This window comes from Halichoerus grypus, chromosome 5 (assembly GCF_964656455.1).
Source record: "Halichoerus grypus chromosome 5, mHalGry1.hap1.1, whole genome shotgun sequence".
NCBI classification, from domain to species: Eukaryota; Metazoa; Chordata; class Mammalia; order Carnivora; family Phocidae; genus Halichoerus; species Halichoerus grypus.
In genome coordinates this window covers 92,222,925-92,367,103 of record NC_135716.1, presented here as the reverse complement: position 1 = coordinate 92,367,103, position 144,179 = coordinate 92,222,925, and the positions used below count along the sequence as shown (strand labels likewise).

General features: G+C 45.6%; 1 protein-coding gene across 2 annotated transcripts; it reads right to left on the bottom strand.

Moving 5' to 3' along the window:
- Positions 1-44,779: 44,779 nt before the first annotated feature.
- Positions 44,780-99,035, bottom strand: NGF (nerve growth factor). 2 transcript variants are annotated; one of them, XM_036101602.2, is made up of 3 exons: positions 98,883-99,035; positions 52,194-52,320; positions 44,780-45,676 (listed from the first exon to the last, which is right to left on the bottom strand). In XM_036101602.2, exon 3 carries the CDS (start codon positions 45,662-45,664, stop codon positions 44,939-44,941), a length of 726 nt encoding a protein of 241 aa, XP_035957495.2. In that variant the 5' UTR covers positions 45,665-45,676; positions 52,194-52,320; positions 98,883-99,035; the 3' UTR covers positions 44,780-44,938. The 2 variants fall into 2 exon arrangements, with proteins under 2 accessions (XP_035957495.2, XP_035957498.2); XM_036101605.2 differs by lacking the exon at positions 98,883-99,035 and adding an exon at positions 98,722-98,816.
- Between the last annotated feature and the right edge of the window lie 45,144 nt (positions 99,036-144,179).

Below are 144,179 nucleotides of genomic sequence, written 5' to 3'. Positions count from 1 at the left end.
ACTTTAGATAGGCTCTGGTCGGCCCAGGGAGCTGAAGTCCTTCGCTTCTCAAAGTGGGTTTCACTCATCCTAGCTCCTGTGATGTGATTTGGGGGTCAGGGCTGGGTGGTCTGTTAGTTTCAGTCAAATATGTTTGGGAAATCCTGTGGACTACCATAACCTCTTGGAGATTTCAGAGCATACTTCAGAGTACTGAAGGACCTCAATAGTCCTGTTGATCTTTCCCTAAGCTAGTGTTTCCTAAACTTATTTGACCGCAGAGCTATTTGTTAAAGTATCACACATTAACCTCCCTAGTGGTCCAAAGCCCTGCAAAGCACTGCTTGGTTTCTACCTATACCATCTGAAATCATTTACTTTTTCTCTCTCTTTCTTTCTCTTTCCCTCTTCTTTCCTTCCCTTCTCCCCTTCTTTTTTTCTTCCTTCTTCTATCATTTTGACTTACTGAGTTTTATATCAGTCAAAACTCTTAGATATTTTTCAAATCCATTGCTGATAAATCATGATTAACTCCCCCCACCATCTTTCCTGTATTTGGGCAATTGGTATTAAGAATAACTTATATGCCTTAATTTAAGTCATTAATAAAAATATGGAACTTAACAAATATGTGTGGAATAATTTAAGTATAGGGCTGAGGGCTACATCCTTCTGACATGGTAATTCAATTAGTTATTAATTGTTCTAATTATATTATCCAGCTAGTATATCTTAGTATCTAGCCCTGTTTCCATGCTTGGAGGCTATCTTGAAATGCTTGTCAAATGCTTTACTGCAATCATATTCACTACCCAGTCAGATTCCCTAATATACCCATATTCTAGGTATCCAGTCTAGAATCATCCTGTCCTAGAAGGAGATGGAATTGAGGTGGCAGGACTCTGCCCTTTGTAGTTCCATGCACAAGTTTAGAAGCAGGTGAACCTTGAACGGTGGGTAGGATTTAAATAAACAGAGGGGATCAGAAAGGAGATGGTGAGAGGGTTGGGATAGATATGGGTAATGGACTATAGGTATGTGTAGACGGGCTTGCAACAGTGAGAATAAATTCAACACACATTTATCTAGAGTTTTCTATTGTGAGGCTCTATGCAGGGAGCCGGCAGGAAGGGAGTTTGAATGAGATGAATAAGTAGCTAATGGTTTAGTTTTGTAATTACCACTTAAAGGATAAAATGTGATGAGTGTTATGCAAAAGGAATGAGCAAAGCAACACAGAACTTTGGTCCCTTGGGGGGTGAGGGAAGGCTTCACAGTAGCAGTGTCCCCCAGGCTAGGCATAAAGACCAGGCAGGCTCTGCCATGTAGGGAAGGCTTCAGAATTCAAACAGATCTCACTGCTGAGGAGCTGAGTGTGATTAAGGGGAGATAAAACTTGGTGGGGATGGGGGTCACTGACATGACATGGAGCATAGCATGAAAAAAGAGCCCTTCTGCAGACAGTATTGGAGGGAAGACATGGGTGGCAAGAGGGTCATAAAACAGTGTGAAGGGAAGATGGCCTGGGCTGGGGTTGTAGCTTTATATAGGTGGAAAACCAAGAGCAAATGTGAATGCTTTTCAGAAGAAGAATTAGCAGGATATAATGATGTTGGAGTCAGGAATGATGAAAAGAGTCAAGAATGCTTGTGAAGCTTTCAGTCTGTGAGGCTGGAGGGAGGACCATGGGGGGAGGGGAAATAAGAAAGGATGATGAATTCAAGCACAGGGAGGGGGGCTTTGGCTGGTAAATGCCCTTGTTACCCGAGTGGGTGAAAACCGTGGGATTAAACATTCTGAGTGTTCAGAGTTGGTCTAGGGCCAATTATGGTTTTTATTTTGTTTCAAACATTTCTGAATGTAGTGAGATTAGCTCACGTCATTTATAGGAGTCAGTCTCACAGAACAAACACATTTCTCTGTTTGTTGGACACAGGGCAGGGCAGGAAGTAATTCTGGTGCCTGTTGCCCTGGAGCCAAATGGCTCCACAGGGTCTTTGGGGCTTTTCCACTGTGGGACTTTTCAAATGTTCAAACACTATGGCTCCTGTTCTGGGGCTGATGTGCATCTAAGACAAATCCATACAGACCCCTAGAACCTCCAAACTGGCTCCCTTCTTTTCTCCATTGATGCCTCTACCAGCTAGAATAATCCCAAACCATCCATTGATTGCCTCTTTCTTTCAAAGATGTTCTACTTGCTACTTTCTGTTTGGTCCTTTTGGGAAGGAATCAGCTTTTACTTCCTCCTGATAATTCCTTGCTCCCATCTTCCCCAGAGTCTCACACCACATTTTTCCACCAGTTTATATTTTCTGGATGAGGTAGGGACTGTCTAAGAGGAAACCTGAATGGTGAGCTATAGGACAGTGATGACCATTCACTGTCACCCATCCTTCCACACTGCCACGTGCTCATCACCTCTCCACTGCTAAATATGCCTCAAGGTCTTAGAGGACCACAAAGGTGGCGTAGGGCAGCTCAGGGATGATGAGGAACTTGTGCAGATCCTTCTGTTCCTCATCTCTCGTGACAAGTGCCTGGCTGGCTCTGTCTAGGCCAGTGTTCTTCCATACTGAGTAGAGGAGCACCAAGGAACTAGCGGATCAAGGGACACTGTGTGTAAGAATGGCAGAGAGTGGTCACAGTGATTGTTTTTTAGCCAGAAAGATGCCTTAGAGCAGATGCACCCTTTTAGGAGCACTGGTCCCTGTATGCTCACCCTTTGTCCTAACTTCATCCCTTCTCCCCGCAGGGTCCCTGCCCCCAGGTCCTGCTCCCCAGACAGCATTTTTGAAGTCTTTGGGGAAGCTGTGGGACTCTATGTCACTCATTTCTTTTATATAGCAATACAATTCCTCTCTAATATGCCTTTAAAGAAAGCAAGTTTTCAGGGGTGCCTGGGTGGCTCAGTCGGTTAAGCATCTGCTTTCGGCTCAGGTCATGATCTCAGGGTCCTGCTTCTCCCTCTCCCTCTGCAGCTTCCCCTGCTTGTGCTCTCTCTCTCTCTCTGTCAAATAAATAAATAAAATCCTTAAAAAAAAAGAAAGCAAGTTTTCTTCTGGTGGGAGACTGGAGGTCTCAAGATTTATTTAAGAAAACTTTATATAAAATAAGCAGAATTTGTCAAGCAAAAGAGCATAGGCTTTGCAGCAGACCTCACCATGAGTTCCCTAATTGATAATAGTTATACTTAATAGTACTCACTAAAAGATCTTTGCACTGTTTCATTTCTTACAAAAACCTTATGTGCTAAGTGATTAGCCCCATTTTACACATCAGAAAAGATCAAAGAGATAGGAAGGGATTGAATCCCTTTCCTGAGGTCCTGTAGCTGGCAAGTGCCAGGATGCAAATAAGAACCATTCCCCTTCAGGACTATGCCTTTAGCCTCCACACTACGGGATGACACCCCGTACACCAAAAACATTCACATCTGTGTGCCTAGAAATGTGTTCTTGGGGTGAATCCCCCCATTTTTTCCCCTCTTTCCTGGGGCCTCTCTTAGCATTGGACATCCTAGCTCTATTTCCCAGGCCCAGGTCAGGGATGATGGTGGAAGGTTCTCAGACGATAAACTGTTGAGAGCTACCCTGAGTCTCCCCAGACTTCTGGCCCTTTGCTCCTCCTAGTAAAACTGGGACCCCCAGGTGCAAATTAGTTCAGAGATTCACAAAGAAAACGAGAGGCTGTAGTTGCCCATCTGTGAGGTCATTAGGGTGAGTGTGGCTTTGAAGGAATCACTCCCCAGTGGGTAGCCTAGAGTTCCTTAGTTCCTTGTGTGGCTGGGCAGATGGGGTTGGGCATAGGGAGGGGGCAAAGGGAAGGGCCACAGCTCTAGGCCAAACACCAGATTAGGCCTTTCTTAGCCCCAGAACATGTAAGGATTTGGGCTTCCCCATGATTTCAGGACATGAATTGTTAATAACTAAATCTCAATGGAAATAAATAGAAATTAACCTGACTTAATGTTACCTGGGGACACTATTCAATTCAGCATTGTCCATTTGAATATTGTTGAATGTATGGCTTAGAGCACAGGGACCCATGGGGATTTTTGTCCCAGCTTGGGGGACTGTGTGTGTAGGGATGGGAGAGGAAGGGGAAGATGAAGTATAGGGTCTGGGAAATGGTGTGCAGATGGAGCTGGGAGGTGCTGATGGGATGCAGCCAGCAGTACCTTGTGGATTCCACCTCTGCCTACTCATGCTCCATTGAGAGGATACTTCTCTCCCAGCGTACTAGGCCTGGAATGACCACCCTGCCTCACACTCCTATAATGCAGGCAGGCATGGTAAGTCCTTATGAGTCATCGAAGCCACTGTCTCATTTTACGCATGAGGAATCCCTGGTCCCCAGAAGCAAGATGTCTTGCCCAAGGTCATCCAGCTAGTTAGGGGCAGAAGAGCAGCCAGACCTGCCTCTCCAGATTTCCAGATTTGTGAGCTCTTTCTTGGACTTGGGTGAGGCCCTATGGAATCTTAGACAGAGCTGGCTTTTAAAGTCATGCACACCAGTGATTGATCAGTCACTTACTGGCACTGTGACCTTGGTCTTTGTCTGAACTCCACTTTTATCATCTATAAAATGAAGGTAGTAGTACTATGGCAGTGGTGAGGGTTGCATAGACGGGGTAAACAAATCTACCTACTGGAGGTGTTTAATGAACCGTCTTCCTCCCCACACAGATTGGCCTCCCTGTCCTATGTGGGCTCAGTGTGGAAGAGCTGGCTGCTGAAGGATGGTTTCCTATGGCACTGACCCAGGGCCGAGCGATCCAGGCTCAGAATTCATTGTCTAGCTTCACGCTGATGAGGCTGTGACATTCTGGTGGTGTCCGTCTAGGGCCAAGGGACATGGGGCACCTCCTCCCCATGGAGTACAAGGTCAATGCCATTGCCTTCTACTGCGACACCTTCTCCAAGGTGGCTAGCCCTGGCTTGAGCCCCTCCAAGCCCAGTGGACATTGGGTGCTGGAAGGAAGGAGACTTTCTCCTTTTTCTTTCTTTGTTTAAAATGCATATAGAAGAAAATAAACTCACTTTACCTCCCCCGGCCCCCCAAAGCCCATTTTTCCCAACCATTCCAAAGAAGAAAGGACAACTAGCATTCTGATCTGTTGACCCAAAGATCCTAAACCCAAACTCTCTTAGTTTTTCACTCCATTCAACTCTGACTAGTTGGTTGGCATATTAAGCCCTTAATAATAATTGGTAATAGTTATTACAACAATAATTGCAATAGTTAGCAATTACTGTTTTGTGGGAGGCTCTATGCCAAATACCCACATTATCTCATTAAATCCTCACAGAAATTGTATTATTATTCTCAGGTTACAGAAGAAACTGAGGCTTAGAAAAGTCATATAATTTTCTCACAATTGCACAGCTAGCCAGTGGCAGAACATGGATTTGAATTTAGGTTTGGCTGACCCTGGAGTTCTCTCAGCCACTGTGGTTTGTATAACATACTCAATACGTAAGGCTCTGTGGAAAATCAACTTTATGAGCCTGCCCCCTAGATTGGGTCCGCCCTGTCCCCCTAGATTAGGTCAACCCTACCCCCTAGATTGGGTCCACCCTGCCCCCAAGCCACGTGGACCCTCCCCCTCAACCTCAGATATGGAGGAGGTTGGCAGCCTCAGCAGGGTTCGCTGCCAGGAGGGACTTGTCTTCATCACTTCCACAGATACTGCAACAGAAGCAAATGAAATATGAAGAGAAGGCTTCCCAAAGCACCCAGCCTCCCTGGTGGGGCTGTTTTAAATCCTTCAGCACAGCATGAAGGTCATAAAATGGGAGGCTGCAATTTCCTCTCTTCTGCACTGGTTCTGGTGGCATACGGAATTGATGGAGGAAGGGGACACTCTGGTAGGGTCTCCACTCCTTACTCAGCAGGGCCTGGGATGTTTCATTGGCTGTGCTGTAGTTGGGACTGAAATGGCATTTCCATCTCTGGGTTCAGGAACTTGGGAAGTGGTGTCTAGCAGAGAATATCAACCACCACTAACACTTTCTTGAGTTTTATAATTTGGAGAGCAATTGTGCTTTATACTTTGTACCTGTATCTCCTGATTATTTTCCAAATTTCCTGAGCCAAAGTTTGTGAGTCTTTTTGACCTTAAGTATTGAAGTTTCAATAAAGGTTGGAGAGTTAATCAAGAAAGTTGTCAAATTATTTTGGTCCTTTTGCCCTTGAAAGAGCACTGCATTAGGGGTCAGAAGAAATAGGTTCTGAGCCTTAGTTTGCTCACGTATAAAAGGAGGATAACACTGACCTTGCCTGCTGTACATGGATATTGTGAATATTTAATGAAATGCGGGTAAATAGGTGTTGGAAGCTCTAAAGTCCTAAAGACAGGTAAATTAGAGAGAATGTATTATTGCTCCTACAATGCATTACAGTTTAATTATAAATGCATACATTTAGCTTCTTATTCATGCCCTGCAAGTATTTCATTGTTTATCCCTGAAATTTATCTATACTTTATTAAAAATTGCAATTTATTAATTTTTATTAATTTTTCAGTGCAAAAGCTTTTTTTTTTAAAAAACTTTATTTTTTAGAGCAGTTTCATGTTTACTACAAAATTGAGAGGAAGATACAGAGATTTCCCCGTGCCCCCCACTCCCACACATGCATAACTTCCCCCATTATCAACACCACCTCTTAGGATGGTACATTTGTTACCAAGGATGAACATATATTGACACATCATTATCATCCAAAGTCCACAGTTTACCTTAGGCTTCACTATTCATGTTCTACATTTTATGGGTTTGGACAAATGTATAGTAACATATATCCATCATTATACTATCATACAGAGTATTTTCCCTGTCTTAACAGTCCTCTCTGCCTATTCATCTTTCCCCCACCTCCTGCACCCCTGGCAACCACTGATCTTTTTATTGTGTCCATAGTTTTGCATTTTCCAGAATGTCATATAGTTGGAATCATATGGTAGATTGACTTCTTTCACTGAGTAATGTGCATTTAAGATTCCTCCATGTCTTTCCATGGCTTGATAGCTCATTCTTCTTAGCGCTGAATAACATTCCTTTGTCTGGATGTGCCCCAGTGTATGTATTCATTCACCCACTGAAGGACATCTTGGTTGTCTCCAAGTTTTGACAATTATGAATAGAGCTGCTATGAACATCCATGTACACATTTTTGTGTGGACATAAGTTTTCAATTCCTTTGGGTAAATACCAAGGAGCACAATTGTTAAATTGTACAGTAAGAGTATGTTTAGTTTTGTAAGAAACCACCAAAATATCTTCCAAAGTGGCTGTACCATTTTGCCTTCTCACCAGCAATGTCTGTGGCTCCTCATCCTCACCAGCATTTGGTGTTGTCAGTGTTCTGGATTTTGGCCCTTCTAATGGGCATGTAGCTGCATCTTATTGTTTTAATTTGCATTTTCCTGATGACATATGATGTGGACCATATTTTCATATGCTTATCTGCCACTTGTACATCTTCTTTGTTGAGGTGCCAAAGTCGCTGGCCTGTTTTTTAATTGAGTTGCTCATTTTTTTTATTGTTTAATTTTAAGAGTTCTGTGTATATTTTGGATAAGAATTCTTTATCAGATGTGTGTTTTGCAAATATGTTCTCCCAGTCAGTGGTTTGTCTTCTCATTCTCATGATAATTGTATTTTGCAGGGCAGAAGTTTTTAATTTTATGAAGTCTTGCTTACCGATTATTTCTTTCATGGATTGTGTCTTTGATGTTGTATCTAAAAAGTTATCATCATACTCAACGTCATCTAGGTTTTCTCCTATGTTATCTTCTAAAAGTTTTATAGTTTTGCATTATACACATAGGTCTCTTATCCACTTTGAATTAATTTTTGTGAAGGGCATAAAGTCTGTGTTTAGATTCATCTTTTTGCATATTGATGTCCAGTTGTTTCAGTACCATTTGTTGAAGAGGCTATCTTTGCTCCATTTTGTCGTCTTTGCTCCTTTGTCAAACATCTGTTGACTGTATTTATGGGGGTCTATTTCTGGGCTCTCCATTCAGTTCCGTTGATCTATTTGTTTATTCTTTTGTCAATACCACACTGTCTTGACTACTGTAGCTTTATCATAAGTCCTGAAGTCGGGTAATATTTTTCTTAAAGATTTATTTATTTATTTATGAGAGGGAGAGAAGGAGAGAGGGAGAGAGGGAGAGAGAGCAAGAGACACAAGCAGGGTGGAGGGGCAGAAGGAAAGGGAGAAGCAGACCCCCACTGAGCAGGGATCCCGATAGGGGGCATAACACTGGGTAGTATTAGTCCTCAATTTTGTTCCTCTCTTCCAATATTGTCTTGGCTATTCTGGGTCTTTTGCTTCTCATATAAACTTAAGAATAAATTTGTTGATATCCATAAAATAACTTGTTGGGATTTTTGCTGGCATTGCATTGAATCTGTAGATCAAGTTGGGAAGAAGACACCTTGACAATATTGTCTTTTATCCGCAAACATGGGCTATCTCTCCGTTTATTTAATTCTTCTTTGATTTATTTGTCCCTTTTCTGATATCTTATAGCAACCATGATCAGTAATATTCATTTAATAATAAATCATGAATTGTTTCATAGTAACCCAATTATTCTTTTGAGCTCTTATTATCATTTAGCATCTTATGTAATACTAATAACATGTTTCCTAATTATATTTTAAATCCCATCCTCAGGGGAAATGAATTTTAGAAAGTTCTAGTATCCTGTCCAGGGTCACACGTGGCTCACCTAGGTTAGCATTCTCTAAGAGTGGCAGTCTTCTTTTCTTGACACTGTAGCTTTCACTGCAAATGTCAGTGGGGTCCATTTCAAACAGTTCTTAACATCCCCCCAAATTCTTTTATGTTGCCTTTCAGTAAGAGCAACAGGAAGATGGTTGATAGAAACTGAACTTATACTACAGAATGAACTGTGTAGAATTTATTCAACAGTTAATTTAAGAGCATGGTGAGTGTACGTTTGTGTACCCCAAAAAACGTACATGCTAAATAAAAAAAACAGAGTAGTACAGTTCTGGTTCTGGTGCTTAGTACAAAAAACCTTGCTCTGTAGGACACTAATGAAACACTGAGCCAGGAATCATTAAGGAGGATGGATTCTAGTTTTGGGCCTCTGCCTCTATTGTTCTTTTCTGAGCGTCAAATTGATTCAGGACAACACATATGCATTGGTCACTTCCTTTGACTACTCCAAGGGGTTTACACTATGGAAAATGTGCTCCTATGATTCTCTGCCTGTGATTGGGTTAAGGTACAGAGTTGCCGTCCCCTTTATTACTGTGGTCTTCACTCTGGTCCTGCTGTTTATCGTATGTATTTGTGTAATGCTGAACCTAAAGAAAGAAGGACTCTGCTTCACTGTCTTTTCCGCAAATTTTCCTGTTTGATGGCATGTTATACAGCACCTGCTCTCTATGGCCTGTGGCAGTTAAAGAGGATTTATAAGGCTCCATGTGACAGAACAACTCAGGGCTGAATGATGCCACCATCACGTATGGTTACTTTCTGCCCACTACCAAAACCTCCCCCCTCACCTGCTGAGGTAGGCTGAGCATTTAACAACAGCACATTTGCTGTACATCTTGCACTTAAAACTTCTTTTATAAATTTTGTTAATGTGGTTCTTGTTTTGATTTTTAATGACTTCTATTTTATTGCGTGTCCTACGCAGCATTGACGCTGGGAAAACTCTAAGGGCAGTTGGGTTGGTCTTTGTGTCTTTTCCCTGGGTTGGAGGAGAGGACACCTCCAGGTCTCCAGTGGTCTCATGTCACCTTTTCCAGACAACAGTCTGTGGTTTAGGACAGCTTTTCTTATAAATCTGTTCTCAGCTCACAGAGAGAAGGTGGTCACCACTGATGTGGGTTTTAAGTAAAATCATGTGTCTTTCAGGAGGAAAAGGCAAAGGACCGGAGTTGTGCATCATGATGCCCCAACATATTAGAAAGAATAAATGACTCTGGACTCGTAGGCAAGGTGGAAGGAATAAAGCAAGATAGAGGTCAGAAGGGAATGTATTCTGAGAAAGAAGACAAGGATGAAGATGAGTGCCAAGGATGGCGTGAATGAGGGAGAGATCACAGCAGGGGAAGTAAGAGCAGGGATAGAAGCAGGGCCTTTGGAGCTATGTATAGATAGCAGGTGTGAGAGGCCGCCCTAAAAGGTGAAGCTGAAATGTCTGCAGAAGAAGCAGAACATCTGATAAATTCTGGTAGTACTTCATACATTTCTCTCTTAGAAAATGGAAGAAGCAGTGAGGGGGCTGTTATTCTGGACTTCATCTTTTAAAATATATTATTTTGAAGAAAAGTGTGGGAAAACAATCTAACAGAAATGAAGGTACTAACTAATCTCTAGAATTAACAAATGTTACAGGTTCGAGATCGAGATAGGTGCTCTAGACTTTTGTTGGAGAAGTAAACCATTTTGGGATCAAGTGAGAACCCCTTTGTCCCCCGACCTCAGTTCTGTGTCCCTCCCTCTCTCTGAAGGCTGCAAATGTTTTGAATTTGGGAGAGTCCCCGCAGTCTCTAGACACAAAAGTGAGCAATAAGAAACAACAAATTTTGAAGATAAGGAAATGACAGAAAAATTGGGAGAAATAGTCCTAGATAGAAGTAGCCAAGGATGGCAGCCCTGGTATCTTCCCTAGATTTAGTGAAACTAATGCCATGGAAAATCAGATGTAAATTCCGGTCTCTGAAAAGCGGAAGCAGATTTAAAAAGTCAGAGAAAGTCTCGGAAATAGATTTGGGACTATTCAATTGCAAAGGAATTTGCTGAGGAAGAAAAAGGGAAACAACCTTTAAAATAATGTGGTTGCCTTCGGAGTTCTCCTTGAGTTCAGCTTTCCAAGAGCACATCCCAGAGACATGGGAGGTAGTGACAAATCCAAGGTTTGCGCTAAGGAACCTTGGTTCAATCGGGAGGCCTTGAAGGGGGCACTGTCGTGCAGGTCCCACGCATGGCAGCCTGTGGAACCAGAGAAAAGAAGGAAGATCAGGATTATCTTGACAAGGGAGGACATTTTTCAAGTAGGAATCTCACCTCCTGCTTTTAAGAGATCCGTCCCTGCCCAGCAACAACACACTAACCACCGCTTGCAGCTAATGAGAAACCACCTCAACCTTGAACTCTTGTTCTTCTCCAATGAACTTTTATTTAAAACAACCCTCCATAAGTTCCTCCTAAAACCTAATAAACGTGACTCCCTTTGTCTCTTCAGACTTGCTAAGATTCACCATAGTTTGCTGTCCCAAACTGCAAATCTTCTGCTCTTCCAGAAGAAACTCAATTTGCTGATAAAATAACTGGCTTTTTGGGGAACCTAGGTGGCTCAGTAGGTTAAGTGTCTGCCTTTGGCTCAGGTCATGATCCTGGAGTCCTGGAATCCAGTCCTGCATTGGGCTCCCTGCTCAACAGAGAGCCTGCTTCTCCCTCTGACCCTCCCCCCGCCATGAGCTCTCTCTCTCTCTCATTCTCTCTCTCTCAAGTGAATAAGTAAAATCTTAAAAAAAAAAAAAAAATAACTGGCTCTTTGGAGCACCTGGGTGGCTCAGTTGTTTGAGCATCTGCCTTCAGCTCAGGTCATGATCACAGAGTTCCTGGATCGAGCCCTGCATCGGGCTCCCTGATCAGTGGGGAGTCTGCTTCTCCCTTTCCCACTCCCCCTGACTCGTGCTCTCTCCCTCTCTCTCTGTCAAATAAATAAATAAAATCTTAAAAAAATAAGTGGCTCTTTTATTTTTAAGGTTGACTGCAGAAACTTGTAAGAAGAGCGTCAGAGTTCTGAAATTATTAAAGGAGATGACGCTCTTAAGTAGTGCTGAGAACAAGAACAAAAAAGCTGCTTTTAAGACTCTGATCAGAACAAAAGAAAGATCAAAGGGGTTGCAGGCCCACTTCTCGGGACAGTTGGTGAAATGTTAATGGACAGTAGAAAGAACCCAGAACAACTCATTTTCCATTTTTGTTCATTTGTTCATTTCCTCCATTTTTCTATGTAGGAAAAATGTAGAACAATCAGTTACAGCAGAGCCTAAGGTCTCAGAGAGGTGAAGAGCTCATAAGAGAACTCGCAGCGTGGCCCAGTGAACCATAATCCCAGAGGCAGATGAATGATGTGCCAGGGGATGTGTACAATTGCAGATGTGATTATAGAATCTTAAGTGCTTCCAAACTCGGGATGGGCAGATGTCTTAATTTTCAAAATGGTGGAAAAAAATTATTCGAGATTTAGAGACCAGAAAACTTGCTTTCTTTCCTAAGCAAGATGTGCGAGGTGTGGTATGGAGAGAAGCCCATAGGGGCAGATCTTTGCCAAGAGATTTCCTCCACCTGAGGCCCTTCAGTTTCTGGTGGCAAAGGAGCCAGGAGACATAATCCTGAGGGGACACCCTGCCTCCAAAAGGTACAGTTCAGAGTGGAGCTACCAGAAGGCAGGGTGAGTGTGTTCCCATTTGTGACCCTGAGGAATCTCTCCCATCTTTGAACCTCTTTTTGGAAGAATCTCCAAAAATTCTTTACCAGCCTTAATTTGACAGACATGGAAGCTTAGATGCCTGGATTGGCAAGGTCCAGAGAGAGGAAGCAACCTGTCCAAGTTTACACAGCTGTTAATGCCTGAGCTGGGATCAGAGCCAAGTGGGCTGAGTCACCACCTGGGGTTCTCCCCCCGCACGCCACACTTGTACTGCACTTTTCATCGGTGCCTATATAGCTGTTATCTACCCAATAAGACTGCATTCATTTCACATTTATTGAGCGTTTATTGCATGGCAGGCACTCTGCTCGCTGCTTTGTGGATGTAAAGTTGATGAAAATCTGGTTCTTGCTGAGCTTCTACTGCATCAAGGGACGTGAGCAGTGATCCCCTCACAGCGTGAGACTCAATGGGCAGAAGGACAGCCAGAGTGCTGTGGGATCACGGTGGAAGGTGCCATTGTGGCCTGGAGGATCCGAGGAGGCTCTACCAGGAGGCATGAGCTTTCTATGGGCAGGGACAATACTTTACACAAGTATTCTGTATTCTTCCCAGAGCACTGCACAGTGTGGTGGAAGCTGAGAACCCTGCATTGCCACTGTCATCCAGGACATCATGGAGCTTCTTGTTCTAGAATTTAGAGAACTAGCCTAATCTACTCTCTTTTTTTTTTTTTTTTTAAGATTTATTTATTTATTTTAGAGAGAGAGAGAGAGAGAGAGGCATGGAGGAGGGACATAGAGAGAGGGAGAGAGAGAAGCTCAAGCAGACTCCAAACTGAGTGTGGAGCCTGAGGTGGGGCTGGATCTCATGACCCTGAGATCATGACCTGAGCCATAACCAAGAGTTGGACGCTCAATCAACCGAGCCACCCAGGTGCCCCTAGCACAACCTGCTCTTGATCTCTGCTCTGAAGGATACCTGAGACCAAGATATATCTCTTTCTTCTTCCTCTCTCTCTCTTTTTTTCTTTTTTCATGCCATTCAGTACTTCTGGGCTCCTCTTCAAAGATTGGATGAAGATTAAAATTCATTTTTGAGCCAAGATATGTCACTGGCTGGGAAATGAGAGGCCAATGAGTCATACCAGGAGGCTGCCAGTTTCTGGTGCTCGCACTGGCTCTGAAGCTGGACTGCACCCAGGCCTGCCTGCGGGAATGAGAGGGAGTTAGGGGTCAGGAAAAACTTGCATCGTGGGGCCTCCCCTCTGAGGCAGCATAAGCATCCATAGCCCAGTGAAGAAATTCAGAGAAAGAAATGGAATCAAGGATATGGATGTTAGGAATACATTCTTTCCCATTGAGCCTTGCTCCCTGGGGTGCAGTCCTGTGGGGTGGTTTGGAACAGAGACAGCTCTCTGGGTGCCTGGACTACACTGGAAAGGATTAGATTTGACCTGGGGCTCCTTCAGGCTAAAGGCCAGTGGTTAGAACAAGGATACTGTGGGGCGGCCTGCTGGGGTCTCTGGCCCCAGCCCCAGGTACCCACTAACCTGCACTGGGTGTCTGCAGCAGGAGTCTGGTCTAAACTGGGCTGAGGGGATTTGGAAGGACAGTGCTGTTAGGGCCATTAGGTTTTAAAAAGTCAGCTTCATTCTCTTACTAGGTTGACCTTCAGTTCAAGTGCACACACCTAATTCTCCAAGGCTAAGGAGGACTTCATGTAGCTGATGGGTGTTTGCAACAGAGAACCTCTAATGCTCTTTCCATCCCAGGAATCTGGGAGTCCATAAGATAGAGTTTGAGAAAGCCCATTTGTCTTCTTTTCTATCTTTGTCGCTATGTGTGACCTTGGGCTCTTACCTTCCCTAAGTGTCCGTCTCCTCATTTGTAAAATAGGCATAAAACTTCCTACTGTCCTGGGTTGTCCCAAAGATTAAATGAAATAATATATGTGAAAGTGTGGGATTAAGCTTCATAGGATAGAGTTTCCTCCCTTCCTCCCTTTCTTTGCTTTCTCTTGCCAATATCTTACAAAGATGCTGAACACAGTCAAGCATGAAAACTGAAGCAAGTCCTTTACAAACTGAAGTTGCCCAGGTGAAATAGCATTAAGAAGACCCTCCTTGCCCTACCCTAGGCAAAAATGTTATCTTCCAAATCCTGTGATAATGACTGATAATGCCTGGTGAGGTGCCATTAGTCATTGTTTTTGTCATATGATATCGTACTATATGTATTAGTCATTAAAATCTTAGTGGGAAATACTTTTAAAAGCATAGCTTCTCAAGGTTGGAGGTCATTTTATTCAACTCCCATCTCCACCCCACCTCCCAAAATTGTTTTGATAACTCCCTGACAGAGGGTCATCCAGACTCTTCTTGATTCTAATGGCAAAGTGCTCAGTATTTTATGAGGTAGCCCATTCCTCTGTGGTGGAGTTGAAGTCGACAAGACATTCTTTTGTATGTAGAAGTAAGTTTACCTCCCCAGGTCTTTGTTTCATCGGCCTGAGTTCTGTGAAATAGAGCAAGCAATCTGTTTTCTCTTTCACTTGACAGAACTTTAAATATTTGAAGACAGCAAACTTCTCTTTTCCAGCCTCTATAACTTGTTTTATCTGATCGTTTCTCCTGTGACAGTTTCTAGACCCTATACAACTCAGGCTGCTCCTCTCTGAGGTTGCCCACATTTTCCAGTGTTCTCTAAATGTCTCACCTGAGCGCTACCCCAGGAGGGTTCGAACATTGTGGAGGACAGAAGGTTAAAATCTCCCTTGGTCTGAATGTAGGCTGATAGCATTACAGTTTTTGTTTTTAAAATCAGATTGCATGATTATTTAATATTCAGTGTCTAATAAATTAAAACCTCAAGACATATCTATAGAAATTGCTATCAAGTTAGTCTTTACCTGGATTAGACTAATATATTAAGCAATTAATATTTTACCCTAAATGCAGATAACTTTATCATTAGGTAAAAATTTCTCTCTCTCCCTCTTCTGTTTGTTTCAGGCCATTGTTCTTGTCTGTGCACTGAATCTTAATTTGTTACCCCACCTATTAGAGGCTCCTCCTGGCTTTGTATCATCTGTTAGTCTGAATAAGCAAGTCCAGTGACAGAGCCCTTTAGCCCAACACTGAAGTCTTCCCTAAAACTGGCACATGTCCACCATCCCTGAATAAGGTTGCTGAACTGCAAAATTATTTAATAGTGCTGTCATTGAGTACAATCTTGAGAACTCCCAAGCCCGGATGCTTCTATCGTCATTCTGTTAGCGAGTGAAAGTTCATTCGTTAATAATCCGAGTAGGGTTCTTAACATGCATATGCTTGGCAGAGAGTATTAATCAGTATGAAGTTTCTGGATGCCTGCAATGCCACCTACACGGTGGAGTGGCTCTGACCCAGGGGCAATATACTCATTCACTGAATAACAGGAATATTGAGAAATGCATATGAGAAATTCTTGATTTGCCTTGATGTCTCAGAAGGTTGAGGAAGAGCTGTCTGGATTTAATTCTGACAGCAAAAGGAAACCTGATCCACCCAGGGGCCAGGATGCCCAATCATCAAGTGTTTCTCTGTTTTCACCTTGCTCCATAAACCAGCAATTGTATGAGAGACCTCTGCACTTGTGAGAAATTGCTAAGATATTCAAGGACTTGGACAATAGGGGAAGGGGGAGGGACTGTCATTAGGAAGAAACCTAAGCCTTAGACAAAGGAAGCTTTGAACCCTGTGTTCCATGTTGGGAGAAGTGGGCTGGGTACTGAGGTCAGTGGGAGAAGGAGATTGTGCTATATAATTATTTTCCTGAGACCATAGACTTAGCTTGGACAGTTGAGTTGATTTTTACCCCCATCAACTGGTATGCATTGTTGTAGGAGACTAGCACGAAGCAATCACCACTCTCAAATCTGGTCCCACTATGTAGAATCCCTTAGCATACTGAGAAAGACAGTTATCAGGGTCCTAGCCTCCCCTGGAAGTATTTACTAACTTATCAAGAAGGTGGAAGACAGGAACTTTGGGTGAAAGTATCATATTTTCTTTTTTTTTTTTTTTAAAGATTTTATTTATTTATTTGAGAGAGAGAGAGAATGAGAGACAGAGAGCATGAGAGGGAGGAGGGTCAGAGGGAGAAGCAGACTCCCTGCCGAGCAGGGAGCCCGATGCGGGACTCGATCCCGGGACTCCAGGATCATGACCTGAGCCGAAGGCAGTCGCTTAACCAACTGAGCCACCCAGGCGCCCGAAAGTATCATATTTTCATGTAACTGGTCAAGGCCAAGGGAAGGGACTTCTTGTTGAAAATGACATATGGCTTGATGTTCCCAATACAGCTTCTCAAAATATCCCAATGACATAAATACCCCTGAAGAACCAGCAAAAAAGACAAAAACCAATGAAACTAAACTAAACTAAAAATGATGGACAGCCTGATGCTAGAATATAAGAAGAATCTCTTAAGTATAAGAGAGAAAGAACTAAATTGGGGGAATAAATCCTGTGCAGGTTTCTCTTCATGGCACGTTCAAGTTTTGCTTAACTTCATGAGACAGAACACCGAGGGAAAGAAAAGTCACTTCATAATCCTTGACATCTGCTTCATTGATTAGAGATTGGGGGTTTTCACAAACGATAAAATGGGGAAATATTCTTTTAGGGCCCAGGGTAGAGCACTTCGAGATTCCTGAAAACTGTTCTCCTACCACTTAGCCATCTTTCATAGAAAGACAGATATAGTCTCATCAGTTATAAAAATGATATCAGTGAGTGTACTGGGAAAAGCTACTGAACACCTAGAAAAGAGTTGCAATGGCAAAAATGGACAGGCAGGAATTAGGGAAGAGTTGGAGAAACCAGGGGGAGCACTGCATTTAAATAGGTATTTTCCTGAATAATGTAGGTGAGAAAAACAGTGAAATAACCATGTCAGAGAGAAAAACAATGTTGATAACACATGCTGGAAACTATAGATTTTCTTTAGCCCATTTGTTCAAAGTATTAGAGCCTGGAACAGTAAGTATAAGGGAAAATGCCACTGAAGCTGAACTAGCTGAACTAGATATTGTAGCAGCTTGAACCATGAATATCAACCTGCCCTTTATCTGTAGAACTGAGGAGAGGAGTCATCCTTTAGCCTAGGAGTGCAGCCAAGGACAATTCATACACCTTGTTGTTTGCAGAGATTCAGACTATATAAATCCTGTCTTATATGAGGATGAGTGAAGAAGAACACTGTCCATGGAGACAATCTACAAAAAAAAAAAAAAAATACTGTAGTAAAAGAAAATTTAACAAGAGTATGAACACTCAGAGGAAGAGGGCTTCAGAAACTCTCCAAGTGAAGAACACCTAAAGATGCTGGATAATTTATCTAAATGCTTTGCTGAGTTGATGGAAAAATAAAAGAAATCTTTAAAATCTGGAAATGACAAGAAGGTTCTGGCCAACCCTTGCCCCAGGGTTTATGTGGATCCCTAGAGCTTAGCATTTAACTGGGCAAAATACAGAGCCTATGTTAGGTAGAAGGTTAGTCAGATCTGAGACTCCTGCTTAAAGCTGGCATCACTGAAAAACAACATCTTCAGTGGTAAACTAGGGGAAAAACCCACACTACAGAGATAAATAATAGGAATCCTTGCATGTCTTGGCTTTGGGTTTGGGTGGAGGAAAATAAGACAAAAGTCTTCTACAAGAATTCCTAACCCCAAGCTTACCTTGAGGTATCTGGGACCAAAATTTACAACCACTTTAAGATTTTAAAGCCAACTCCAAAGTGAATACTTATTTTAAAGTTTTTTTTTTTTTTTTTTTTTAAAGATTTTATTTATTTGACAGAGGGAGACACAGCGAGAGAAGGAACACAAGCAGAGGGAGTGGGAGAGGGAGAAGCAGGCTTCCCACTGAGCAGGGAGCCCGATGCGGGGCTCGATCCCAGGACCCTGGGATCATGACCTGAGCCCAAGGCAGATGCTTAACCGACTGAGCCACCCAGGCACCCCCAAAGTGAATACTTATTTTAAAGAGATCTCAGGATTCATTGTCCCCCAGGTCCCTGGAAGAATTAAATGAAAACCTGTCTGGGGGAATATTTTTTAAATTTCAGGACGCCAAAATTCCTATAGATAAATTTCCAAGAACTATGAGTTCACCCCCCCCCCCCCACACACACACACACAGACAGAGATAGAGATAGAGATAGAGAGACATCACCATGTACTAGAATCAGAAGACACAATAAACTGCAGAACTAAAACAGAAAGTCAAAGCTTGAAGATATGGAAATTGTCAAAGATAGGATGTAAACTATGTTCAATAAACTTAAGAAAAAAGATGGCCTTTAAAATGTTACAAAGGGGAAGGGGATTATAAAGAGTGACTGAAAAGAACTGAAAAGGAGCCAAATGGAACTTCAAATTGAAATTAGAAATTCAATGTGTGGATGATTGGGTGCCTACTCTTGGCTAGGCACTGGGGGGAAAAGTGACAAAATAGACTGGATATTTATCTTTATGAATCAATAAGGGAGATATAATGAAATAATCACACAAATGCATGTAATTATAAAATGTGGTAAGTGCTATGAAAGCAAAGCAAAGAAGGCAGTGAGAGTGTAATGGGAGTCCTTCCCTGAGGAAGTGGCATTTAAGCCACTTCAGTGGAATGCCTGCCAAACAGAAGGCACCCAGTGTATATAGTTTTTGAATGATTGCTCCTTCTACCTTCTCCATTCATTCAACAATAGGTATTAGAAACTTCTTCTATGACAGATATTATTCTAGGTGCTGGAGATACAACAGTATCTCCTTATAGAGACACAGCCAAGGAACAAAGCAAGTAAATTGCCTGCCGCGTTTGAAGGCACTGAGGTCCATTGAGAAACATAATGAAGGAAAGCAAGGCAGAGAGTATTGGGTAGGTGTTGGCATTTAAAATAAGGTGGTCAAAAAAAACTGTATTTCCTTGAGAATGTGAAATTTGAGCAAGGCTTGAAGGTGGTATAAAAGCAAGAACAAAATGATCAATCTACAAAGGGGAGCATAGAGATGGTTAAAGGGAAATTGAGGCCCAATTTAGGTAAGAAGTAGTTACTTTCACTTCCAATTTTCAAGCCCAGAGATCATTCATCCTAAGGGATTTAAGAAAAGTGTATAGAATCTCTTCACTCAAACGGAGACACATAAATATTCTGCTTTTTTTAGAAAAAAATCAGAAAAGGTAGATTCTGGCACTGACCAACTGGTTAGATTTCTCTGCATCCTTGATAGAATTCTACAATGCATAACAAATGCATGATTTGTGAGCATTTATTTTATTATTTTAAGTAAGCTCTGTACCCAGTGGGGGGTTTGAACTCACGACTGAGCCAGCCGGTCACCCTGATTTGTGAACATTTAGACAAGGAAATCGTTAATTGGTGCCCTATTATATAATATACCTCAATATCCTTACACACGTGTGTGTGTGTGTGTGTGTGTCCAGCACAGATTCCCTGGTCAACTAATGTGACATTCTACATAGAATACTACTCTAACTAAAGCTTCACAATGCACATTAGCACATTAAGAGCTCCATGGTAAATGAACTAATTTAGTTTTTTTAACCCAAGAACCACTCCTTTAAAACAACAACAACAACAACAACAACAAAAACCCAACCACCTATTACCGGCAGAAGGCGTGTTCTATGAAACACACTTGTAGATACACTGTGTGAGAAGAAAGGATCAGGGATGGGGCTAGAATGCCAAGGAATTAGACTAGGCAGGGGAGGGTTTGGGAACAAGACTGGGCTGGAGTGGACTAGAATAAGCAAGAATAGTCTTGTGTAATGACCGCGAGCAGCTGGGTAAGTGGTGTAGGGGAGCCAGGCTGGCTTAGAGGGCCGGAAGGAGGGCAGACCAGCACTGGGGCCAGCATAGATCCTCTAAGAGCAAGTCATTCCAAAGTACATCATTTTCTTTGATCGGTTTATTGACCTTGAAGATCAAGGGAATGCTATAGACAAGTATGTTTTGACTCGAGGAAAGCATTTGACAGAGTTCCTTCTAATATTCTTATGGAAAGGATGGATGGAAGTAGGTTAAACGATAGTACACATGTTTGACTTCTAGCTGGTTGACTCAATTGTTCCAAAGAGCATTGGTTGTTGGTTTAATGATGTCAAAGTGGAGGGAAGCCTCTTGATGTCCTCTAGCAGGGACAATGCAGAGCACTGGGTAAGACCACAGGCTCTGGAGCCAGACTGCCTGGCCTCAAATCCTGCCTTTGCCATTTTTTACTAGCCGAGGGACTTTGGCAAGTTACTTAACCTCTCTGTGCCTCAGCTTCCTCATCAGTAAAGTGGGGATATTAATCATACCTATATATCGGGATTGGTGAGAGGATTAAATGTGCTAATTCATGAGAAGTGTTTATTTATTTTTAAAGATTTTATTTATTTGAGAGAGAGAGAGCGAGCATGAATGGGGGGGCGGGCAGAGGCAGAGGGAGAAGCAGACTCCCCACCGAGCAGGGAGCCCGACGCGGGGCTCGATCCCAGGACCCCGGGATCATGACCTGAGCTGAAGGCAGATGCGTGAGTGACTGAGCCCCCCAGGCGCCCTGAGAAGTGTTTAGAGCAGAGTGTGGCACATGGTAAATACTCAGGATATTGTTCACTGCTGTATATTCTGTCCTGGGCCCTACTGTATACATTTTTTTTTTTTTTAAATCTTGGGCTTGGATTAAGATAGAGAAGTCACTTTCCTCACAAAGCTAGGAGGGATAGATGAAATGTTAGATGACAAAGTCACAATTCAAAACGAGTTCAATAAACTAAATGTAGCCTTTAAACTGTGAACATAAAACTTTCAGAGGTAAAGGTCAAGGTCAGCTCTATGCTCAATAAAGTCCAGGATGAGGGAAAGGTGACTTAAAAGCCCATTACTGCAGGAAAAAACACAGATAAACTACAGAGTGCTATGATGGTGTTGGTTTTTTTTTAAAGAACAAAGGACAAGGGAGATAGCGATTCTAGTCTCTTCTGGATGCAGACCATGTCCAGAGGATTTTATTCCTATCTGGGAGCATCTGGCCCATCTGCAAGACCTCTTCAAGCAGGAGCATGTCTGGGGGCTGCCCGAATGGGGAAGAGTTTGACAATCCCATCGCTTGAGGGCCAGGTTCAGGAAACCAGAACTATTTAGCCCAAAGAAGGGAAGACTCGGAGGAGGCCTGACAACCATTTCAACATATTTGACTGTCTGCCACGGGAAAGAGGGATTTGATGTATCCTTTGAGGGTTCACAGGGTAGAACATGTCTGATGGTTTGAGTTACAAGGAGCCATTGAGAGTGGAATATGGAGATGAGCTAATAAATAAGAGGCCTGGACCACCCCTTGAGGTGGCAAGCACGTGTCATTGGGAGACCCCCCACAGAGGGGAGATGACCCAAGCTTCTTGTGCCGGAGGAAAATTCCCACATGGGGAGGAGTGTCCCACTGGATGACCACTGAGTTTCCTGCCTACTCTGAGATTTGCCATTCTGTGAACAGGGTCTGGTAGGTTTGGGAGAAATTCCTTTGAAGAAAAAAAATTCACGAGTCTGTCTGGAGGGAAATGCAAGGGGGCCTGTGGGAGCTGGTCTATTATTTCTGGAAAGATGGCAGTGAAAGGGGCCACTGCCCACCTTCTGAGTTACTGGCCTGTAACCTCTGTCACATCATGGAAAATGCCTTGGAGACAGAGCCATTTCTGGAAAAAAAATAAAAGAAAAATGAAGCAAGTGTATGCACTATAGAAGGGCAGGCACTTGTTTGGAGAGTTTGTTTTATTCTCCTCCCTTGGTTATTTTCTAAACAGCTTGGCAGCAGGACCTACTGGAAATGGCGTCTATGCTCCCGAGTGTGAGTTTCCAAGCATTATAGGCACAGATGTTTTGGAAATCTAAACAGGCTGTCTGAAGCTGCTTTTTAAAATGAAGGACTGTTTTCAAGTAATGTGGCAGTCCATTTGGACTGAATATTTAAAAAATATTCTGTGTTTGGATAAAGACCAGTTTTAACTCCATGGCCTGACCATAACTTTTTCACGAAGATGATCAGAAGAACTTCTGGGCTATTGAAATATGGGGACACAGAGAACGGATTCTACAGCAAAGGAGGACCCCCCGCCCTGAAACTCTTTGTTTCCACCCCTGGAGGACCTTTCTCCTGTCTTCTCTCATTTCAGGGTGGATTTAAATGGACTTAGTAAGACTTCTGTGCCTGAGTGATAATATAGTTAGACACAAAAAACAGGGCCGAGGGCTTCAGGAAGCTTAGAATCCAAATCAGGAAATAGTTTTACCTGCACAAAGTGACCTGAGGTTAATTGTAAGGCAATTAATAGATAAACAGGTCTGGCCACGGCCAGGGTGGAGACAAGCCATGTTCACCACCTCACACGCCAGTGCAATTTTTTTTTTTTCTTTTGTAGAACGATTCACATGATGGCAGCTTCTTAGGAAACACAGTTACAGAGAGAGGTAGTTCCCGAGTCTGTTACATAAATCTCAAAATGCCATGGCTGATACAACTGCTCTACTTGGCCTCTGCCTCTGCTCCTCAGGAGGCAAATTAGAAAGTATCGAGGAGGAGCTCGGTATGAACTTGCTGGCAGGAGGACACACGCATCTTTCACTTGGCTTTGAGCAAGAATGGAAAGTACTAAGAGTTCAGACAACTTCATTGAGTAACCCCGGTTAATTCATGCTCGTCAGATGAGTTGATATGGACTGTCATTCAGCATTCATGCTTTGAGTCTTTTTTATGGGCTGATATCTGCTACGTGTACAGCACCTGACTACAAGGGAGAGCTTATGCTTGTGGAGGAGACAGATTTGTGAACACAAATCCCAATATGCTAGATGTAAAGAATTAACCAGGGTACCTTGTTTTCCAGCCATAGAACAAAAGGAATTTTGCAAGAACTGCTTTGCTTGTCAAGTCTTCCAAATGGAGCCTTGAAAGAGTCTTATTTTCTTAATTTCTAGTATGTGGTAATTAAAAAGAAAGCATTGATAGGAAGGGGTAAATTGCATTTCATTTGGGGTTGGGAGAAGGAAGAATGCATATCTTCTTTTTCTTTTCTTTCCTTTTTTTAAAAGATTTTATTTATTTATTTGAGAGAGAGAGCGGCAGAGGGAGAGGGAGAAGCAGACTGCCCGCTGAGCAGGGAGCCCAATACGGGGCCTGATCCCAGGATTGGGATCATGACCTGAGCCGAAGGCAGTCACTCAACCGACTGAGCCACCCAGGCACCCCTTCTTTTTCTTGTAATGATTACCTATCTGCAGGGATTATGTCATTATTTATCCAATCCTCATGAACCTCATTAATGACAATGTTTTCCATGTAGTGAAAATTATGTAAAGAGAGAGAAATTGGATGTAAGACTCACCTTTTTAACCCTGAAGGCTTCCTGCTGTGTCCCTTGCCTGAAGGACAGGGGTTGCAGAAGGGAAGTTGGATGTGGTTAACCAGACACACGTACTCATTCCATTTCTTTAAAGATTGCAACACGATGCAGCCATTCTCTCTTTTCTGTCAGGATTCTTCCCTCATGAGTTTCATTTCTTCAGAGAGTGTTGAGACCATAGTCCCTGGTTTTAGGCTGGACATGCACCCTTCTCTTAGAGCCTGTAGGTCTGTCTTTATTCTAGAGGAGACCATGCACCTGAATGCTGAGCATGCATTAGCATCTCACACGGAGTCTTCAACAAGGACCCCAAATTATCTGGTTCTTTCTCTCAGAACTTTTTTCCTTTAAGTTAAAGAGCCATGTCTGCTACTTCAGTTTCCTTGCTCCCAGCTGTCTGTCTGCACAAGAATTTATTATCAAAGTGAACAGAGAGCTTTGGGGTAGATGATCCTTATCTGAGACTCTGTGAGTCTTAGTGGTCAAATGTGCCTCTAGAATACTGCAATGGCAAGAAGTTTCTTATCAAATTCCCATTACCTGGAAAACTTGGAGTCATCTTCTGCCTCTCCTTCTTCTTTATCACCTCTATCCAACCTTCTAGCAAACCCTCCTGATTTCACCTCTGTGGCGCCTGGTGTTTTCTTCCCATTGTCGCCACCCCAGTTCAGGCTGACATCTTGCCACCATATCTCCATCCACAGTCCCCTTTCTGCTGCTCAGAGAGTTACTGTGCTGCTCACTACTGATGCCAGCCATCCCACCTCCTCTTTCTGGCCTCCAATGCCGCCCACCATCAACACTTCCTAGACCCCCTTCTCACCGCCTTAGTTCTCCTGATTCATTAACATGCATTCCCCACTCTTAAAAAGAAAACAGACTTACCACCACAGGAATGTGACTTCAACTGTCTGGTTTTTAAAATTCTTTTAACCATTTCAATAAGTGATTTTTTTTTTTCTGTGCCAGGAAGGATACCCTGGGCTGATGAGTCAGAGTCCTATAAGACATAGTCCTTGGTCTCCAGGTTGTACTGTGGAGTATGAAAGATCTGGATTCAAATCTTAGCTCTGACATTTGCCAGCTGTGTGATCTTGGGTGAGATGCATAATCTTTGAACCTCAGGTTTCTCATCATAAATGAGATAATGTGCCTCATTGACCCATATTGTTGGTCTTCCATAAATGTTGCGTTTGTTATTGTTGTTATTATTATTATTATTAATGAATCAAGTCATCCAACTCCTGGAATTCATTCACTGTAAAGAGCTAATGCAGGAAAGAAGGACCTGGTGGGCCCCGCCTGTGGTAGACACGAGGACTGTGTTTGAGGGAATAGTGAGCTACTCCCTGGTGCTGTCATGAAATAATTGAGAAGGATTTGGTGAGAAATACCAGTTCGTTCTCATGTTGGGTTCTATTGCAGTTCATGTGGCTCGGGGAGGCATAGTTACACTCAAGGGAGGGGCCAATCTCCTAATCACCGGTCTGAGAACATCAGGAACACCTACATTTACAGGATGTTTCCCATCTTTATACTCTGTGCTTCTGTCTCTGTTATGAAACATAGCAGATTCTGCCTGTGCTACAGAATAACTCTTATTTCCTAAGGTTTTTGTGAGTTCCTGGAAGCCAGGGTATCTTCTACTAGTATTTATGCCTCCCATAATGTTATAAGAGTAGGTGCTTCAAAAGTATGTTATATATACTTAGCCTGAACTTCAGTGATTCCCCATTATTTATCTTAGTTCCAAACTCAGCTCACGGCCAAAGTTCTCCATCAACTTTATCTTCTGCTATTTTCCAGGGCTGCTTTAGACAACCCTGTCTCCTCGTGGTCCTGGGAAAGCATAGTTCTTATTGCTTTCTTGGCGTGGAGTAGAAAATTTCACAGGCTTTGGGACCAAGGACACCTGCCTCGGAAGGACAGTTCTATAATTATTGGAGGTATGTTTTTGGGAGAACAAGCCTCATGGTCAGTCTGAGACCCAGTCTCATCTATAAAATGGGGAGCATAAAATGTAAACTTTACTACAAAGTACTTGTAACATAATAGGTGATATATAAATTTTAGTTCCATTCCCATTTTTCTCCCCTCTTGTGGAGATGCTATTTTCCTCTCTGCACCTCATACCTACTCACCTCCCCACTTTTAATGGTGTGTTCATGTCCCACCTCTGTCGCAAAATCTTCACTTATTATTCAGCTCACGTGGATTTCTCATTCATTTATTAATTCGTCAAACATTCACTTAGCACTTTCTTTATTTAGACCTTAGTTAATATTGTCTTAGATTGTTGTTCAATTGTTGCATATATTTGTGATACATTTGTATTCATATTTGATACATTTGTATTTGTGATAGACATTAGTCCTGCTCATCAGTATTTCTGGTTCTCCTCCTTGTGGGCACAGTAGGATCCCACTTCCTGCCTCTTGAAGTCAGTCATGCCATGTGACCTGCTTTAGCCAAACAGGTCAAGCAGAATTGACAAGCGTCACATTCAGGCAGAAGATGAAGAGTCAGTACAGGATTCTCCCTCTTCTTCTCCTACCATTGCCGTGAACTGTGACACTCGACAAAGTTGTTGAGCTTCTGTTAACCTGGATCCCTGAGGATGACAAGGAGCAGAGACCTTGTCTCTGCTCCCTCCATGACTTATGAAAGACTTATGAAAGACATGTAACATATATGAGCATTTAAGCGTTGATTATTAAGTTTCAAAAATCAGCCTAACGAGATGTCTTGTTTCCTGAGTAAGACTAAGCACCAGGATTGAGACGTCACTTGTTTCTGTATGTCTCATGGTGCCACAGGAGTATGGTGCACATACCAGGCTCTTGGTGTTGGTTAAAGGAATATGTTTTTTTTTTTTTTTATTAATGATATTCCTTTATTAGCCTTCTTTTGTCTATAGAAGGTATAGTTGTGTCCAATCTCTCATTTCTTTTGTTTCTATTTTTTATTTTTTTATCTTCTTTTTTTTATTGTTATGTTAATCCCCATACATTACATCATTAGTTTTAGATATAGTGTTCCATGATTCATTGTTTGTGCATAACACCCAGTGCTCCATGCAGAACGTGCCCTCCTCAATACCCATCACCAGGCTAACCCATCCTCCCAACCCCCTCCCCTCTAGAACCCTCAGTTTGTTTTTCAGAGTCCATTGTCTCTCATGGTTCTTCTCCCCCTCCGATTTCCCCCCCTTCATTCTTCCCCTCCTGCTATCTTCTTCTTCTTCTTCTTTTTTTCGGTTAAAGGAATATGTTTTAATTCAGTCATCACACCTTAGGGTTGAAGGGATAATTAAGGTCATCTAACATCAACATTTATTTGTTTGTTTGAATCTCTTCTACAGCTTTTCTGCCTGGTGTTCAGTCTATTTAAATAATTCTAGTGACAGGAGACTCTATTCATTAAAGAAAAAAAATTATGTTAGAAAGTTCAGTCTTATGTTGATCCAAAACTGATTTCAGTATAGCATCCTTGGTCTGAACTGCCTCTCAAGCTGTAAGGAAAACGTTGGCCCATGAGCCAGCAACTCACTGTGTTGGTGCGGAGGGAGGGGTGGCTCCTTCTTATCTGAGAGAATGCATATCAGTGAATTCCATGACTTGGGTTGAATATTGCTCCCTGTTTGAGAAAAGCCTCAGAAGGCCCCAGGTCCCTTGTGAAACAGCTTTTAAATGTATTGCCGTGGCACAGGCATCCTGCAGAGGAAGATCTTTCCTTTGGCCACTCCCAAACTGCACAACACACTGGTGGGGGTTTGAGGCAAAGTGGGAATGCTCTGTGGTTATGAATTGTGAGGACAAATATTCACTATGTGGAACTCCACTCATCTATCCCACGGATATGATAAAGCACTCCCAACTGATGGCCACAAAACCATGCAGAGCTGCTCACCTCATCAGCCCTGGCCTCGGCTGTGCTGCGTCTGGCCACAGACCCTGTGCTTTCTCCAGGGAAAGTTCCATGATTAAAAAGATGCGGGAGGGTTCACTTGCAAGGATGCTGCTGACACGGACCTGAAGAGCAGCCCCGGGGATGGTGATTTCTTTCTCTGAGCTGCATCTCGGGGCTCTGCAGCCAGTGATGGACTCAGCAGAGGAGCCCTGTGATCCACCCTTAAGAGCACTCACAGCCTTGGAGCTGTTCCAGCCTCAGTGGAGTTTAGAAAGTTGAAAGCTCGGCAGAGGAAATAATATCACAAATTAAATGGTTTTGAACCATAACAAAATGAGTTTTCCTTGGAAACTTTTGTTTCTTCAAATCAAAAACAAAACCTCTCAGACTGTGGAAAAACACGACCCAGAGACTTAGGCAACGTGGGGAGCCTGGGTACTCCTTTCTGTCCTTCCCTCCACTTTTTCAGTCCAGGAGGCATGGGGCAGCGTCACACTGAAAGCTGGTGACACACAACTTCTTTGACAGTCATACAGTCCCCAGGAAAGCGTGTGATTTTCTAAGGCCAAGAGATTCAGTTTTCTTCAGGACACTAGAAAGAAGAGAATAGAAAATGTGAGGAATTTATTCAGTTCCTCCCCCAAACAATGACCTAACCTGTCAACTTCCCAGGCACTGGAGGTATGAAGAGGAATAAGACTCAGTCCCTGCCTTCAAGGTGGGAGAAATACCCATTCAATAAATAATTATGCTTTGATACATAGATATTAATCATAATATATTGATATATGGTATATTTGTTACTAAATATTAAATATATTTGTTATAGAGTTATAGCTGTAAAGCAGCTTTCTTAGGAATAATTCACATTGGTTTAGCGCCACTATGTGTCAGGAGCTCAATATTTCTCAATAAATCCAATGAAGGTAGACATACCACTACTATCTCCCTTTATAGATGGAGAAACTGAGGCATAAAGTGTCTAAGTAATGTGCTCAAGGTCACACAGCAGGTAAGAGGTAACACCATGACTAGTACCAGATCTGTCTGTTTCTATCACCAATGGATTTAACTGTGGAGTTGTGTACACACACTTTATTTAACCCTCCAAACAGACCTAGGACGTGGGAAATCATATTGTCGTTTTACTAGATGAGGAAATGGAGGCAGAGATTAAATCATAGCCTGCTCATCCTCTCACATCTAGTGAGTGGCAGAGCCAGGGCTTGATCCCAGGTTTATGTTCAGCAGTAAGCTCTGGAGGACAGGCCTAGGCAGTTGGTTAGGAAAGCTCAGCAGAGGAAATAATATCAGAGAAGGGGCTTTTCATATCAGTGAACACTCAGCATGGTGCCAGACACCTACTACAATCTCTGTAGGTGTTTGTTGAATGAAATTTAATTTGTACTTTAACTCCCTTATAAACGAAGAAACTGAGATTCAGAGAGGTAAGTGACATGTTTGAATTTGCATAGCTAGTAAATGCAATGAACTAAAGCTGGGGAGTGAGAGGGTTTTGCAAGAAGACAAAAAGCTGGTTATTATAATGGGGTGAGGTAGTATATCTGTATTCATCAAGAGAGGCTCTCTGTGTGTGTTTGCACGTTTCTATAGCCTCTCCAAATCTCAGTGGTTGAGAAGTCCATAAACCAAAGGTCTATTTCTTTCTGTTTTTTTAGAGAGAGCCAGAGATTGAGCGCGAGGTTGGGGGGAGGGGCTGAGGGAGAGAGAAAATCTTAAGCAGGCTATAAACTCACCACGGGGCCCGATGCAGGGCTCCATCTCATGACTCTGAGATCATGACCCAAACCAAAATCAAGAGTCAGATGCTTAACCAACTGAGCCACCCAGGTCCCCCCCAGAGTTGTCCTTCTTACTCATACTTCAACCCTGTAGGTTGATGGGAGACTCAGCTCAGCTTGGTCACTCAGGAACCAGGCTGACAAGAGCCCTACCCTCTTATGATTCCACCATGTCTACAGAAAGCTCTGGAGGTCACTGCGGCAGGGAAGAAGAGTATGGAGAGCTGCACACTGGAGTTTGGATTCTTCTGCCAGAACATGACTCACATCACTTCCGCTCATTTCTCATTGACCAAAGTAAGTAAAGTGGCCACTCCTAACTTTATAGAGGCTGGGCAGTGTAATCCTCCCTTGTACCTGGAGGGAGCAGGGAACTGGAAATACTGGTGAACGCTAACTGTGTCTTCTTCAGTGGCAAGTGGTTATGTGGGTAGGCTCTGGAGTTGGACAGTTATATCTTAGAATTCCATCTGAGACACATACTCGCCACGTGATCTTGACTTACTTAGTCTCTCTCAACTGTGGTTTCTTCTTCTGTAAAATGGCGACAGTAGTAGTAACATGTGAAGCCCTTGGTCCAGGGTCTGGCACAGTGTAAGCCCTCACTAAATTTTATCTACATCTATGAGGTCACAAGCACTTAGAAAGTATGACAGTAACATTTGTGGCTTAAACAGTGTGAGCTGGGTGAGGGAGAGGGCAGATATGAGGGCAACGAGACTGGAGGGCAATGAGACTGGAGACATCAGGGAGGAAGCAATTGAAATATTCCAGGCAAGAGATAATGACGCTTACCACAGGGCAGTAATTGCTGGGAGAGAGAGAACAGGTTTGAAAAAAACAGAAGCTAAAACTGGCAGGGTGATTGTTGATTCTGAGCTGTATCTTATGGTTGCTTAAATTCTCTTCACTACCTTAGCAGTCCACAGGGAGTGAGGCACCATGGCAAAGCAATGGTATCCTTGGAAGCAGTGGTAGTAGGGGGATCCCAATACCACTCCTTCTCTGCTCCCACCTTAGCCTGAGAAAACCTGGAGAGGGTGGTGGTGGGGTGGTATCCTCAGGAGATGTCAGACTTCACCTAAGGCCAGAGGGAAAGAATGCAATGGGATGAAGTTTCTGAGGATGCAAAGGGATGAGAGGAGGGTATCTGTGCTCGTGGGAACCAGGTATGAATAACATAGTGCCATGAATACTTATCAATGGATTGATTTGAAGCCACCACCCATACTCCTTGGGCTCTAGATACCCTGAGGAGAGGCCAAAACCTGCAGACATTAGGTCTGAGGGCTGCCAGTGCCCTGACCACAACAAGACCACAGTGTCTGGTTTTTCTATGTGGTCCTGGGACCTTGCACATGGCATGGAGTCACTGTCTGATTAATGTTTGTTAAGTTGGAAGGGAGACTGACTTTGGAGAAGAGAGCAAACCTGAAAAGCCCTCTCCCCGCCCAGACCTGAGCACTAATGTTAGACTGAGGACATTAGGCAGTAAGTGTCTCCACCATCTGAAGCTGGAAATCGTGCAAGTCTGTTCTTGTAAATTCTTCTTTAGACATTATGAGCTGTGACTTTTATCACTGTTTGTCTTTGACCAGGACAGCGAGTGTCTTTGAGCAGAGGGTTCCCTGGACAGCCTCCCTGACATGGAACTAACAGAGTTTCTGAGGAAAGGACCTTGGGAGTGAGCATGTGGAAGTCTCTCCATGTTGCTGTGTCCCTAGAACAGCTTTTCCTATCATGAGCAGCTGTGTGCTCAGAAAGCACCAATATCAGCCCATTTTAGCACCAGTCCAAGGGAAGCAATCGCAGAAAGAGAAGCAAGTGCCTACGACTGTGTCTACAGCTAGCTGCCTTATGTCTTCCTTGATGCTTTCTGAAGAACTGCAGGAACACTTTCTTTGCTTGATCTCCTTTGGGTTACCTAGCAGGCCACTCTACTCCCTATGGGTAGTAACCTAAAGTATCATGTCCTAACATATAATTGACAAATATTCCCCCTGCCCTCACCTAGTAATACCCCATAGAGCTAGTATTCTGTAGAACACACTCTGGGAAGAACTGAGCCAACACTATCTGTCTTTTCAGAGATTCTGTGATTGTCATTAACGTTAAGATTTTCTGTCAAATAAATCAAGATAATACCACATGTGAACCGCCAAATGTATATGGGTCAACAAGTCACTGGTGTAGATGGGTTAAAATTCTCCGTGACTTTTCATGATTACAAATTATGTCTCTACATGGCTGCCAGGGCAATCTTCTAAAGTGCAAATTGGGGCTTCACAGGCTTACCATTGCCTATGGGATAAAATCTAGATTCTAGAGAACAGTGCTCAAGGTTCATCACGAGTGACTCCTAACTGCTTTCCCAGCATCATCTCTTTCCTGACTCCTAAGGACATCTTGGACTCTGTCCAAGCCACCTTCCTCCAGTTGCCCAGAATCCCATGCTTCCCTTTGCCTCCTTGCCTTTGTAAATGCTGTTTTCTGTGCCTGGGACTTCCTTTTGTCCTTGTAGTATGCTCCTACTCATCCTCTGAGCCTCAGCTCAAATTCTCCCTCTTGTCAAACATCTTCCTGGCCTCCTTAAGCAGAGTCAAAAGCTTTCTCTTACCTCATGTTACCTTTTAACACATTCACATCTATTCCATTACTCACTAATTGGATTGTGTTTGGTTTTCCCACTAGACTGTGAGCCCTCCAAGGGCAAATACTCTGTCTTATTCATATTCCCCCCACCCAGTGTCTAGCACATAGTAGAAACTTAATATGTGTTTGTTGAAAGAATAGATGATTAAATGAAAGAACAATAAAAGTAGAGGATGTTACTGCCTGGTTACAGATTTGTAGCTGGTGTTCAATAGTCCAGGAGTGAAGGAAAATGAGCTTCAAATTGCTTGGTCACCAGCTGATATTTCTTACCAACCAGGAAAAACATTGAACAAATGGAAAGCATTGATGAATGATGTGATCCTTAAGGAGTAGGGAAACCCTTCAGAGAAAGATATCAGGCAGGCACCTAGTGTTTCCTCGGGAAGGACTTTGTTTTTCACCCATATCAAAGCTTCTCTAGCATCCATAGCTTCTCCTTCTTTGACTCCTTCCCTACGCTTTTAAGTATTTTCATACATTCCATGTTAAACAAGAGAAGCAATCAAGTAACCTCTAATTATGCCTGAAGTTCTACCTCTAAGATCCATGATGGAACTTCTCAGGGTCATGATACACAGAAAGTATTTTGACTTCCTCAAGGCATTTGACAATGTAGTTCACGAAATCCTGGCAGACAGGATGGGAAAAGCGGATTAAAGGTTTATGACAATCGAGTTTAAGGAGCACTGGTTATAGATCAAAACTAATCTGGAGGCAGGTCTTGGTGACAAGCCAAATGGCTCTCTCCCATGGCCTCATCTTCCTTTAGGCTCCCTGTTCTGCATTCCGTTCCAGCCATGCTGACCTCTTTTCAGCTTCCAGTACTTTCTGGACTCTCTTCACCACCAGACCTTTTGCAGAAGGCCTTTGCCTCTGCCTGGAAACTTCTTTACTTTCATCCTCACCTGGTTGGTCACACGCATCCCTCACCTCACACATGACTTCCTCCTCCCCAGCTAGGTTAAACCCCTTTATTGTGATGCTCAGTGTTCCCTCATATTTATATTTGTAGTAATCCTCATGGCTGCAGTTTTATTTATTTGTGGATTATCTTTCTTCTTCACTAGACTCTAAGGAGATGTTTCTTTTCCCATGTCCGATTTTTCTTACTGGTGCATTCTCAGTTCCTGTACAGCTCTTGGCTTGGATGAACAAATGAATGAATATGAAAGCTACAGTCCAAGTTAAGCAAATTCAAGACCTGAAAGTATGTGAGAGGCTGCCTGGGGTCCAAAGCTGACAGGAACAAGCAAACAAATATGTTCAGACAAAGTGAGTTTGCAGTGAATTCCTCGGACCAAGGTCACATATGTTGGTATTTCTTTTAAAAGCTCCAGGTTGGCTTGATTCTTCCTCAAGTCGCAGTTCTCTGGAGGTTGGGAGGATTGATCAGTACTTTGGATCACCAGATCAGGATTCAGAAAGAACACGAGATCAATGATAGTTCAAATCATTGAGCATCTCTCTTATCAGTCCTACACTCTAACCTCTAGGGGGAGCTCTAGGCCTCTCCTCCTCTCACCAGGTGACCAAAGTAGAAGGGGTGGGGCTCCTAGTGGGAGGGATAATGCAATTATAAGTGGAGCTGGATTGAACAAATGCTCTTTTACTCACCCCGTTTCACGGTTTTTTTTTTTTTGTTCTTGGTTTCTTTTCTTTTTCTTCCCCGCTGTGTTTGTCATCAGATGGGCTTGTTTGGATGAGTTCACACAAGTTCTACAACTGTCAGAGGTGCTCCAGTCCAGGTTGCCAGGGTGGGACACATTATAAGGATTTGGGGGGGAGGGGGTGGCAATGCTATAACTAGGAGTAAAGATCAAGCTCTTGCCTGGTGCATTCTTGGTGCCTTTATGCCTTAAGCTGTCATCATGATGGGAGGCAGCTGTTACAAGACGTAGCTAACATGTCAGTGAGCCAGGCACCGTGCTAGGCTCTGCAACACCATGACGGGTCAGACATAGTTCCCGCCCACAGAGGCTTTCTGTCTCACCATTTAGTCAGCCACACTCCTGTGTTTAACCTAAATAATCCCTGGCAAAAATGCAAGACGAAGGAGTCCTGGTTTAGTAATAGTAAGAAAACAAAACACAACAAAAACCCAAGGAATTATAATTTACCATAAACTCAAAATGAAAATATAGAGTGATGTGGCAGCTGAAAGGTTTTTGTAATTTTAGGCTCCATTAATAGAAATATACCATGTGGATCAAAGGAGTTAATAGTCCCATTGTAATTAGTGCTGGTCAGTCCACATCTGTAGTATTGTGTTTCCTTCTGGACACCACATCTAAAGAGAAACATGGACAAATTAGAGTGTGTCTAGTGAGGGCTGCCCAGGATGGTAAGGGGGCTGGAAACCCTATCATACACAGATAATTGAAGGACCTGGGAATGTTTAGGCTGGGAAATAAAAGACTTAGGTGGGGGACATAATAGCTATTTTCAAAGATTTGTCATACAGAAAGGGCATGGGCCAACACCATGTGTTGTTACAGAGAACACTTCTCAGGGATAGCACTTGGGTGAACTGGTGGAGATGTTGGGGAAAGACTTTTAGTTTGACACGAGGAGAAACTTCTAGCATCCAGGCTGTCCAACAGTGGACTGGGTGTTCTCTTTTCTTAGCACTTCCCCTTCTTGTCTCCTTTTCTGCCTCTCTTTCCAAGAACTGGTTTGCAGGTTCTCTTTTCCTCCCTAACCATCTCGAATCCTTGATTCTTCTTGGTCACGATGGAATGAAGCTTTAGAATTTACTTCTGTGTGAGAGAAATGGTAATATTGACAACTGACACTCTGCTAAGCCCTTTATAGTGGTGATACTGATTGCCTAAACCAAAGTATGAAATAAATATAGTCATCATTCTTTTTTATAGAGGAAGAAACAAAGCTTAGATAGCTTGCTCAAAGTCACATACCTAGTGCTGTGGACTGAATAATGTGCCCCTAAAATTCAGATGTTGAAGCCCTAACTCTCAATGTAACTGTATTTGGAAATGGGGCCTCCAGGGAAAAAATTAAAGTTAAACGAAGTCCTAAGGGTAGGGCTCTGATCCAATAGGGTTAGTGTCCTTATAAGACCTCTTCCTGGTGGCGCCTGGGTGGCTCAGTCGTTAAGCGTCTGCCTTCGGCTCAGGTCATGATCCCAGAGTCCTGGGATCGAGCCCCGCATCGGGCTCCCTGCTCAGCAGGGAGTCTGCTTCTCTGTCTCCCACTGCCCCTGCTTGTGTTCCCTCTCTCGCTGTGTCTCTCTCTGTCAAATAAATAAATAAAATCTTTAAAAAAAAAAAAAAAGACCTCTTCCTTTTCCTCCCCATTACGCCCCTCCTCTCTCTCTCTTCCTCTTCCCTCCATGGGAGGACACGGTGACAAGGCAGCATCTGTAAGCCAGGAGGAAAGCCCGCACCAAAACCCAAATCAGACAGCACACTGATCTTGGAGTTCCCAGCCTCCAAAACTGAGAAAAATTAATTTGTGTTGTTTAAGCCACCCAGTGAATGGTATTTTGTTAAGGCAGCCCAAGCTGACCAATACAGTCAGTAAATGGGAGAGTCAGGATTTGAACCCAGAAATTCTACTTTAATAGCCTATTCTAGCCACCCTGCAATACTTGCCTTTTCTCTACCAAAATAGAAATTCATGAAAAAACAAAAAACAAACCAGGTAGATTAGGAGTTAAGACCTAAGTGGACTAATGGAATAGGATGTTTTTTCCCCAGTGAATGGGGGGCAGAAGTACATGGCAGAAATAAATATGTAGCTTGTGTGAGTGCGTTGAGGGCAGTGTTGCTCAGTGTGTTCTCCTGGACTTGTCACTTGCTACCTGAACTGTGCACAGTGTCTTTGTTAAAAGAAAACAGTACTCAGATCCACTCCGATGGCTACTCCAGGTGGCCTGCATGTGTCACCAGGCTGAGCCTACTTTATTTAGTGGCACGGCCGGGATTCTGATGTAAATATTGCCTTCTTTCTCTGACACTCTCCCCTGGTGCCACAGGGATCTGGGCATTCTGTTTTAATTGTGTCTTTATTGCTTTACGTGGGACAAAGTCTTTTATAACGAGTAAGACAATTGAAAAGCTCTTTCCTCTTAAAAACCTCTATGACTCACCAAATACACTCAAACCACAACTCAATAAAGCCATGATTAAAGTCTATGTCAAATAAATCTCTCAATGAGCAGAGCTTTGCATGCTGTTACCACAAGTCATCCAAACCCTTTGATGTATGTTGGGCCCTCTTGCTCATAGACCTCTGTCCTATCATCACTTTCCCCAGACATGAATCTTAGGCTCGTGTGATTTCTCAGTGGAGAAGTCTTGTCTAATGGGAGGTACAGAGGGAAGGCTTCCTGGAACATGTGGAGAAAAACCAGGAAAGTGACCCAAATGAAAGGTAAGACTAGAAGAAGAAAATCAGCAGCAAATGGATAGCATTCCCAGCTGGAATCCTGCCTGTGCTGAATCCAGGGGCTGCTGGAATAAGTGAGCAAGACTGATTTAGAGGGAGTTTTGCCCACATTTTCATCTTCTGGCTCTAGTTCTGTGTAGAATCATGTTGTGGAAACAAACAAACAAAAAAAAAAAAACAACAACCAACAAACCACCCTTCAAACAGTGTCTGAAACAAAATTCTGTCCAGAGATAAATTTATATTTACCACCTGAGGCTGTAAGTACCAATACGAAGAGGTTCACTAAGTTATCTGAAGATATGATTTCTGGTATACACATACAACATTTTCTTTGATTTTATTGCTTCCAGCAACTATTAATTCAGAGAGAACTAACTGGCCATCTGTTCTGATAAACCTGAGGTGGCTTGAATTCTTTGCAATTTTTTTCCATCAAAACTTCTCTTAGGGCAATTGAAAGCCTCATTTCTTTGTGTGTTCATGATATTTTACTTCAAATAGTGATATTTTTACTTAAGTGGTAAAAGAGAGATTGAAATTACAGCAGCAACTATCATAGGTCCAGAAAGGAGCCACCTAAAGAGAGAAGACTAGAACTGGTTGTCATTTTTAAATGATAGTCTTCAAATATGAACAGCCGTAAATAAACTGTATATTGCCCTTTAAGGGTGAGAGCCAGAGGTTGAAACTCCACATATGGCCATCAAGAGATCTGGTTTGGGGTTTTCAAATGCTTCGAGTGCCTCCTGACATGGTTGGGCTATGGAATTAATCTATTTAAAGCTGAAGGGAGACAAATTCTGAGACCGATGGGAGCTACTTGTTGTACACACTTAACTGAGACATTTTTCATTTTTACAACCATTGCCGATAGCTATATCGAGTGTTATATAAACTGTCCCGTGTGAAACAGTAAAAAACAGCCCCTTGGGGAAGTTTTAGGACAGACCAGAATGTCTCACACTGTCGAGGATGACTTTTCATCCCTCTGTTATCAAGATGAAGAAACTGAGGGTCAGAGAAGAACGGGAGCTTGTTCAGATTTATCTTGAGAGGGAGACACTCTGTTGTGGTGCTTTGCTTGTCACTGACTCTTTTTCTGCAAGTAGGACCCAGCCTGGTGCTGTGTACCAGATGCCCCTTTTTCTGCCTTGCCTCTAAATACCCTTTTGAGGCCTGACTCATGTGAACCTGCCTCGGCCTCTGGCTCCCCTTTGGGATGAGTTCCTACCTCTTCAAGCCTTGGTTGGAGCCCCATTGCTTTCTTCTCAGGATTATATGTATGAGCCAAGTCTGCTCCTTGCTGACTTCTCCCCAACAGGGGAGGGCAACTGTGCTGAGTCAGATCCCCAGGTGATTCAGGTGAACATTAAAGATTGAGAAGCACTTCCCAGGGCAGGGTCAAGGTCAGGGGCATGGGCCAGGAGTTTGGAACTCAGTAGGGGCGAGATGGGAGTGAGAGCAGGTCAGGACAAGCAGGCAGGGATGCCAAGGTGAGGGGCAGGGTGGTTGCCGCCAACATCAAGGGGGGTTTTGAACCTGCCCCCATGGGCTGTGGTGTGGGGTATGGGAATATATCCAGACTAAAAGCTCTAGTCAGTTTCCACCTTGGATGTAGGTCCTGGAGATAGGGACCTGGCTTCCCCTCTGTCTCCTCAGGGTCTAACATGGCACTTAACACAGCAGAGATGGGCAGCTGAGGTGTCTGCCCAACTAAATCGGTCCCCTCAGCCTCTCCTGCCAGTCACCCAGCTTGGGGGATCAAGGGGGAGAGTCGCCAGCAAGTTTGTATTTCCCTCAGGGGTCTCCTGTTAAGATAAAGACATTTTGGTATTTTCTTCAGCAGAAACCACCCGGCTGGATCAGAGAGGATCCAGCATCAGAGTCCTTGAAAGCCCAGGCAGTGGCCAGAAGACCCAGGCTCCCACCCGGGTGTTGACCCATCCATGTGCTCAACAGAAAATGGACCTGCTGGTTTTTGCTTTTATGGCCGAGAGAGCTGGTGCCTAGGTGCCAGATCCAGAGCCCTGCTGCGCACCGGGGGGCGGGGGGGGCGGGGCTCGGCTCGTTAGTGCCAACTTCTGCAGAACCTCAGGAACGAGCTCCGCTTGCAACAGCCTTCTGCTGGCAAGAGTTAGCGCTAAGGTGCAGCGGAAGGAATGTGAAGGCTGCAGAGCCAGCTCAGGGGATTGCTATTGCAATCAGAAGACGGCCCAAGTCCTTTGAAGGGATGCCAACTCGGACACATGTTTCCAATTATCATATGCAATCTCGAGACAGTGTGCAAGTTGCACTTTCATTATGTCAAAGTGAAAGGAATAGCGAGGGCAAGATAAACAGGGAGAGGCCGCCGGGCCCGAGTCGGCCCTGAGCAGTGGCAGCGAATGTCCGCCCCGGCGGCTAGCGGGCCTCCAGCCCAAGTCCGTCCCCGGAGCCAGGGGCTCGTGGTGCCCACTCGGAGGGTCAATCTTTTTCCTACTTATTTTCGGTGTTAAGGAACGCTGGCTGATAAGGCTGGAGGAAGTCACATCTTCAGGAAGCTATTTAACCAGCTCTTTGGCATCTGGGCTGAGGATGAAGATTTTGTGGCCGGCATACAAGGACCTTGTGTTCATGCACAGGATTTCACACCATTCTTCCTTGGGTTTTCCCAACGTCTATAGTTGCAGGAAAAGCTAGTTCCTTTGCCAGGCTACAGCTCAGAATGAGGTGGCTCTCCTCTGTCTCCCGTCTAGGGGCTAGGCAACCTCTTGGGTGGGCTTTACATGGTTTGTAAATCTGGGAAAAGTCCCAGAGCAAACGCTAATTTCATTCAACTTCTTTTTCTAAACACAGTTTTCGAAGTTGTTTCCTTCAGGAAGTCTTCCCTGATTTACTCTTTGCACCGATTGCTTCTTACCACTGTAGCCGTCGTTTTGAATGTTTATGTGCACCGATTTGTATGTCCCTCTGTGTTTTTAAGTCAGTGGGTGGGTGCATGTGAGTGTAGGAGGTGCACTTCCTGGCTGCTGCTTAGCTCGAGAGGGCTCCGTGTGTGTGTGTATTTGTATGTTGTGTCTATATGTGGGCATATATGTATATATAGTCGTGTGTGTATTTACATATGTCTTATATACAATAATTTACAATGTGCCAAGCACTGGACTAAGTGCCTTACTACTCAACAAAGTAGGTTCTATTATTATCATCCATATTTTCTGTATAAGAAAACTGAAGTGCAGAGAAATAAGGTAATTTGTCTGATATCACTCAGCCAAGCTTATGGTGAGGCCAGGATTCGACCGTGGCAGTCTGAATATGCTCGTTGCCATGACACCAACCTCCGAAACCTTCTAGGATGACTCTCATGCAGTGGCCTCAGGAAGGACTTTGTCTTTAACCACTTAACCCATTTATTGCTGACACAGGGTAGGCACAGACAGGGTGGGAGTGGTGAGGGTGCTGGAGAAGAAGATGGGAATTAAATTCGGTCTTACCTGCCCTAAGGCACTGATTGAGTGCCTGTCACATGCAAGATCGGGCCGGATGCCAAGGGGAACACAGATGGAACGCATCCTGGATTTTAAGGAGCAGCCCTGGGTTGCAGGGAGTCTCTTCAGGCTTCTGCTGCAGGAATTTAATCTTGGCCCTGGACCTCCTGAGCCATCTCCACAAACCCAGGTGAATGCTGAGAAGGTCACAGCTTTTTTTGGTTGCAGACCCAAGTGAACTGGAACAAAACAGATCCCACGTGCTTGACACGTGGAAATGCTCAGAGCCAATGTGGTTTATAAACTTGCCAAAGGCTGGAGGAGTAAACACATCCCAGAGAACCGTGGAGTAGTCCTCCAGCCGTGAGGCATGCAAACAGAAAGCCCAGACTTGTAGCACTCTCCTTAAGGTGGTCTTAGTTTTAGAACCCAGAGGCTTGCTCAGAGCTTAGCCACATGAACTGCTTAGCAGTCACTATTAATATTGCCTGTCATGGAATGAACCTATGAGGCAACTACGAAACTTTCTGTTCATGAACTGCCTTGCCTTGCTGAAAGCTGCTCCACCCTGTTCTAACAGCCTTTTAGGGTTTTGCAGCCAACTGGGCTTTTCAAAACTAAAATTTATTACATACTTCTGAAGTGCCAGGTGCTTGTGTATATTTGCATATTGTCTCCTATAATCATCTCTAGGCCCTCTGAGAAAGTGCTACTATTATGCCCATTTCACAGATGAAGAAATGGAAACTCAGAGAAGTGAAGCAACTTGCCTAAGGTCACACAGCCTCAGTAGAAGTACCTGGCTTGTCTGACTCCACAGCCCACTCCCTTGCTCTTGACCTTTCTGGGCCTGGCTATGCCATGGTCACATTCAGTTTCCATGACGTCCACGGACCAGATGGTTTCCTTTACCCGATTGATACCTTGGCCGATAAACCAATGTTTCCTGAGTACCAGCATAGTTGTTACCTTCCTACAATCAGCACAGGAATTGTTCCGTTGAGGATAAATTCCTTTGCCTTGCGCTTGCATAGGATGTGGCCGATTACTTTCAAATATGTGGTTTTACTTCATGGTCACAACTCTGGGAGACAGGAATGATTATTTTCATCTCACGGCTGCAGGATCTGAGGCCAAAGAGGAGCGGTGGCTTGCCAAGGCTCACAGAGAGGAATGGGGTGAGTGGGGCGTAGAACCTAGTTCTGCTGACACCAAGCCCCTTGTCGGTGGCATCACACCCAGCTGCTTCCTCAGCACCAGGGGCCTGGGGGCTCCCGCTCTTCCATTCAGGCCCATGGAAGAAAGCCTGAGGTCACTGCCCAGCTGGGCCCTTGTGATCTTCATAGCCCACACTTGCACTCACTTCTGCACCCCCATTCCGAACGCCCCCTTTTCTTCAAGGAGCAGAGGACATGTGGCCCATGAGGGGCAGACCCTGCCCCTGTGTCCTCTGGCCTCCAGGTCTGGGGTGGACCCTTCTCCCATAATGCAGATTATACAGAGGAGAAAGTGGTGAGACTTCGAAGAAGAGCATTCCCATATCTCATGGGGATGAAACTAGCTAGCTGTTTGCTGGCTGCTGAAAATCTGTCTCTCTGTGGTAGGTGTTTTGCTAGTGGCAGAAGCAGAGCTAGGGGTGCCTAGTACCCTGGCTGGGGGAGGGGAGGTCAGAGGGACAGACTTGGAATATACACCAGAGTCAGGCCCCATCTTGCTCTCATTTCCCAGAACCAGGACTTTTGCTTTGCTAGGAGGCTTGGGCTATGTCCGGCTGAGGATGAGCCCGGGTCTGCACTAGTTTTCTTTGGCATGCTAGAGGGAGGCCTTCCGGTGGAGGAAGCTGCCTGCCGAGGGGAGGGGATCTGCTCCGACTCTCCGGGCTTTGGGGGAACTGGGCGGGAAATCTCAGTGTGGTGAGTGGAGGAAGGGCTGGTGGGCTCCGCAGCTGCTGCCCCTCAGGGGGACATAATGGGTGGTTGTGAGCTATTATATCAATGTGTTCAAGTGTCTGGTGCCCTGATGACCTGGGCCAGCCTCTCTGAGGCAGCCGGGGTGGGTGTGGAAGCCAGAGCTCCCCCCTGGGTTGTGGGGGCAGAGTGCAAGCTGCACAACCACCAGGCTCGGGGTTGTTTTTGGACTGCTCCAACCCTCTTGGGCCAAACTGATATCCCTGCGCATGGCGTGAAAACACTGCCTCCCACACGGCCACTCCGGAGCTGGGCCTCGCGCTCTGTTGCCTTTGGGGAAGGCCTTGGCGTTAGTGGGGTGGGGGTGGGGGGGCTCCTCTTGATAAGGAAAATCTGTGTCCTAAGATGGCCGACCGAGCCAGCGAGAGAGTCCCAGTCCTTGCCTTGGGGCTCTTCCGGGTTCTTCTCCCCGCTCTGCTTCCCACGCGCACCAATCCGGGTCCTCCTTCCTGCCCCGCTTCGCGTATGCACCAATCCGGGTTCTTCTCTCTGCTCTGCTTCCCGCACGCACCAATCCAGGTCCTTCTCCCTGCCCCACTTCGCGCATGCACCAATCCGGGTTCTTCTCTCCTCTCTGCTTCCCACGCGCACCAATCCAGGTCCTCCTCCCTGCCCCGCTTCGCAAAGGCACCAAAAGTGCCAAGTATGCCTAAGTAGAAGTGTATAAATTGCCCCCTTTGTGCTCGGGGCTCAGACCTTTGGACACCACTCTCCTCTGAGCTCGCTGGCGTTGAATAAACCTCCTATCCTCCAAGATCTCTGGGTGCTGCTTGGTTCTTCCGTCAGGCGATCCAGTCCAGGTTCCGGAACTCTCTTCCCTGACCGTTGGCCTCCGTCCTTCCTCAGAGGCTTGGAGGCTGCCTTCCCTCTAGACAGGCCAGGAGAGTCCAGAATATATATTTTAGATGTCCCAGCGGCCTGCAGTGCGGGGATGAGCTCCCCAGACTCTTCATGCTGGTGTAGCTGCTCACCAACGAAGCTTCTTCGGGGCTGGGAGCTTCTGAAATGCTGCGCTCACTGCCCACCCTCGCGTAGCCAGGACCCCGCAGGACTGCCAGCCCGAGGAGGAAGGCCCCCCAGGAGCGGTCTTCAGGTGGAGCCAGGAGGGCTGAGGCCATGGGCCCTGGAGCCCAGGGAAAAAGCTGCAGACACAGGCCGGTGGGAGGGCTCCCTCTCCCCAGCCTTTATCTGACCAAGCATCTCGGCATGCAATGTTCTGGTTGGTGTTTCTTGAGCATGAATCTTTATTCCAACTGCAGTAGCTTTGATAGGAAAAACAGGGCTCATTTCATCATGCTTTTCACCCTAATCAAATGCCTCACTTGCCAAAGCTCTCTACGTTTCTAATTGGCCCTATTTGGATTGGGTTGGGGGGCGGGTGGGATAGACGAAGTTACAGAAGAATGAATACGACCATTTGCTTTTTTTTTTTAAATCAGAGGGACAATTTGGGTCTAAAAACTAGAGTAGGCCTTTCACCCTGGGCAGGAAGGGATGGCTAGGAAAGCAGAAATTCCATTTCAATGTAAGTTCTCTGCTGGGGGAAAAAGTGTGCCTTCAGGGAAAAAATAAAAAAGTTACAGGGGAAGGTGGAGGATGGGAGGAGCCCTGCTCCAGACTGGCCCCTGGAGTCTCTCACCCCCATATCTGGCCAGGAGCTCTTGAAGTAGTCAGTGTTGATTAGCATTATCACCCCCCAAACACAACTACTCAGGGTGTTGGAGTTTCTGGAGGCCCGGGATACCAATGCTGGTAAACATGACACACGTTCCTCCTCGTTCTGCCCCGTGGCCCCCACCTCACCTGCCTCTCCTCTCCTCTCTCCTGTTCACTCTCTCCTGTCAGGGAGGAGCAGGCAGTCACTGTTCCCTTCTGGCTTGGCCCACCTTTCCTCTGCACCTCCCTGGCTTTTGTGTCGGTTCTCACTCTGTTTACCTCTTTTCTCCCCCAGCAATCTACTCTCCAGTTTCCCTGACCCCTCCCACCTTCGGTCACTTGTGGAAATCACCCAATTAGAAATCAAAAAGTTCTTTCTGGGAAGGTCTCTGGTCCCCCTGATTATAGGCCAACGTTGGGGCCGTTGGAAGCTGCTGTGGGGCCTCAGTGGGTGGCAAGAGTGATGGAGGCCCCCATGTGTTCTTGGGTAATGAAGTCTTTCTGCAGGAAGCCTCTGGAGGATAAATGGAGGACCCGCCATTAGTCCTAAGGCAGTCTTAACATGAAATCAGATCTACCATGACAGCTCTCATGAGATTATTTCATTACCATTCTTCCAGACAGCATTTCAGCCAAAAGCAGATCTCCCCCTAAAAACAAGCCAGCCCCATAGGTCTTTGGTGCAAGCCTCCTCCTACTATATGGTGAGTCCCTCCGGGACTCTGAGGTGGCGGACCTGTTTCTGCCAAGGCTCCACAAACTTCCCGAGGCTCATGCATTGGGGCAGTGGGCCAGGTAATCCAAGGATTAGGTAGCTTTGGCTCTGGAAGGCAGATCAAAGCTGTAATCCAGCAGACTTCCCTTTCTAATCATGTCCGGCTTAGGCGAATCTGTGAACCCAGTCAGCCTTCCCTGAAGTTTGCAGAGCTGGCTGGGGTGGGGTGAGGGTGACAGCCAGGTGACGCTATGGGGATTACACCCTGCAGTGTCCCAAGACTTGCAGAGGGTCACACTGGGGAAAATGACTGGAGTGCCGGCACACGGGATGCTTCCAAAAATTTAATAAATAATGATTTTTTAAAACTGTATAAACTATAAATTACCATGCAGTCCTTATAATTTAAAATAATTTACAGGTTGAGGTAGGGAGGGGCCCAGGAGGGTGTGGAGGGGGAGCTCGGGGAGGGTGGGGGCCGTCCTGCAGGTCAGGCTCTTCTCCCAGCCTTCCTGCTGAGCACGCACACGCAGGCTGTGTCGATCCGGATAAACCGCCAGGCAGCCTGCTTGCCGTCCATGGTCAGCGCCTTGACGAAGGTGTGGGTCGTGGTACAATATGAGTTCCAGTGCTTGGAGTCAATGCCCCTGCACCCGCTGTCCACGGGCGTGGGGTCCCGGCACTTGGTCTCAAAAAAGTACTGTTTGAACACACTGTTGTTAATGTTCACCTCTCCCAACACCATCACCTCCTTGCCCTTGATGTCCGTGGCGGTGGTCTTGTCCCCCACCCACACGCTGACGCTGTCGCACACTGAGAACTCCCCCCGGTGGAAGACAGGGTGGGACGATGACCGCTTGCTCCTGTGAGTCCTGTTCACGGAGGCGGCACCGCCGGCCTCCACGTCCACATCCTGAGTATCTGCCGCCACAGGTGGGGGGTGCGTGCTGAAGAGCACGCGGGGTGAGCGCAGTCGCCGCTTTTTAAAGAGTTTGGGGTCCACAGTGATGTTGCGGGTCTGCCCTGCCACCCTTGCAGCTATCGCCCCCGCTGGGGCGCTGCGGACTCTGCGGAGGGCCGTGTCGAGGGAATGCTGGAGCTTAGTCCAGTGGGCTTGGGGGACGGCGTGTCCTGCTGGGACATGGCTCTCGGGGTGGGCTTCTGCCTGGATGCCGATCAAAAGAGCTGTGATCAGAGTGTAGAACAACATGGACATTACGCTATGCACCTGGAAGGAAACAGAAACAGGGATTAGTCCACGGGGCGCGAAGTTCTGTACAAAGGCAGTTTCTGGGTCTTGAGCTCCCGAGAGGATCACAAGGAGGTTTATTTCACCCGGGAGTCTAAGGGCAAGGTGACCCTGGAATTTACCGTTCAAACCGAGAGACTTTTGAGAGCGAGAGGGGCTGCTGGACACAATGACATAGGACAATAGGCGTAAACAGGGCTGGCTCAGATGACCTGGAGGTATGGTCACGCCATTCACGGGCTGGGCTCTTTCAGGAAGGGACAGAGCCCCTGCAATTCCGCCCTCTGGCACCATGTGAATTTGGCAGCACCATATACGGGGTCCTTTGGGTCCTTGAGGCAGCTGTGGGTGGACAGTATGTGTCTGACACCTGTCCTTAGCACTGTGTCGAGCCCAACGGCTTGACTCCCCTGGGAAGGGTTGCCGGGGACTTGTCTTGAAGCCTCAGCCCTGAATACACCCTCTTCAGACAGCAGCACTGGGTCAGCTCTGAGAGCTGGTGACTTGGAACCCTTGTTACAAACCCATGAAGCATCATGTTTGGCAAAAAAAGTATATAGCTCTGGGACTGGCATTGCCAGCCTATTCAGCCACCAGCCAGCACTTAGAAATATCGATGCTGATAACAGCTCCTTGTTGTGTGACATTTTAAAACTTCTCAAGTGCATTCATTTCTAATTTCTCATTAGTCTGTGACTTAGGTTAGGATTTATCATCTTTCTTTCATTTACAAGGAAAGTGATCCACAGAAAATTAACCAAGAGGCCTAAAGTCATCAGCACAACTAGGAACAGAACCCAAAGCTGACCCCTTACTAAACCAGTCTACCCTTCCTTCCTTCCCCCTCACTTTGTCTTTCATTCTTTTTTTTTTTTAAGATTTTATTTATTCATTTGAGAGAGAGAGAGAGAACAGGAGCAGGGGGAGGGGCAGAGGGAAAAGCAGACTCCCTGCTGAGCAGAGAGCCCGATGCAGGACTCGATCTCTGGACTTCGGGATCATGACCTGGGGGGAAGGCAGACGCCCAATTGACTGAGCCACCAGGTGCCCTTGTCTTCCATTCTTAAACATGCTTTTTCTTTTTATTATTTACTCCTATGTGAGTCTAGAGCAAATGGCACAAATCATCTGTCCCCATGAGACAGTACAAGCCCCTTTGGAGCATGGGCCAGACAGGGCTCCACACTGTACCAGAGTAGCCCACCAGTGACCACCCCTAGGGCAGCTAACTGTGGAGATCCCAATCACACCTGTGGATGGATATCAAATGTCACCTCCTCTGTGAAGCTTCCCTAAATCTTGGTAGGATTAGAGGCATCCCCTAGAGAGGGTGTTCTAACTTTCTATTCCATCCTTTCCCCCTTTTTCTTCCCATTCCCACGGGTCATTCTGCATTGGATCTGGGGTTAGAAAACCTTGTTTGGATTCCCGGCTCGGCTACTTGCTAGCAGAGGGAAGTCACTTAATCTTTCTGAGCCTTAGTTTCCTCATTGGTAAAATCGTAACCACTATTTCACGGGGTCGTTGCGAGGATTGAACGGTGCGCACACATCTACTTAATTCTGAGTCATTCCAATGTCCTGTGTTGACCATGACGGACTTTGTCTTCTTCAGTCACACTGCTGCTTGTTTGCTGTCTGGGCCTACTCCATTCACACCTTTTCATAGCATACTCATTGCCTCAACTGGGCTTCTTTTCAAGCCTGATGATTTGAGCCTGTCTCCCCACTGGCTGCAAGGCCCTGGAGTGCAGAGCCGTGTCTCATCCACCTGCCCTAGTCATTCCATCCTCGGTGTGCACCTCTCTTGTCTTCCATGGTGGCTTGTGCATAACCTTATCACCTTTCCTAGTGTGGTGGATAATCGAGTACCTTGAGAGCACTTTGGAAGCTGTGCCGTTTGGAGTTATATATTTCCGGGGCCATGTGTGGTGCTGGCACACGGTAGGTCCTCAAAAATATAAGGCGAATGAATGAAGCAGCGAATGGGGATGGTGCGAGAAGCTCACTCCCTGCCTTCTTTTCATTGTGGTACATGCTTTCTTTTGGATTTTGTGGATGATATGGCTGCATGCTGTGTTCCTAATCTGTTTCAAAATGATGCATTCTTCTCTTCAATACTGTGCTTTTTTTTCCAGCTGGAAACAGGCAGCTCTTTGGTGAGATACCAAGAATAAAACCACCAAATTCTTTTCTCTTGGGTTACTTTGAAAAACATTGGTGTTTACTCCAGTCCTCCAGCCGGCCATGCAGAGGAGGTGGTGGTACATCTGGGCTTTTGAGCACCGCTGGTTCTGCTGGCTAATGGTGTGGCAGATAATTGTCCAGCCAACTGCTACAGAACCGATCATTCGGTTGGTTGGCAGCTAAGTCAAGCCCCTTGGTTTGCTCCTTTTCTTTCTTCTCAATACATGGTATCTCTCATCAGATAGAAGAAGGGAGAAGACATGAAACTGAAAATTCATCTGTTTATATCCACATTAGTAACACTTAGAATTTGGATGGGGAAACGGAAAAAGGAAACCACTAAAATTTAGGGTTTTGATGGTAATAAGGGACATCCTGCTCCCTATTTCCCATGACCAGAGAGAGGTTCCCACCTCCTCCTCCAGTCTCCCCTTTGGTAAGCTCATCCTCTTCTAAGGAGTCAGCTGAGACTTCTGTGGGATTGATGCCCATACCGGGATCTCTAGCCCAACTGCTCTTTTGAAAGCCAGTTCTGAACCTCCAGCAACTCTCCACGGATACTGACATTTTAAATGCAAGGCATCCCAAGCAAAAATCTTCACACTCCTACTCCTCGGTTGATCACTCACCGCCCTCCCTGTATTCAACAGCAGCAGTCCCATTTTGGACCGCTTGATGGCTTATGACGTAGTTCCCCAGCTGCTATCACTTGTGAACATCTCCCTGCACCCCACCCTCCTAAATGTGTTTCTCCAACATTTTCCTTTATTCTGGTACTGGAACCACCATCCCTTTGTTCACCAGCGCCAAACCTCAGCTCATTGCTGGCCTCTGCTGTTTCCTCCCGGCCCTCCCCACCCCAGCCTTTTGCGTTTTGCTCCCCAGTAGCATCTCTTGAAATTGTACTTTCTATTCTCACCTCCTGTTCCTAGTTCAGGTCACAGAACCGTCTCCCAACTGATGTTCTGGGCCCTCATCTCTCTTCTTCCAGTGCCCTACTGTCCCTAGCCACCCCATTTAACCTCTTGAAGCACCGCTCTGGTCACATCACCCGCCCAGAGGGTCCAGTGGTGAGTAGTTGTCCTTGGTTCAGACTCTTCTATGCCAGGCATACTCCCCCTTGCCCTCCCTGTGCCTTTTCTGCTCCCCACCTCTGTTGGTTGGAGTCCTTCCCATCACCTTTTAACACCCAATTTAAATACCACCTCCACTGGGGAGGGCGGGACCTTTTTCTATTTCTACAGGGACTCTCTCCCTTCTCCACCTCTGTAAAGCATTTCCTTAATGTTGTCTTAGGGCGGTTGTGTTCTCATCTTCTCCCACCTCCAGGCAAACTCCCTGGAGGCAGAAAAGCATCCAGTTCATCTTCGTTGTGTCCAGGTGACCTAGCGTTCACAGGTGGCTCCGGCTGTAAGAATCAGTGAGTGTGTGGACGAGTCCCTTGCTTCTGTGCTCCTTCACTTCTCCATGTGACTGCTGATTCTTAAGGAATCTTCCAGCTCGGACATGCTTCAAACTTAAGCAGCTATGCAGGTTGCTGCTCTGCCTGGCACTCTGCAGGTTCTACTGAATTGATCTCACAAAGTTCTTAACGTCAACTGTGACTTCTTGATTCGCTGTCAGGATAATGCATGGTAGCGGACAGCATTTCATCACAGTGGAGATTTGCATCAGGGACAGATTGCTTCATTAAGATTTTTGAAAATGTTGCAAATATATCTCTCATAAAAGGTTTTTTTTTTAACTGACTCACCCATAATAGCATGCCCCATAATCTTTTTTAAAACTTTATGTTTAAAATATACTTCCTAGCTTTTTTTTAAGTGAGAATATTGCCATGTCTGACATTTTCTCATAATGCAGTGACAATATCAAATATTTTTATTTTTATTTATTCATTTTCATTAAGCTTTTTATTGTAGTTCCAGTAAAGTTAACAGTGTTATATGAGTTTCAGGTGTATAATATCGTGATTCAACAATTCTATACATTACTCAGTGCTCATCATGATAAGTGTACTCTTTAATCCCCTTCAGCTATTTCTTTTTAAATTAAATAAGACTTTCTTTTAAAAAATCATCAATGGAGAAATAAAGAAAAGAAAAAACAAGTGTGATTTCTATTCTAGTGATATAATGAACAAAAGCAGTTTATAAGAGAACATCCTCTCCTTGGTTGACGTGAACCAGGGAGTGAGTTTTATTTATTTATTTTTAAGAACAAGCTTTGAAGCCTTTCTCTTGAAGACATGACAGTCCTCACCGAGGCTTCACTAAGCAGAGCCCTGTAAGCTGAGTGATCTGCTGGGGATGATGCCGTTAGGGGCTCGCATGTTGGAACGTGTTCTGTGTCACTGCTGAATGTTCTGTATTTGTCCTGCTCCTAGCCTGAGTGGAGGATAAATGATTAAGAGTATGTGTGTGTGTGTGTGTGGGGGGGATGCCTTTTATTCAGGGCTCCCCCACTTTTGTGCCCTGTCTTGGACCAGTGGTACATTCTGTGGGTTTCCAGTGGTTCCTATGCTCCAATCATGACAGAAATTTCCTGCACTAGGTGAGTGATCTTCACGCAGACTCGGGCTGCACCTGATGAGGTGATGAAGCTGCTGGACGGAGCTAAGCAACTGGCCCACATTCCTGTGGCTCGGAGGGCTGACAGCACCTGGAGACCGCGGCCGTGGAGCTTCTCTATCCGGGGAGTATGATGATTCCTGCCTCAGAGGGGTGGTGCCTAGAGCTTTAGTGATTCTGGGCCCAGAGATCGGGTCAGTGAACTGGGGTCACTAGTGTTAGTGAGGCCAAGTTCCTGTGGCTGAGGAAATCCAGCCTCCTCCTCCAGCCACGTTATGAGAGTGGGTCAAAGGTCATTTTCGCTGTACACTTGGCCTTGCTCTAAATGTAAACATGCTGCTGTCTTCAGTTGTAAAGACTGGGACACCCCCAGTTGTCAGGACCTGTGTGGAGTGTGAGAGGCATTCTGTGGCTCCTCAGCTCCCCAGGGAGGTACCCCTGAGGCCACAACAGAGAATAGCATTGCCAGGATAGAAGCCAGGGAGTGCTTCTGCTGGCATCTCCCGCGGGAAGCTTGGACTGGAAAGGACAGCAGAGATGATCCTGTCCAGAGGTTCAGGGCATCAGAATCACCTGGAGGGCCTGCTAAACTGCAGACTGCTGGGCGCCCAAGAATCTGCATTTCTCACAAGCTCCCAGTGATACTGATGCTGCTGGGTGGGGACTGCATTTTGAGAACCAGCGATCTAGTCCAATCCTTGAACTAGACAGAGGAGAGACACGGGTGTCAGGGAGTCTGAGTGACCTAGGGTTCTGCAGCTAGTGAGTGGCAGGCTCCGCCTTGGTGTCACTCAGCCTCAGTACCTTCCAGAGGAGAGAGCTCCAAGGCCCCACTCACTGGAACCCATGGCTACACTTACTCATTCACCAACATCAAAACGAGAATTCCATTCAACAGATTGTAAGTTTCACCTTCCTCATGCCACAAATCCGGACACTGGGGAATACCTGGATATTCGATTATTTTCATATTTGGTTTATCAGGTTTCTGGGCATCAGGTAGATTTGGTCCAAAAGCACTTAAAATGCCCATGATAGAAATACACAGCCAGAAAGCACTAGCGGGTACAGGCACTATGGCTTTATTGGGAACGGGATCTACTGGTCTGCAGTCTTAGACACACATCTTAAAATGAATGCGGGGAGATCATAATTATCATCATTATCCTTTATTGGGCATAAGTACCTCATTAACCATCACAACAAACCTGGGAGGAGGCCTTATTATTCCCATTGTACAGAGGAGAAAACAGAGAGGTAGTAAGAGTAAGTACCCTGATGTGGGCACACACCCAGTGGCAGTGGAACTCAGTGCTGGCCTCTGTCCCCAGATCTGGAGCTCTCCCCACCTTCTACTCCATGGCCAAGTGCATGAGAGTGATCAAGGACATTTCATCTCATGAGGTTGCCTGCTCAGACAGATCAGGAGCTGTGTGGAGGCTCTGACTGATGTTCTCTGTCTGTCTACTGGAGGCCCTGTGTTCTGTTACTTCAGAGGTGGGCAGCTCAGACTCTTTACATGTCCCTGGAAGCTGTGGGGCCAGCTGAAAGCATGGCAGAATTCTTTCCCGGTCGGACTAGGGAGGGCCACATGTGCTGGATCACTAGGACCCACCCCAGGCTCCTGCTGATTAGCAGTTAGATGTGACTCTCCTTCTTCAGCTTGGGGCTCATTTCCAGCTGTCTTGGATGCTCCACAGCCAGGAGCCTTGGTGAGGCAGAAGCCCCTCAAGTGCTTACCTTGGTGTGGCCAGGACAGAAAGCTGCTCCCTTGGAAAAGCCGTTATTGGGCCCAGACGCTGAGCTGAGCTTGGGTCCAGCATGCCATCCAGCCCCCTGGACTGCAGCACGACCACGGGCCAGGACTCTGTGGGATGAGAGAGCTGGCATTAGATGAGTGCTTCACCATATTCTCTAGCAGATGGATAGCTATACCCTAGGCAGGAGGGGAGGGATGTGCCAATAGGACAAACCCTATTCCCCGAGTTCTGGAACTTTACCAGCATCAGCACCCAGGAAGGACCTAGAATCTAGCTGCTGAAATTGCCAGGGGCTGACCTTGCACAGACCTACGGTGGCACCTGCCTCCCATTCTTGTGTCAAAGCACTTGGTTTCTGCCTGGATGCAGTCCATGGGTCCCAACGAGGTGCTTGCAGTCATACCCAGGATCCTGCTCCAGCAGACCCTTAACCCAGCAATGAAATGGAAATTATTCTGTACATTACACACATGCAGATGTAGTAGACCCAACTTGGGACAGCCTAACTTAAGATAAATTATATGGAAGAAAAAGTCCTGACAATTGAGAACAAGTTGGTACTTTGATAAAAATCCAGATGAGTTATGGTGGCAAATATGACAACCTGACCACTTGATAGATAAGAGAAAGCTCTTATAGAATTGGGTTGTGACTCTCAGAGAACCATGCCAAAAGTCAAATTTTATCAATCAGAAGATATATAGATGATACAATGAGAAAAAAAAATAGGTTGTATTTTTAGGTTTGTAAAAAATAGGTTGTAAGTTTAGGTTGTAGTTCCTAGAAGCAATGGAAGTTTTCTATTCTCCTCTCACTTCTATAAACCTTGTATATGTAAGTACTTCCTCCCTTCATTCAACAATATTTCCTGAGCCCCTGCTATTTGTTAGGCACTGATCTGGGTGCTGGGGACCCAGCAGTGAATAAGACAGACAGGGTCTCTTCTCTTATGGAGCTTACAGTCTTATATAAATAAACAATATATCTCCTGAATCTTTACATGTCATGAAGGAAATACACAAGGTATGATGATAGAGGGGGACTGCGGGGTGTAGTGAGGGGATCCTGTAGACAGGTTGCTCAGTGAAGAGTTCTTGGAGGAAGTGGTCGTCAGATCTGAAGGATGAAAAGGAATGAGGGAGAGAACTTTCGAGGCAAAAGGAACAGCAAGTGCAAAGGCCCTGAGGTAGAAACAAGTCAAAATTGCTGAACACGTAGGGAAATGAAATGGGGAGGTAAAAGGAACCAGGTCTGCAAGGACATAGCTGGAGCTATGGTTTTATCCTAAGGGTAACGGGAAGGGAGTGGAGGGCTTTAAGCAGGAGAATGACATTTTTAATGAATGAATGAATGAATGAATGAATGAATGAATGAACTATTATGTCTATTGTAGAACTTGTGAAGGATTGAGTACCCCCCCAAAAAATTTCTAGATGACATCTGTATCCTTCCTGTTTGTATTCTCTCTCCAATTCCAAAAACCCCTTTCCCTATCATGTTTTTTCCAGTGTGGACCCCCACCACTTATCTTCCTTCAACCCTCTCTCATCTTGTACTACAGAAGGAAATGTCAATGAAGCCACCAAGTCCCTAATTACATAGAGGAGGTAGTGGACAGGGAGGTTGAAAGAGCATCTGGAGTGTTTTTCCTGCTGCTAGAAATCATAAAATTAAGGACTGGGATGTTTCCATTCCTCTTCCTTACCACTCTGCTCAAAATATCCTTTTGCCTCAGCAGTACTAGAAAAAACCTTCCAATAATCAATTGGGGTTCAAGTCTAGAGATGGAAATTTACCTAAACACCCTTTAAAAATGTTAGATTCTGTGGCAAAGTACACGGCTATGCTCTCTCAGAGCTGGGTTTAGCACTGGAGAGGGAGAACGGCATGTCCCCAGGTAATAGGTGGGCATTTTGGGGCCTGGTTCCATCACTCCTAGGAAAGAAGGTCTAGATCCAGTCCACAAATTTTTCATCTGGGCATTTGGCCAAGACTGACTGACCATTAGACTGGAACCCACAGAGCTGCATCCTGGTCCAATTCACTCTGATTCTTGGATAAACCACTTACTATCTTTAAGCATCTCTGAGCTTCCTCCTCCACAGGACAAGGAACTGCTATGATGATAACTAAGGTCTCCAGCCCTGATCATCTGTGATTCTATGAGGTCAATTCATATTTTCCAGTCTGTATCCCTACTGGATTCTTAAGTAATGTTTCTCCCACCCAAACACTAGAATTATTTTTTTTCATTAATTAAACAGTAAAACTTGCAGGCCTTGTGCCAACCACTACATTAGGTGCTAAGGACACAAAGAAGAATATAACATAATACTTAACTTCCAAGAGCAAATAATCTAGAGGTGAGGAAAGGCAAACACATGAACATGCATTTGAAGTACAGTGTGATAAGTATGATGTGTATTTGACACGATATGGAAATTAATCAAAGAAGGAACTAGTTTTATCTGTCCAGATTAACCAGAGACATAGGTTCATGGAGGATGTAACATCTGAGCAGGGTTCTTAAGGATGAATAGAAGTTCATCAGGGAAGAAAGGAAGGAAGGGCATCACAGATTCCCCAGAGTTCAAGAATTGGCTAGAGATTCAACACAGCTCAAAGGGGGCTTGGGGAAAGGAATAGTGATGGGTCTCGTACAGCAGTAGGTGCTTACGAGCTTGCAGAGCTCACTGCAGTGGTCTGCCCACTGATGTTATTTCCTGTGTGACACTTTGCCTCTACGGAACAACCAGGGAAGTAAGAGTGACTTTCTCTAGAAATATTCTGGATATTCTATTACAAGCCAGGATGGCCTCCAGTTTAGATGATAAGGAGAGAGAAGGTCAATCTTAATTAAAAAATCCCACAACTTCTAGGTAGAACTGTCTTCTTGGGGGTTTGCTCCAGACCTATCACAAAAAGTTCCCTAGCCCTATAGATGCTATCTGGGCCAAGCCACCTTGGTGCACCAGGGTCATCTGCCAATCTAGGTGCCTGAGTGCTATCTTTGAGACCCGGTCTAGCATCTCCGATGCCCTTGACCTTCTCTTGTTCAGTGTAGGTATAGACAGTTTGCTGCTGGAGAGAACAATTCCCTGTCCAGAATACTGAAACACTAAATGATTTCCATAGATGCTACTGTCATTGTGTTTAGCCTTATGCTAGTGAAGGTTGGGGCTCTAAAATTAAGTCTGATTTAAATATTACCAATTTCTAATGCAAAGATATGAGGGACAAGCAACCCAAATGCCTATCTATTTTAAAACTCTCTCTGTTCTCATGAGGTAATCACTTAATCAGATGGCTCTCACCCTTTTACAAGTGCATGAAAATAAAGCCAAGTTCATTGCAGACCCATGTTCTATTCCTTCTTCCAGGGCATGATGGAATACTCTTGAAGTCTGGTGTACCTCTTCTAGACCAGGACAACCCTCGTCTGTCCAGGATCTCATGTTTAAGGCAGTGATTCTCAAAGTGTGGGCTGTAGTAGTATCAGCAATATCTTAGAACTTACTAGAAGTGCAAATGCTTAGGCTCCACCATAGACCTAGCAATGCCGAGTGAGACCCTGTCCTCTGTGTTTTAACAATCCCTCCGGTGATTCTGTGCACACCTAAGCTTGAGTATCACTGCTTTAGAGGGTCTACTCTGGCTCTCCTCCATCTGCAATCTCCCCATGGGGTGAGGGATCCAGGGCCAAGTGGGAGGATCAACCCAGAGTCAGTCTACTACTGTGGACTGCCTGCTTGATTGGAACTTTCCATATTATAATCCATCTTATGTCTATACCATGACCCCAGAACCCCAGACCAACCAGCGTCAAGTTAGCTAGAACTAGAGGTTCTTCTGAGGACCCCATGAGGTCAAGCCTACTTGAATATTTCTCTGTTGTTGCCTACCTCAGTGTCCCCTTCACTTTCTTAAGGTCTCAATGAGATCTTTTGGTCAGTTTCAGCTAAGAAGCTTAGACAATGGCAAATAGTTGAAAATCCAACTTAATATATAGTTTGAGGAAACTAAACCTGTGCTGGAGAGTTATCAGGGAGTGATGGGCATCAGCCGCAGCAACTGCAACCTGCTAACTGTCGGTCAGCATCCTGCCAAGTCCTCCATGCTTGAACTTTGTGGAAGATTTCATCTACCTCCTAGCTTCCCCTTTCCACTGCCCTCCTCCCCCCAAATCCTCTACCGCAGTGGCTCTCCACCCTGGCTGATCACTGGAATCACCCAAGGAGCTTTACAAACTCCTGACACATGTCCCCTCTCCAGAGATTACAGCTTAACTGTTCCGGAGTGCTGCCTGGGGATCAGCATTTTGTAAAGCTCCTGAGGTGATCCCAAGGAAGAAGCCAGGACTGAGAACAACTGCTATACAGCAGGAACAAGAAGCTTGACGTTGGCTTTGATGAGCTAGCAATTTAGAGACAGGATCAAGAAAGTAATAGATCTCAGAAAATGTAAAGTGCAGACGTGGTCACATTTAGGCAACAAGAATACAGCTTCCAGACTCTCCACCCTCTGTCCTGCCAACTGTCTAGATATAATTGATGTTCGTGAATTGGAAGGTTTTCTTTTTACTCCTTGTGCGCCACTTAAAAATGTTGTTTGGTGGTTGGAGCTATGGGTAGCTTATTATTAAACCCAAGGATTATTTGCGGGCAATTTTAATACCAAAGATTTGGGGATGCTCGACCAAAAAGACCTCTTGGACCATTCCTTGCATGAGCTCGGAAGCAATGGCTAGTCCCAAGAGCAGCTTAAGCCACATCAAAGATGCCCAAGCAGCTGGCGTGAACTGCAGCTTCCTTTCTCCCAGCTTCCGCCAGCCAGAGTTCTGTGCTGAGAAAACTCACTGGGGATGTTGGGCATTAAGAGCGTGTAGTTGAGGGAATAAAAATAGTAATAATAATAGTTGGTGCTCTTGCTGTGATTTTCATTGCTGTGACTTTTCCCCCTTGATTCTCTCCTTTCTCTGGTAGTTCTCACTCTGAGCCTGTATGCAAAAAAGAAATTTGAAGTCTTTTGTGTTGTAAGTCTGTTTTCCTAATTTTTAGCCTAATCAGAAATTTTCTAGTATGGAACATGACCGTGAGGTTTGCTGACTAGGAGCTCTTTTTTTGTGGTGGGGGGGGGGGGGTGGGGGGGTGGAATTCAATTTTGGCCATATAGAGATGATTGGATGTGTTTTAACTATTTAGTGGTTTTGGCAAGTCCAATAGGAAAATAGCGCATCTGGCACCAAGGACTGAGGAAGACATTAAGGTTCAGCAAAACTGCTATTCTTTTTGACTGAAAGTTTCAATGCTAACAATTCTAAAGTGCCCTGCCACGTTTCTCTAAAAGATAAATAGTCCTCTGGCTCTTTGGGAGACTCTAAGGTAAATTACAAAACCCTCACATTTCTCCAGAGAGTCAGGCAGCTTAAGGAAGAAACCACCGAGGTTGGCTGACCTTGAGCTTCAGAATCAAGGAGCATTTGCTACGAATGTGCATGGTCTCTTGGTGTGTGTGGCTGGCCACGATCTGCATGGTATTTACCTGACTGGATTGATGAGCTGTGCAATGCCCACACCGCAGAGAGGTTTTCAAAGCATGGGTAATTAGAACACCAATGGTGGGAGATAAGACATCTAAACATAGCAGCCTTCCAGTACAGAGCTGAGGGCAGTGCACTTTTGCAAGAATGTACTGCTAAATAACAGTCCTCGTACTAGAGCCCATCGACCTAGTAATACTAATGATATATCTATAATCTACATTTCAGTGCCAAAAACAATCCAATCGTTTTTCAAACTTCTCTGCAACCCTAAGAAAACATCTCCTTGGTTCCAACTGGCTGATCCTTAAACCACAAGAAAAAGATCCATTTCAGCTCTGCTCTTGGCCTTTCCTTGCCTGCCATTCCCATACTTGGGACTAAGAGCAGACAGAAGAATTGGGGGAAAAGGACTCTCAGGTTGGTTGGAGTCCAAGGTTGTTTTCGATAATACCAGCACCTAGCAAGGTTTCTAACCTGCCGCAGACCTCGGGTGACCACCTGGGAAAGAACACATGAATGAAAACAAAACCTTGCCAGTGAATGCTAACTCGGATCCAAGTCCTTCCTTCTACTTGCTTTATAGGATTAAATGTCCTCAGCAACTCTTGAGCTAGCCTTTTCCTCTCAGTGTGTGGTATGTTTTCCAAGCAATAGGTCAAGCAATGTTACAGCACATAAGTCTATAATGCAATTCAGATGTAACTTCAGAAATAAAGACAAGCTAAAGACCTATAGTTCTGAGACAGACCAAGAAAAATCCTGGCCTAACAGACACACAGTGTTCTAGGGCTTTTTAAAAAGGCAGGCAGGTCATCTTTCAATTGGTGAGGGATAAGGAACGGGCTATACTTGAATGTAAGGATCCCAGTAAAATGTCACCCTCACTGGTTCGTGAGACACACTCGTCCGTGAGAAACCCACACTTGTCCGTGAGACACACTCACTTGTCCGGGAGACACCCACACTTGCCTGTGAGACACACTCACTCGTCTGTGAGACACTCACACTTGTCTGTGAGACATCCACACTTGTTTGTGAGACACACTTGTCCATGAGACATCCACACTTGTTTGTGAGACACACTTGTCCATGAGACACACTCGTCCATGAGACACCCACACTTGTCTGTGAGACACACTCATCCGTGAGACACCCACACTTGTCCATGAGATGCACTCACTTGTCCATGAGACACCCATACTTGCCTGTGAGACACACTCATTCGTGAGACACCCACACTTGCCTATGAGACACACTCACTCATCCGTGAGATACTCACACTTGTCTGTGAGACATCCACACTTGTTTGTGAGACACACTTGTCCATGAGACACACTCATCTGAGACACCCACACTTGTCCGTGAGACACCACACTTGGCTGTGAGACACACTCATCCGTGAGACACCCACACTTGTCCGTGAGATACACTCACTTATCTGTGAGACACCCACACTTGGCTGTGAGACACACTCACTCGTCTGTGAGACACTCACACCTGTCTGTGAGACATCCACACTTATTTGTGAGACACGCTTGTCCATGAGACATCCACACTTGTTTGTGAGACACACTCATTCGTGAGACACCCACACTTGCCTATGAGACACACTCGCTTGTCTGTGAGACACTCACACTTGTCTGTGAGACATCCACACTTGTTTGTGAGACACAGTCGTCCATGAGACACACTCGTCCATGAGACACCCACATTTGGCTGTGAGACACACTCATCTGTGAGACACCCACACTTGTCCATGAGATACACTCACTTGTCCGTGAGACACCCACACTTGCCTATGAGACACACTCACTCGTCCGTGAGATACATTTGTCTGTGAGACATCCACACTTGTTTGTGAGACACACTTGTCCATGAGACATACTCATCTGTGAGACACCTACACTTGTCCATGAGATACACTCACTTGTCCGTGAGACACCCACACTTGCCTATGAGACACACTCACTCGTCCATGAGATACATTTGTCTGTGAGACATCCACACTTGTTTGTGAGACACACTTGTCCATGAGACACACTCATCTGTGAGACACCTATACTTGTCCATGAGACACACTCGTCCATGAGACACCCACACTTGTCCGTGAGACACACTCGTCCGTGAGACACCCACACTTGCCCGTGAGATACGCTCACTTGTCTGTGAGACACACTCACTTGTCCGTGAGATACCCACACCTGTCTGTGAGACACACTCACTTGTCCGTGAGACACCCACACTTGTCCGTGAGACACACTCACTTGTCTGTGAGACACTCACGCTTGTCTGTGAGACATCCACACTTGTTTGTGAGACACACTTGTCCATGAGATGCCCACACTCGTCCGTGAGACACCCACACTTGCCCATGAGACACACTTGTCCATGAGACACCCACAACTGTCCGTAAGACACACTCACTTGTCCATGAGACACCCATACTTGTCCGTGAGACACACTCACTTGTCCGTGAGACACTCACACTTGTCTGTGAGATATCCACACTTGTTTGTGAGACACACTTGTCCATGAGATACACTCATCTATGAGACACCCACACTTGTCCATGAGACACACTCGTCCATGAGACACCCACACTTGTCCATGAGACACACTCGCCCGTGAGACACCCACACTTGCCCGTGAGATACGCTCACTTGTCTGTGAGACACACTCACTTGTCCGTGAGATAGCCACACCTGTCTGTGAGACACATTCACTTGTCCGTGAGACACACTTGCTTGTCCGTGAGACACTCACGCTTGTCTGTGAGACATCCACACTTGTTTGTGAGACACACTTGTCCATGAGATGCCCACACTCGTCCGTGAGACACCCACACTTGCCCATGAGACACACTTGTCCATGAGACACCCACAACTGTCCGTAAGACACACTCACTTGTCCATGAGACACCCATACTTGTCCGTGAGACACACTCACTTGTCCGTGAGACACTCACACTTGTCTGTGAGATATCCACACTTGTTTGTGAGACACACTTGTCCATGAGACACACTCATCTGTGAGACACCCACACTTGTCCATGAGACACACTCGTCCATGAGACACCCACACTTGTCCATGAGACACACTCGCCCGTGAGACACCCACACTTGCCCGTGAGATACGCTCACTTGTCTGTGAGACACACTCACTTGTCCGTGAGACACACTCGCTTGTCCGTGAGACACTCACACTTGTCTGTGAGACATCCACACTTGTTTGTGAGACACACTTGTCCATGAGACACATCGTCCATGAGAAACCCACACTCGTCCTTGAGACACCACACTTGCCTGTGAGACACACTCGTCCATGAGACACCCACACCTGTCCTTGAGACACACTTGTCGGTGAGTCAGGGCCATTTCTGTTTGAGCAGCTGGACTTCAGTCTCTGCAAACACTGCTGCACCTCAACCACTCTGCATCCATGAAAACCTGGATCACAGTAGCCAGCACCAAACACATCACAAGGGGAAACTGAGTCCCAAAGATGGGTTGGACACCTTCCCATACCACACCACTCTGGAGTGACAGCTGCCACCGTGTCTCCAGCTCCCTCACTCTTCCGCACTGACGTTTCCTGGCTTGTCTGCTGACTTCACACCCAGAAAATCTGACTCAAGGCATGAAAGAGATAACTCAGCCCAGCTTTGCCCAGGCATGCAGCACATGCAAATCCCAGGTAACCCGAGGCTAAGATAAGAGCTGGAAATGAAGAATTTATTTCCATGTGTGTGTTTGTCAGGGGGCTTTATGCTGTTTTAGCTACTTCCTGTGTACGGCTTTAACTATCCCAGTCCCAAATGGGTTCCTACCACATAGTAACGTATATTCCTGATGGGGGCTGTCAGAACGTCACTGGAGTGGTTAACTATAATGAGGGGCTATTTGACGGGCATTTTTCAGCTTATTTGAAGGAGTTTCATCTAGCTCTTTCGTTATCTTAGGAAAAAGGTCAGGGGAGATGAAAACCTGCCGTCCCTTCGAAAGTCCCTTGATTCTCATATAAGTATATTTCAGAACATTCCCAATCTTCTAGTGTTTCTTCTTTTAGGTTTTATTTGACCATGACATCATGAACAAAAGAAAAACTCTGCACTTGGTGCAATTCAGTCCAGAGCTAACAAGAGACTCACAGCAGGCATCTGTCTCTGGGGACCCAGAACACCGCGGGTAATTAGAAATTCCAAAGATGAGGGCAGTCAGTTTCACCCACTCCATCACCACACACGTGCATACATGCATGTGTGTGTGTGCACACATGCACGCACACACACACACACAACCAGCCATGCATCCCGCTGTTTCTAAAGAGGTAAATTTAGATGTTTAAGATCTGAAGAACTATAAACTAATTTATTTTAGAATCTCAGTTGTGATTTTACATAATGATAGACTTCAAGAGCTGTAAAGAAAGGGCCACCAGTGATTCTGCAGTCCAGGTGCTTCCCTTCACAAACTGGCCACCTGATACCCTGAGGCCTTGGGTTGGTCGCATTTCAGCCCTACCCCTTATCAGCTGTGTGACCTTTAGCAAGTACCTTAACCTCTCTGTACCTCAGTGTCTCCCCTCAAAAATCACAATAATTCCATTTTCCGTATTGGGTTATTGAGAGGATTAGATAGATGAGCATTTAGTCCAGGGCCTGGCACCTAGTTGGTGCTACATAAATATCAGCTATTCTAATGACTCTCATTAAAGACATCCAGCTAGAATCAAGTAGTGAATTACTAGCAGGCTGGGTACAGAACTGAAAGTGATGCCTTGTGTCCATCTCATGTCCCAGTCCGGCTGTCTCTGGCAGGAAGGATCCTGCTGTTTGTCCCGGTCTTGGTTGGAATGGCTGGCCATGCACATGCTCAGTGGCCCCGTCTGAGCAAGTGTAAAACGCTCTTTCTGCAGCTGCAAGATGATTATCTGCAATCATTTCCCAACAAAAATGCTGAGTAACGAACTGAAACATTTGTTTTTGGAATGATCCATTTTCTTCAGCCACGTGGCAGTCAGAGGGAGGAAGCTGCTCCAGCTATGACTACAGTTTGGGGAGCACGATGCTCTTTGGCCATCACGAAAACGTGCCAGGCCCCATATAGTTGATAGCATCTTTGCTTAGGGTAATTGCTGCCTTACAGGGAAAGTGAATCACAAGGAGACTACAACACGGAGGTAACCTCGTGGTTAAATTTATGCTCAGGTATCCAAGGGATTTGGGACAAATTTGAGCATCCGCTTGATTGTTGGCTTCTTGAGGTCTTTGGTGTTTTTCTAACCACGGGCTGTCCCAGAGTAGCCACTTAGTGAATGTTTCTTGAACAGAATGGAAAACTCTTCCCATAGCTGCACCAGTTTATTCAAAGTAAATCATTATTTCCTATTATATTGGGAAATAGCAAGTGGTCCCCATTTATATTCCTGGATAACTGGGTAAGCCCCCCTTTCATTTTGGTGAAACTTCATTGAAGAAGGAGAATGCCCCATTGGTGGGCTGACAGGTGCACTGCTGAGGAGCTAAGTGTCTTAAGTCTCCGAGGACCCTCATCCCGCCTCCATTACCAGCGCTAAAAAGCACACACAGGTGTTGTGCCAAGCAGACTCCTTATTTCCAGCTTGCTCATTTCTCTTGTCCAGAATTTATTTGGGGAAAGCTATGCTTCAACCCAGCCACTGGTTCTATTGTGCAATCTAGTGGGATGGCAATCACCTCATTGTTTAGTTACAACCCAGGAAAAGATGAAAAAAAGGGAAAAAACCGGAGCACACACATACAGAATGAGGGTGGAGGCTGTGTGATGATAATGAAAACCATTTGTTAGTATTTCACTCCTTTGTCTGTGATTCCGCTGGGTTCCTGGCGCCAGGCCTCTGTCTGCGCAGGGAGCTGTACCTCTTAGGCCTTCCGGGGACTCGTCCACCCTGAGTCCCCATGGCGGACGTCTAGTCTGGTCTAGTCTAGAGTGTTGCCCTTTGTCCTCAGGAAGGAGGGCACTTGACTGGCTGTCCCAGCTCCTTCTGGGCCCCAGGCACTAGGCCTGGCTCCAGCTTTCACCTCTGTCCCAGGGTGCCTCCCCAGCCTGTGGAATTGTGCATTAACCTCGGCTGTTTTTAAACTCTGCCTGAGCCAGACTGTGGTCTGCTCTGTACAAGAAGGGCTCTCCTCTGTGCCTGCACTGTGTCCACCTGCAGTCCCAGCTTTCTGTTTAACTGCTTCAACTTTTCCTTCTCTCCACAGACTTCATCTCCATATTCCCAAAATACAGATTCAAACTATTTTTTAGGGTAAAAAAGAAAATAAATAAAAATGTAAAAATAAAACAAATAAAAAAATGTCCCCGCAACGTCACAACCAGTAGAACAGTGTGTATCTATCTGCCTCAGCATGTCTGTTTTGCTTGCGTTGTCCCCGAGAGAGGAATCATCTCGAAAGACTCGGGCTGCAGTTACAGGCTTGGACCTATGCACTTGGGCCCATTAAGTCATAGTGCCTCATTGCCCATTGCTCTCTGCCCACTTCTCAAACCTGTCACAGCATTTGTCCCAGTCATGTCTCTTATTCAGACCCGTGGAACACGGCAGCATTCTCTCCAACCCACTCCGCTACCACCACCACCATGACCACCGCCTCCTCCATCACCATGACCATCACCACCACTACCAAAGGCTTAAAGGACTTTCTGGAGTCAGGGAAGTCTGGCCAATATTCCCCAAGACCTCCCCTTAGGCTGTCAATAGCATCAGCAGAACCAGAAGAGAGCCACGCCTGGGGGTCATCTATTCTCTTCAGAGTAGTTAAATGAATTGTTTAGGTCCATATAACTTCCAGTGGAGTGGTGAATAGAGCTGGGTCTAGAAATCAGTATTCCTGTTTTCCTGTCTATTCCATGATACATTTCCCAGCACCTATTTTGGAAGCTGCTTCCCTCCCCGCCCCTTCTTTCCCCTGAGATTTTGTTGTTTGTCTTATTGTTGCTGTTATCTTTGTGTGGCCAATAATGTAGACGACAACATTATTCAGTTTCGACCTTGATAAAATCACCTCAAAAGAGGAATATCTATGATGGTCCCAAGGACACTGCATACAGACACACACAAATTCACAAAAGTAAATAAGGAATTATATACCTTGGTCCTCCAAAATGAGGCAGGTTCTTCCATTTGCTTGATGCATTGTATTAAGGATAAGTGTACAATTTTTGCCAATATCTTTGAGGATTTCTATTTCTTCACATCTGAAGACAAGTGGACTTTGTGTTTAGGCCCCTACAGGGACAGAAAGCTCTCCCTGACCCCTCCCATCAACCTCCGGAAGGAGGTACTCCTCTGACTAGTCTGATTTCATAGCAGTGATTGGCTCCCAGTTTTAAGAGGGGAGTTCCCTGAGAGCCCGAGTATGGCTCTCTCCCCATCTTCTGTGCCAGCAGGAGAAGGGGCCCGCCAAGCTGTCCCAGGAGGAGGCTTGGCCAACTCCCTGGCATGCTTTTTCCTCAGCCACAAGGGTGAGTACACCAACATTGGAAATTTGAGTTTGGGCTTGGGGCAGGGGGAGAAAAGGCAGGGGTGGCATAGAAATACCCCAAGACTCCCCTTAGGCCTCTCCCTTAGGCTGTCTGAGAGGTGTTGATAAAGATAGCATTATCTCTATGTTAGGTGTAAAATTAAATGTAGTGTAATATGATGTATTAAAATAAGTACTTCACGCACATGAACTGTGGGTTAGAAGTGAATACACCTACTACCACTAATGATATGGAACATTTATTGTGTATTATGTGCAAGACAGTCTACTGAGGGTTTTCCATATGTTATCTTTTAAAATACTTATTAGAAATCTCTGAGATCAGTATTATCCCCATTTTACAGATAAGGTAACTTCCACTCAGCGTGAGGTGGAAAAGTGCAAGGTGACACTGCTTAGTGGATGGTGTGATGCACAAGAGCCCAGGCCTCTTGCTCTGTGGCACCCTCCTCCACACCAACTCTAGATTGCTCACAAATCTGACCATTCACAGGAGTGAGAGCTTCGCCCTCTGGGTTTTGTATTGAGTGTAGCTATTCCATGACTTCTCACGTATTTTTTATTCCCAAATTTACCTAACTGCTTTTAAAAATCTAGTGCTGACATCTATAATTTTCTAACTATAAAATACCTAAACTTCTCCACTTGTCTGTCAGGAGACTCTCTTTGTTTACAACCTTGAGGGAACCCATAGACCATACTCCCTCCTTGCTGAAATACTCTAACCACCAAGAAATGGACTCTGGAAAGACCCACTGTTCTGACAGAAATGTAGGCACGGGGTACCTGCGTGGCGCAGTCGGTTAAACATCCAACTCTTGGTTTCAGCTCAGGTCATGATCTCAGGGTCGTGAGATTGTGTCCCCCGTCGGGCTCTGTGCTGAGCGCGGAATCTGCTCCAGATTCTCTCTCCCTCTCTCCCTCTGCCCCTACCCCCACTCTCTCTCGCTCTCTCAAAATAAGATAAATCTTTAAAAAAAGAAATGGAGGCACAGAAGCTGGATGCTTAGAACGTGCAGTTGTTTCTTCCTGAGTAATTTATAGACATTGGAATATAGCTGTTCCACTTACTTTCATACATTTTCTGGATACGATTTACTCTTAATTGTGAGACCATGAACAAAAGCCACAGGCAAGACAGGAACTACTCACTCTGGGCTGGGATGTGATTCTCTGCTGGTTGGCTTTTTGGGTGTGAAGACCAAGCCAGAGGCTGATGGAGCCAAGTGGAGTCTGTTAATATTTCCATTCATGGACATGCAATAGAAAACCATCTCATACATTTACAGGAAAACATCGAATATAATATCGTTGTTGAGCTTAATCAGAACCAGAGTAAAATTCCAGTCACTAAGAATAGAAACTTACCCTAATGATTTCATTTTTAGTCCAAAATATACAGTGTTTTCTCTGCCTGCTCTGTTTGTCACTTTCTAAAACAAGAAATTACCAAGCTGTGACTTTGGTTTGAGGGATGGGTAGAAAGTAATAAACACTGAACAGAAATGCAAGAGATCGAATATCAAGGGTCCTTGGTGGATGAGCATTCAGAAGTGGATTCAGTCTGTGAATTGTTGACTTTATTTCCCAGAACTGTGTGAATTACTCAATCAGGGTTCAATTGTCCAGGCTTCATGCTCTCAGCAGTGAGGATTTCATACAACAGAAGTCAATCAAAAGGCAAAGAAGAGGAGTTGAGTTACCACCAGTGTTTTTTGATTTTTTTCTTTTTTTTTTTTTTAGGCAGACATGGTTGTTTTCATTGTTAGCAGGTGAAATTGTTTTTTCCGAGATGAATGAGAAACTCCCATTATGAAAAACAGAATACCTATGAGGAATCATGCTGCTATGTGTGCACCAGATCAGGGGTTTTCATCTGAAGCTCTGGGATGAAAATCTGACCGTCTCTTTAGCCCACTGGCCCACAGCCTCCAGAAACCCTCTTTAAAAGTCACAGGGCTTCTGTCTTCTTTTAACTTCTCAAGAATAGCGTGAACAGGGAAGTGCAAATCACAGGAAGGCTCTTCACCAGTGAGCAATGGCTGTCACCTACAGGCTGACAGTGACATTTTGGCAGACACATCAGAAGGGCACACAGTGGCCATGAATTAAGTGGCTTGGCCCAATCCCCACAGGGCACCATGGGGGATCTGAATAATGCTGGCACCGGGATGGGCCTGGCTCTGGTGCTGGACCTGCTGTTTCCAATTAGGGGCCAGCCTGGGGCCGAGCCCAGGTCAGGCACAGAGGGAGAAAACGCCTTTCTCATTTCCCATCAGCTGGGAGCCTGAAGAGTGTTTGTGGCATGAATAGATGAGTCCTGAACAGATGGTATCAGACCAACCAAACACCTGCAGGACAAACTAAGTGAGCTGGGATTCGCCCTACCCTTAGGAAACCTGATGTCATTATCGAGGGAAACTGAAGAAGCGGAGTGAGAAAGATGGAGCCACAGCTGACCTTTGAACAACGTGGGGGTTAAGGGCGCTGACCCCTCGTCCTGTTGAAGATCCACACGAAATTTCGACTCCTCTAGAACTTAACTACTGATAGCCTACTGTTGACCAGAACCCTTACCAAAAACATAAACAGTAGATTAACACATATCTTGTATATTACATATATCACATACTGTATTCTTACAATAAAGTGAGCTAGAGAAAAGAGAATGTAGTTAAGAAAATCAGAGGGAAGAGAAAATACGTTTACAGTGCTGTATGGTGTTTATTGAGAAAAGTCCACGTATAAGCGGACCTGTGCAGTTCAAAGGTCAACGGTATCATAAGAAGCAATCGAGAAAGGAGGGGAGTGGGCAAAGCAGAAGGAGGGTCAGCAGGGAGACGCACAGGGCAAAGGAGAGAGAGAGTAGCCTGGAGAGGAACCAGAGAGAGCAGGCGATGGAAGAAAGAAAGGGATTGACAGAATACGCTGAAGATGGCCTCAGCCTCAGCTGTAGTGAGATGGAAGGAATCCCTGCCCGAATTGCAAACAGACTCACACTCCTCAGCCTAGAGAAAAAGACCAAGAAACAGGTAATCGGAGCCATTTATAATTGGCAAGTCCCCCTTCCCCCCAAGAACCCAGATTTCACTAAACTGGCTTCTGGTAACCTTACAAGATAATCCTGACGATGTTTCAATCAACAGTCCATTAGAATATGATTTTTGCTGGAAAAATTCCAAATTTGAGCCCAAACCCAATGATAACATTGCCTTGGCAGAATGACACAGTGATTTCATTCCATAAGTTAGGATAAGGCCACATCCCAGGGTACACAACATCTTCAACACAAAATCCTTCATCACAGAGCTGCCGTGCTCCGAGTGCCAGACTGGCCCTTAAAATAAATGAGATTGAATGACCTCACCGTTATCAGATTCAGAGAAAATGACTTGGAAGAGAAATTGTGAGGGAAAAGGACAAAAGGACAATATCAGGGGAATTGGGGCTTCCCATTGATGCTTAGATCCAGCTGGAGTTGGTTATAGCGTAAACTTTGTTTAATCAAATCCTCTGTCATTAATAAAACCCCAAACCAAATCCAAACACAGATAAATGATGATGTACTTGGATTTCACATTGGCTTGCATCATTGCTTCCCCAGGTGCCATCCATAAATCTGGAATGCGGGCTGCTGGAGCTCAAGCTGCACAGAGACTGGCTTGGGGGTATGCTTCCGCCATTCTGCTGGTTCCCTGCCATTTCCCCATTACCAGGCGCAGGAAGTCCGGGAACGGAGGGGACCCACAGCCCTCCCCTCCTCTGCACGGCAAGCATTAAAGGCAAACCAGGAAGGCGAGGCATCTGGAAACAACTCCAGAACAAAAATGACTGGATGAATTGGAGACGTTATAAATTCAGGCAGGCTTTCGAGGGGAGGGAGAGAAGAGCTGCTCTCCATTGTTCCAGGAGACACAGTCAGGATGGATGGGCAGAACTAGAGGAGAAGCAGGTCCTACCTCCACACGAGGATACTCCTGACATCCAGAGAAAGGGATGGGTGGCCCACCGAGCTAGACTCCCCTGTCATGAGCCATGTTCAAGTCAGGCTGAATAACTGTGAAGGCCTCTCCTTACGAAAGCATTAAACCTGTGTGGATTCATGAAGCGATTCAAATGAGTACAAGGAGGGAAGAAGGGAGGAGGAAGGAAACAAGGAGAAAGAATGGATAACAATTTAATAGTGAGGGTGATTCTTCACATCGCTCCACCAGATGAGCACAAGAGATGGAGACCATTCTTCTATCAGCATTAGCTCCCACTGACCTCTTGTCCTGTGAGCCTGTGTGTGAATTTACCCTTGGGCATTTGTATGTTTAAACGGGATGGCCTCTTTGTAAGCCAACTACTTCACCTGGCGCTCAACTAGAGAAAGAGTGATCTGTTCTCACACGGAAGAAAACTAGCTGGTTGGACTTATTGGGGGCATTATGTTATTCTCCAATGTGGGGTCTTCCTTAGTTTTTTTTTTTTTTTAAAGATTTCATTAATTTATCTGAGAGAGAGAGATAGAGCATGAGTAGGGGGAGAGGGAGAAGCAGACTCTGCGCTGAGCTGGGAGCCCGACACGGGGCTCCATCCCAGGACTCTGAGATCATGACCCGAGCTGAAGGCAGTCACCCAACCGACTGAGCCACTCAGGTGCCTCCTTTAGGGGTTTTTGAAGGTCCATCTGGTGACACTTGGCAGATCTCTTGCACGCTGACTTTAGAACACAACCCTGGCATGAGAGCAGCCAGGCTCAATGCTGAATGCTAGAGAATGCCTGTTGGCAGGGAGGGCAGAGAGATGGCTTTGAACAGAAGGTGGGTGATGGGGAAGAGGCTTCAGGTGTACTGAAACAATTAGGGTAGCCCCTGAGCCTCCTTCACACTCAGACAAGACCCCTTCGATATATACTTGAATTACTCATCTGTCTTAGTTGAAGTTAGAAACATGTGTAACTGCTCCTTTAGAAAGCCCAGTCTTGTTATTATAATAAAACTAATTTTAAATAGATGTACATATTAAAGACAGACATGGGAAAAACCACTAGAAGGAAATCCAGCACATGTGAGCAGCAGTTAAGTTAAAGGGATTACGTGTGATTTTTATTTTTTATACTTTCCTATATTTTCTAAATATTTTGCAGTGAGCTGCAGATCGCTTTTATAATCAGAAGGATGTATTGCAAAATTTTGACAATATTATATTTAAAACTGTACAAATATTCATAGATTTTACCTATGAATCCCACTTTGGAGACTTGATCCTAAGAAAGTGATCCTAAAAGGGAAAAAGCTATATTCGTGGCTTTTTTTTCCTAAATGACTTATAACTGCAAAATCAGAAGCCAAGTGTTCTTCAATAATGGGGTAGTTAATTAGTTACATCGTGGAAAATCTTTTCAAGAATTTCTCTGTAGTCATTAAATAGGAAAACTATGAAGACAGTAAGAACAGAGGGAGACACTTGGGTATCTAGTGTGAAATGGGCAGTGGAGGGGTGGGGTGCAGGTTAGAGAAAATGATGCTTGAAATCACTGCAGCCAAGGGAAATCACATGTGGACAGACCAGGCCTGGAAGTAAATACATAAAATGAAAACAGTTGTATTGAGTGTTAGAACTTTGGGTGATCTCCTTCTCTTCTCCCCCATATTGCAAATGGTTTGTAATGTTGTTATAATGCCTTTATAATGAAAATAAAGTCCATAAACCTTTCCATATGTTCTTTCTGTAAACCCCTCAGGTGTCAGGTGATAGCAGACATGCGCCCATGTTAGTGTTGCCACCGTGGTGCCCAGTCTGGGCTTCTTCATTCTGTAGTGGTCCAGTCAGTGTTGCTTTGGGTAGGTGGGTGTCGGGAGCATGCTCAACCCGTGAGCAGCCTCTTACTCAAGTTATAGTTTTATCGCGTTGAACAGAGAACAAGAAACACATGAATGGTTCCGATGTGTGTGGACACACTCCCTATATTTGGCAGTTCTTGGGCACGAATGCAAAGGGTTGAGGACTCAGATTCTCCTTCAGTTATTGTTGACTTAGGCGGTTCCATCCTCCGAGGCTCACATAAGGTTTGGATAAAGTGTCAGCTCCTGATTATCTGTTCTATGGAAGGAAAAAATTGGAAACAAACCACCAAGCTATTTGTTGTGCACATCATTTGGTTGTGTTCACCCTAGGCTTTGGGGAAAGAGGAGGAGGAGTGGGGGGGCGTGGCTGGAAGAGGAAAGGGGCTACTAACATTTAATACATGCCTGCCACTTGCTAGGTCTTATACTAGGGGCTTTCCGGTGGCTGCTCACTTACACTCATCAAACAGACAAGGGAACTGAGACTCTGAGAGGTTAGGTAACTTGTCCTAAGCCACACAGGCTAGTTCCAAAGCACGGGGAGCATTAGCTTCCATTCTCTGGGCACATACTAACAGATAATCCACAGATTTAAAAAAAAATCTAGAACTGACTTTAACCACCTGGGGTCCTTTTATCATCCATGGTTCTCAAGCAGGGATGGTTTTGACCCGACAACCCCACACCAGGGGCATTTGGCAACGCATGGAGATATTTCTGTGTCATAGCGGGGTGTGTGTGGGGGAGGTTGCTACTGGCATCTCGTAGGTAGAGACCATGAATGCTGCTACGTATCCTACAGCGCACAAGACCACCTACCACAACAAAGAATCATCTGGGCCAAAATGTGTTGAGGTTGAGAAGCTGTGCCATATCATAATAGAAGCCAATGTAACTTATCCCAACTAAATTCACTTCCTAGCTCACTTATGAAATCAAGTTTCTGTGGTTCTGAATAATTCTGAAATACATAAGACATCCGAGGTGCTGTCTGTTGACTGATCATACAATTAGGAACCACTCAGCATATGTAAATCAAATAAATGTGCATAAAATCTAGATGACAATGCCAAGTTTAAATCTAAAATGTATGAAGGGAATTTACAGTGAAACTGCCAGCAAGAAATTAACAACTCCCCAAGTGTTACCAATTGTGGCTAACCCTAATCTGTATTAAATTCTACGATGAAGAGCTAAACATTCACTCGAGTCTCAGGATTCCCATATGTAAAATCAGAAACTTGGCTGTTTTCCGATTACAAGGTCAAATCACTAAATTTTAACACTTAAGATATGTCTATAAGCATATAGGCAGAGAGTAAATTGCTTTAGTTTGCTGTGGCTTGCCTATTTGGAGGAGTAGCACACATTAATTTTGTTACTTCTATGGCATTAAGACAGCTTCTGGAAAACTAGAGCCATGAATTATTCAATATTCTTAAGGTTCACCGTAATTTTGTAGACATAGGGTTGTACAAATATTTGACAAAGACTCTTAGACACTCTGCAAAACTTAAAAGGACTAAGGGATCATCTAGTTTGGTCTTTGTTGTTTGTTTTCATTTGGTTTAGTCTTTAATCAACTAACTAGTATTCATTGAATAGTAGGTCTACTGTGTCCAATTCCATGCTCAGTACCATAAATACTAGACAAGTATAAAGTATGAGCTTTGCCTTCAAATAATGAACAACATAGGGGAGGAGATAAGACCAGTGCACAGGAAATGTTTAGCGAGTAACTTGGGTTCTAAATTGTGTTGTATAGACTGTCAGCAGCAATGGGGTTCAGAGAAGACTGTATCACAAGAAATTGTTGATGTTTGTTCACATTTATCTTTCCCATTACATTGACAGCTACCAGAGCACAGGGACCTAGATACTTTCTTCTTTGTATCTGTTTCGGTGTCCAGACAGAGCTTGACCTGTAGAATCCATTAAATTAACCTCCACTTAAGAAGCGAATGAATGATCTGAATAAGAAGTGGACCTTGATATCGGCCTTGAAGACACAGGAATGTCTAAACCAGTGTTTCCCACCCCCAGGATGTCCAAAGAGGTTTGATCAAACAAGAGTTCCATGGTCAAATGCATTTCAGAATTGGGTTGGAAAGAGCTTTCTTTATCAAAGTGTTCCGTGTGCCAGTATGCACTGGGAATCTCTGGAAGGATTCACTTATGTGAGGTCAAACTTACTTGATCATGGAAGCATATTTTTTGCTGAAGATTTGGTAACATAAATTTGGATCAATATACCAAAAAATTCACTTTGAGAATAGTCTACACTATCCAAAGAAAATGGCTTCTTGAATTGACCAGTGCTTTGATAACCAGTACGATGGAGCCTCAAAAATTAGGATCTGGAGATTTTCTAGAGAGAGGAAAAAGGAAGTCCTGTCCCTCTAAGCCAGGCCTGTGTGAAGGGCAGACCAGGATATTTTTTACCTTGCCCTTAAGTAGCTTTTGTAAGTGGCCTCTGCAGCCCTGGTTTCTCGAGTCCTGCTTTGGCTTGTTGTTAATGGCTTGAGCCCTGGATGCACATTCTTCAAAAGTTTGGATGAATCTATTCTTAATATTCCCAATGGGCTTGTACTTTTATTTTTTAAATGCCTTCTGCCCTGAACTGCTCAATTGGGCTTGATAAATTCTCAGCAGATTGCTGGCCCCAGAGCCCTAGATGATCTGAAGCAGCTGCTGCTTGTTTTTCTATAAATCTGCGCTTGCTTTGATTTCGGTGGGTTTCCTTGCACAGTTTCCAATTATAAGGATCACTTACGGGCACCAATCCACTAAAAAGGTAAAAGCAAAAATACGTAGCATATTAAGTTTCTTTTCTTATTAAAAGCTTTTCCTTTTTTTTCCCTTTCATATACCTTTCAAATGTATAGTTGTTTTTCCTTTTCCCATCAACGTTCGAAACAAGCCTTCCAGATCCCAAAGGCTTTTTATTAAAAGACAAAGCAGTTTAAAAATAATTGATGGCGAACCGGAGGGCTGAGTAACATTCTGCTCCCACCAGGAGAAAACACAAGCAGACAGTGACACATTTTGTGAATTATTTCTATTTAAACATTTGAGCCTGAGGATACAGTTGAGGCAGAGCTAAATCCATTTTTGCAAGCAGCTTTGATTTTAAGATAAATTTCTAAAATGATTCCTAGTACATTGTGTCATGTTCTATCCCAACTTATAATCCTGAATTTTGTTTCTGGATGCCTTCCAAAGGCGCCGGTTGTTGGGAAGGGGCCTCAGCACAGCCTCACCGACATGAGGGCCTCCGGGCACGGGTCCTGAGGGTGGCACTGCATTAAGGCCCCGTCCCTTACCCGCAAAGGAACGCACGCGGCTTTGGAGCCCAGGAACCGAGTTGTCGGTAGCGGAATAAGACAGGAGCACAAATCCTGGTGCGTCTGACTCACCGAGGTTTGCCTGCATGGTGCGGCGGCCGTGTGGTTTACCCTTCGCCCCCAACACGGACCCCGTGACCCTCGTGGCTCAGGTCTAATCAGCCCCTTTGGTCACATTTGCTTCTGCTGCTTTCCCCAGAGCTTGGCTCTGAATGCGCGGCCCTGGCAAAGGTCGCTGCAGAGAACTGTGCTGTGTCTGCACCTCCCTGTTTTCTCCATTACACAAAGCCCCATTTGTGCCATGCCTTCCCCCCAGAATGGCTGCCCAAGTTCTAATGAAAGGCCGGGACCATCTCTCAGGAAAACGAACAAAGCCTTTGGGCAAAATGCCTCTTGTAGATGATACGAACTGGATTGAAGTCACATAGTTTGTGGCTAGTGGTTGGCAATTGTTCAATCACAAACGTGTAACGAGCACCTGTTCCATGAAGATGTGCCACACTCGGAACTGCAGGAATTACAGAGGCGAATAAGGCTGGTCTAGTTGGGGTAGTAAGAGATGTATACAAACAACTAAACAGAAACACAGAATGGAGGTATATTGTCGATTCACTTATGCAGCAAATACATAATGAGCACCTATTATGTGGCAAGGCACTGCTCTGGATATGCCGATACGGTAGTGAACAGAGTGGAAAAGTTCTCTGCTCTCAGGGAGCTTAAATTCTAGTCGGGTTAGACAGAGAACTAAGAAAAAAATAGTCAAGAAAATGTCAGTTGGTGGTAAGAGCTGGAAAAAACAAAGCTTGGTAAGGCTTGGGAATTGTAAGTCAGGGAAGTGCTAGTTTGGTCAGGGGAAGGTCTTTCTGATGAGGTCTTTCTCTTACAAAGAGACGTGCATGAGGTATGGGAGAGAACTATGAAGAAATGTGGGAAGAACATTCTAGGTAGAGAGGATGGCCAGTGTAAAGGTCCTGAGGCAGGAGTGTGCTTGGCAGAAAACAGCAAACATGCTGGGGCAGAGTGCTTGCCCAGGAGAGTGCAGAGGATGGCCAGCTTTCCTAGAAATTTATGGACACTGGTGAGGCTTTGGACTTCATTCTAAAGGAAAAAGGAAGTCATTAGAAGGGTTTGAGCAGGAAAGTGACATGAGCTGATACATTTTTAAAGGAGCACTCTGGCTGAGCCTGCGCCGTGGAGAGCAAGAGCAGAAGCTTGGGAAGACTGCTCAGGTGGCGCCTGTCATAATCTGGGCGAGAGGTGGTGACGGTCAGGGCTAGGACAGCAATGTAGGGGAGACGAGAGGACACTTTGAGCGACATATGTGGAAGGAGAGTGGCAGATAAATTCCCTACTGGACTGTGAGGTGGAGGAGAATCAGGATGGCTCCAAGGTTTTAGCTTCCAGCTGGGTGGAGAACATTGCGGAAGGGGCAGGTTTCAGGGGTAGAATCAAAAGTTTAGGTTTGGACATGTTAACTTTGAGATGCCTATGGGACATACAAGTAGAAAGTCTGAGTAGGCAGCTGACATAGAAATCTGGAGTTAAAGGAAGAGGTCAAGTGCTGTAAGTACACATTTTGGAAATATCTAGCTTTGGAACTTGTCTGGGGTAAGGAGCCTGGAGAACTAGTGCACTGAGGTTTATCATGTGACTTGACTTCTGACCTTCAATTTTCTGTAGAGGAAATTAAACAAGTCTCCCCTCTCTGAGATCCCCCTCGCCCCCTGCTGTGCCTTCCCTGGTTAAGTCTCTGGAAGCTTCCTGAAAGCAGAGACCGTCTTATTTAGCTTCCTATCCCTTACACTGCGGAGCATGTACCTGGCACATCAGAGGTCAAAAACCATTGTTGAATTGGATTAGCAAACCATTTACCAAGTACCTACTATATGCGCAGGGCTGAGCCTCCTATTGTGTGATATTACTAGTGGTATAAGGCACCAGTGGGGGGTAAGTGTCATTCTACGATCAGCGGGTAGAGAACCTGAGAGATCATCTGTCAGAGTGAGGGATGCACCAATAGTCAGGGTCCTGGGGTCCAGTCTTGTCTCTGTTACTCTGTGATGTCAGGTAAGTCATCCCACCTCTGGGCTCAGCTTCCTCATCTGTAAAATGATCTGGTCTGATCATCTCTAAGATTCCTTGTGGGGCTAAATTCCAGCCTCACCAAATTAAGCATTACATGGAGGCTGGAGGGCTTGAGCTGGGCCCTGGACATTTGTTTCACACTCACATCTACTTCAAATGAGACGAATTCAGAAAAGAAGACACTCGATATCTGCTCTTTTGCCCACTTATTTTTTACAGCTCTCGGTGTCATCTTTAAAAGAAAAGGAAAGTGAAATATGTGTATTCATTTCATTCAAACGAATATAGTTCATTTTCATATATATGGCTAACAATAGCTAAAATTTATCAAATATCTGTGGTATATGCTGTGGATTGTAAATACTTGAAATAGACGATCTCACTTAATGCTCATAATAGTGCTGTGGGGGCAGTTGTCTGCTTTGCGCACAGAGGAGGAAACTGAGGCTGCGTATATACTATATATTTGCTAAGGCAAACCCCAAAAATCAACCAGCTAACCAACAAACTCATACCAACTTAATGTTCTACCCAGATTACATAATTTTAACCTTGAAAATCTCAAAGAAAGTCAATATGACTTAGATTTAAACTTTAAAGCAATTGAAATCGTTTATTAACTAGCTAGAATTTTAAGATAAATTTACCTTGAAGGATATTGCATTTAAAGGAAAAGATTTCCTCAGAACCTCAGGACACCTTGGAAAACTCTTTGGGGATTGAGTGGAATTTTCTCAAACAAGTACGCACAACTCCAGATATGCCATCTTGTTTTTTGTTCTAATCCCACCTAGTCAGAGATAACTAATATTAATATTTAGAGCACATCCTTCTAGAATTGTCTGTGGTATTCAAATTTTTTGTACTCTTTTACCTACCTAGAAGTACCTTTTCTCGACCCAGGCTTGTGCCCTCAGAGTGTGTGACAGAGAAGAGAAGGCCTTTCTCTCTCGCCCAGTTGGTAAAAACGGAGTTTCACATGGCAGTGAGGAGAGGGAGTCATGGCTCTTGTAATTTTCCAACAGGATGGCGCTTGCGTGGAGCCACCATCTGTTTGCAGGGCAGCTCTGAGGGCTGGACATCTGATTTCAATAAGCCCGGAGAGTGGTTCCATCCTTCAGCACATTAGTAGGCAGGCACATCTGCTCTATTTCCACACTCCAGAAGCCAACGGAAAGTTGGTCTCGTGGAGCCTGTGGTCCGGCTTGACAAGAGAAGACAGTAGTTGCTGTTGGATCTGGTCCAATCCCTATGGAGGTCAGGCTTTGACCCAGGGCCTTTTGGAGCTAAGAGGCCAGGCTAGTATTGTTCTTTATCATTAGTTGTGTTGTCTCAATTAGAAAAAAAATCTATGAAGTCTGGATGCAGAATTCTCAAGTCTGGAATTCCTCCCACGTATGGAAAACAAGACTCACTCAAGGAAACAATGTCACTGTGTTTGTCACCCACATCCTTTGGGATCCGACCACGGAGAATAATTTGCACTTTATCTGAGCACTCATCACCTGGGACTGTCAAGGAGCTGCCACCCAGCGGAACCCATCAGGAGACCCCAGTCAGGGGACTCTGTGGCTGCAGAGCCAACCCTTGGCGCTCGCTGTATAACTGGAAATGCATCCGTGCCACTGGCAGGAGCCCCGTGTTCTCTGTGATCTCGGGATAATTATCAGCAATAAGATGTTTTATTTAACGATATTGAGACAATGAGCATAATAACATCAACACGTTAATTACTTCAATGTTAATAAGGGGAGCCCCCCTTCATCTTCAGACAGCATGCATTTCGGTGGAGTAAACGGATAAGCCTGTACCAGCTCCAGGAGTCATTAAGTGGGCAACACTGGTCCTCACCTCTCCCTCCCACAAAGGGGGGCTTCTCCCCTGTCCCCCACGACAGCTGCCTTCTCTCTTCTCTGGGCTTTCCATCCTCTCTGGAGGCCCAGGATCATGGTGCAGCTGGGCCATAGGGAGCCTCTGTGTGAATTGCAGAGGGTGCCCTTTGCTCAGGAAGATGCAGCCCCGCGCCAGTGGGATGGCTGCGTAAGCAGAGTCCCCACTGAGCCCCGTGGCTAGACACCCCACACAGGGCACACCCCACACCCCACACAACCACACCAGAGACTGCCCACAGCCCCTCCACCGATGACTTGCCCAGGGTCCGCTGCGCATGTTCTCACTGACTCACAGCACCCGGGCCCGGACCCTCAGATTACTGCACGTTGCCAGAAGGGCTGGTAGACACCCTGGGGACCCAAGGCAGTGTCAGGAAAGGCACAGGGAGGGGGATGTAGCTTCTCTGCAGGGCAAGAAGTCCACGTCCACCCCCCTTTCCTGCATTACTGGGGGCGGCTCATTGGTGCCAACCTCCTTCCCCACCACTTCTGTGATCTCCGGCCACCCTCTCCTTCGTGCTCTCCTTCGTACTCTGAACACACAGCACTGACCTACGCAACGGCTCCAGGAGCAGCACCTCGTCCCCACCCCGGCAGCCCCCCTGCTGGCCTCCCAGCCACACCCGCTCTGGCAGGCCTCTCTCCCTCGGTGTATCCCCTGCCACCCTCAGCGTGCAGCCTGAGGATCCAGAAGTGAATCCGACACTCGGTGTTAGAAGCTGGTAATGCTGCCCTGATCACTTTTGGTTTTGCTGTTAACGGAAGCCTCCTGGAGACTCACTGTCAACCCAAGCGGTGGTGCCTGGAGTGGGGCTAGGGGCAGATAATGTTGGGTGGCTTCACAGGACCCCCTGAATCATGCATGTTCATGCCTGGCTTTCACAGCGAATCCTCGCTGGGAGGCTTCCTGGTGTCACCCAGCTTTCAAATCAGATTGGAGGTCCAGGTAGTACGACTGAACTTCCATAGCACAGGAGGTGCTGCCCCAGTGGGGGCCAACTGTGGTAGCCACTGGGTCCTGCCCAGGAACTGGAAGGGAGCAGCCAGAAAGCGATTCTCTCCATCTCCAGTGCCCAGCTTCTTTTCCCAACCAGACCCCATGGCTGGTCTCTTCCTTTGGGATTCTCCATCTCACGGCCCTGCCTGCCTTCCTCACGTGCACCTGCACCACCAGCCACAGGCTCTGTCTGTTCCCCCGTGTTCTGCACACACGGCAGACATCACGCGCGTGTGCGCGCACACACACACACACACACACACGTGCACTCGTGCCCTGGAAACAAAGGTGCTTCCCCTGCAAATCCTGTCTCCGGGATGCCCGCCCATCCTTGCTTTCTGCCAGTCTTTGTAAGGACTCAGAACTCACTTTTTCTTCCGGCAACTCTCCTCAGAGAATTGGCAGTGGGGCTGCAACGGGAGCAGCATCGGTTGTTTTAGAAACTTGACTAAGTCATATATATGGTGAACTCTGACCTCCACTCACTCAGTGGCGCCATCCCCGAATCCCCTTCAGCCCCTGGTTCTTGTGCCCTGAGCAGCCCAAGTTATGTTAAGGAAGACAATGTCAGCCCAGCAGCCTCAGCCAGGCTCCGAATTCCTGAGGGGTCAAAGCCTGACTTGAAATCTGCCCAGCCAAGTGTCTCATACAGTGCTGGGCCGGCGTGGGTGGTTGATAAAATATCATTAGATGGCAGGGGGGTGACGAAGACCACAAGAATGGGCTCTTTCTTGCTTGCTACTTGCTTGCTATTAACTTGCTGGGATGTCCTGGATCCCAGGAGAAGCCAGATGGCCCAGGGTCTGAAGTAAACAGCCCTAACCGGGAATAGGCTCTTTGGGGAGTTTCTCAGGAAGGGGATCAGGCATTTGGCTAAAAGGACAGGGTCTGTGCTACCCACAGCTAGGAAGCAGGTGGAATATATAGAGCCCATGGTGTGTCGGTAAAATCGGCTCTCCAAGGGGAGAGGAGTCCTGATTTGTAGCCCCTGCTGCTTTCTGTGGTGTGAATACTCCCACCACGGCCAACTGGAAACTACCAGCGTGACCTCACTGAGTGTGAGCCAGGAAGAGAAGCTTACTGGGGAGCAGGTGTGAGCCTGTTGTGAGCCAGCCCCAGCCACACCAGTGATCGAAGCATTTTCCTGGACAGGGAAAGAGGACTGTCCTTTATCTTGGGCGCATCTCCCCTTCTCCCCCTGCCTACTTTGCAGATCTCAAACGAATCTCAAATGCCTTCCTGCAGGAATCCTTCCTGCCCTGCTAAAGTACCTTCTCTAATGGCATGTGAATCTCTTACCAGAGTAGAAACTCCCATTCCTTTGTGTGACTGTTGACCACTGTCTTCCTGGCTAGTCTATGAGCCCTGCGAGGGAGGGAACTGTGTGCAATTGTTGTGCCCCCTTGGATCACTGGTGCCCAGCACAGCGCCTGGCACAAAGTTAGTGCTTAATGAACAGCTGGGGACGAATGAAAGATAGAAATGAGCTGAGGCCTGACCTAGGCTTCGCTCAAAGCACTGTGATCTTACACAAGGCATTTCATCCTCTAGCCTTTTGGGTTTCTTTCCTCCTTTTTTTCCCCATTCATATATATATCACATACAACATATATCACATATTTCATAGATATGAAATATTGATATATTTAGTATGTGATATATATAGGATATATAGGATATATGTTATATATATATACAAAGTTATATACAAAGTTATATACAAAGACTGCAAGACTTTTATTTTTTTTTATTTTTTAAAGATTTTTATTTATTTATTGAGAGAGAGAGAGAATGATAGAGAGAGAGCATGAGAGGGAGGAGGGTCAGAGGGAGAAGCAGACTACCCGCTGAGCAGGGAGCCCGATGCGGGACTCGATCCCGGGGCTCCAGGATCATGACCTGAGCTGAAGGCAGACGCTTAATGACTGAGCCACCCAGGCGCCCCAAGACTGCAAGACTTTTAGAAGGGCAGTGCAATTTTCAAATGTTTGCAGCCACCTCAGCGATGGGCCCACTTTTTTGTGTGCTGTGTGTGTGATGTATGTATGTGTCTATGTGTTCACGTGTGTGTGTGCATGCCTGCATGTGTCTGAGAGAGAGAGAGAGAGAGAGAGAGAGAGGAAGGGAAGAAGAAAATCTTATAATGAAATATTTTTGTTTCCTTTTCATGTCCAAGGCCACTGGGTCATAGAAGAATCCATCTGACAGCCAGCCCTGTGGTATTAAATTCATCTCTGTCATTCTTTTACCAAAAGGCTAAAAGCTTCCTTGGAATTAAAAGGGAACTAAGAAGTGCCAATCAACTCATAAGTGCCTGTGGGCAGGACTCAGTCGTAAGCGTCCCTGCTGCCCACAAAAGCCCAGAACAGCGCAGTGCACACAGCGAGAGCTCAGGGACGGACACCTGCTGAATACTTAGCTTCAAGATAGACCTCACCTTGGTAGTAAGAATTAGTCTTCATTACCAATTTTGGTGGGAACAAAATTCCCTCCATGTTGACATGTTTGCTTAGGGACACGTGGATAGAAACATTTTCAGAACATTTTACTAGTTTTGGCAGTTTTGATCATAAATGAGACAACTTACAATTTACTTCTCCCCAGAGTCTAAGAAATATAGAAGACGCTTGTCTCCGGGATTTCTTTTCTGTCCAGGTCCAGCACATTCTGGCAAAGCCAATGGCAAAAGCTAAGTTCGGGGCGACTTTTCCCTTTGCTGGTTGCTGAATACATTCATTTCAGGGGCCAAGCCTCCCTTGCTTTTGTGCCTATCCCAGGAATGAGAGGTGAGAGCCAGGTAGGACCACCTCCAGGCCCCTGGTAGGAATGGAAGGGGGCTGTTCTCCGTCTGTGCCTAGTGTGACATTGCCTTTCCACGGGACAAAGCCACGTGGAGGCAGTGAGGAGTGGATCCCGGAAATCTGTGGGAATGATTTTTAGCTGGCTGCAAATGCCCCGTGGCAGGAACAGACCCTGAGAAGTGGGGAGAGCTGTCCCAGCCTAAATTCTGGAATTGGGCTTAGGAACCCAGGTTGTTCCTGTGTATAGAAGCTGGACCCGAGGACAAGGTTGGTGGAGGAACTAGTATGGGGAAAACGGGTTGTGATTATGATAACAGCGCTGAACTCTTTGAGGCTTATGTGCCAGGTGCTCTGTTAGCCATTTTGTAAGCATTACTACCTCCATCTTACAGATGGTTTTCCTGAGGCTCACACTACAAATGACTGGTAAATCACAGTGACACCGTGACACTGACCTGTCTTCCTTGTCTAGGGATTTAAACTCCATTCCCTCTCTTTCTCACTGTACAAAGACCTTAAGTTCTAAAATATTTCCATGACTGATACCTGAAATTTAACTTGCCAAGATTTTAATAATTCAATGAGAATATCTGCTGTTTGAGGGGCGCCTGGGTGGTTCAGTCGGTTAAGTATCTGCCTTCAGCTCAGGTCCTGATCTCAGGGTCCTGGGATCGAGTCCCGCATTGGGCTCTCTGCTCAGCAGGGAGTCTGCTTCTCCCTCTGCCCCTCCCCACCCTGCTTGTGCTCTCTCTTTCAAATAAATAAATAAATAAATAAAATCTTTTTTAAAAAAGCATATCTGCTGTTTGAACAGCTTTTATGTGCCAAATACTGCGTGGTTACATACATTCTCTCACTTAACCACTAGTTTATAAAGGAGGTATTATTATTATTATTGCAATTTTACAGTTGAGGAAACTGAGAATTAAAGGGAGTTTATATGATGTATTTAAAATCACACAAGCAAAATAAATAAAATCACACCAATCAGTAGGAAGGAAGGCCCAAGGCCAGCCTTTTGCTTGCTCTGTTGTCTGTGAGTGGTTGGATGCCTTCTGATGGAGAGAATATGATGGCTGCTAAGAGCATTTGCACCTAGGACAAGCGTCAGTCTGAGCCCTTATCAACCATGTATTTCTTAGTATGATGAACGGTCAGAGGTCACCTATCGATGGAGAAGCTTGAAAGCATCAAAACTCTGTATACCAGGAAGGGGACCTAAGGAGGGAAGGGGAGCCCAGTGACAAGTTGGCAGACAGGTTCTCTGAGGGGGGCAGGGAGGGGAGGGTCACTCAGCTGTTTCATGACTTCTGAGGCGATGTGACAGACAACCTCATCACCTTCGCCCTACAAGGCAGCTATAAGACCACGTTTGTGGGGAAATACATATTTCTATCGACTGAGTCAGGGCTAAATTAGACATTAGTGTAATGCGACACATCTGAATTTCATCACCATTACATCATCCTTTAGACCTTGTAAACGTTCATAATGATATTTTTGGTAGGCTGGAATAAGCTGTCTCCATCTGAGGTGTATTACTTTAAACCTACATTTAACAGACTAATAAAATGAGGTGTGGGCCAGCTAATCCCCTGTAGTCATACCCTCAGAAGTATCCAGGCAGCAAAAGGAACCAGTGTTATGAGTAAGTGTCCTGAGGTGGCCCTGAGGGCACAGACCCTGACCATGCTGTGTCACTCGGAGGAGATGGTGGGACGACCAGAGCTGTGTACTTGGGACCAAGCATTCCCCTCCCACGGGAGACTCCACGATCCACGACCTTGGAATCCTGAGACCTTGGAAAATGATCCATGGTCTGAATCGACCCCCCACCCCTGCCTCAAGAACTGGACACCCACACCCTTATCGTGAGGTGGCACAGGGGGCTGATCTGGGGACGCAGAGAACATCTACTCATCACCTGCCATGTGCTAAACATAGACTATAGATCATCACATGTGACATTATGGGAATTACTTTTCTTAACTGAAGCATAGGACCAATGTTTGACACAGAAGACTATCTTGGGGGCGCCTGGGTGGCTCAGTTGGTTAAGCGGCTGCCTTCGGCTCAGGTCATGATCCTGGAGTCCCTGGGTCGAGTCCCGCATCGGGCTCCCTGCTCGGCAGGGAGTCTGCTTCTCCCTCTGACCCTCCCCCCTCTCATGTGCTCGCTCTCTCTCATTCTCTCTCTCTCAAATAAATAAATAAAATCTTTAAAAAAAAAAAAAAGAAGACTATCTTGGAACCACGATTTGCATAATTATCTCATGTAGTACCAACTCAACACAGGTCAGTGTGTCTGTTCAGGACCCAGTCTATGCCAGGCTGTGCGGGATGCTTGATTTCACCCCTCACTGGCCTTCCCAGTGCTCTAGGTCCTACTCAGCCCCTCACTGGGCTCCTGGAAAATGATGGCAGAAGATCCCCCAGTTCCTTCTCCAGGAATGACCTGTGGCCCTTCAGGATGAGCTGACCCAGAGATTTTCCCCTGGAGTTGGCCACTCTTCCCTCCCTCTATCCTGGGCTCTGCTCCTGACCAGAACCAACTGGAGCTTAGATTTCGCCCTCTTGCTCCTGTTTTTCTCCCATTCACCTCTCTTCCCTGACTCCTCTCTTTAGTCACACATCTCAGAGCCCTCCAGCCTTGCTCTTTGTCCTACTGAATATTAAAGTTCACATCCAGCTCTGGTCTGCAACAGCTCCCCTGTACATTTACCAGAGGAGGCCAAAGCCTCCAGAGCCCTGCTCCATCTGGGGCCCCTTAGCTGAAGGGGACTCCACAAACTTGCAGTGCAGCCCATGTCACACCTCCTCCAGGAAGCCTTCCCTGAAATGCAGGATCCCACTGATGTCCTTTCCTAACCTTCTGTCATGATCCATGTCTGTGCCATACTTATCAACTTCATTCATTCAATAAACACTTATTGAGCTCCTATTAGGTGATGTGCACTTGATGAACACAACAAAGTTCCTGCCCTCATCCTTACATTCTTGTGGAGGAAGCAGATAATACAGAAACAAATAATAGAATTAAGTACTGTGAAATAAATAAAGCATGGTAGGGGACTACAGCCTATTGGTGGCAGGGTTTGGTGGGGGGTAAAATAGATATTTTTAAAATTAGGGTAATCAAGGGGCACCTGGGTGGCTCAGTCAGTTAAGCATCTGCCTTCGGCTGGGGTCAGGACCCTGGGATCGAGCCCCATGTCAGGCTCCCTGCTCACTAGGGAGCCTGCTTCTCCCTCTGCCTGCTACTACCCCTGCTTGTGCTCTCTCTCTCTCTCTGTCAAATAAATAAATAAAATCTTTAAAAAAATAGTAAATTAGGGCAATCAAGAGATGACATCTGAGCAGACCTAAATGATGAAAAGTGAACCATGCAAAGAAGATCTGTCGGCAGAAGTTATCCAAATATAGAGAATAGCAAGTGCAAAGGCCCTGAGGCAGTAACCAGATTAGCATGCTGAAGACATAGAAAGAAGATCAGTGTGGCTGCCACACAGCAGGCAAGGAAAGGGGTGATGCAGGATGTCAGAGAGAGGGTCAGGGTCCAGACCATATGAAGGCAGGGTTTCTCCCAGTAGGGTTTCAATCCTACTGACATTTTGAACCAGATAATTCTTTATTGTGGGGGACCATCCTGTGCACGGTAGGATGTTTAGCTGCATCCCAGGACTCCATCCACTAGATACCAGTGTCACCAACCCCACCCTCCCTTGTGACAATTAAAATTTATCTTCAGATGTTGCCAAATGTCCCCTGGGGGGGAATCACTCCCAATTAAGAACCACTGAAATAAGGCCATGGCAAGACTATGGATTTGAGTCCATAATGGGAAGTCATTGGAAGGCTGAGGTCTGGGAAATAACGTGATTGACATCTTTATTTTTTTAAAAAGATTTTATTTATTTGTTTTAGAGAGAGAGAGAGAGAGAGAGCATGAGCAGGGGGAGGGGCAGAGGGAGAGAATCTCAAGCAGACTCCCCACCGAGGGCAGAGCCCAATGTGGGGCTCCAGTCTATGACCCAGAGACCATGACCTAAACCGAAACCAAGAGTGGGATGCTTAACCAACTGAGCCACCCAGGCACCCCATGATTGACATCTTTAAAAGGGCGCTCTCTTGGGGCACCTGGGTGGCTCAGTTGGCTAAGCGTCTGCCTTCAGCTCAAGTCATGATCCCAGAGCTCAGGGATCGAGCCCTGCATCGGGCTCTCTGCTCAGTGGAGAGCCTGCTTCTCCCTCTGTCTCTCGCCTCTCATCCTGCTCATGCTCACACTCCCCCCACCCCCTTCTCTCCTTTCTCTCAAATAAATAAATAAAATCTTAAAAAAAAAAATAAAATAAAAGGGTGCTCTGACCGCAGCTGGGCCGGAAGGCTGTGGGGGAAGAAGAGTGGAGGCAGGGGGCTGCATGAGGAGGTCCCTATAGTAGTCTGGGGGAGAGGTGATAGCGTTCTGGACCAGGCGGTGGCGGGATGGTGAGCAGTGATTGGATCCAGAATTTATGTTGAAATCAAGACTTGCTGGTGGATGGAAAATGAAAGGTGACAAGGAAGATAGAATCAAGGATGATTTCTAGATTTGGGGTCCGGACAACTGTGGGGATAATGATGTCATTATCTAAAATGGGGAAGACTAGAGTAAGACCTAAATTTGTGATATCCAAGTGGACGTGACAGTAGTCCCATAAGAGCCAGGAGCCCAGGGGAGAGGTCTGCATTGGAAACAGACACCTAGAAGTGGTATTTAACGCCTGGGGTGGATGAGATATCTAGGAAGAGAGTGATACAGAACGGGAAGGAGACTGGACTGAGCTCCAGGGCACTCCAACATTTAGAGTCAGGAGAAGGCAAAGCCAGCCAAGGCGACAGAGAAGGGAGAAGGTACATGAGAGGCATGTGGCCTGGTAACTCCATATCCACCTCCTCCTGTCCATGGCCCGGTCACCGAACAGTCGGGCAGCTCCTTAGGCATATCCACTTGTGTTCAGTCTCAACGACCCCTACAAAACCCGGTTGGGGGCAAGCAAACAACTCAGGAGAAGTCACCATGTTTAATCCTTCCTAAGAAGTGCTATTAGTCCCATTTTCAGTGGACGACATTGAAAATCAGAGAGGTACAGTAAGTCACCATCGATCACATGTGTTTTGTTTTTTTTTTTTCTGTAGAAATTTTGCAAATTTAATTATTAACTATAAAACTATAGGACATGGAAAACTTAATCACAAATAATTAGAAGCTCAAGGTCTCTAGACTATAAAATAATTGCACCTCAGCACATTGCTTTCGTGGCGATATTGCCACGCTAGTTCCGTGGCTTAGCTGTCCCAGTGTCTTGCTTTCGATCACATGTGTTTTTAGCCCCACTCCTGGACCTGGAACCCTGGAGAGTCTGATTCCACATTCACACTTTTTCCAGAGTGCCCTTGGCCTCTTGCATTAGGGGCCAGCTCCATGCCTGGCACGGGCTCTGTCCCCATCGTGGCAGGAACAGCTCATTTCTGCCCAGGCTTCTGTGAAATGCTTTCCCGTCTGCTGCTGTATTCGGTACGGGCAGCAGGGAGCTGGGATCACTCACTCACGCAGGGCAAGTGACTGTCAGGGGCTCCCACCCAACCAAGGGCAGAGCCAGGCGCTGGTACCGGGAGTCTCGCGCTCCTTTTATAAGTCTCACGCCTTACCTTTTATACCCACAGCCAAGGTGCTTCCCCCAGCTGGCGACCGTATTCAAAGCAGCCCTATCCGGTACACAGGGGCAATATCATTACTCTCATTTTATCAGATTAAGACTTGGAGGCTCAGAGAGGTTACAGAGTTAGGAAAAGGCTGAGCCAAGGGGAAATCCCTGGTCTCCTGAATTTCAGTATTACTGAGGTGAAATAAGTACTCTCTGTCCGACTTAACCATTCCTTCTTCCTTATATAACAGCTCTCCCAACCCCGGAAAGAAAGAAACTACAGACAGGTTTGTGGAATTTTCCCAAGCACGAGTTTGCCGGTCAGAATTCTGTAATAGGTCAATAATCATTTCAGAAGTTGAAATGATTAGGACGTGGACATTCTGTGTGTGCCAATTTGAATTCTTATTTTGCTTAACTGTAAAGATCCTTTAAAAAGAATCTTTGAAACGTAGTTTTGCCTTATTAAGCCCTCCACTTCCTGACATGTCCTGCTCTGTTTCAGAAAAATTCAAAACAACAACACTTAAAAGCCCTTCCCCCCTCCCCCCTCAAGTATTTTCTTTCATTTCCAAGATACAGAGATGCTGACACGTGGGCGTGAGGTCTGGAGTTACGCTTCGGTGTCTGACCTCCTCAAAAAAGAAAAGGAACACATTTCTGGGTGTTCACACTTCCCCCAGCAAAGGACAGACACAACACTCTTGAACCCAGATGAAAAGAAAGGTAATTCATTTCATGCCTAAGAAACATTCTTGGTGGTGCGTCATGTTCTGGGACAATTGATTCCATTTGTCATTGCAAGTTTCAGAAAGGGTGGAAATACGCTCTTCCCCCCCACCCTCCTTTGGGCACAGAAAAAGTCAGCATTTGTTTTTTCCTTAACAATAAAAACAACAACAAAACCAGGTGCAACGGTGATGTATTTAAACAGCCTCTTGGCTGCTTTGCTTGCAGCCGCCTCAACTCCAGTGCTTGTTGGCTCAGTATAACCCACCTGCTTGGGGGAAGGGAGCTGGGTTTGATTCCACAAACCTGTCCCTCTGTTATAAACGTTAGTTACAATGTGCAACTGACCCAGTGACATTAATTTTATAGGGAATAGCAGAATGGGTGGTGGAGAGGAGAGAAGAATACTCTTACAGAGATGAAAATTATCCCTAGAACCAGGTCCTTTTTCTCCCCTTCAGCCCCACTGCCCTGAAACCTCAAATAGAGATGTCTTAAGTGCCCAGAAAGGAGTGTTAAATCTTTGGTCTGGACAGGAACTCAGCATTTGAGGAGATGTCACTAATAATCCTCTTTGAGTCTTAGTGGTGAAAATGGGGCCCAGTGGAAGGGCATTTTACGAGGAGAGAGTTGGAATGAGCCCCAGGGGAGCATGGAGAAACACAGATGAGGGGGGAGGGCGACAATTCCACGTGAACAAAGAGGCAGGCAGTTTGTCATCACTGATCTGTCCTCAGGGGCTGCATTAGCTAGGCTCTCAAGAAAATTGGGACATGTCACCTTTGTGGCCCCAACCTAGAATCTTGGCATGGGTCACTCACGTATCCTCCGCTGGGAAGGGAAGGTCTAGGGTCAGTGGCAGATTGTGGTCCGGGGTGAGGGCTGGAGTTAGGATTAGGGTTTGGTTTGCCTGAAGGTGGCCGCTCCAGTGTCCACATGAGGAGGCTTTAAGCTGTTTATACCAGGAGAGAAGGTTACCCCCTGCCCCCCGCATTGGGGCAGCCTGGAGCCTCCCTCATGAGAAAATGTTAGGCTCTCTGCTGTGGGCAGGAACTTCTTTAGAATTTTGACAATGTCAACATTTTAATGGCATCTTAGCTCTGCTGCCCTTATAAAAATATACGAAAGGGGAAGGATGTGATTTGTGGGAACAGAAGCTCCTTCCAGAGTCACTGCACCCACACTAGGACCAAAACATTTATCCTGGTCACACGGCCAGGCAAGGTGGTGATACCCCTCTGACAGTTCCTGGTGACAGAGGATGCCTTGTGCCCCTCGGACAATGATGTCATGGTCCCGAGTGGGGAACAGAATCACAGGAAGATGGCTCTGCAAGCATGAAATGGGAGAAAGGTGATATAGAAGGTGGGAACGAAGACAGGAGATGATTGTTGCCGTCTCTTTGCTTGGTTTGCCAGAGAAACAGCAAAACTCAGGGATAATCACATTTAGGGAAGTCATAGTTCTGATGAGGTTGAGGAGTGATAAAGAAGGAGGAGGAGGAGGTGGTGGAGGAGGAAGGAGAAGACAGATGCTAATAGCAGCTCTCACTTACAGAGGGCCCCTTTGGTGGCAGACACCTCATACATCTCTGTCATTTAATCTACACAATGGCCCTATGAGGATGGAATCCATGTGACCTCACAGAGAAGGACAGTGATGCTGGGCAAACTTAGGTCACCCAAATCACACACGTGGGAATCGCAGAGCCGGGACTGAACACCAAGTTTGTCTGGCTTTGGAGCTACGCCATTTCCTAAACCATGCTGTTGTCTGTACCAGTAGCTTTTAACCTTTTTTGATGACTCATGGTGAAAAAATTCATTTTCCATCACGATCCAGTTTGCACATATGAGTATGGGTAAACATATATACAACTGAAACAAAAGTTTTGTGAATAATTTCCCTTTGCTACGTGTGATGAATTCTGGCTTTTAAAAATTTTATTCTACTCTCTTGCATTGAGAAAGAGAGAGAGAGAGAGTGTTATACCACTAAATTGGTTTCACATCCCCCGAATGGGTCTCAATCTGTACTTTGAAAAACATTTTCCTTTTCTCTACTCTATGGCAGTTGATTTGAAATGTTTTTCAACTTCCTGCTTGATCTTGCTGGATGCAGGGCAGCATCTTTGCTTCTGAGGCATGCTGCTAATTATGTACTCTGGACCATCCCTCTGGTGGAGGGGTCATCATTAATCAAATATTTCAGAAATTACAAATATCTGACAAAGCCGTTTGCTTGGAAAAGAGTCAGTCCAGGAAACCATCCAGAAAACATAACCGCTGATCTCAGGCACCAACAAATACAATATTTTAAAAGCAGTTGATGCATGCTTGCAAAAGAAACTCTTTTCTCTGCTTTTAGAACCTAAAGGACTCATCTGTTCTCATGGGGCAATGCATGCTCACCATCTCACAATAATGCCAAAGGAAAAGAAACACGCAAGGTGTCATGGGGAATCCATCCACCCACCATCAAGAGTAGTGTTGCCTATCTCAGTTTTTCGCGAGTACACTTAGGATCTGAAATTAGACTGCTTTTTAGGGGAGTGTGCATGTCTCCACCCTGGTTTAGGATTTCGGGGACAATTCTGTTTCGACAGCTAGGGACAGTGACACGGTTGGTTGAATCAGATTTAGGTCATGGAAAGTGAAGTCCAGATCAGATGGCTCAGCGCGAGTCAGCCCCGACGAGCCGTGGACTCAGTGACTTCACTCCAAGCAATGTGCACACTAATTGAGAAAACATGTTCCTGTGATAGCCTCATGCAAAAATCCAGATTTACGAATTTTTTTTTTTTTATTCCTAAGAATTCCTTGAATATTTGCCGTGCGTGTCTATACAGCCTCCCGGAGTACTTTTCCTTCTTCCTGAGTAGAGTTGTGTTTTTCTGCTGTGGCCCGGGTCAGGTTTTTAAAAGGGTGGGAGGCTCTGTCTCCTGACAGAGAACAAGTGGGCACATGGCCACAGGCCTTGGGGAGAAGGAGGAGGAGGGCAGGAGAGGAGAAAGATAACCGACACCTTCTGTCCCTTTCCTGGGGCAGAAAAAGCAACTGAGATCCAAGTCCTTGAAAAGCAACCGTCCACAGAGCTCAGCGAGGGACCCCTCTCCTTCATGCTTGTGGCCCTGCATTCTGAAGGCCCCCTGGGCTGGCCCACCCCCCACCCCTCAGCATTAGGAGCAGAGCTCAGGCTTCCGGGACACTCGCTGCATTGCAGGTTCTGGGCTAGGTTTGGGCTTTCCAGCATTCCCTTCTCTCACCTCACGACTGCCCTCTGCGATCGGCATTAGGATTCCTTTTTACAGATGAGGAAACTGAGGCATACAGGGATTAAGGAAAGCGGTCATAGAACCAAGAAGAGGTGGAGCATGGATCTGAAGCGAGTGCTGTCTGATTTTGTGTCAGGGTGTCTTCTAACCAACCCTGCCCGCCTGCAGGACACGCCACCTCCAGGAAGCCTCCCTGGAGTGCACCACATCATTCAGACCTCTCCCTTCCTGTGGCTCTTGCAGCCACCACATTAGTGCTTCTTCCACTTGTCCGCTACTGATGCTGCTCTCCACTGCTCCAAGTGTGTTAAATCTAAACTAGAAGATAAACAAGCCTGCAGACAGGTTCTGTTTGGTCTGCACGAATGTTTTGAAAGTGAAGAAATTACACATGCAGCCTCCAAGTTTTGATTTTTCTTGAAAAATTGGAAGATCTGGCCACACTGGGCCCATCATCCTGCAGAGCGACAGAGAGCCTGTCGATGGGGCACACTCTCTGTAGTTGACTGTGGTCCCCACCGGCCTCTGGACTTACCCGACTTACGTTATCCGGTAAGCCTGAAAAGTCATTTTAATTTTGACTCCTGAGCAATCTCCTTGGGTGGGATCATGACTTATATTTATCATGAACCACTCCCCTCACCCCAGTGCCCAGTCCCCTGGCTAGCACGTTAATATAGACGCTAATTTGGGAAAAGGAAAATCAATCCGGTGGCCTGATATCCGGGGGACCTACCTCCCCCAGTGGGGTGGGGACTGTCCCCCCCCTTAACCACAGGTTATATGTGGTTTAGCAGTAGCTGCTCAGCCACAGACCCTGGGCACGGGGAGCAAACTGCTCTGCCATCATAGAGAATCCGATTCCTCCTTCTTTCTTCTCTGGAAAACTTGGTAAGATACATAAAATCCTAAAGACACAAGTGGTTGGACGAGGAGGCGTTGGTATGTGGGGTAAGGAACCAAAACACTCTTAAAGCTGCCAGTACAAATGGCCATTCTCAAGAAATGCCTTATTTAGAGAGCACTGCATAACATCGCTGAAGTAAAAGTCTCAGGAGAAGTTTGCCGCTGGAAGAAAATCACAGGAGACTCTCCGCGCGTCTTTTTTTACCCGGGTATTATGAGGCAAAGATCATTCAGAAATGAAGTGTTTGGCTAAAATCCTATCAAAATGAGAATGTTAATTACAGAAGGTCCAAATATAGGTGGGTAAATTCCTAGAGAAGCCTTCAATGCTACCAAAAAGATTTCTTCTCCCGATGTGGTGAAGTTTTATATACGCAGAGATATAAAAAGTGCAAAGATGAGATCGTGGGATCTGAAGTGGAAAAGCATGAAGGGAGGACCTCCCCAGACTGAGGGAGAACACGAGGAAGGGAAACTCACGGAGGGCACCCCGTGTGCCAGGCCTGCGCTGGTGTGTGTCCCCCTCACCACATACGACAGCCCGATGGAAACAAGTACTACTGTTACTCCTGTTTCATGGAAGAGGAACCCATACGAGAGATGCCCTCCTGCTGAGTGGTCACCCGCTTCTCCTCAGTCACCTAGTCCAGTATCTGTTAGGCAGTGAGAGCCCAGCATGGCTCCAACTTCAAAATCACTGTCCAAAGGGGACCCTGCCTTTCCTGGCATCTCCCACACACCTCAGGGAGTCCACATCTGGTTATTGACAAGGATGCGATAGATGGTGGCCCAGTGTCTCCCAGCCAGATGTGCTCGGGGCCAAACACGGGACGGCAATTCACCAGACTGGAATGCGAGTCACTTCAACCGTGTCTCAGATCCACAGTGATGAGGAGGTGACACAGGACCTCCCTCGGCCCCCAGCCCAGGCTGAGCTCTCATGGCTTCTACCAGACGGTCGGTCCTCCTCGGGCTCACTTAGGAACAGCATGCAGAATGCAGACACATGGTAATGTCACCAACCCTGGCCACTTGAAGGAACAGCCAAAGGAAACAGGATGGGAAAATCAGCCCATCTGTACCAAAGAGCAAATACTTTGTGGTTATCAGGAAACGAGTCCAGTAGTCATGGATTGTAACTGCCCTGGATGCTTCTGTGTGAAGCTGGGGCCGTTTTCACTCCTGCTGACTTGGGAGCCAGGTCCTTGCACTTGCGGGCTCCCCACCTGCAGAAGCCACCACAGGTGGTGCTGACATGTCTCCGTCTGCTTAGCCTCGTGGTCACTTCTCAGAGAAACCCCGACTCTCTGCCTCTGACTAATACTACCATGAATGAAAAGCCTCTCCGCACGTAAAGGAGGTTGGCCCAACTCTTGGGCAATTTAAAAAGCACTGTTGCTAGTCCCACCTGACAGATTGCGTCACCAGACCATACTGAGCCTCATTAGGGAATCTCCTTAAGTCTCCTGTGTCCTTTTCTCCCCCCTCATTAGGAATCAACTCTGAACTCTGCCAGCCCTCCGGCTTCAGCGGTTTTCTCTCTCCTGCTACTCTGGGCGTGCATAGTGGACAGGTGTTTCTACAATACCCTCCAAAGACAGCATTCATCTTGGCCCTTGGCACTAGGAATAATCAGCTGCTTCCATATTTTGTCCTACGGTGAGAGCTTGGGGCAGGGTTAAGGATAACGTGAGCTGTTCTCCTTGAGAATAAATCCAGTGCCGCAAGAACCATCTCTCCCTCATAGCCCTGCTCGCTGACTTTTTTCAATCAAATGTCCCATTTTTGATTCCCATTTATTCTCACAGCTTGGGCACAGTTGTATTAATTTGATATCAACATGTCCCCATGTTGATTTAAGTGCTGGCAGTGCTGGAGAGAGTTCTGCTTCCTCATTCTCTCACTCAGGGAAGGGACCTCCCAGTGCCAGAGTGTGATCCATTTGGCAAAGGAGGGAAGGATTCCCTCCCAAGGCTGTGGACACCCCGGGCAAGCAGTCTGCCTGTGTTTTTAAGAGCATATGGCAGAGAAGGAAAGCTGCTATGCTGTAATACCACCTGTCCCTCCCCCCAACTCTTTCTGATTTTCTTTTGATATGGGTCATTTGTAGTCACGCTCCACTGACAAAAGGCAAAGAGGGATGCCTGGTGGGACCACAGCACTGAGGTTTCTGCCAATGGCTTCCTGGAGCCTGATAGTCATGGATCTGAAGCCCCATTTCAATGATGAAATAATTGATGCCCTGACAGTAGGGCCTAGAAGAAAGGCCCTTATTGGTAATTTCCAAAGGAGGTTTTGACTGAGAAGAGTATTATCCTTTTAATAGGTATTTAGCCATGTATGGGGGGCAGGGGGTGCACTTTTGGTTGTCACCATGCCTTCTGGCACTTAGTAGGCAAAGTAGGGGTATTAAACTTTCTGCATTATTTAAGTAAGTCACACTTAGCCAAGAATTGTCCCCAAATGCCAACAGCTCCATTGGGAAACACTATTAATTCAATACAATGGTCCTATAGATTGGAAAAGTAAAGCCTGTCAAGTTGCTCAGTGACTTGCTCAAGGTCACAAAGATTTTTTTTTTCTCTCCTGTCTCTCAACTCAGGAAACTACCATGGAACATTTGCCCAAAGTACAGCAGAAAAATGTCAAGAGATCATCTCAATGTTTCAATCCAATTCCTACTATGGCATTGTCTGAAGCCAGTGGTCTATAGAGCCTCCTCAAAAACATGTAAGGAGCCAAAAGAAGAATAATGAAAACATTAGGAAGCAAGAGAAACTCTTCTTTATTGTATGTTATTATCCTGGTCATTATTCTTGTCTTAGCCAATCACTGTGGCTGAAGGTCTATCCTCCTTGGCTCCAAGGCTCCTCCTTGGCTCCTTGGCTCCAAGGATGGACAATTCCATCCTCATGCACACCCAAACGAAAGGCCATTGCCCGGGTTTCTCCAGCTGCATTTCTGCCTCAGGGTCATCCCGGTGTTACTGCTCTTTGGAGTCAGGATGTGAACCTTTTGCCCACTGTCAAGAAGCAAGGTCCCTAGGAATGGGTTGGGGAAGCATCTTCCATCTACATTTATTTGCCTGATGCCACCATATGCTGTTCTGTGAAACTGGTCCATCACAGAGTTGATTTCTCAAGACGGGCTAAGCCTGAGAGCTGACGGTTTAGCTGATGGTTTGCAAGATCAGAGGTGCCACTCAAAGAAAGAGAAACACTCTGGGAACAGGGGTTGTTTGCTCAGAGATACCCAGAGATTTTAAGTGAATCCTCAGCAAACCTTCCATATTTGCCACCAGCAAAGGTCTCCAAAACCTGCTCAGGACCCCGAAGTCCCTCCAAGTTCTTCCTGGGAGAAGATAAATGGCTGGGGCTCTGGTCCCTTGTCTTGCACTGATGTCTGCTTGGGGGCCTGGGCCTCGTCCCTGCTCCAGGCACAGTGGAGAAGAGCAGTGGCCCGTCTCCTTGTAATTTCTCAGCAGCTCCAATGCAGCTGCCGTTGCAACAGGGCATTCAGTGAAGGTGCCGCAGGAGTGCTCAGCACTTGTCTCAAAGTGAAGAGGTGAGATTTTCTCATCAATTTAATCTCAGTAATGATGAGAAACTTCCCTCAGGCTCCAGCCCTGCCCTGCCATGCCCTACCCTCCCTGCTGATGTCGGCAGCTGGGGCCCCCTTCCTGGCCACAGCACAATTTTCTCCATGGAAGAAGAGTGTCAAGCCAAGCCTCCCTCTGGGCCCCTAGCTGGGGGAAGATGGGGGGTGGGCAATAGGAGGAGGCAAGAACCTCATTCTCTTGAGAAAGACTGAGGGGACCGAAAGAGTCACCAAGACTAGGATGGCTGTCCTGAATGGACCCAGTTTTCCCGATTTACTGGCAGGCCTGGGCTGCTTTAGGGTAAGATGGCTGCCCAGGGAAGGCGTGGCACTAGCAGCTGGTTATAAATCCTCCCAGGTGCTCCTACAGTTCCATCAGGACACGGATCCCCATGCCCCAGAGACCTGGTTTCCCATTTGTGGTGCCTCCTAACATTTTCCCCTTCAAGGCTGCCCTTTTTTTCACCTGCATAAAAATGTTGGGAAAAGGAGGAGGGGCTTGGCAGCATGTGACCTTAACCCCACCCCCTCCAAGACCCAAGTAGGAGGAACACGCACTTCTTCTGTGAGTCAATGTGGGCAGCGCCTGTCCCAGCCCCCAGACCACTCCTCCCCATCATCGAAGCCCAGTCCCGCAGTCCCCTCTGAACCCCTGGGAACACTGCCCATCGCGGATTGACATTTGGGTTGCCCAGGCTGACATATGACTTATTCCAGAATAAGACCCACAAAAGGCACCCATCCAGATCTAATGTAGCCTTTCCTCTGCAGAGGGAGAAAGTTTCAGACATTCGGCAAACAAACAAACAAACAAAACCAAAAAACAAAACTGTAAACACTGCGCAAGAGGGACCCAAGTGCGGCTGCCCTTTCTGCTCTGCTCGGAGGGGCAAGTACTCCCCTCCAGCAGCTGAACTGACAGCTTCAAGAGTCTGAAGACCCCGCAAAGATGTCACTGGTGGGCCTTCCACCACTGTGTCTGAATTTGCAGAATGCATCTGGCCATGCACGTGTACGGGAGGAGGGGGCTGGCACCGGCAGCGGGTGTGCCCAGACGATGGAGCCAGGACAATTAATCAAGTGCCTTTTCTCCAGGATTCCCATTGGCCTCGGATGACAGATGGGGCAGAGACACCCAGGAGAGCACTATTTTGGTTTCCAGCTGGGAACGTGCACTAAGTTTTCCTTAATACCCACAGCACCCAAAAGGCTTTGCTGTAATACACTTTAATGCATGAAACACCCATAAATTATCCTTCAAACTGTTACAACTTCCAACCTGGAACAACTTGGAAAAACCAGCCTAGCAAGCAAGATCTTTTTTAATCTCTCAAGTCACAAGGGAAGAGAAAGTTCAAGCAGAAAACACCTTCCACGAGAATCTCAGAGATTTTTTTTGAGAGAAGGAGAGTTGTAATCAAACAGAGCTAAGCCACTTGTTTATGTTGGCTCAAAGATGCCGCTTCCTGATCCCTGGGTCCTCTCTCCGCCTCCCCTCCGTCCTTGCCGCCTGGACCCAAGGCGCTGCCCGCCCCACCCCTCCACGCCAGCCTCTCCTACACCTGGCAGCAGACCGCTGGAGGTGAGGCGTGTGACCCAGGGTAGCAGGACTGAGCCTTGGCGACCTCGGTCCAGCGCGGCTCCTTGGAGGTCCCCGGGCGCGTCGAGTCCCGGGGCCCTCACTCGGGTCTCCAAGCCCTCCAGCAACGCTCAGAGGAGCCCGAAGACCCTTACTCCGTTCCCGGCACCACTTCTAGCGCGCCCTGCCGGGTTCGTGCCCTGACCTGGGGGCGGCGTAGCACTTTCCGGACTCGGCGCGCACACCAGCCCGGGCGCGCTGCGCACTGGCCCTCCGCGGTGCAGACCACCATTGCTCCGCCCCGGAGCGCCCGCAGCCCGCGCATCCCTCTTCCTAAGCTCTTCCGCCCTCCCTCACTTGCGCGCTGTCCCCTTCCAGCCCTCGAACTAGCAGTCCCTGGCATCGCCGTACGGCTACTGCAGGCTCCAGGGTTGCCTCCCCGGACTTCGGGCCATCGGGAGACCGGGAACTCCGCGACCAAAGAGAGAGAGAGCGCTGCTCCCCTCGACTCGCCCGCCTGCCCAGGCTCCCGCGCTCCCGCACCCATTCGGGACGCTCCTCTCACGGCTGCACCTCAGCCCGCGGGAGCCCCGGGGGTGCCCGGAGATCTCGCCAGACCTGGATCCATGCACTCTCCCCCAGGGAGCCCAGCCGCGCTAGCCCGCGCCCCTGCCCGCGCTGCGCCCCTCTCGGGGCTCGGCTCGGGGCAGCCTGACTCACCGCTGCGCTCCCCTCCGGCTCCCAGCGCTCTCTGCTGTGCAGGAGCGCCGAGCTGCTCTAACACAAGCTTCTTGAATTCTTAGCCCCTCCTCCCGGACTCCTGAGTCACTCACTCCAAATCCTTCCCCCCACTGCAACCCTCCCCAGCCCGGGCCCCGCACCTGCTCTGGTGGGCGGAGGTGCCCGGCTGTAGGGGGTCCTGGGTACTAGAGGTCGATCGCTCCCGGGAGGGCTGGCTCGACACAGCCGGGGAAGGGTTCAAACCTCCAGATGTCAAAGGGAAACGCACGGGGGTCGGAGGGGCCGCGCGGGCAAAGCCTGGACGGGGATTTTCTGGGGCACCAGGCGGGGGTGCGGGCTCCGGACGCCGTTGGGCGGGCAGGCCGTTGTGGGCGGAGTTGTCCGGAGCTCCCCGCACCTCCCCACCCTTGCCTCGCGCGTCGCCTGCAGCCAGAGCTCCGGGGGTCCGCCCGACGTCACGCTCGGTGCCCAAGGCTTCGGCTGCCTCTGCTCCTAGCAGCGAGAGAGAAGAGCCTAGAGAGCTTTCGGCCTGGGACGCCACCCATCGCCCCGGGAGAAAAGAGCACCCAGGGGAGCTTGGCGAGATGCAGGTGCCGGGGCTCCTCCAATTCAGGGGAAGGCGGCTCTGAGAACCAGAACCAGCTAAAAGGCCCCCGGGCAGGAGCGAGTTGGTGTGGGGATAAGGGCTAGAGTACTTAAGGCGGCAGGACCTAGACTCAGGGCTTTAACTTAAGGGCCTGGGTTCCAGAAGCTTCCTTGCTGGGGTCGCAGACCCCTCTGAAATTATAGGCGAATTTGTATGTCTGTGTTCGATGTGTGCATTTTTCTGGGTAGAGGATCTGCAGCTTTCTTCAGTTTTGCAAGAGTTTTGTCTCTAAACTGATCTGGGCAGAAAGAGCCTGGTGCCCTGCCTTAGGCCCTAAATAAATTCCTTTTTATCTTCACAGTGCAGACTTCAAGTGAAGCTGGATCTCTGGGCTGTCTTTCCAAGATTTCTTGGGTTCCTGGATTCAGAGCCTGACAGGGGAGCTCCTCTGGATCCCCGGCCTGCCCTTTCCCACCCCAGCCCCAAACTAGCAAGGCAGATTTTTCACCATTGATTGTAATGTTCTGGGGGATCCATAGGTCTTTGAAAATTCACACCTCAACTCCCTCAGGGGTGGAGTGCTTCAGATGTCTTCACGTCTTCCTTCAATACATTGTATGCTGAACCCCCTACCCTGTTTCTGATGCCACAAGGAGGAACAGATGTGGGGAGAGAGACAGAGAGAGGCAGAGACCCCCTTTATGATGGAACCATGCCTGCACAATTCAGGCGAAGGTCACCTTCAGGTACTGGGATTTAGGGAGACACAGAGGTGGACTTCCTGTTATCAGTCCAAGAGTGGCCCTTTACCCCCAGTGCAAGTCACTTGAGCAAAGTCAGGCTCTGCTTAGGCACTTCCGACCCCCTTGAGACATATTGGCCTGAGCTCCTCTTCCCTTCTGTTTGCACCTTTGCCCTGACCAAAGTTCACTCCATTGATGCATACTAAGAAGGATGAGGTAGGAAGAAAGCCCCAGAATTAAAAGTCAGCCTTAGCTTTGGGATGACCTCGTTATTTCCCAGCAGAGGCTCTTCCGCTTCTGAGTTGTTCACATACACACTGGGGGCTGAACACACTTCGGGGGTGGGGGCTAACAACTGGGGGACAACATAAATGGCCTTTCTGCAAGGGTAGCATCCAAGTCCGGGTGATGCATGAGGAAATTTAGCATCGTCAAATAAACAAAGGAATTTGCAAACAATAGGACAAATTCATTCATCAGTCGTGTTGTGTAGAAACTTGTCTGAAAGCACCAGCCCAAAGTCTTACCTAATAGCTGCCTGAGAATTTAGGGATGAAGTTGAAAATTTTAGAATAACAGAGAGTTTGGTTGTTGAACACAGAGCTTTTGTACGCAAACTTGTGGCGTCACCCAGAAGGACAAAAGGGTTTGGGGCACTTGTGGTTCTCTTTCATGTGGTGTGTAAGAGGGAAATTTAAAACAATGTAAGCAGAATATAAGCCTAGATGCCCCACCCCCCAAATTTTTGATTATGTTCTGATGGCACATGTTGGTTTAATAAGAGCTCTTTCCATCCCTGACTAGCTCCGTTTCTGTCCCTGGACTTTAAGGATCTCAAGTAAATAAGAACATGTAAATGATAAACAAATAAACAAACACTCTGGAAGATTACTTATTGAGCACCTACTGTGTGCGAGGCGCTGTGAGATGGCTATGGTCCCTGAGCAGAGAGCTCGTCCTCTTGTGGGTGCTGGATTATTAGGCCCTACCCGTGTTTATCCCAGTCTGCCCAGGTCCTCGCACAGGTCCTGCCACACAGTAGGTGCTCAGTAAATGCTCGCTGACTCCAGCTGTGGCCAGAGCCATCTGCGGCTGTCAGACAACACGTTCACACTGTAGTGGTTTCTGGCAGGTTGCCGATCAGGCCGACCTTGGCCCAGAAGCCACGGCCAGGTGTGTCTTCTCTTACCTCTTCCACTTGCAGGAAGAGCCCCCAAGGAAATGTCTTTCTCCTGGGTCGCTGAGACAAGGACTTTATAGGAATGCCAAACAGCTGAGGGGACAGCGGGCGGAAGGAACGATGCAGACAAGCAGAGGATAAGAATGTTTTTCCGTACTAGATTTTCTCGAAAGAGCTTTTTATCTAGGGTATCAAAATAACCAGCAGCTGATGCGTTTGCTGCCTCGGAGGACAGATTGTGGCGTGTGAAGCAATTGTTATTTCTGAGGCTTCGGGAAGCCTGCAGCCATCGAGTGCCTCATCCACAGTAACACTCAGCTGAACACAAAGCTCCTGCCTCTCCCTTGCTCCGTTCCAGAAGCCAGGACAAAGTGCACATGCTATTTAAAACACCAGGAGGCTCGGCAGCGATCTGCCAGCAGTGATGGAACCGCTAGATCTGCTCACAATAAGTGGGGAACAGAAATACTGTCCCAGTTGCTGGGGGAAGTGGTAGGTAGCTCCAGCTCCAAGTCAGGTTTTTGTTTTTTTTTTCCTTCCTTCTAATCAGAGCGGAGAAAAACTTCAGGAGAGAAAACGTTTTATGATGCTTACTGAGACGACATGGCCACGGAACCAGAGATGATCACCCCTGCTGCCTCCTGGACACAGGGGCCCCAGGAGGACAAGGGCTCCCACAAGTACAAATGGCCAGGGTCAGGGCCAGAACTTGGCTCTGGCTTTCTACCACCCTCTCGGAAAGAGGCCGAGGGAGGGACCTCTGCCCCCCACCCTAGTGGGTAGGCTGGTGCGTGAGCAAAGGCAGGCCAGGGTGCAGACAACAGTCAGGGGCTCCCTCTTCTCTTGGGGGGCATCCCTGCGTGCTCTGGGGGGCCCTGCCCCTGGTGTCTCTGGGATCTTCAGTTTCTGCATCTCTACAGGGTACTTATGAACATTCACTTGCCTCTTCTCTCTCAAAGAAACTGCCTGCCCTCCTGCTGCCCAACCACTGGATTTCTCAACTTCCTTCCACTATCAAATTCCTCAGCAAAGTGATCTACACCCACCGTTTCTTTGGCTCCCTTTAACTTCCTGCAATCTGGTTCCCATCTTCTTCCCCTCCCCTCCCCTTCCCAGGACTGAACTGCTGTTTTCTCCTTAAAGGTCACCAGTTGCAATAACAGCACCATCACCAACATAATAATCGCGGTGTTTCTTGAGTGCGTGATGTGTTTCTGGCTCCGGGCAGGGCATCTTCTGGGCTCAATGAGTAGGTATCATCTGTTTGTGAATAAGGAGGCTGAAGAATAGGAGGTAAGTCTCTTGCTCATCCTCAGTTCCTCATAGGCAGTGGACTGGCCACGTAGAGATGGGAGCAAGCTCTTGCTGTTTAACTCCATGCTCCTCCTCCATTCAGCCCAGTTCAGTGGACTTTGTCCGTCCTCCGTCTCCTCCCCTGATGACTTCCTGCATCTAACGCTTCCTCTCAAGGCGTCTGGGAATGGGCTGTCCTGGCTTACTGTTGTCCTCTCCGATTTCTCCATCTGCCCTTGGAATGCATGGGGCTTTATATTCTTCCCTGCTCTCGGTCCTCCTCATGTTATGATTCCGCACCCAGCCCCAGCTCTGACCTCTCGCCCTTGCTCCTTCGGTCACTAACATTTTGAGCATTCCCGTTTGCGAAGTGCTACCTAGGTTCTTGTTTTAGGCCACCTGCCCAGGCACTGGCAAGGCCCATGCAGCCATCCCACCTCCAACCCTCTGCGTCCCCATCCAAAGTCCTTGGTCTCAGCTTAGCTGCCAGAGCCCCCCAGGTGTTATCATTGGAGCAGGTCAGAGAATCTAGCTGGGCTCAGAGTAGTTCGGCTCTTCTCCAGCAGGGGCACTGCAGCCCAGGAGAGCCAGCAGCTCGGAACCTGGAAGATTTAGCTCATCTATCCCATCTACTCTCTAAGGTCCTAGGACCTTGGGAGAATGATCTATCCCCTTGGAGCCATGGTAACTCTAATTCCTTATAATTATATAACTAGATATATCAAGTAACTCGCTTCTGAGCACCTGCTGGGTGCCAATCCTATTCTCGGTGCTGGACATTCAGCAAGTGAACAAAAGAGCCTCTAGCCACATGGCACTTAAATTCCAGTAAGTGACTCCATCCGTCTGATAAATATTTATCTAACGTACATGATATGCCAGGCTCATCAAGAGAAAATTGTGATCTTGGTGAGCTTGGTTTAGAAAGTGGGGTGAGACAGCTAGACCGACAGTGATGATGCGGACGACGATCTCCTTAGTGCAAAGTGAGCAGAGCAAGACTCGCAGTGGATTGGAGTCTGTGCTCTGCTCTCCTGACCCAAACAACTGTGCGCCTCCAACGTCTGACTGCTTTCTGTCCCCACAGGGCCTCCAATGACCCCACAGCCACCACGTGGACAGCAAGCTCAGGTCTTCATTGGTGCTGTCTTAGGACACCTCCGCGGTTGTCAGTGGGGCAAGCCCTCAGTGCTCCTCCTAAGCCCCCCCAGCCCTGTGCTGCCCCCGAGTCTTCATCCGGGTCCTCCCCACATAGCCCCTCACTACTGGTGTGGGCCATTCCTGCTTGGCCACCCCAGAGATGTCCCTGGGTCTGGGACCCCTCATGGTCAAATTCTGCCCGCAGAGCATCTCAGCTGCACTTTCGTGTCATGTGGTGTGGTGTTGACAATGAGGGTTCTGTGGTGCTGAGGCAGTGAGGACCCTGCTCCCGTGGAGGAGTCTGGGGTAGGTGGGCTCTGCTGCATCGTGGGTGGCTCTCTGGCCCCTTCATGGTCCAACTGAATGCATTCATTACAATCCCATTCTGGAGCAGGATCTGTGTTAGGTACAAGGAAACAAAGATTAAGAAATGCTTCCTGCCATGTGTGAATGTACTATCCACTGGGGAAGCAGGCACAGACACTGATAAGACCTATCCCAGAGAAGATATGGAAGCTCAGGGGATGTAGCATTTGACCAGCTTGGAGCTTCAGGGACTCTTCATTCTTGTCTCATTGTATGAGCATCAATTCCATAGTCCTGAAAATGACACGAAGCCCTAGGTCATCCTGCAACCTCATGCCTCCTCATCCTCCCATCTTGCTACGTTCTTCTCTTTGCTATCACTCCATCCTTGGTCAGTTTTGTTTTTTTTAGTTCATTTAACAAGCTGCTCTGGAACGTCTGGGTCCTTTATGCCATTTCCAGGGCCTCAGAAACTGTCAGCCCCCCACCTCCTTCTTCATCTGACCCATTCCTCTTCCTTTGAGACTCATCTCTTAGAATCTTGGATGACACTTCTGATGGGGTGCTTTCTCTGGTCCCCTAGGGAAAGACTGGGTGCCCTTTCCAGGTACTTCTGTAGCATTCTGTACTGTACACAGCAAATGCTTAATACATCTTTGTAAAGGAGGTATTGTCTGAGCTGAGCTTTGAAGCATGAGAAAGAGCCAGGGACCAGTGCAGGGCAGGGCAACATTTCAGACAGAGGGAATAGCTTGAACTAAGGCATGCAAGTGTGAAACAGCACAGTGCATTCAGGAAGCTACAGCCAGTTCAGAATCAATGAGCATGACACGGCAGGGTATGGAGCCAGAGTAGTCATGGGTGAAGGAGGCCTAGATTATGGAAGGTGGGGTCAAGTGCAGGGAGAACAATTTGGGCTCCAGGCAGAGTGACCATCCCTCTGAGTCATCTCTGGTAAAAAACGAGGGAGTTGGGGTATTGATCCACCAATTCCCATTCAAAAATGGTTGAAGGTGATTCCAGGGGAGGGAAGAATAATCTTCCGTCGCTACTCTCTGCCTCCGGGGCTCCTTGAACACCCTCCTGCATCCAGAGAAAGCCTCCAAGTGCTTACAGGAAAAGGCCACGAGCATGCATCACAATTGTGGGATGGGAGGGAATGAGCAATGGCACCCATACTTTATGCCACGTCCTCAGCCTGGTGCCCTGGAGCCTTTCACCCTCTCCTCCCAGTTTGCTCTCCCAGTCTCCTAGGATTGAAGTTTGATCCAAGTGAACAATAATGATGGCAGCCTGAGCGTGGCACTGGGAGGTGAGCAGAGAGAGGAGACACATTCAAAATAAATTCAGGGGGGAAATCCGTCAGGATGTGGAGAATGGTGGATGGTGGGACAAGGCAGAGGAAGAGGTCTCTTGCATGCACCCTGGGTTCCCAATTTGCCTGACCCAGTGGTGCCAACTGCCAACCATGGAGACTGGGTGCCTGAAGGGGGAGGCTGTGGGAGGGCCGGGACACAGAGGTCTTCAGTTTAGGATTCTGTGGGACCTGTGGAACAGTCAGGGCCATATGTGCAACATGAAATTCTGAAGGTCAGGAAAGGTGTTAGGGCTAGCAGTCTCTGCACACCGCATTCAGGCTGAAGGGAACCAGCAGCATTATCTCAGTCTCCCTGACGACTTCCCTCCTCATTGATGCCTTACTCATTCTTCCACCATGTTGGTCCCAGGCCAACTGTGGGGCATCCCCCAGAGGCCGGGGCCCAGGGAAATAGGCCACTTCTTCCAGCAATCTCTGGTTCTCTCCTATCTGTTTCAGTAGCACTGCACCCCCCACTTTAGGGACAGGCCCAAGAGTGGGCCTACTATCCCCACTAAACTATAAAATCCTGCCAGTTCTCAATTCCTAGTACCCATCATAACACCTGGAGTAGAGTAGGTCCTCAATAAATGCATTTTATATGACTGAATAAGTTGAAGCTCAGACAGCTTGAATAACCTACCTGAGGTCACACAGCTAGTGAATAACCTACTCTGTTGGCCAATCAAGCCGAAGCCCCCAGCACTGCACCTTATTGAAGGATATTTGGGAAAATTCTTAAAGAACCCAGTCTTGGGTCTCTAAAATCATTTTTTTGCCGGCATGGTAGAAGCTAAGAAGACGACGATACCACTCAGGTGTGCTGGAAGGCTTAATTCTACTGCAACCCTTGGCCATGGGGTCAAGAAGCCGTGGGATTCCTTGAGCCCCACTCTCCCGGGCTGTCATCCTGCTAAGGCCAGCAGGGAGGCGCTGGGACCCCTTTCAGGTACTAGAGGTGTGCTTCCTCAGCATGGAGCTGCAGGCTGCGGGTGGAGCAGGTGTGAGGCACGTGGCACCTCTCAGGAAGTGGGTTGGGATCCTCATGGGTCCAGGCCTGAGATGCATGGAAATCCATGGCTCTTTTGGGGACACCTGCCTTTCAGTGGGTGGCAGAGCTCATTCAAAAAGGGAAGAGCTGAACTTGCAGATTGAGAGAAGGAGATACTTGGGGGGATACAGGGTCTTGGTGGGGGACGGATGGAGCTGAGGTCATTTCTCATTTGGTCATAGGCAAGTTGTATCGATTTCCATGGATTGGGCTCTTCTGTCTCTAGGCCTTCACTCACGCTCTTTCCCCCTCCTGGGACATTTTCCCTGTTCTGCGTTCCCATCACTAACCTGACCCTCCTTCTTCACTGAGGTCTCAACACCGGTGTGACTTTGGAGGCAGCCTGACAACTCACCTCTGGGGTAGGGTCCTCCTTGGTGGCCCCATCGCCCCCTCTGACCAGGCCCCCACAGTATCCACACTGGATTATAAAGGCCTGTCTGCTTCATTGTTCCCCTTCCCTCTCCCCCAATAAATTTCTCTCGGAGGTGGCAGGGGCCACGGCACCCCCAGCACTTATTGCTGCCCGCACACAGCAGGTGCTCCATTCTCAATTGTTGCTTAACTGCGTGTTTACCTGCGCGCTCTTCAGCTGTTTCTTTGCCTTTCTGGGGATGCAGGTCAAACATATGTAATCACAGTTTGTCCTTAGCTTATACCTCTCCCCAAGAGAAGCAAAATAAGCTGGGCCTTTAGAACCAGAAAGATCTGGGTTCATTACTCCAGTTCCTTCGCTTATTGAGCCCAACACCTGTAAATTAAAATGATGCATGCCTATAAGGCACAGGAGAGATTCTGCTTAGTGGGGCTCAACACAGACCTGGGTGTACCCCCCCTCCACTGCACCCCCACGTGCACACGCCCCATGCACGCACACCCTGCATGTGCCCTGCCAAAGGCTGAGCTGGATGGATTGCAGCAGTGCACGGGTGGACCGAGGGAGGCTTGGGTGCCCATCACAAGGTCAGAGAAAGAGAGGCTGCCGGACACTTGAGGACAGTAGGAGGCAAGGTTGCAGACCAGAACTCTTCTTCTCCAGGCTCCTGTCTCCTCTGGACCGTAGAATGTCCTCAGGCTGTCTTTCCTCCCTCATTCTGCAAGCCTGCAGAGCTTTTTTTCCCCCCCCCAGGAATGGAGATTCATTTATCGTCATTCTAATTTTAAAAGTTCTCCATGTGCAGAGATGACTTTGATCTTCAGCAGGAGTTTATTTCTTCCCATTAGCATCACATTATACAATCTCTGACAGATTAATCACAGCTATTGTTCTACTGTTTATTCTACACACTGTATAATTTTACTTTCAAAATGTTATTTTAATTAAGAAGGAAGTGCATTAGGGGAAGACATTTTCCTGACAGACGGGCTTCTCTGGCCCCACCAAGCAGGTGTATGCCCCCCTGCTGCCTGCAAGGGTAACGTCTCCGGCAAGGAGCTCAGGGAGAAAGTGAGTCCTGGCCTCCTATACTGTGATGGGAAGATCGGGAATACCTTGGTTGAAGCTGAGTTATATATTTTCCAAGAAACTTTCTTCTTTGTCTTTTTTAATAAAGTAGCATGCATTTGTATCATGTGGCATAAAGACCGCTGACCTAAACGTGGCTGGCTTTTGATAGAAGGTTGCATAGGCATAGAGATTGGGCCTGGGGCCTTCACGGTTTCTTCATCCAGGGTTTGAGTCCAGCCTGCCCTAGCCACTTACCACCTCTGTGACCTTGGGCTAGTGACTTAACCTCTCTGAGCATGGGATTCCTCAAAGGAGGAAGATCCCCATCAGGGATGCCTATGGAAACTTCAGGAGCTTTAAACAAGACAGTGAGGATAAGGCACTTTGGATGTTTCACGGCAATGATGAGTGCTCGGTAGAGGGATCACTATTGATTCCACAGATGCATTTCCTTGTGCTCAGATCAAGCTAGGGGTGACAGGAGGGGGAGAGGCAGACTTCACCAACTTGACAGTTTTGCAGAGGGCCCACCCCGGTTTGGAAAGAGTAACCGCTTTGAAACCACAGAATCCAAAAACACATTTTGACTTCACCATTTACCCTCAAGTTCTGGACCCAGAGCCAGATACCAAGCCAGTTGGAGCAACATGTTCATTTTTTTGAAAAAGAAAAACATTTTGCGGTGAGGGGAAAAATGCCTGCACAAGCCTCCTGAGCAGCAAAGCTCCTATGTTTGACGTCATCCCACTGGCCTGAGATGAAATAAAGGAGCTACTTCGCTACCAAGTTCCTAGGATGGGTGAAGAGCTGGTTTAAACTCTGCATCTGATGTGTGCTTTGGTGCGGATAATCCCAGCTCAGCCGTGTAGTGTCAATGCCAGTATCATCCTGTCAGTCCTGATGGGTGTGATTAAGGGGACAAGGAGGTCTTTTCAGACCCCGTTGGAACTGAGTCTGTGTTGTCACAGAGGAACAGCAGTTGCTGAAGGACGCCTATCCCTAGATGGAATCTAGAAGCCATCAGACCCTTGACCAAGGAGCTACAGAAATGAAGAAAAGGGGCGCCTGGGTGGCTCAGTCAGTTAGGCGTCTGCCTTCGGCTCAGGTCATGATCTCAGGGTCCTGGGATGGAGCCCTACATCGGACTCCCTGCTCAGCGAGGAGTCTGCTTCCCCCTCTCCCTTTGCCCCTCCCCCTGCTCATGCTCTCTCTCTCAAATAAATAAATAAAATCTTAAAAAAAAAAACAAAACCCTAAAATTCCTAGAGAGTAAAACTGCCATCCCCATTCTCTATTAGGAATTCTCTACTAGGTCCCATCAGAATAAAGTTCAAGGGATAACCACAATTCTTTTGTTGAGTTGGAATTTTGTCATTTCAAATACTGAGCGCTCTGAGATCAGATATTTGGCTTTTTTTCATCTCTGCATCAGCAGATCTGAGTACATACAGTACCTGGCAGAGTTTTCTTCAATAATAGTCGTTAAGCTGATTCCAAGAAATGGGCCATTGTTTGGGATCTTTCGTTGTAGAGAAATCTTTATTGTAAGGAGACAACCACCATTCTTCAGTATGAACAGCTGGGATCTGTCAGGGTGGAGTAAAGGTATAAATGGGGGTGGAAACCGAAGACAGCACACATGGTATTGTCATTAATGGCATTTAGAGTGCAGTTAGTATATGAAACAGGCCATGTGTCCAGAAGCAGTGTACAAAGTCACGTTGTTCCAAGGGTGGCTTTAGCAATCTTTCCAAACTCCTTGCATGTGTGTAGGGAAAGGCGGATCGGTTTGCGTTGGAAGAAAGGGAGGTTTACCCAGGACATCAAGTGCAGTATTTGCAGATCTCTCAACGGAGGAATGAGGCACAGATTATGCCTTTTTATGGGGACATTTCCTTTCCAATGAAAGCAAAATCATTGGAAATGCTCTTAGTTAACATTTTTATAGGCTTTGATATACTTTTCAACACTTTTATATATTGCAGATACTCATTTAAACTTCAGAAACAAAAGTAAGTTAGCATGATTTTTAGTTTTTTCTACACATTTTTCTAATCCTGGGGCCTGATAAACATTGCAAGAGTCCGTGGCTCCCAACGGCTCTGAAAGTTGCTACTTGGCCTCTAAAGTTGTGAATCTCTTCAGGTCTTTCTTAGAAGAGGATATTCAGGTCTAAACCTCCTTGCTGTCTCTTACCATTCTGCCACTCATGGGAGATATTTGATCACTAACTCCCTAAGGAGGTGGCTTGGTTTCCCTAGACCCCAGGGTGGGTCTAAGACAAAAGTCACTAAAAATGGCGTTGTCCAAGATTTGCCAAAGTCAGAGAAGGGTTTCACTGTTAACGGTTTCAAATAGCTGTTTTAAAAGGTACGACTAATAATAAAAATCTAATAAAAATTATAGTCAGGCACTTTGCAAATATAATGCATGACATAAAAAATGCATAATACAAATGATTATAGTCAGCGTGCTAGGAGACAGTGTGCTAGGATATGAAGAGGCGTGTTGACACTGTTTTTAACTGTGCCCGACCCATGGGGTGCAGCTCAAAGAATGTTTTACAAGAAGCATGGCACAAAGCCAGCAGGGCAGGAAAATACCAAACAGGACTGAGGGAAGAAGGGACTTGAATGTGCTCCGTGCTTGGTAAGTGTAAGTGTCCGACACACTCACACACAAAGTTGAACAGGATGCATTTTTTTTCAGTGTCTCTTAATAATTTTCTTTTCAGCCTTCCTCTTTGGCTCAGGACCAGCAAAGTCAAGGTTAGTGTGATGGAAGGATTTGCAGCCTTGAAACAAGATGCTCCTGATTCCTGCTCAGGACTGGTCCATGCAAAATAGTAATGGAGGGACTGCTCTTTTTACATGGCTCCCGCTCTCCTCCTTGCACCCCTCGAAGACCCAAGCACAGAAGGAGCTCCCTGCCCAGGTGAGACAATAGGCAGGGTGTCAGAAATCTTTCTATTTGGATCTCAGCTTGACTCTAATTTCCTACATGACCTTGGGCAAGATCATTTACTTCTCTGGACCTCGGTTTCTTCAAATGAAATAAGAGCTTGGACTAGATGGTTTCAAGAGTGTCTTTGAATTGCAAGTTGCTAAAATAAATCAATCCACATTAAGCAACCTCTCTGGTGGGTATTTTCATTTTGGAATAAGCTGCCCGAAAAGGGCAATGCTTATCCAAGAGGAATGACTGTTTAATGGTGAAATTTCGGGCATCTGCCAAATGAAAAACAGAGTTCTTTTTTTGAAACGTGTCTGTGTGTCTGTGTGTGTGTGTGTGTGTGTTGCACGGAAGGGGTGGTTTGGATGGTGAAGAGCTTTATCATCCTTCTGGTTGCCCACACCAAAAACGTTGGGGACATCGCTGACTTCTTTCTTTTCCATCCAGTATCCAGTTCATTAGCAAATCCTAGTGGTTCAGTCAACTTAACTACCTAAAATCTGATCATTTTTCTTTACCTGTAGTGTTCCTGAGGGTCAGTAGACCATCATCTTTATCTTTTACCTAGATTATAGCAATACTCTCTTTTTTTTTAAATTTTTTTATTATTATGTTAATCCCCATACATTACATCATTAGTTTTAGATATAGTGTTCCATGATTCATTGTTTGTGCATAACACCCAGTACTCCATGCAGAACGTGCCCTCCTCAATACCCATCATGGGCTAACCCATCCTCCCACCCCCCTCCCCTCTAGAACCCTCAGTTTGTTTTTCAGAGTCCATCGTCTCTCATGGTTTGTCTACCCCTCTGATTTCCCCCCTTCATTCTTCCCCTCCTGCTACATTCTTCTTCTTTTTTTTTCTTTCTTAACATATATTGCATTATTTGTTTCAGAGGTACAGATCTGAGATTCAACAGTCTTGCACAATTCACAGCGCTTACCAGAGCACATACCCTCCCCAGTGTCCATCACCCAGTCACCCCATCCCTCCCACCCCACCCCCCACTCCAGCAACCCTCAGTTTGTTTCCTGAGATTAAGAATTCCTCATATCAGTGAGGTCATATGATACATGTCTTTCTCTGTTTGACTTATTTCGCTCAGCATAATACCCTCCAGTTCCATCCACGTCATTGCAAATGGCAAGATCTCATTCCTTTTGATGGCTGCATAATATTCCATTGTATATATATACCACATCTTCTTTATCCATTCATCTGTTGATGGACATCTTGGCTCTTTCCACAGTTTGGCTATTGTGGACATTGCTGCTATAAACATCGGGGTGCACGTACCCTTTCGGATCCCTACTTTTGTATCTTTGGGGTAAATACCCAGTAGTGCAATATAGCAATACTCTCTTAACTGCTTTCTCTGCTTCCAGCTGTGTCTCCCTTTAGTCCAGCTGCTTCCAGAATGATCCCGCCAAAAGTCAAAACCCTCTCTTGGAATCTCTGTAAGTCCCTTTGGGCTAGATTATGAGGTAACAAACAACACCAAAACCTTGGTGGCTTAACCCAATCAAGCTCATTTCTCCAATCAATGCTTTTGCCTAAAAGTGACCACATCACCCCTGCTCCTGTTTTGTTGATGGAGCAAGTCACATGGCCACACATAGCCTAGAAAGGACAGGAGGGCAATCCTCTCTGTGGCCATAAGGGGGAAGACAGGGAAATATTTGACAGAAGCATAATGGCTGCCACAGCTCCCCATCTCACCTGGAAAACATCCCAGGTCTTCATCACACCCTCCAGGGCCCTGTAGGTATGACTTCCAACTCCATTGCCTCCCGGTCTCACCTCATCCTACATTCCCTTTCCCTCCACTTCAGCTGCTTCACACTCCAGGCAGGCTCCTGGAGATATTGTGACTTATAATAAGAAATGTATATTTGGTCTTGGACCAGCTCCTGGCACAGAGCTCCTCAAACCCTTGGAATTTCCTGTGATGAGAGCGATAAAGGTGTCTCTTGTTATGTTAATGAGGTGACTTTTGGACCCCACCTAGGGATGGGGACTCACTGCCAGGAGAAGCAAACAGTGATTAGAGGGGTGGAACTTTCAGCCCCACCCCCTGACCTCAGGCGTGGGGAGAGGGGCTGGAGGTTGACTCAGTCACCAGTGGCAGAGGATTTAATCTATCATACCCATGTAATGAAGCTTCCCAAAAGGCATGGGTTCAGAGTGTCTGGGTGGGTAAACACGTGGAGATCTGGGGAAAGTGGTGCACTCAGGGTCTGGAAGCTCTGCCCCTTTTCCGCATACCTTGCCCTATGACCTCTTCATCTGGCTGTTCATGAGTTAGATGCTTTTGTCATAAACTGGCAATCCAGTAGGTAAAATGTTTCTCTGACAGGTTCTAAGAGACGAATCGAACCCAAAGAGGGAGTCATTGGAACCTCTGATCTATAGCTGATGGGTCAGAAGCACAAGTGACAACTTGGATTGGCAATGGGCATTTGAAATCAGGGGGGAGGGGACAGTCTTGTAGTACTGAGCCCTTAGCCTGTGGGATCTGTTGCTATTGAGCTGACTTGTAGGATACCTAGCTGGTGTCAGAACTGCTTGGTGGTGTGGAACTCCCCTACCCCCACACTGAAATTGGGTGCAGAACTTTCACTCTGCCTCAGGGCCTTTGCACTTGCTATCTGCTTCTTGGAATGCTCTTCTACCAGAAGCTTGCTGAGCTCACTTCCTCAATTCATTCAAGTCTTTGCTCAAGTGCTCCTTCACATTGAGGATTCTCCTGACCACTGTAATTAAAAATACAAGTCACACTCTCCCACACTCCCCAGCATTTCCTATCCTGCTTCCCTGTTCTTTTTTTTTTCTCCTGAATTTATCATCTCCTAATATAACATGTAACTGACATTTATTTTCTGGCAGAGAGTAATTATCGTGAGCATGATCTCTGTTATTACTCAGGTTCCAATCCTCGATGTGCCTCTACTTCCTAGCTAGTGACCTTGGGGAGGATACTTGACCTCTCTGTGTCTCAGTTTCCTTTTGTGTATGTCGAGGTTAGTAATAGTGCCCACCTCACGGGGCAGTGGTGAAGGTGAAATGTGTACGAGCACCAAGAACTGGCACACAGAAATAGTCTTTGCTCTTCGGATCTGTTGTCTGATTCGCTGCCATATGCTGTCAGCACCATAGGGCAGTGAATTTTATCCTTTTTCAGCCCTGGCCCCAGAGCAGTGTCTGGCAACAATAGGCACAGCATAAATATTTGTTGCATGAACGAGTGAGTGACTGCTTGAACAACTGGCACGTTGGGTGAGCCGGCCGGCGCTCAGTCTACTCTGGCCCCCCGCAATACCCTCAACGCTCCTGGGCCTCAGCATGGAGGGCCAGCCCCCTCCATCAGGCCAGACCGCACAGGCTCAGGAGCCCTGCAACACCTGCTTCTACAGGGTCCTTGGGACTTCATTACGTATAATGATGTGTGATGGGTGACGTGGATTCGTTGCATCGGGAAGCATCCTGCTGCACTTGGAATCTGCGTATACACCTGGATACCAGAGTGTGGGCGAAACCTGAGCCTGCTCTGTAATGGCGAACACTTCACTGGGTCATCCTCAGCTGTGGCCTTGAACTCTGCCCTCTGCCCCCCTGGTGCCAGTTCCTGTTGCATATTAGCCACTTATCATTGTCATGATTTGTCTCCAGGGTGTCCCCTGGGGGGACCTCTGCAGGCCCAGCCGCTGTCCCTGGTCCAGGCACGCAGTAGGGGCTCAATACTGGCTTGCTAAATGAATGAGCCAACAGATTCAGAAAACCACTGGGTAGAAGGCAAGTTTCCCTCTTCAGTAGAAATTAATTTAACATCACAAACCTGAAGTGTCTTAATGAGGAGCATCCGGATTCATGGAACGGGGTAGCGCATTCCGGTCCAGCAGAGCAGGCCTTCCCGGGGGGCGGGGAGGGGGGTGCGCTGCCTGACTCGGACCTCAGAGCAGTCAGCAGTTTCTTATCTGCCCCGTGGAGGGTGCACCTGAGCTTTCCGCGGCGGAAGGCACCTATGGTTACAAAGCAAAGTGTAGATACTGAGAGAAAATTCCTGGCAGTGAGGACACACCAGGGCGGTTCATGTTTTTAAATGCATTACATATGGCAGTGTTTGCGAAGGGGAGACGCGGGGAGAGTATCAGGTGCCGTAATTCTGAGTTCTGGACTGGATTCTGTTCGCCGGCGTCTGATTCTGTTCGCGAGGCCTGCGGGGAATGTCTTTCCTGTCTGCAACTCTCAAGCTTCAGGCCCCCCAGTGTAAAAGGTTGGTGGGATGGGAACGTGTTTGTGATGATGGGAGATAAGAAGGGAGATTCACTTGGGTCCTTTCTTTTCCACCTTGGAAACTGGTAGGGGAAAATGTTTGTTCAGATGGGTGCATTTCTTGTACCTCACTTCCTCTCTGGCTGGGTACCCGCTCTCGCCCCACCTGTGCCTGTTCTGGCCCCGCTTTCTTTCGGGAGGAAACAGAGCTGGGCTGTGCTTATTGGGGGGCTCGGCCCTAGGGACAACTGTGAAGCAGGTGAAACCTACCTGTCCTCATACTGTTCTATCCCCTTTCCAATCCCTTCACTTCCTGAAACCCTGTGTGACCCAGGCAAGTTCCTTACTGCTCTTTTTTTTTTTTTTTAAAGATTTTATTTATTTATCTGAGAGAAAGAAAGAGCACGAGCAGGGGGAGGGGCAGAGGGAGAAGTAGGCTTCCCACCTGAGCAGGGAGCCCGATGCGGGGCTCGATCCCAGGACCCTGAGATCATGACCTGAGCTGAAGGCAGATGCCTAACTGACTGAGCCACCCAGGCGCCCCACCTTACTGTTCTTAAGTGTGAGTTTCTTCATCTGTAAAATGACATTAATGAGGGTATGTCTGCCCACCAAGTTGCGTGGAGGATTAAATGAATGTTCCCAAAATGAATGAATGATACCATTAACACTGCTTCTCAGCAAAGGCTCTGACATCACTAAGGTCCATGTTAGTGGATTTAAGCCAGCATTTCCCAGAACAGTTGCCTTTGAACTTGAGGAACCGAGTAGTGTGACCGCTATGGAATGAGCTTTGGCATCAGGAGGGCACCTGGGAGGAGATGTTCCTTGGGGTGACACAGGTGCCCCCTGAAACGCTGCTAGGAAGGGAGTTGCCTGCTCCTTCCAGGAAAGGTGTTCTCTGCTTCCTTCCTGGGAGGGCAGCAGGGGTGGTGAAAGTAAGTCCTTTGCAATGTGCTTCTGCCCCCTTTATGCTTGCTAAGGAGACTTATTATACAGTGGCCGAAAATATGTCCTCTTGTCCTTGTTGCCCTACTTTGAGATGTTTATGTCAAGATCATGTTCATAAATCCAGAGCATTTCAGCTAGAAGACAGTGTTCTTAAAAGATTGTCACACATGCCCCGGGCTGAAGGAAATCTCTGAGTTCCCAGCTTATTCAAGAGAAAACTCCTAATAAACACAACTTATGTTCTAGTACTGATTAAATATCAGCTTTTATCAACAGTTCAAGTAAAATTTCCAAGTCGACAAATCCGAACAATCCACACACAATCTATGCCTACTTTGGCATCTGTCCTTATGGCCCTGCAACGGGGCAGGGGCGGGGGGGGAGGCTTGCTGGAGCGCCCTGCAAATTGGTGCCATCAAGATGCACAGGGGCCTGACCTTTGATCCAATGGAAACAGTAGTGAAACAGAATTTTGTTTCTTGGCTCGGGGAACATTGGCTCCTGGAGTCATTCTGCTGTCAAGTCACTGGAGGGCCATTTGTTTATGGAATTTGTTGTCCTGGGAGGAACATAGTGTGGGGAAGAGAATTTAAAGAGATTTAGTCCTACAAGGGTGGACTCATATGCAAAAAGATTGTTGGAGGAAAAAAATTAAACTTCTTCTGCAGGTACTGCTATGGGGTCTGGGGATTTTGGAATATAGTGTATGCATGTGCACACATTCATGAGTGTGTGTGTGTGTTTGTGTGTGTGTGTGTTTTAAGAATACTACTGAGGCCTCACTTTAGAAAAAGCCAACAGGCCACAAGCCCAATTTATAGTGAAAATAAAGGAGATTTTTCACACCATAGATGAATTTTGCAATGCCCCTTTAAGGGATCCAAATTGGAAAACACAATCTATTGGTCTCAAATTCAGTTTATACACATGATTTCAGGAATGAATGTACAGTGAAAAGTGAGGTACACCTGTATTTATTTAAATAGAAAACATTTCTTTAGGATCAACCAACCGTTTTGCAGAATCCAAGGCCCTGAGTTTTAGGTATGAATTTTCATCTTAACAAACTCCACCTTTTTTTTTTTTTAAAGATTTTATTTATTTATTTGTCAGTGAGAGAACACAAGCAGGGGGAGCAGCAGAGGCAGAGGGAAAAGCAGGCTCCCTGAGGAGCAAGGAGCCCGATGCGGGGCTCAATCCCAGGACTCTGGGATCATGACCTGAGCCGAAGGCAGACGCTTAACCTGAGCCACCCAGGCTTCCCAACAAACTCCACTTTTTAAGTTATTATTTTATAAAACATTTCACAGCTTGATGATAAACCCAGTGTACTAGATTATTGATACAAGTCGGCGTTTTTGCTGGTGTTTATCTGTTCTCTTGCGGTATCACTCTTTCCTTGTCCTAGGGGTTTGCTTTTGAGATCTAGCTGGGCTCTGCTAGCCTATTATGACAGACATGTGCTCTTTGTGTCTTCACTACCCCCCGCATAGTGGGGCTGTGTCTGCAGAATCAGGGTGAAGCATGTGGCCTAGGCCCAAGGCAGGTGGCACATCACATTCTGTGGCCACAGAGATCGGTTCACGAATGGGCATGTGGCCCCATCAGAGCCAGTGAGATGTAATGAGATTTTGCTGGAAATTCTGGGACAGGAGGAGGTGCCTCCATCTAGGCTGCCCTTCCAACTTGAACCTGGAAGCCATTTTTCTTTCCCTGGGGCACGACCTTTTCTGAGACCAGAGCCTGGGGAGAGTACAGAAAGCGGAGATGCTGGGAGAGAGAAATAAGCTAAGAATGGCAGCTCTGAACCCCTGTAGACAGCCATGCCTGAAGCTAGACCTGCATCTTCATCAGCTCAGGCTGCTATCACAAAATACCATAGACTGGGGGGCTTAAACAACAGAATTTTATTTCTCACAGTTCTGGAGGCTGGAAATCCAAGATCGGGGTGCCAGCATGGGCAGGTTCTGGTGAGGGCTCTCTTTCTGGTTTGCATATGACTGCCTTTCTTGCTATGTGCTCACATTGCAGAGAAAGAGAGAGAGAGAGAGAGGGAAAGCTCTCATCTTCTCTTATGAAGGTACTGATCCCATCATGAAGACCCACCTTCATTACCTCCTCTAAACCTAATTAGCCCCAAAGGCCCCACCTCCAAATAACATCACAATGAGGGCTAGGGTTTCAACATATGAATTTGGGGAGGGGGACAGCAATATTTGGTCTGTAACAAACTATCTCTACACTTATAAGTTATGTGGACCTATGAATTAATATTTTGCTTAGGCTAACTTAGGCTGGGTTCTTTAACCCTTGTAGCTGAGCTTGAACTGATAGAGAAGTACATCTTGGAGACAGATATTGTCAAGCCCCACCCATTAATAATTTCCATTTGTTCCAGGATTAAAGTTATTTTTTTCTCCTCCATCCCATTTTTCTTCTCCTCCTGAGCACGAGTGTGTTCCATATTGGAGCATTTTGAATCAGAGTTTTGGACGCTCTCTTTGTATACCTGCTTCCCAGCTGGGAGGGCACTCAACCAATTACTCTAATAGAAAGCCTATGAAATGATTTAGACTAAGCTCTGTTTTCATTTTCCTCCACTGTGACTTCCACAAAAATCCTCACATACCTCAAGTTTGTTTTGGGCTATAAATTGTTCCATAGAATTAGTCTCATAAAGATTACCATTACCTGCTGTTTTTCAGACTGTCTGGAATAAAAAATCTGGGCAACCAGGGAGCAGTTTGATGCTCTAGAATGTGGCAGTGGACAACCATGTTTCTGTTCAAAATATTCCAACTTTGAGGGGCCGTTTGTATATATTGGTCAATAGCTAAAACTGTGGCAGCCACTCAGGTTGTGGCTTCTACCACAGGACCAGAGTCTCTGGCAGCCACTGCCAGTCTTGTTTCCAGGGTGGAAGGAGAACCTGGGAGGCCTCCAACCACAGACTCCATGTGTGCTAAAAAAAAAATATATATATATATATATATATATATATGGCAGGTGGTGAAAAAGTTGGATTTTGAGGTCAGATGGACATGGGTTCCAAGCCCACCTCCACTGTGGAAGCTTCAACAAGTCACTTAACTTCTCTGAGTCTTATTTTCTTCATCTGTAAGGTAGAAATAATAATAATAATAATAATACTTACCCTATAGGACTGTTGTAAGGATTTTAAATTTCCTGAGGCACAGCCTGACAGATAAACACATAATAGTTTGCCCCATTCCTCCACCATAATACAATGGGCCAAACCATGGACATCCCAGTTCAAGCCCTGGCTCTATTCCTAATCCCTATGACACTGAGTGAATCTGTGTCTCTTTCTTAATTGTGATAGCAGAAATGATATCCTTACTGCTATTTTATAGGTGAAGAGAACGTTTAGAGGATTGGAGAAAGCCACGTATAGGTAGGTAGTGGAACTGGGAATTTAATCTAGCTTGAAAACTGAGGCCAATTCTATCCATCCATCCTCTGACCCTTCCACCCACCCACCCATCTCTTTGTTGAGCAAATATTTGAGTATCTACTCTGTGCCGGGCAGCATAATAAGAGCTTAGGTTACAATGATGAATAAGGAAGTCACTGGTCTATGGAGCCATTTCCTTTCTACCTCACAGAGCACACTTGAGCCTACATGAGGGAAAAAATATGAAAGTGTTTTGTCAAGTATAAAACACAGGAACATGTAAGATATTATTCTCTGTTCAAACATATTGGTGGCATTCGCCATGCAGTAAGATTTCCCTTGGTGCTGATTTAAAGTTGAGAAAATACCCAACATATAGGTAAAGGGGGTTGGGAAAATGGACAGATTTTAGTTCAAACCCTCAAGCTCTGAAAGAAGACTTGATGCTGAACCCAGATGTGGCTCCAGGCAAACTACAGAGAGGTCCCTGCATCTGAATCCCAGCACCCGAGGAGATATTCTGGGCTGTGTCTTTCCAGTGTCTGCCTTGGGTCTGGGGCAACCTGTTGCCTGGGACCTGTCTTATTGCGCCTGGCCTTCAGATGGATGCTTTCCTTGGATGCTGTGCCTGCTTTTGGTTCTGGCATCTGCTTGGCCCCTGAGACCTCTCGGCTCTTCTCCCTGCCCAGCTCCAGCTCCCAGAACCAAGGACGGACTCACTGGCACTCTGCCTGTCCTCCAAGACAGTTTAAACATTAGAAAGGAAACCCAACTGTGAGAAAGTTGCACTTAAAAAAAGTGCCTTCCATCTGACCACTACTCATTTCATTGGCATTTGATTGACTGCCACTGGGCTGCCTGTCAGTGGAGGAGGTCCCAGACTTTAGGATACCCTCCCTGTGTGGTGGCTTATGGACACTGGGCTCCCAGGGATCATCAAAAGAATGATGGGGAATAATCTTTGACTACTGCAGGCATGACCTCTATCTGCTCGGGACGGGGCCCTGGGATCACTTGGTTTTGTGGTCATGCTTACACTGGGTGGAATCTGAGGTGAGCCATCTGTCGGGTTTTCTATTTCTGACAGGTGGACTCCCTCAAGACTTCCTCATGCTATCCTCCAAGAGGACTGAGTGCCCTCCACTTTCTGGCAGGGCTTCCAGCGGGAGCCAAACCCCTGTGCGCTTCACCCTGAAGTGAAGGAAAATGGCGCACATATGAGACCTTGCTGCTCTTGGCAGGTGGTGGACCCAGAGCCCAGGGTCTGTGCCTTGCCTCCCTCCTTGGATTTGAGGTCCTTGAACATAGAGCCGGAAGCAGGGCGGTGTGGCCCTTCATGGCCAGGCCAGCGGTGCTGTGCTGCCCGGCACGTCACACGCCATGGCCGCCTGCAGGGCACACCAGCTCCATCCTGCTTCAGGCCGGCCTCATGGTCCCAGGCCCCTGCACGCTCGTGGTGCGACTCCTGGTGTTTCACAAAGTCCCCAACTGGAACCTGTGCAAGCCTTGTAATATATGGCTGGGAAAAAGAAAAATGAACGTTCCCAGTATTCTTCCCGTTCCCATTCCCTCTTCTACCAAGAAGACCTTAAATGAAGAGGGGAGGGGAGCTTCATACCAGAGGCAAGTTTGCAGTGAGAATCTCTGAGTCTATTTTCGTCCAGTACCATCTGGACACAAATCAAGAATCTAATTTTTCCCACTACTTTCTCTTTTTTTTCCCCCTTTGTACTTTAGCTGACTCTGAGAGCACAGAGTCTGAAACCAAGTCTGGACCACAGAATTCCATTAAAATATAAAGAATAAACAGTGAGAAAATGTCAGAGTTCCATGGATGATTTCCCCCACCTACAGCACCCATGGCAGCCAGGGCCCCGGAGGCCCTCCTTCAGGGACCTTCTGGATGTAGCAGGAGGTGCAGTGAGAGGCTGGGTGCGAATGGCAGTGGCTGGCCCCCTCCTGTGCTGCCTCGAACCTCAGGCTGTGGCCGGAGTGTGCTCTGAGCCCTGGGGTGGGGATCTAGGTCCAGTCATGTGATAGCCATTAGCCAACCTCCAGGAAGCACCCGCAGCCTACCAGTGGGATTAGCTCAGCCCGCCCGCTCCCTGCAGTGCGCCTAGAAACCCTCGCAGCTGAGCAGCATCGCCCAAGTGACAGAGACCCTTGCTGCAGGCCTGAAATAGCACCCAGCTCCTTCTGTGTCCTGGCCTGTTTCCCCTTCTCCTGGGCAGCCACATACCCTGAGACAGCAGTGCGGTGGATTTTCTTAACATTCTACTGGGTGAGGGTTTCATGCCAGTGCGGTTTGGGTGGAGGGTCAGGTTTTCTTTAAAGTCATTGGTGCCACACAACTTTGGCTTAAAAAGGAAGTACCTGAAGTTCAAAGCTGGGTCTCCTGTACAATAATAAACATATTGACTCAGGAGTCTGGACATTGTGAATTTAGCTTTATGCTCTAATAGTTTATTTAGCAGAACCAGACAGATGAAAATGGGGCTTTGTTTCTTTGTGTTTCTAAGAGAATGTTGTTCTGAAAGCAGAAAGGGTTGGCATAATCTGGTTCTCCAGTCTTAATCTCCTTGCTGGATGTCTGGATCTCCTTTGTGCACCTGCTGGGGTGGGAGACTGCTTGTGGAGTACCTGGGCCCATGATATACCCAGCCCATCAGGCTGTCTTGGACAGGATGCTTGCTTCTTCCAGAGTGAAGAATATCAGGGAGCTCCTCATTGGACTGAGCCTCTTGGAAGAGGCGAAGAGCCAGCTGGACGCCTGGTGGGCCTCTGGCTGCCAGCAGGACAGATGTATCAAGTCAGGTTTATGGGAGAAGTTTTCCCAGACTGCTATATCCAAACTTCTGTCCATCCTGCTATAACCTCTGCAGTTAGATGGATGAAAACCAGACCAGTCCAGCCTTGAACCAGAGCTGCATAGATAAGAACCCAAAGGAGAAACTAAAGGAGTGTTCCTTTTGCACTTGAGCCGAAAAACCAGGGACTGAAAGGAACTAAAGAAAGTGGCCTCTGAATGAGATTTGGTGACAAGACAGCAGGCGAACACAGGGACATTTGCTCAGGGGAGCTTTACTAGAATGTCCCATGGCGTACTGGACCTGGGACCTTCTGGATATAGAAATGACCATAAAAAGAAAGCAGACAGATTCCCATGCAGAAAAAGTGACCTCTCCTCTGAATTCCATGCTTGGAAAAATACTTATTTAAAGGAAGAAAAAAAAGTCCACACACAGCAAAACCTGGCTCATTTAGATGATTTGGCCAAAGAACATGGCAGAGGCTGAGCTGGGAGAATGTGGCCACACAGGGCACAGTGCTAGGTGTGAGTTGGTTGTCTTCTCTGAGCCCATAGCCCTGGAAGTATGACATTGAAAGACCATGGGTGTGGAGAAATCTGTCTCATTTCAACCAATCGTGTTGCAAAACGTGTTGAGTCATGCTGGGTCATTCCTGTGGACTAGAGTGGCCTGGATGGGTTCTTTGGAGCTAGTCAAAGCAACCCCAAGGCCCGCTTTGGTCTCCACCATAAATAGCAGGTAAGGGAGCAGGAAAAGGCTTGCTCATAGGACAGTCATCAGGGAGAGAGCTGCTCTGAGAAACAAATATCAGATCAGGCAATTTTAACACAATGGATTGTAGAGGTTGCTATAATAAAAAAGTACAATTGATGTGATATTTTCACCCTAGATTTTATATGATAGCTGCTATAAATGGTCCTAAACTTGAAGAAACCTATCAGGAAGAATATTAAGAACTTACATATGCCCTTTGTTTCTTATTTTGCTTGCTCTATTTGCTAGCTTTCCAATTTATATTTAAAAGACAGTTATTGTATTTCTGATTAGTTGGGATAAAAGGAATTTTCCTCTATAGAACTTTTAAAGTTGTTTTATTTTGAAAATTAAAAAAAAAATTTAAATTACAAGGGTGCCTAGATGGCTCAGTCAGTTAAGTGTCTGACTCTTGATTTCGGCTCAGGTTGTTATCTCAGGATCTTGAGATACAGCCCTGTGTCGGGCTCCACACTAAGCCGGGAGTTTGCTTAAGATTCTCTCTCCCTCTCCCTCTGCCCCTCCCTCTACTCTCTTTCTCAAATAAATAAATAAATCTTTTCTAAAAATTTAAATTACTTTAGATGTGTAGAAAAAGTTGCAAAAATAGTACAGAATTCCCTTCCCCCAGCTTCCCCTAATCTCACTATCTTATATAACAATAATACATTGATCAAACTAAGAAATGAACACTGATACAGTACTATGAACCAAACTATAGACTTTGTTGCACTGAAGTCCTCTGTCTGGCTTAGGATCCAAACTGAGGTCCTATATTGCATTTAGTCACATGACTCTATCTCCTCCAATCTAGGACTCTTCTCAAACTTTTTCTTGACTTTTACAATCTTAACATATTTTTAAAAACTTCTTATTTTGAGAAGAATAAACGTGCATTTGAGGAGATAATGCAGAGAGATCCCTATGCACTTCACCTGGTTTTCTTTAATGGTAACATTTTGCATAACTATAGCACAAAATCACAACCAGGAAATTGACATTGATATAATCCATGGACTTCATCCAGATTTCACCACTTTTATATGGATTTTGGTGTATATGTGTGCAGTGTGTTTAGTTCTATGCAATTTTATCATGTGTGGATTTGTGTGACAACCACCAAAAACAGTTCCATCACGGGGATCCTTGTGATATACAAGGAAGGAGGCACAGTGATCTCCCTGCCTCTCTCACTCCTCAACCCTGGAAACCATTCATCTGTTCTCCATCTTTAGAGTTTTGTCATTTCAGGAATGCTGTGTAAATACAATCTTACAGTAGGTAACCTCTCAAGATTGTTTTTATTTCACTCATTATAATTCCCTTGAGCTCCATCCAAGTTGTGGTGTGTATCGATTGCTTTCATTCTTCTTGCCGAGTACTCCATGATAGGATGTGCCCCAGTTTATTTAAGCACTCACCCGTTGAAGGACATTTGAACAACTTTGACTCTTTTGAAGAGCACTGGTTAGTTTTTTGTAGGATGTTTCTTGATTTGAGTTGGTCTGATGTTTCTCATGATGAGACTATGGCATTTTTAGCATGAATACCACAGAAGTGATGTGTCCTTCTGTGTTCATCATATCAGGAAGTCAATTGACCTGAAGTCAATATGGCTTATTACTAGTGATATTAACCTTAATCAATTGGTTATGTGGTGTCTGCCATGTGTTTCTACTGTAAAGTTACTGTTTTTCCCTTTGTAATTAATAAATATCTTGGGAGAGTTAGCTTTCCTGATTAGAACTTTGATAAGTAAGGAGAGTGCATTCCTGGTTTTCTTAGCAAATCTTCCCCACAAGCCTGTGCCTGAACCTCTAGGCCACTTGGTCCAAAGCAGTGCCAGGGCTTGCCATGAGGTGGCAGTGACTGGAGGAGAAGACATTATCCAAGGAGGAAACTAAATACACTTCTTAGAGAATGTTCCACCATGTCAAACCTTGATAGGAAAAGTCCAATTAGAAATGCCGGCCCTCTGGGTATGGGCACACTTTTCAATGGTTTCTTCTGGCAGGGCTTGGCAGCAGCCCAGAAAGCAGAAAGCTTGTCCCTGTGGCAGTAAATGTGGCTGGGAGTGTGCAGTGGGTGGCTCCACTCAGACTGCTGAAGGGAACAAAAGGAGCTGGCGTCACCTGCCCAGACTGGGACCATCTGCTCCTCCTTGTCTACTGTTGTAATAAAGGAGGGCTCCCTCACCTACCTGGGCCAGTCCCCCTCCATATGTGCTTTGACTCCCATCCCCTCCAGCATTCTTAGAAGCTTTATACTATCACGTTTACCATCTTTCTCTGTTATAATCAATTGGCCATCATAGCATGAACCATAAATAAACATGTTTAAGTCTCTCCAATCCTAACGGTTTAAAGAATATAATAAAATAAGTAAGTAATGAAGAAAGGAAACGCTCTGAAAAAACCCAGAGACCCCCAAACTCTAAGGACATTTCTTTCCATCCCCCTTCCAGGAGACTGGCTCAATAACCATGTAACCCAGTTCTGACCAAAGTGATGCCAGAAGAGGTTTTCTGGGAAAGCTTCTTCTTGCTCTTAAATGAAAGACACCTAAGGTCAATCTTGTTTTCCAAGTGGATGGGAACCAGGAAGCATGTAGCTGTGACTTGTACAACAGCCATCCTATACTATGATATGAACCAGGTGTAAGATGAAACAGCCACCATTAGGCAGCAAAATGGAGAGACAGAAAACATCTAGCTTTTAGGAAAAAGCAGGATATAGCATGGCTTCAGGTCAACATAGTTTAAGATCTAGCTCTAGGTTACCTCGTTCATCCTCAACTTCCCCAGAAGATAATGATAATAATAGTAAGAAGAATAAGCATTCACTGGGGCACCTGGGTGGCTCAGATGGTTAAGCATCTGCCTTCGGCTCGGGTCATGATCCCAGAGTCCTGGGATCGAGCCCCACGTCCAGCTCCTGGCTCAGCGGGGAGCCTGCTTCTCCCTCTGTCTCTCCCCCTGCTCGTGCTCTCTCTCTCTCTGTGTATCTCTGTCTCAAATGAATAAATAAAATCTTTAAAAAAAAAAAAAAGAATAAGCATTCACTGAGATCTTATGGGCAAGCCGGTGTTCTAACTCACTATGTCAATCATTAAATATTTACATGACCCTGTGAAATTGACTCTCATTGTCCATATTTATTGATGAGAGAACAAAAGCTTAGGGAAGTTAAGTTTCTAGCACAAAGTCACAAAGCTAGTAAAAAGGAGAGCCAAAATTCAACCAGGTTCTGTCCAACCCCACTTGCTTGCTCTAAGATGACATATTTGGGAGGAAATGTGGTTTGAGTTTGGGTCCCTACTATCTAGCACAAGGTGTTTAATAATGTTTGCTGAATAAATGTGGACTCTTTATATACTTCCTGACAGCATAGAAAATGAGATATTCCTTTAGTAAGCAGAGAAGTACTGAGAGAAATTGGAAAACAGGTGCACTCTGACTGCAGACAAGTTCTGGTTTTTAGCTGGGGAGATTGAACATTACCAAGCTGCAAGTTAGTGACGTGCTCTGTGTCCCTGGAAATGAAAGCTATGCTTTTGGCCACCTGGCTAGGGAATTGTACAGAGGCCTCTGGTACATAGGGCTCTCTTTACACCCATATGAAGGGCTGATGAGCAAACAAAATATTTTTACCTGCCATACTAACAGAAGGAGATTCCATCAAGAAGGTGAAAACATCTTCATTATGAGGAATTTCTTAAGCAATATTATGATTATCTCCCACTGAGTAAAAGTGGAATGAACATTATTTTGAGTATGCTTAGGTTTAGCATTTGAGTGTGTGTCAGTAAAAAGAAAGTCAGGAGATTGCAGGCAGTCTTGTAATGCTCTGCACAGCTTGACAACACAAATGGTTTAATTCTTGAATATAAATGTCTTATATCAGACAAAGCAATCAAGCCAGTGCTGATGAAGCCTCAGATTCTGATGTAATAGCCATGGTAGAAATGACCCTGTGAGGAATAGGCCTGTTTCTCATGAATGGAGCAGGTAAGGAGCACTAGAAGATGCCAGACCCTAGTCACAGCCTGGGTTCCTGCAGTTGGTGTTATATCCATTCTGTTTAGATGATACACCAAGACCCAAGCCTATTCCTTTGGGTCTCCCTGGACCAGAGTCTTGGCAAAGACCCACATGCATCTGAATTTTAGTCCAAAGGAGCCATTAACACCTCATTTGTCATCCATCACATCCATCCCTAAGGGGAAAGTGCCTGGACCATGATAATATCCTGTCCTGGGATCAGGGCTGGGAGAGTAGGGACGTATGCAGTTGAAGCCATTTCCTTCTTTGTCTACTGAACAAGAAAGAGATGCCTTTTCCTTGTTATTAGTGTTCTGATTTTAAGAAATGCCTAATTTGAACAGGGTGTGCTGATGGGTTAGAGACACTAAGGAGATGCTATCTTTAATTGCTTTGAATAATTTAGGTCCACATTAAAACTGAATATATTCTCCACCATGAAGGATGCTATCAACAAAAGCTAACCACATGGTTTCTGCCTCAGTTTTTGATAGATATCTCCCAGCAATCAGATTCTAGGAGAGTAGGACTCTTTCCGCCAGTTATGGCATTCCTGTCATAGTTCTTCGTATAATATAAGGCTTCATGCTGTTGTGACCATCATAGTCTGAAAACCATGACTCTTTCTGTATTCAGCCTGTTTCTCCTCTTTTGACCACTCAGTCTGGCGAGTACTCAGCAATTTCTGTCCTTAAAACCTTTATCCAGCAGCTTGAGTTACCAATTTTATCACCTTAAGTTTCTTCTGAAGGATTTAGTATTGAAACTTCTTGCTGGGTTAAAGTTTTTTTATTAATAATATTTAATTTAGATACTCCCCTTTCAAGCTTTGCTACACAAGTGTAATGTGACTTTTACTTATTCGTCCACAATGTCAAAAACACAGATCCCACCATAAATGGTAAGGTTATTCTGTTTTGTTTTTTTTCCCCCCAACATGCGCAGATCTGGAGAAATGCCATACAAAGTCAAAGATGAAACTATCATTGCCATATTCAAGGTGAAATAAGAAAGCTGGTAACAGTGACTATTACAGTAGGTTCTAGGCTCCATTTTTCACAAAATCTCTGTTTGATTCATCTTAGATAAGCTAGTGAACACGGGCTTTGGGGCATTCAGATCTGGGTCTGAATCAAGCTCTGTGACCGTGGGGAGTCTCTTCAGTGCTCTACCTAAGTCAGGATAAGTCAAACTATGCTGTGGTAACAAGCAATCTCAAAATGTCAGTGGCTTAAAACAAGAAAGGTTTATTTCTTGCTCAAGCGAAGACCGATCCAGGGCTGGCAACTCTCTAGCACAGCTGTTCTCATGATGGCTCAGCATTAACTTTCCACGTCTATGCTGGTTTCCATGATCACGGTGGTGGAGGGAAGACTGGTAGAAAGTTAAACACCCGCAATTAAATATTCCTATCCAGAAGTAACACGTACCAGTCACATTTCACTGGCCACATTTCATATGGCCACAACTAATATCAATATGGCAGAGAACAGTCACTCACATGTGCCCAGAAAGAGAGTGGAACAGGTTATTGTTGAACAAGGGTAATGTCATTTGTCTGACCCTCATTTTCCTCATCAATAAAATGGGTATTATAACTACCAGAAAGTGTTGTTGTGGCAAGTTAATAATAATATATATATATATATATATAATGCTTAGGATTCAAACTGCAAAGACTCAAATAACTTGTAGCTTTTATTATATATATTTTATTAAAACATAATAGTATGAACATAATTTCACCCTATTTTGCACAAAGGGAAATTAAAAGGCATTATATCAAGAACTCTACACAATATTTCCAGTTAAAAGCACCATCATATACAACTGTCATCAGAGCCGTGTGAGTCAGGAGATAATTCTTTGTATCATGCAAGGAAAAGACATACACCAAAGTGGTGCTTATCTCTAGCTGTGAAGTGATGAGTAATTTAATTCACTTCTTCATTTGATTTTTATGGATTTACTACCTGGAGCACATATTATTAATAATAATATGATACCACTTATATGTAAAATTTAAGAAACAAAACAGAGGATCATAGGGGAAGAGAGGAAAAAATAAAACAAGATAGAATCAGAGAGGGAGATAAACCATAAGAGACTTTTTTTTTTTAAAGATTTTATTTACTTATTGGACACAGAGAGAGCGAGAGAGAGAGACAGAGAGCAAGCACAAACAGGGGGAACAGCAGGCAGGGGAGAAACAGGCTCCCCGCTGAGCAAGGAGCCCGATGCGGGACTAGATCCCAGGACTCTGGGATCATGACCAGAGCCGAAGGCAGCCGCTTAACCGACTGAGCCACCCAGGCGCCCCCAAAGACTCTTAATCATAGGAAACAAACTGAAGGTTGCCGGAGGGGAGGGAGGTGGGGGGATGGGGTAACTGGGTGATAGACATTAAGGAGGGCACATGACATAATGAGCACTGGGTATTAGATAAGACTGATGAATTACTGATCCATACCTCAGGAACCAATAATACATTATATGTTAATTAATTGAATTTAAATTAAAAAAATAAAATGAATAACATAAAATATATAGGATTATAAAGTAAATCAAATGTGTTAAAATAAAGTTATCAAATCTTAAAAAAATAATAGCTTAATACATGCCAGGCATCCATTTTAATTTTCACATTATTATATAAATACTATTATGACCCACATTTTAGTTAAGGAAACAGGAGCACAGAGAGGTTAAGTAACTTGCCCAAGCAATGAATGGCAGAGTCAAGATTTGTTCATGAATCAGAAAATGATGAATATAATTTGTAATGGGACAACAACATATTCACGACCCCAATATTAAATGCATGGTATTTTCCAGGCATTGTGTTAGGCCCTGTGACCAAGATGAAAAGGATACAGCCCCAAGGAAGGACTCTGCCATCTTGCTGGGGAGGTAAGTCACATATAAACACAAAAAAGTAAGTGTATGAATTAGAGACAGTTATTCAAGGGCATGACATGGTCTTTTTCTTACTCAGGATCTAGCATAGAATAGCTGCTTAATATTTATTGGCTGAATAAGTAAATGAATAAATAGAATTTCAGAGCCTCTAATTTTAATGACAAGAAGATGGAAGTCCAGAGAGGTTATCTGGCTTATTAGAATCACACAGCTCTTCAGAGGGTGGACTGAGACTGTTAGCCTCCACCTACTTCTTCCCCAGTGTATCACACCAGTTTCCCCAGAGGGGACACTAACTCTGGGATGGGGCAGGCTAAGCAAGTTTCTGCTTTGCCATGTCAGAGTTGGGGGTGTCACCCTGATTCATTCTACACCACCAGGGCCTGAAACATCTCTCCTCAAGGCCACCCATGACCTCCATGTTGCTGCATCCTGTGGGCACTGTCTGTCTCCATGTTATTTGACCTTTCAGCAGATTCAGTGCAGTTGACTTCTTCCTCCTTCTTGAAATACTTTTTCCTCCAGCCTTCTGTGATGACACAATGATCTGTTTCTCTATGACTTAATTGACCCCTTTGTCTGGTGTCCTTTGCTGAATTCTCCTTTTCTAGCTGACATCTGAATGCTTGAGTTCTTAGGGGTAAATCTCTTCTCTATCAATCTGCTCTCTTGACGTAATCCCAACCAGTCACATTGTTCAACTGCCATCTGATGCAGATGACATGCAAATTTATATCTCCATTCCCAGTCTTCCCCTCAGTTCCAGATTCTTATATCCAACGTTTACTTGACATTTTCACGTGGACACCTACTATGCACCTCAAGTAAACTTCCCAAACTCAGATCTAGTTTCCCCCCAACCCTTTCCCCATTTTGGCAAATGGCATTGGAAACCTGATGGTTTGGTTGGTCAAGATTATAATCTAGGAATCATTCTGAGTGCTTCCTTCCCTGAATGGTCACATCCATTCTACCAGTAAGTCCTATTTTCTGCCTCAAAAATATATTCCCAAATATATCCACTTCTTTCATTTCTGTAGCTCTCATCCTCATTCTTGCTTGAACAACTTCAAAAAACTCTTAACTGGCTACCTGCTTCTATTCTTATCCTTGTTCGAATTCATTCCCCACATAACAACAGGAGTGATCATTTTACAATGTAAATCAGATCTTGTCCCACTTCATTTAGAATGAGATCCAACTCCTTACATGGAAACTCTGGCATTTGCCAACCTCTCTGACTTCCCGCACTCCTTCCGCCTCAGTTCCTGTCCCTAGTCACCCTGAGCTCCTTCCTGTTACAATGTCTTTCCACATACTCTTCTTCCTTCCAGAACATTCTTACAGTGGTGTGCTAGAAGTGCCCTTCCCTCCTCCCCCGGCTTGCCAGAGCCACCTGTGCACCTTTCCTCCCAACTCTGAATTCGGTGACATCATGTTGGCATCTGGAAATTGGCTGGGTGTATTTACACCCTGAAAATCAAAATACAAGTTAGGGCTTTTTTACCTTTTTTTCTTTTTTGAGAGTCAGTTAATCAGAACACCACTGCCCTCTCCCTAGCTCCAGCATTTAACTCAAATGTGACTTTTTCAGTGAAGGTTTCCCTGACCATTCTATATCCAAATAGTATTCTCTTCCACCTCCTACTCAAAACTACCAAATCACCCTGCTAATTTCTTTCATAACACTTAAGTTATCAAAATTGCCCACATTTGTTTATTTATTGTCTCTTCCACCAAAATACAAGTTTTGTGAAAGAGGGGAGAATGTCTATTTTGTTCTCTGCTATATGTTCAGCACTTGGAACAGTGTCTGGCACATAGTTATTGCTCAATAAATACATGTTGAGTTTTGAACAAGAAGCTCCTGTCTTGCTTCCACTAATTATCCTCATACTGATTCTGGCCTTTTCCCTCTAGATTCACCTTCAGTTGCTCCCTTCAAGCTCCTTAGTCAACCCTCAACTGTTCCCTCTGAGAAGATGGCATCATTGCCTATGTCACAGAAAATAGAGAACTCATCAACTTGCTGTTCCTCACCTACCAACCTCTATTCACACCATCTTTTCTTCTTTTTTTCCCACCCTAGAAAATGGTCTCAACATTTATTATCCACCTGCTGTGCAAAGATAGGTATCATACATCCTCTGTCATCAAGGATAGGACAGACTGCTGAGGAACAGAGGTCCCTCTTTTTTCCTTTTGAGCCCCCTTCTACTTCCCATCTGTTCTTGGGCACTTTTCTTGCTTAGGTCTCCTCTTTTTCTTCTGTAATTCCAGATTCTTCTTCTCCAGCCTGTAACCATGTCAAGTCAAGCCTATTCTACAAAACAAGCAAAGAAATTCCTTGATTTCCTTCCCTGTCTAGCCTTTGTCCTCTCTCCTTCTCTCTACATTTAACATTTGTGAGAAACATCAATACATGCTGTCTCCACTTGCTCACCTCCTTGCCTTTCCTCTGGCTACTAAAATCTGGCTTCTTCTGCTACATCTGGAGAGAAGTTTTTCCCCAAAATAGGTCACTGATGTGCTTTTTGGATTGCTGATGAGCATTTTCTTCTCAAAACTCTTTCTCTTTTAGATTATATGACAAAATACTTCCTTAATTCTTCTTCCACCTCTCTGATCATCTTTCATACCACTCATTGAGCATATGATGTGGTAATTATTATTGCATCCCTCTCATACAGACAAGGAAAATAAAGTTCATGAGGTTATTACTTGTCTAAGAAAGTGGGAGAACTTGTGTTCAGGTGACTTGACTTTAGAGCCCCAGGGTCTTGATGGCACACTGGCGCCATATTGCTTTCTTTTCCTTCTCACCCCACACCCTCTCCCCCTAAGCAACCCCATGCATTTGGCCTTGGCTTTGATTTCACTTATTGCCCTGATTATTCAACAATCTATTTTGTCTTTCTCTTGAATTCCTAACCTGTACATAAAATCTACTAATGTGGAAATTTACTGCACTCACCCACACATACTGCACCCCAACATGTCCTCCAAACTGCTTCTATTATATTCCATCAGGCCGCTCTTCACTTATTCAGTAATTTAACCCATATCTATTGAGTACCCATCATCTGCCAGGCTCCACCAGTAAGTACCAGGGATCAGTGCTGAATAAAAAGAGTGAGTCCCTGCCATTAAAGAGCCTACAATCTAACTGGGACAAAAATATGTATAAATAAGTGATTACAATGCAACATATGAATTGCTATAACATGCATAAGCATAGTTTAGTTTGCTACTGAAGCATTTAGGAAGGGCGTCTAATGCACTCTTGGTTGGGTTATTAAATTGTAGGCCAGGAAAAGAGCTGTTCAGACATAGCATAGTTTGAGTAAGACATTTGACCGTTTCTCATTGTATCTTTTTAAACAGGACAGAAATTAGACCAAAGATTGCTGGCTGAAGGACCATTAACTAGGTGGTGTTGATTAATAAATTTATATAAAATTGTGGAGGAGGAGTCTTTAATGGCATATCAAGAAATTCCATATTGAGCCTATCCCATGCAATGTTTTCATCAATGGCTTAAATGAAGACAAATGATATTTTTGTCAACTTTGCAGGGTAAACCAAGCTTGAAGAGAGAACTATTATGTTTGTTGACAGAATTGGCAAAAAACCAAACCAAACCAAACCAAACAAACAAAAAACAATTCTGGAACAATGAATAGGAAGAATGAAACAAGATAGGACTTGAAAGCGAAGTCCTACATTTTAGTCCTAATGGTCAATTAAGCAAGTACTAGACAGAATAGATATTACTTAACTGGTTATTTAAAAAAATGTAAAACTTTGAAGGGTAAGTTAATTATACGGCAAGAATGCAATTTGGTTGCCAAAGTTGGCAAGTCACTAGTAAGACCATTTTAGAGGAAGGAAGAGAAAGGGGAAGGTGTGGGATCCTCTGTCACACCATACTAGTCAGGCCACATGAGGAGTTTCAAGATCTGCATGAAAGAGAAAAGTTGACAAATTGATGTGTGCTGACAAGCAGTTACCATGTTAGTGAGGAACCGCTGAAAGAAACTAGAAATTTCCATTTGGAAAAGACATAAGGGAAGATGTGAGAGCCGCCTTTGAAAGACTTCCCCGGGCTTATTCTGTGTGAGTCTAAAGGGCACTACAAATAGGTGGAAGTTACATGAGGGAAAACCTTGGCTCGATAAAAGGAAGAATTTTCTAGTACTTAGAGCTGGGTGACAATGAAATGGGCTACCTTTTTGAAGTGCTGACTGTCTTATTGCTGAAAGTTACAAATGCAGGCTGCAGAATGGTGGGTGCCCGCTTTATTTGGGTAGTTTTATTCAATAATATTTAAATGTCCTTCTAATGCCATATATCTTTGATTCTTGGGGGAAGACCTGAGGTGAAGAGAGAGAGTCACAAGCAACACAGTTTGCAAACAGCAGAGAACAGACTTTGTGTACATGTACCTTGGAAGATGTCTGTTCTTTTGCCCAGCCATCTGTGCATACAATTAACAGTAACTATTAGCGGTGTTATCTTTAAATGCAAAGCACATGACATGGATAAAATGTGCACAAATACGTATCTGCCCAAGCAGTCAATCAATAAAATACGACAGTGGACTAAAATGCCTAAATATATATTTATATGTTTAAATAAGAGACCAGTTCAATTTCAGCTCAAGAACACTTTTATAACCCACTGTGAAAGATGGGGTGATTTTAAAAAATTGTTTGGTCTTTGTGAAGAGAAAAGGGAAATTAAATATACAGAGCACTATTTAAACAACATCAAGGCTATGATTCAAGAAAACAAAAGGCAGGAAATTCAAAGTTGAGGTGTGATGTGTTATGCTTCATTCCAGCTGCTATGTCCATTCATAGTGGCAGCTGAAAAGAAAACTGGAACACTATGTAGGCACAATTTTAAAATATATTTACTTAAGAGAAAACATGGCAAAGATCTTTCATCCTATTTATGGAGAAAGGATTAAACACTGACTCATCAGAGTGTCTTAAAAACATTTTACAAGTTCAGAAAATATTTGCTAATTCCTGTTTTACTTACCATATGTAAATCAGCTGTGTGATTCAGAGGCAGATTTTCTAGAAATTGATTGAGTTAAGTGAATCTGTTAGATTTCTCTTTGATTTCTAAAAGATCATGTCAAAATAAAGTATTTGTATCTAGTCCTGTTGAAAGTGGCCACACAGATGGAGCAGAACTATAAGAGAAAACAAGGACTATAGGGCACACACAATGATGATGCTATCTCTTCATTTCGGCACTGGTCAGAGAGGAGGAAGTGCCCAAGGTGTGGGCACATTCACCTGCTGTCCAAGGGATAATGGCATCTCCGTGGCAGGACTGACAGCTGCTCACTCAGCTCAAGGTCTTGCTGCTGCTGATGTGGCCTGATCTCCCTATCTTGCTTAACAAAGAGATGGGAGGGCATGTTTGTAGAAGTGGTAGTCAGAAATGATGTGGGAGAACAGGATACGATGGGTTTGGAAAGAAAACAAATCGAGAGTCCTGAAACACGGAGAGACAAAGCCTGAAGCAAAGACCAAAAAGGATCCCGATAGCCTGGAAGGACACATGCACTGAGTTGTCCAGGCACAGCAATGGATTTGCCTCAGTCCATCTAGAGCCCTCATGTGACTCCTCCAGCCTCCTTAGCATGGTGTTCAAGGCCCCTCACAATCCATCCCAACCAGCCTGCATTCTGCCAATCCTATCCTACACAATCCTCACACGACCAGTCACACTTCTGACTTTACTTCTGTTGCCAATTCTACTGGGGGTGTCCTTCTACCCTTTCCCATCCAGCATTGACAGTTTGTCCTCGGGGCCAGCTCAGGGTCACAAAGCTTCTTCTCTGCCTGCTCTCCATAAACAGGCAGCACACTGTTTCACTGTCACTTGCTAAATTTTAGGCTGCTGAAGCTTGTTTTTCCATTCATTCATTTATTCATTCATTTATTTATTCTTACCATATTATATTTGTTTTCGTATCTTCAATAGTCAGCAGAATGTCTGGTGCATAGGAATGAATGCTACTGGTCATAGAACCCAGTTTATTATCTTTTAGTAACACTTAATTATAAGTATAACATTGATATTATGTTAGGTGGTTTTGTTGTAAGTCATTAAATCTAATTCTTTAAAATAACACTTTCCAGATTTTGTTTACTTTTTTAAGTATCATTTTGTCCATTGAAACAATGTTACATACTTTTAAAAAATAAATACTTGGAAGGACTTGGGATAGCTTAGTGACATTGCAGTGCCATGGGGAAGCATTCTGAAGGTAGCCCCGGGCCATAGACTCAGAGGTGCACAGCCCAGGTGCCCATTTCAAGGAAGGACTTGCTACCCAGCCCCACGACATGGTCAGTAGGCAGCCTGGAGCAGGCTGCTCCCGGGGCTGCCTCAGCTGCAGAGAGTCCCCTTGCTCAAAGTCACACTCCTCCTGAGGCATCCCTTAGCCAGTAGGTGAGTGAGGTGGGATTATGAAAGCATGACCATTTGGGCCCAGTGGGGCCACTTTGGGGGTGGTGCTCACCCCAGAGCTCTCCAGTGGGAGAGTTTTATGGTCTTAAACAGTTGTGTGACTGATCCCTTGGCCCAGTCCTGCTTTTTCCCCTTCCTTTCACAGGGGTCACAGAATTTGCACCCCACATTCTGTCTCAGTAGCTGTTTCCAGAGAACACAGCCTGCAACACACAGGAAGACCTGACGTATCTTTTCCTAGTTGGCCAGGGTAAAGTTAATTCAGGGAATCTCAATTTAGGCTGAAATACTCTAACCACTTGTGCCTAGACTGTCACAACCACACAAGCTTGTATTGCAAAGGGTCAGGCTGGAAAAAAATATATTGGTTTTGTATCATCATGCAGCACAATCAGATAGAAATAAGTGTTAAAACAGGATCCATGTAGGTTGTGGGGTAAGGCCATTATTTGGAGCACAGACTTGGGGATCAGCCAGACTTCCTGAGCAGAGAATGACTCTGGACATGTAACTTAAGCCCTCTGGTTCAGTTCTCTCATCTGTAACAAGGGGAAGCAATAGTACTCACCTCAAATGGTTATTTTGAAGATTGAATGGGATAATGCATCTAAAGGGCTTATCACAGTGCTTGTCACAATGTAAGAATCCATGAAGGGTCCCTACAGCTACTGCTGTTCTGCCCTTCGATCACAAGGATCCCGACTGCTGTAGTCACTTTGAGGAACTAACTAATTATACACTGTCACATATATGAACATTTTATCATCCCAGAAAGCTTGCTTGTACGCCTTGGCAATCAATCCCCTCCCCAACCTTAAGTCTCTGGCAACACTGACCTCATTTCTGTCACTCTTACAACAGAAATCTAGAATTCATATAGAAGACTCCATTCTCTGTAGTTTTTTGTGTTAGGCTTCCATCTTCAACAAAATACTTTTGAGGGGCGCCTGGGTGGCTCAGTCGTTAAGCGTCTGCCTTCGGCTCAGGTCATGATCCCAGGGTTCTGGGATCGAGCCCCGCATCGGGCTCCCTGCTCGGCGGGAAGCCTGCTTCTCCCTCTCCCCCTCCTGCTGCTTGTGTTCCCTCTCTCGCTGTGTCTCTCTCTGTCAAATAAATCTTAAAAAAAAAAAAAAAAAAAAAACTTTTGAGATTCATCCCCGCCGTTGTAGGTAAGTAGCTTGTTTCTTTATGTTGCTAAGTAGTATTCTATTGTATGGATATACCACAGTCTGTTTATTCCCTCATCAGTTGATGGACATTTAGCTTGTTTCTATTTTTCTGGCAATTATGATAAAGCTGTCATGAATATTTGCTTATAAGTCTTTGTGGAACATGTTTTCATTTCTCTTGAAAAGACGTCTGGGAGTGGAAATGCTGGGTTGCATGGTAAGTGATGTAGGAACTGTCAAATGGTTTTCAAAGTGGCTGTACCATTTTGTAGACCTATCAGCAATTTATGAGTGCTTCAGCTACTCCACAAATCTGCCAGCTCGCTGTTGTCAGATACGTCTTTCTTTTGGTTTTGTTTAAAGAAATCGTTAGCCATTTTGATGAGTACATAGCAGCACCTCATTTTAGTTTTAATTTAAATTTCCCTGATGACTAGTGGTTTGGGGAATATTTTTATGAGCTTTCATTTGCCATTTGTATAATCTTCTTTGGTGAGTTGACTGTGAAATCTTTCACCCAAATTTTACTGGGCTGTTTTTCTTTGAGTTGTCAGAGTTCTTTATATATTCTGGATACAAATTGCTTATTAGATATATGTTTTGCAGATATTTTCTCTCAGGCTGTGGCTTCTTTTTCATTTTCTTAATTTCTTTGAAGAACACAAGTTTTATTTTGGTGATTCCCAATTTATTATTATTATTGTGTGGCCTGGTCTTTATTCAAAAAAGCTTTGACTTACCCAAGACCATGAAGATTTTCTCCTATATTTTCTTAGAGATGTTTTATAGTTTTAGCTCTTATGTTTTGGTAGATGATCCATTTAAGTTAATTTTTTATATAATGGAAGGTTCTTTTTTTTTTTCTCCAAGGATATCTGATTTTTTTCCCAGTACCATTTATTGAAGAGTCTATAGATTTCTTTTCCCATTGAATTACGTTGGTACTATTGCTAATCCATTGAACAAATAGGTATTAGACCAGTGGTTCTCAACTGAACCATTTTGCCCATCCAGGGGACATTGGCAACATCCGGGGCATTTTTGTTTGTCACAAGTATAGGATGTTACTGGCATCTGGTGGGATGCTGCTACACATTCTGCAATGCCCATGTAAGTCCTCCAACAAAGAATTATGCTGCCTGGGGCACCTGGGTGGCTCAGTCGTTGAGCGTCTGCCTTCGGCTCAGGTCATGATTCCAGGTCCTGGGATCGAGCCCTGCATCGGGCTCCCTGCTCAGCGGGAAGCCTGCTTCTCCCTCTCCCCCTCCCCCTGCTTGTGTTCCCTCTCTTGCTGTGTCTCTCTCTGTCAAATAAATAAATAAAATCTTAAAAAAAAAAAAAAAAGAATTATGCTGCCTAAAATGTCAACAGTGCAGATATTAAGAGATCTTGTGTTAGGCTATTTCTGGATTCTGTTCTCTTTTACTGATCAGGAGTTGGAAAACTTTTTTTTTTTTTTTTTAAAGATTTTATTTATTTATTTGAGAGAGAGAGAATGAGAGAGAGCACATGAGAGGGGTTAGGGTCAGAGGGAGAAGCAGACTCCCCACTAAGCAGGGAACCCGATGTGGGACTCGATCCTGGGACTCCAGGATCATGACCTGAGCCGAAGGCAGTCGCTTAACCAACTGAGCCACCCAGGCGCCCCAGGAGTTGGAAAACTTTTACTCAAAAGACCAAAGAATAAATATTTTAGGCTTGTCATAACCTGTCAACTTTGCTGTTATAGTGCAAAAGTGACCATAAACATTACATAAATGAATAGGTGGCAGTATTCTAATAAAGTTTTATTTATAAAAACAGGAAATTAGTCTGTGGCCTGAGGTTTGCCAAATGCTTATGCCTTATTGCCTTATGCCAAAATCACATTGTGTTATTTGCTGGTTCACTTTATAGTAAATCTGACAGTCAGGTAGTATAAATCTACCAGCCTTATTCTTTTTTTATTTTTCCAAAATTGTTTTGACTCTTCTAGGTCCTTTGATTTTCCATGTCAATTTTAAAAACAAACATTAAACTCTACAAAAATCTGCTGGGATTTTGGTTGGAGTTGACTTAAATCTATAGGAAATTTGAGGAGTGTTATGGACTGAACTGTGTTCCCCTCAAATTCGTATGTTGAAGCCCTAACCCCTAGTACCTCAGAATGTGATTATACTTGGAGATGAGGCCTTTAAGGGAGTGACCAAGTTAAAATGAGGCTGTTTGGGGCCCTAGTCCAATATGCCTGGTGTCCCTATAAGAAGAGGAACAGACCCTAGGGATACATATACACAGAGAAAAGGCCATGTGAGGACACAGAAGGCAGCCCTCTGCAAGTCAAGGAAAGAGGCCTCAGGAGACCCCAAATCTGCCAACACCTTGATCTTGAACTTCCAGCCTCCAGAACTGTGAGAAGATAAATTTCTGTTGTTTAAGCCATCTAGTCTGTGGCATCTTGTTACAGCAGCCTTAGCAAGCTAACACAAGGAGAATTAGACTTCTTAACAATATTGTCTTTTAATCCATAAACACCATATCTTATGTCACTTAAGAATTCTTTCAACGATGTTTTGTAATTTTCACTGTGCAAATCTAGCACCTATTTTGTTAAATTTCTCCCGAAGTATTCAATGCTTTTGATGCTATCTTTTAAGATTTTAATTTCTAATGATTGTTTCTAGTATATAGAAACACCATTGATTTCAGTTTATTGACCTTGTGTCCTGCAATTTCGCTAAATTTACTTACTAATTCTGGTATTATTAGTTCTTTTCTGTAGATTTCTTAGAATTTTCTATTTAGATAATCATCTGTGTGTGCAGATAAAGACCATTTTACTTTTTTTTGTTCTTACCTGGATGCCTTTTTTTCCTTTCCTGATTGGAGTAGCTAGGATCTCAGGTAGACTGATGAATGGAAATACAGTTGACCCTTAAACAACAGGGGTTTGACCTGCACTGATTCACTTACATGTGGATTTTTTTTTTTCTTTCCAAAACCTTGTTGTTTCCATTTGGTTAACGGCTTGGAAGAGAGCTCCAGGGTGATTAAAAAGCTGCTTGGTGGCAGTAGGGAGAGACTCAGAAGCCCTGACACTGGTGGATGCCAGAGAGGCTCCAGAGGATCCTAGATGTGCTTAAGGTTGAGCCTTTCAAAGAGATACTCGTGCCACCCAGCCGGGGGCAGGGGGAGGGGGAGACAGCCTGCAGAGGTTAGTCTGGTGGTTGCCACCTTCTTGATGAGTTTCACCTCCTTACCCAGGAAGTGGCTCTCCAGAAAGTCTCAGAGTCTGCACCAGCAGAGCCCAGGGAGTGCAGATCCAGGAGGCCCAGGGTCAAGTCTTCTCCAAGACCCTGGTGGCTTCCAAGGATCCAGGGTATACCCGCCTCATCCTGGGATGGTTTCTGCACATCCTGAGAGAGGGCGCCCTCCAGAGCCACCCTGTTGGTCGTGGTGGAAATAGCAGCCTAGAGGGAGGGAGGTATAGGTACAGGAGGCTGACAGATGCATGGTGCCCAGGTGTATTATGGGGGCCTTTACTTTGGCGGAGTAATTCTGAAGAATCCTGGAGCTCATGGTTGATGGGCAATAGCGCCAAAAGTGGTATTGGCTGGTCCCAGATGCAAAGGATGTCTGAGAAGATGGTTCTGAAGATTGCAACTAGAAAAGAGGTTAGAGGGTGGTTGGAGACTGGAAGAAGGGTGTTCCTGGGTCTGTTCCATCCAAACACTGCTGAAGCAAGGCACAGATCCCCAGGACCACCCGGCACACTGCCTAAAGTGGAGTGTTTAGAGTACAACACTGTAAATCTATTTTCTCTTCCTTATGACTTTTTTTTTAAAAAGATTTTTAATTTCTGTATTTGAGAGAGAGAGAGAGCGAGTGAGCGCACATGAGCGGGGTGGGGGTTGGGCAGAGGAAGAAGCAGACTGCCCGCTGACCCGGGAGCCCGATGCCAGGCTCCATCTCAGGACCCCGGGATCATGACCCAAGCCGAAGGTAGACGCTTACCTGACTGAGCCACCCAGGCCTCCCTGATCCTTATGACTTTCTTAATAACATTTTCTTTAGCATACTTGATTGTAAGAATACAGTATATAATACATATAACATACAAAACGTGTTAATCGACTGTTTATGTTATTGGTACGGCTTCTGGTCAACAGTAGACTATAATAGTTAAGTTTTGGGGGAGTCAAAAATTATATGTGAATTGTCAACTATGGAGAGGGTGGGTTGGCACCCCTAATCCCGGAGTTGTTCAGGGGTCAACTGTAGTAAGAGCAGCTGTGAGTCCTTTCTCTTGATCTTGGTAGGAAAACATTCCATTTTTCACTGTTTAGCCTGTAGGCTTTTCCTATATGCCTTTCATCAGATTGAGGAAGTTCCCTTCTATTCCGACTCTCCTAGAAATATTTTTTTATCATGAATGGGTGTTGAATTTTATCAAAATTTTTTTCTGCATCTATTGAAATGATTGTATGGTTTTTCTATTTCAGTCTGTTATTATGATGAATTACATTAATGATTTCCAAATCCTAAATCAAACTGGCATTCCTGGGATAAAACTCAACTTGGTTTATTAGTCTTTTTATGTAACGCTGCATTGGATTTGCTAAAATTTTGTTAAGAATCTTTAAATCTATGTTCAAAAGAGATATTGATCTATAGTTTTATTCTCTTGTAATGTCTTTATCTCCTTTTGGTATCAGGATAATGCTGGCCTCGTAAAGTAAGAAGTCCTTTTTCTATTTTCTAGAAGCATTTCTATAGAATTGGTTTTAATTCTTTCTTAAATGTTTGGCAGACCTTATCAGTGAAACTACCTGGGCCTGGAGTTTTCTTTGGGGAAAGACTTTACCCATATATATTTCTTTAATAGATAATGGGCAATTCAAATTATCTACTTCCTCTTGAGTAAGCTTTGGTAGGTTTTTTTTTTTCTTTCAAGTTTTTATCTAAGTTGTCAAATTTATTAGCATAGAGTTATTTATAATATTCTTTTATTATTTCTTTTAATGTCTTTAGGATCTATAATGATGTCTCTCTTTCATTCTTGATACTTGTAATTTTTCTCTCCTCTATTTTCTGATCAATCTGGCTAAAGTGACAAACTGTTGGAATTTACCCAGGACTGAAAGATTCCTGAAATGTGCAAATTTCAGGACTAGCACTGGAAAGTCCCAGACAAACCAGGATGAGTTGGTGAGCCTAAATAGACTACAGGCTTATCAATTTTATTGATGTGTTCAAAGGACCAGCTTTTGTTTCCTAGCCTTTTCTCTATTATTTGCTCATTTTTAATTGCATTGATTTTAAAACTTATATTTATTATTTCTTTTCTTTAGCTTACTTCAAGTTTAATTTGCTTTTTTCCTTCCTTCTTGCAGTGGAAGTTCAGATAATTGATTTAAGAACTATTCGCTAATATCATTTAAATGAAATGCCATAAATTTCCCTCTAAGCATTATTTCAGTAGTATCTCCCCAATTTTGATGTGTTGTGTTTTCATTTTCATTCGGCTCAAAATATTTTCTAATTTCCCTTGTGATTTCTTTTTTGACCCATGCTGTATTTTTAACTGTGTGGTTTCATTTCCCAATATTTGGGGATTTCCCAGCTAACTTTCTATTAATTCTGGTTTGATTCTGCTGGAATGAAAGAACACACTTTGTATAATTTTAATCTTCTTGAATTTATCGAGACCTATTTTTTTAATTTTTTATTGTTATGTTAATCACCATACATTACATCATTAGTTTTTGATGTAGTGTTCCATGATTCGTTATTTGTGCATAACACCCAGTGCTCCATGGAGAACGTGCCCTCTTTAATACCCATCACCAGGCTAACCCATCCTCCCACCCTCCTCCCCTCTAGAACCCTCAGTTTGTTTTTCAGAGTCCATCGTCTCTCATGGTTCGTCTCCCCCTCCGATTTCCCCCCCTTCATTCTTCCCCTCCTGCTAGCTTCTTTTTTTTTTTTTTCTTAACATATATTGCATTATTTGTTTCAGAGGTACAGATCTGTGATTCAACAGTCTTGCACAATTCACAGTGCTCACCATAGCACATACCCTCCCCAATGTCTATCACCCAGCCACTCCATCCCTCCCACCTCACCCCCCACTCCAGCAACCCTCAGTTTGTTTCCTGAGATTAAGAATTCCTCATATCAGTGAGGTCATATGATACATGTCTTTCTCTGATTGATTTATTTCGCTCAGCATAACACCCTCCAGTTCCATCACGTCGTTGCAAAAGGCAAGATCTCATTCCTTTTGATGGTTGCATAATATTCCATTGTATATATATACCACATCTTTATCCATTCATCTGTCGATGGACATCTTGGCTCTTTCCACAGTTTGGCTATTGTGGACATTGCTGCTATAAACATCAGGGTGCATGTACCCCTTCGGATCCCTACATTTGTATCTTTGGGGTAAATACAGTAGTAAAAGCAGTAGTGCAATAGCTGGGTCGTATGGTAGCTCTATTTTCAACATTTTGAGGAACCTCCATACTGTTTTCCAGAGTGGTTGCACCAGCTTGCATTCCCACCAACAGTGTAGGA

Coding starts and splice junctions, on each gene's coding strand:
- NGF (XM_036101602.2), bottom strand. CDS start 45,664: ATGTCCATGTTGTTCTACACTCTGATCACAGCTCTTTTGATCGGCATC.